The following is a 143,101-nucleotide window of genomic DNA, read 5'->3' as shown; positions in this document are numbered from 1 at the left end:
TCTGACAGGGAGCCAAGGGTAGTCATCACGGTGTCAGGGCAGCCCATTTCCTTCCTTCTGGACATCGAGGCCACTTACCTGGTGCTGAGGCAATTTTAAGGACCCACCTCTCCTTCTCGTCTCCCTATTGTTGGGGTAGGGCACAGCCTTACCTACCTCATCAGACCCACCACTCAATTGCATTTTCAGGGGTACCCCTCTCACCCATTCATTTTTGGTTGTAACAGCTTGCCCTGTACCCTTAATGGGAAGAGATTTTTTAGCCAAAGTGGAAACTTCTATCTCTTTTGCTCCCCACATTTGCCCAATCCCAGACTGGCCAGCAGCTCCTCTTCTCCTCATCCTCCTAGGCACCCGCCCTACTGGTTCCAACATGCCATTTCCTCTGCCAGCCTCCCAGGTGGACCCCCAAGTCTGGGACACTCAAAACCCTTCTGTTGCTAGGCACCATTCCCCTACTGCCATCTAGTTACAGGACTCTACCTGGAACATTACCCAAGCCCAGTAGGGGACTTAACCTATTACCTCTGACCTTCTAAGGAAAAAGCTGCGTTGCCCTACATCTTCTCCTTTTAACACCCCTATTCTTTTTTTGTTCTCTTTCTTTCCTTCCTTCCTTCCTTCCTTCCTTCCTTCCTTCCTTCCTTCCTTCCTTCCTTCCTTCCTTCCTTCCTTCTTTCTTTTTTTTTTGGTTTTTCGAGACAGGGTTTCTCTGTGTAGCTTTGTGCCTTTCCTGGAACTCGCTTTGGAGACTAGGCTGGCCTCGAACTCACAGAGATCCACCTGCCTCTGCCTCCCAAGTGCTGGGATTAAAGGCGTGCGCCACCACCGCCCGGCCAACACCCCTATTCTTGCAGTTAAGAAATCTATCGGAACCTACTGCCTGGTTCAAGACCTCCAGCTCATTGATTCTACAGTGGCCCCCCTCCATCCTCTGGTCCCTACCCTCACACACTCCTCTCCACTGTCCCCTCAGAACCCCCCACTTCTCAGTTCCGGATCTCAAGGATGCCTTCTTCTCCATCCCTCTCAGCACTCAGTCTCACCTGGACCGACCCCGACACCCACCTCTCCACCCAGCTCACCTGGACTGTCCTACCCCAGGGACCCAGGCACAGCCCACATCTTTTTGGCCAGGCCCTAGCTTCTGACCCTCTTTCTCTATCTCTCCCCAAATCTAAACTCATACAGTATGTGGATGGCATTCTACTTTGTAGCCCATCCTTACAAATTAGCCCAACTAACACTTCTGCTCTCTTACACTTCTTGTCCAGCCAGGGCTAAGGAGTCTCACCTTCCAAGGTCCAACTGTCCACCCTTCAGGTCACCTACTTGGGTCTAACCATTACCCCATAAAGCCATTACTTTGGATAGAAAGCACCTAACCCAGTCTCTGACAGTCCCCTCTACTAAAGAAGAGATTTTATCACTTCTAGGAATGGCTGGCTTCTTACATCCCTGGCTCCCCCCTTTTCTCTCCTCACTCGCCCCTTACACAAGGCAGCCCTGGCCCTCCACATGAACCCTCCTCCATCCCATTACTAAGCCCTTTCAGAAGCCCCAACAGCCTTCCTCCAGGCCCCACCCTTCATCTCCCAGACCTAACTGGTCCCTTCTCCCTCTATATAACAGAGAAAGAGGGATGTGTCCTTGGGGTCCTAGACCACCAGCTGGACCCCCTTGCACCTGTAGCACACCTGTCAAAGAAACCAGAACTCACCACTCAGGCTGGGCACCTTGCATACCAGCTTCAGCAGCTGCTGAGCTCCTCATTCACAGAGCAAAGAAACCAACCTCTGCGTCACCCACCGCTCTCTCCTCCTCTCATAACCTGTCCCATCTCTTAACTTACAAAGGCTTACAAACTCTACCTCCTCCCTGAGTTCCTTCTCTCCAAGCGGCACTAGTGGAAGGGCCACACTTACTTTCAATCTTGCCCACCTCAGTATCTCAAGCCTTCCTCTTCAACCCCATGCTGACCACCCCCATCCCATTCTTGCAGTGGAGCCCTAGAAGATCTACTGCCCCATCTTCACCCATCCAGGCGGGCACACTGCCTCGGGCCACCTATCCCTGGTACACAGACGGCAGCTCCTTTTTACATGAGGGGACCCGTAAAGCAGACTACGCCACAGTGTCAGATCCTGAGGTGGCTGACGCACAGACATTCCCCGCCCACACCACTAACCATCAGGCTGAACTCCTGGCTCTCACCTGTGCCTTCCAATGAGCACAAGGACAGTCCGTAATGTTTACATAGACTCCAAATATGCTTTTGATAGCCTCCTGTCCCATGCTGCCATCTGAATAGAGTGTGGAGTATTTACAACAAAAAGAGGATCCATAACTAACTCAGGTCAAATTATGGCTATGCTAAAAGCCTCCCACCTCCCCAAAGCTATAGGAATTATTCATTTGCAGTCTCATCAGACCGACAGCTCCATCATCTCTCAGGGAAATAACTGAGCTGACAAGGCAGTTAGAGCAGCAGCCCTCCAGGGCCCACACTCACCTCACCCACCCAGCGAGTCCATACACTACAACCCACATCCTCACAGTCACCCCGACACTGTCCTATCCACACCAGCTCTTTCATCCTAATAGCCAGGCCCTGTCTCAATGTTTCAAGGCTTACTTCTAGCCTACCTGAGGGCTTATAGTTTATAAAAACTATTACTGCCTCTTGTAAACTTTGTCAAAGGTCAGACCCTAATATCAAAATGTCATCACATCCCTTTTGCTACCCACAAGGCTAGTGGCTTTCTCCTGGGGACTGACTGGCAACTTGATTTTACTCACATGCCTACACTGTAGAGTCATACACATTAAGTGAGATCCTGGTTCTAGTAGATACGTTCTCAGGCTGGGCTAAAGCTTTTCCAATTACTAACAAACGGGCTCAGACAGTCCTGACTTTCTTCTCCAGATAATCCCCCAGTTTGGGATTCCTACCTCTCTCCAGGCAGACAATGGTCCTGAACTCACCTCCCAGATCTCACAAACATCTACAGCTTTTAGCATCCCCTGGCACTTCCATAGTCTATATCACCCTCAGTTCTCAGGAAAGAACAAACTAACCTCTCCTTAAAAAATATTGCTGTTACAATGTCATAGGAACTTCACCTTGACTGGGTAAAACTCTTTTTAGGCTCCGGTCCCTCCCCAAGTGACCTCTTTAATCACACCATTTTAACTCACGTTTGGGAGGGCCAGTTCTAAACCCAGGCCTCCCATCCAAAGCCTCACCTCTTCCTGATCGCCTACTGACCTCCCTACTCCATCATCTGTTCCCTCCTATGGAACTTGACTGACTACTCCCTACCCCAGTCATATGCTAACCCCTGTCCACTCCCAGTTAACATCGGAGATCAGGTCCTTCTCTCTCCTCCAGACCAATGCCCCTCACCCCCTTTCCCTAAATGGCAGGGCCCCTTCAAAGTAATTCTTGTAATGTCCACAGCTGCTAAGCTTGAGAGCCTCCCTCAATGGATTCGCCTATCTCACCTCAAACCCTTTACTCCCCCACCTCAGGATAATCTTTCCTCATACACCACAACCCAAACAGGGCCTTGTTCTCTTAAGTTCCAGAGGAAATCAATATCAACTACCCTGTCTCTAATTCCAGAAGAATGAGGCTTCCATTCCGTTCCACAACCATACTCAACTCTACTGGATCAAGAAACCCATATGCTTTCCTTCCTGACCCTCCCCCTGCCTTCTCCTGTCTTTACTAATCACACTGTGCTTCATCAATTTCCAATACCATATTCAAAGTCTCTAATTTAACTAACTAGCTGTTGTTACAGGACTACCAACTATTATCCACAGAGCTAGAGGCATAAAGACTGTCAAATGTAGCTAGGTGGTAAGAAACAACAACACCCCAGAGATATTCATACCGCATACTTAAAGGGAGACTCACAGAACATATTTTAATACAGCTCCTTATTTTTGACTACTCTCAGCAATCAACCACCTGTGTCTCCCGAGGGTTCAGGTGATGATGGTAAAGGAACAGGTGCCTTAAGGTTTGTTTAGACGGAGACAGGAAAGCTTAACTGGTAATGAGAGAATAAAGCCCACTCCAGATTCCTAGCTCTCTCGCTATGTGATTGTCCATAATCGTTAGAATTCTGATAAGAACTAATCTAGCTTGAGCACAGTATCAAACACTACACTCTACCACTACATCATCATAGCCACAAGCTCAGGACTTTAAATTCCCTTGGGATGCTTTTCAATGTGTCTAAAACTTATCTTTTTTAAACTTAAGAATTCTTGTAAGCTCCAGGGAGTTATTCTGGATTCCCCCGCCCCAAACAGGCCAGACTCACCCCAGATAAGTACTATCTCACCTTTCCTTGGTCTGGGGACACCCCCCCCCCAAATGACCAGGATCTAAGGAAAATTCTTCTTAAACTTAATTTTATCTTCTGCCCTGCCAAGCATCTTGCCAGCTCCACAAAGTCTGGACAGCAAAGTGAAAGAGGCAACACCCTAGCTTTCTCAAGTCCCCCAAAGATGACCAACACCCACCAGGTCAGCAGGAAGCAGATTTGAGAACCTGGCACCCTCACTGCTGTCCACTGCCTCCCTAACTTCTCCCTTCTTATAATAAACAAAAGGGTGGAATGTCAACATTTCCAGCATCTCTAGCCTCGTACAGGGCCCCACTGCCATGCACGCACTGTCAGTATTCAGGCCAACCCAGGGACTTAGGCTGTGTGCCGCCATGTAATCTACGCACGTGTGTATCTGCGCAACCTTTGTACACGCGCTAAAGCCCCTTTAGAAAGCAGGCTCCACTGATTCACACTCCCTCTCCCGTCATGCCTCTTTCAAGCCAGTCTACACACCCCTTCCCCTTCTTCACTCCATACCAAATCATCTCAATGTGGCTTCTGTTGTGCTTTGTGGTCTGCTCTTGTCGCCAGTAAATACAACATCCTTGCCATCCCAAATCATTTATCTTGTTTGCTCTCTCTGTTTTCTGGTCTCCCTGTCCATTTGCCTCTCTCTCTCTCTCTCTCTCTCTCTCTCTCTCTCTCATGGCTCCACTCAGAAACAGCCTTATCGCCCTCCCCCCAAACTTCTTATATGAAATCTGTTGCATGGTATGATCTTTGCAGCATACCTTGGCCCAGACCCACCAAGTTACTCTGATGCTGAATCCTACATTGGTTCCACACTAAATACTTGGGAGGCAGAGGCAGGTGGACCTCTGAGTTCAAGGTCAGCCTGCTCTACAGAGTGAGCTTCAGGACAGCCAGGGCTATACAGAGACCCTGTCTTGAAAAAAAAAAAGCAACAAAAAATACCCATGTATTATTTTTGCACACATTTGTCTATGCAAGTGTGGAAATCAAAGAACTATCTGAAGCAGTAGGTTCTCTCCTTCCACGATGTGGGGACCCAGGGCCTGAATTCATGATTGCTTGGTGGCAAGCGCCTTTACCCACTGAGCCATCTTGCCTGCCCTACTCTGTGTTTTAAGTCACCCTCCTGGGGACTCAAGAGCTACTGTTTTTCCTGACTAGCCCTTGTTCCAGTTGGGTTTTAGATAAATGTTTTTGCAATAATCTTTGCAAGCCTGTCCTGACTTCCTGCAATGAAGGACTATAATGCAGAAGTGTAAGGAGTCAAACAAGCCTTTCCTCGACAGTTTGCTTTTGGTCGTGGTGTTTCATCAGAGCACTAGAGATCCTAACTAGGATACTGACTTTCTTCAGCTCCCTGGAATACATAGTAGGTGACAAATAACCGCTGTACTTTCCACCAATCAGGACTAAGCAAAGAGCACTTAGCAAGTTACTAGGTATGACAAGGCTTTATGATAGAGAAGACAATTATCATCTCAAAGTAAATTACAATTTCTAAAGAGTTATTTGTTCCAAGGAAAACAGTCACTTATAACAGCAAAAACGATGAGCACGAGGCAGGAGAGAGTCTCTTGGAGAGGGTGTCAGTATTAGAAGCCACCAGCCCCATCGTGAACCCCACACCAGCCTTCAACACACTTGATTCCTCAACACTGAGGGGCTTGTGCTAGTCAGGCCATACAGGACATGGGATGGCTTTGGAAGGGGCTCAGCAGGCTAACACTGATAAAGAACAGTGATACAGCATGGACACACTATTGTAAGCAGTCAGTCTTGTAACTGCAGAGCAGCCAGTTACTCAGAGGTGAAATAGTTTCAGCTGGTAGTTGCTGTGGGATGTTCTGTATGTTAAATGTGTTGCTCTGATTGGTTAATAAATAAAACACTGATTGGCCAGTAGCCAGGCAGGAAGTAGAGGCAGGACAAGGAGAGAGGAGAATTCTGGGAAGTGGAAGGCTGAGTCAGAGAGATGCTGCCAGCCGCCACCATGAGAAAATGTTAAGATACCGGTAAGCCATGAGCCACGTGGCAACTTATAGATTAATAGAAATGGGTTAATTTAAGATATAAGAACAGTTAGCAAGAAGCCTGCCACAGCCATACAGTTTATAAGTAATGTAAGTCTCTATGTGTTTACTTGGTTGGGTCTGAGCGACTGCAGGACTGGCAGGTGAGAGATTTGTCCTGACTGTGGGCCAGGCAGGACTGGAGAAAACTCCAGCTACAGGTAGTCTAATATAGGAAAATCGGAAGCATGGGTACAGACAGTTTTATGGACTACACAAGTATCAAATGAAGTTACTGCTGTTACGAGAACAGGAGGCGGACCCATTCATCATCAGAAAACTGGGAAGGAAAGCAAACACCACCCACCAAAACAACAGCCACAGAATGTATAAAACTCTACCTAACACAATTTAAAAACTGTCCACCTCACCAAGGGACCAGGACGAGAAGACCCCTTACACCAGAACTAAGATTTAAGCCTACAGGGGACTTCCTGGATATGTACTGTCTTGTAAGAATGGAGGTTTGAAGTAAAAACAACAGAGGTAAATTCTTCCTGCTTATCATTTCAACAACTGTTTCAGTAAACAATTCGAGTCAGGGGAAACACACAGCCAAGCAAACCAAGCCTTACTTCACACAGCCGTTCTTCTCATCACAGTCCTTCTTTTCAGTCAACCGCAGAGGCTTCTCATTTGGCTTCTGGCTAAACCCACTGGAAACCAAAACACATGAAGAGATTTATTCATAAGTTCAAACAGGCAACTGCCACTGCTGATGGTCCCCATTAGAACCGAGATGCTAGGACCCTGATGCTGAGGAACCACAGGCCTTACTTGTATGACACAAGAACTGTTGGAGGGCAGGGTCCTGTCCTTGTCCTTGTGGCTACTCAGAGTTGAAAGGCTTCATTTAAATCTGGCATGGCCATCATTTTAAGTTATGTTACCATGTTTAAGGCAGTTCATCCCGAATTGGCAAAGGACTTCCCTGTCTGTATTCCTTACAGTCTGCCTATTCCATTCTTGGAGGATTATTTGACAAGAACCCAGTTGGAGACAGCACAGTTTCCATTAGTTGCTTCAAAACAAGGCTGAGACTGGGCTGGAAACTTTATCAAATTTGTTCAAACCACAAATAACCACTTCCTGGAGAAATTTTAAGCAGCAGTGGTTAGGAAGCACTTAATCTACCTAGATGCGTGTCTGTGAGAACAGAGGCTAAGCACTGACTATGGACCCTTGCCTGGTACTGGCCACAGCCTCTGCTGCTGAGACTGGTTTAGTTCTACAACAGAAACTGGTCAGGCCCAAAGCAATCACGCGGTAAGAAACACCCTGGCAACTAACACAGTTCTGGAGACTGCTTCATCTTCCCCTCCTCTGTCAAGCTGAGGGTAGCCTAGATGCTCAACTGCATAGCAAAATGTAGCTATCAAGACTGCCTTGCCATGCAGAGAGACAGGAGGCAGGGCCCTGTGGCCCAAGCCTGAGGAGTTCTCACTGTTTTCTTCTTGTCTCTGTTCTCTTCTGGTACTGCCCCAAGGCCACCTCCAACCCTGCAGCTATCAGCAATATGTCCTACATCACAAAAGAAAACCCATCAGTGAACTGGCAGAGTCCTAGGCTGAGCACAGGAAGACCAATCCCAGAGCCACTCACCAAAGTCCTGCAAAGAGCTGACACCACAGCCACCCACAGAAAGTGGGACAGCTTTCCTCTAACTTCACCAATACTATCCCATGCATCGTAAAGAGGACAGGGCTACAGTTGGAAACTTGGGAGATGACAAGGAGCCATCTTTGGGCTTCTCCAAATTTGTAACCTACCCAGCTATGCTGCTGTGGCCTGCATTTACTCGACCTTCACATCATGGCCACTCTGTTCACTGAAGGTGCCTTATAGATACAGCTGGGTCCAACTAGGCAACAAAGGGATTCTAGACCCACTACCAGCTTTCAGTCCACTGTGTTGCCAGCTAATCAGTTGTAAAAAGAATTTTTCCTTCCTTCAAAGTAGTGTATTTTGAGCCAAAATTTCCAAGACCACCTTTTTTGTTGTTGTTGTTGTTGTTGTTGGTGGTGGTGGTGGTGGTGTGTGTGTGGAGGAGATATGTCTATCATCAACCTTTTACATACTTACTGTACATGTGACCTTCTGCATTTGTGGACTCCACATTTGTGCAATCAACCAATCAGACTGGAAATTTTGGCAAAAACAAACTGCCTGTATTAAACATGTAGATTTCATTCTTTAACATTATTCCCTAACAATACAGTACAGCAACTACTTATATAGTATTTGCATTGCATTAGGTAGGTATTAGAAGTCATCTAGAGATGACTTAAAATATACATGAGAATGTTGTAGAGTGTATATAACTATGATGCCACTTTTATATTTGGATTTGGGCACACACAGCTTGATAGTCTCAGTAGTCCTGGAACTAAGTCCCCCTCCCCCAACGCTAACATGAAGAGATGACTATGTAAAGCTGTATTATACTGTCCTATGGATCTAGTCGGCTAAACTGATTTTTCAAATAATACCTTGCTGCTGGAATATCTGGATCAGCATATATGGTTATGCCTCTTTTTGTTGGCCAGTATACTGAAGACTCAATACACTGTAAGAAAGGGGAGAAGGAGGGAGGAAGGGAGAGAGGGAGGAAGGAAGAAAGGAGAAAACACACACTTTTAAGATTTATATTTTTGGAATCAAAATATAATGGAAATTATTTTCATCAACAATCATTCCAGACAGTTTTCATACATGCATGCATATGCATATATGCATACACACACACACACACAGAGTCAAAGAATGCTATCACTATAATCATTAGATTAAAATGTCAAACAGCAGGCAATTGGTATTCACATGAGTGTTTAAAATGCCCTATAATTACTTTCATTTGTCTTTGTCAAAAGAACTCTAAGGCACATTAGAAGTGAAATTAATTATGTGAATGCCCCCCCCCATCCAGACAGTCACACATCTGTGTTTAGTGAGCACAACAACCTTTTACAGAGCACTTCCAACTCCCCAGAAACAGAAGCTCAACAAGCAGGAGGTAGCTACCTTGCCCCATCAAAGCAAACATACAAAGTACATCCTTCATGGGTTTCTAAATATGAAACACACTTTCTGTTCATAATGGAGTATTAATGTCACATGAACTTTATATTCAGTGAACATTTAAACATACAACCTTGTTTATGTGTTTTAAAGGGAGGCACTGCTGCTTCTTCTCAAACATAATTTTACGTGAGTCTCTCAAGGAATCCTTACATTTTACAGCTTTATCTGCAAAATGAAGATAATAAAAAGCTACCTTGAAAACTATTTATATAAAATTGGACAAAAATAATAAAAACAAACATTGATACAAAATCTCAACACATGAATTATTATCTAGCAGATTTAATATTAAACTTATAGGGATAAAAATTAAAAATCTTGCTTTGGGACTGACAGGACAGCTCATCAGGTAAAGGCCCTTGCTTCCAAGCCTGACAACCTGAGTTTGATCCCAGGTCCTTCATGCAGGAAGGCGAAAACCGACTATTGTAAGTTGTTCCTGACCTCCACAGGCACCCATGGCATATATATGCACACATTCACATGCACGCATACACGCTAAATAAATGCAATTCAAAAATTTTTGCTTCAATCCTTTTTTCTAAAATGTGGTAGAAATTCATATACCAATTTACTAAGAATAAAGCAATTTTCCTAACTTGGCAAGCTGTACTTTTCAAAGGAGGCCACAATTATGTATCCAACATACATGCTCTTTCTACAATGTACAGGACACCAACCTCCACAAAAAGAAAAGACAGAATGAAAAGAAAAAGAAGGAAAGAAAGCCAAGTTCCTAAACTGAGCTCAAATTCCCCAGCAGCCAGCTATCAGGGAACTGCCAAAGAAAAAGCAGCTGCCGCCCCCAGACTCCTGCAGACTGCAGAAGCAACCAGCCAGCTGGCTGCAGACAACAGACCCTGTAGTTCCAAACACAGCTGTCAAACTTCCCATTCTGCCCCAAACAAAACCCCTGCCCCTTTCCTATCCTTAGCTACAGCTTGAAACCTAGAACCTGCATGATCACTGCGCCAGATCTGAGATGCCACCTCTCAGGTTAATTAAAGCTGCTCTAGCTGTTGAAATTACCTAAACTCTTATCCTTTATTTCTTTCTACAAACTTAATTCTTATGCAATGTAACTGGCAATCACTAAGATCTATATTCCTGTCCCACACACTGGCATAGGAAATTCCAAAGAGGAAAAGCAAACAGAAGAAAAAAAATGTTCAAACAGAAATACCCAAGAACTATTTGTATCAGTCTGAGTGAGTTGCTTAAACAACAGAAACGTATTTTCTTATAGTTCTGGAGGCTGCAGATCCATGATCAAAGCGCTGGCCACTTTGGTTCCTGGGGTGCTGTCTTCCTGGTATGCAAGTGCTGGGGACCAAGTCAGTGCTGGTTTTCTTTTGTCCTAAGGGCTTGGTGTCTATCAGGGTCAGGCCTCCCGCTTCTGGCATCACAGAGTTAGGTCTCCTCAGGAAGACCTAACCACACTGAGAGGGGACTGCAGCACACAGACTCTGAGGACAAAGAATTCTGCCCACAGCACAGTTTTTGAAAAGAGCAACAAAATCGCTAAGGCTCTAACTCGGGGTGGGGGAGGGGGATTAAGAGGGAAGCAGGGAAAGGAAGAGAAAGGAAAGAAGGAGGGGCCTACTGATCCGGGACACCTAGAGGCTAATAAAGCATATAAGGAAGAAATGACACCAACCCACACCTCTTTCAGAAGACAGAAGCAAAGGAGACACTTGCTAGCTCATTCTCCAAGACTCTCACTATCCTGAAGGCCCAAACCAGAGAACAGCATTTCAAGAGAATGAAGGCCCATTGTGTCTTACAAACACAGAGGCAAAATCCTTTAAAAGCAATGACAAACCAAATCAAACACTATATAAAAGATGCCACTAAAGAATGGAAACAAGCCATACACTAGAAGAAAATAACTACAAAAGATCCATCTGAAGAAAGACTATTACCCAAAGTAGATAAAGAACTCTTAAAGCCTGCCAATCAAGAGAACAAAGAAGCCGGGCGGTGGTGGCGCACGCCTTTAATCCCAGCACTTGGGAGGCAGAGCCAGGTGGATCTCTGTGAGTTCGAGGCCAGCCTGGTCTCCAAAGCGAGTTCCAGGAAAGGCGCAAAGCTACACAGAGAAACCCTGTCTCAAAAAACCAAAAAGAGAGAGAGAGAGAGAGAGAGAGAGAGAGAGAGAGAGAGAGAGAGAGAGAGAGAGAGAGAGAGAAAACAAAGAACCCACTTCTGAAACAGGCAAAAATGGGCTGAGGTTTAATAAAGCTCAGTGGCAAAGCGTGTGTGAGGCCCTGGACTCACTCTCCAGTGCACTCAGAGTATAATTTTGTGCTGGCTATGAAAGAAACCAAACTGGCAAGAATTACCCAGTAATGCAGCAGGTGGCCCTAGGTCACTGACAACATCCTTACACCATGTGTGCTGGAGAGACTGTGCCAGAGAATCTAAGCCTTGTGAGTCTGAAAGAACATACAATATTTCAAAACTAACACATGAAATAAAAAAGAGTCCTGGCCGGGCAGTGGTGGCGCACGGCTTTAATCCCAGCACTCAGGAGGCAGAGGCAGGAGGATGGATCTCTGGTAGTTCGAGGCCAGCCTGGTCTACAGAGCGAGATCTAGGACAGGCTCCAAAGCTACACAGAGAAACCCTGCCTCAAAAAACAAAACAAGAAGGGCTGGAGAGATGGCTCAGAAGTTAAGAGCACTGACTGCTCTTCCAGAAGTCCTGAGTTCAATTCCCAGCACCCACATGGTGGCTCACAACTATCTGTAATGAAATCTGGCGCCCTCTCCTGTATACATAATAAATAAATAAATCTTTAAAAACAAAACAAAAAACAAACAAACAAACAAAAGAGTCCTTATTATTTACTTCTGCTCTTGCTTATGCAGAAAAATTATAGAAGACTTAGTAAGGAATAGCAGTGTGAGGGACTAAAATTGAATGCAGAGAAGAACACTTAAAATTGTATCCATGGTCCACACTAAGCATCATTTGTAGTAAAAAGCTCTCTAAAGTGTCTGAAAACTATTCAAAACCTTTGTTCAACTTTGTTGAAATCTTGAAACCACGTATTATTTGGACTTTTGAAAAATGTAGCTCAATATTAATATAAAGTCAGAATTTCCTGGTCTCATAAATACAAACAGTAGCATCTCCAGGACCACAATACCCATCAGAGGCTCCTAAGAAGTAAACTAGTTATTAAACGGAGTCTGAGCTTCTGTCTCCGAGTAGGAAGGAGCTTAGACACAACTTGGTATGCTGAGGATGAAGCAACATGAAATACTACTCACTTTCTGGTCCAGGACAGTCTTTTCCTTGCAAAAGCATGGGCCACAGAGTAAGTGACGGGCTGAGCTTACTGGAGCAGGGCACCGAATTGAGACTGGGCCTGGGTTTCTCAAAAGTATTAAGGTTTTTATTCCCCACGGGCGACACATAATAAGCAAAGTTCTTTGCCACCAGATCATCATTTACACAAACCTATAAAAATGTAAACATTTTATGAATTACCATTTGGATGGGTATAGTCAATGTTCACAAAGTCAATCAATATTTCAAACTCAGCCCCAAATTCCTGAAAAATGTTTTATGGAGAATAATTTGACAGAAATTCCTGCTATGTTAGCACGCCTTAATGATTTTCATGAGAAAATAGCTATTAGCTGTAGGAAATCAAGATGTACCTTGGAGGAAGAGGAAGCTAACTCCATCTGGCCAGGCACCGATTTTGTGGGAGGCCACTAAGCATAAAAGGGGAAACTGAAAAACTAGATCCTATCAAAACTTAATGCTTTGCCGGGCAGTGGTAGCGCACGCCTTTAATCCCAGCACTCTCAAAAACAAACAGAACAGGCTGCAAAGCGGTAGGGTAAAACAACCAACACTGACTTCCAATCTCCACACATATTCATGAACAAGCAAGACGGGCACACACACTAAATAAATTACAGAACTAAGAATGCTGTCCAAATAAAATGATCAGGTCAATTTTTTGTTGTTGTTGTTGTTTTTTTCCAAGACAGGGTTTCTCTGTGTAGCCCTGGCTGTCCTGGAACTTGCTCTGTAGACCAGGCTGACCTCAAACTCACAGAATCCTCCTGTTTCTGCCTCCCGAGTGCTGGGATTAAAGGTGTGCATCATACCACCCAGCTTTAGGTCAATGTTTTTAATACCAACAAAAGAGGTTAGGAATGCGGCTGAAAGGGAGATAGAGTACCAGCCCCAGCACGGCCCCAGGTGTCTGTCTCTCACTAGTACACATGCACAGACATACACAGACATGGAAGGAATGACTGAAGGAATAGTCCTACCAGCTTCTATTCTAAGCTAGACCTTCAATGGTTAAAGTAACTCCCACTGTGTGAATTAAAGTTTAAAATAAGGATAAACATTTCCAAAATACAAATCTCACCAGGTATGGTGGCCCATGCCTGCAATCTCTACCACTTGAGAGCAGAGGCAAAATTAAGAACATCAAGTCATCCACTGCTTGGGTGACCAAGGACCTGAGACTAGATAGCCCAAGGACCTAAGGTAAAACCAAATACTAGTGTTCTTTTAAAAACTGCAACAAAATGACTCCTAATGATATTCTTCTACACTCATGTATCAGTGCCTTGCTCAGCCATCAGCTAAGAAGCTTCCTCCTGAAGCAGACCGGAACAAGTACACTGCCCCACAGCCAGACATTATGCAGAAGAGTAAGAGGACAGACCTTGGAACACTCAGCCCTAAATGGGATGACTATCAAATCCCTCCCCTGAAAGCTCAGGGGACCCCGAGGAAGAGGAGGCAGAAAGAGGGTAAAGAGCCAGAGGGGATGGAGGACACCAAGAAAATAAGGCCCTCTAAGTCACCATGACCAATGTACATATGAACTCAAGAGACTAAGGCAGCATGCACACAGCCTGCATGGGTCTGCACCAGGTCCCTTGCATATACATTATGGCTTCCAGCTTAAGGATTTTATGGGATTCCTGAGTGTGGGAACAAGCGAGCCTCTGCTTCCCGTGCCTTCTCCTGGGCTCTTTTCCTTCTCTTGGTTTGTCCTGTCCAACTCTGATGTGGCAGTTTTTGTTTTATCTTTATTCTATTTTATTAAAAAAAATTTAGCCGGGCGGTGGTGGCACACGCCTTTAATCCCAGCACTCGGGAGGCAGAGGCAGGCAGATCTCTGTGAGTTCGAGGCCAGCCTGGGCTACCAAGTGAGTTCCAGGAAAGGCACAAAGCTACACAGAGAAACCCTGTCTCGGAAAAAAAAAAAAAAACAAACAAACAAAAAAAATTAAGGTCATCCTTAGCAAAACTGAAAGTTCAAGGCTAGCCTGGGCTATACAAAACTATCTCAAAAAAAACTAAAACCAGAAAACAACCCTCTCCTCCCCAAATTTTTCACTTACTTTTTCATTTTTTATTGTTGCATAAAGGTAAACCTCAAAGGTGTCTTCTTCCACAGCACAAAGTTTGGCCTCCACTTGGGTAGTTGCTGAATGGCAATAAATGGACAGACAAGTGAGCTGACACTAAGGTGTGCTTGTTTTGTTTTGTCTTAAAACAAGCGTAGTTTCACTAGATAACTGGTAACAGTTAGGCCTTTCACATCCACTCATACTTCAGAACAGTCCTAAAGTGTGGCACAGCACAGGAATACTGACGACATGAGTTAGGAGATACTACAACATAAACAGTGTCGGAACACGGTCAAAAGAATGACAAGGTCAACAACACCTCGGGGAACCGAGAGAGGCTTCAGGAAAAAAGGCAGAGAGGGAGGGGCCTTTTTCCTAAGATGCATTTTGTTCCCTGGATTGTTCTTAGATGTGATTTCATGCCTCCTGTGACAAACATTTACATTCAATTTATAAGACATGTTTATTCTTGTTGGATGTCAGAACACAGCTATAGAACCATGCTTTTCTGAACTCAGCCTTCCTTGGACTACTGCTTTCTTTGTTACATTCATGTATAAAGTACACTGAAACTGAAGAAAGGTGTTTACAGCAGTAGACTGTAGTCCACCCTATTCTTTAAGGTCTTCAAATCCCAGGTCTCGCAGACAGACCTGCATAGGTTGGCAAAAATCGACAAAGACATTTTACATACTTTCAGTTAGCAATAACTGTTACACAACAAATGTATACTTATTATCCCTTGCTCCTAAAAGAAGTCAGGCTTTTCACCAAATGCTGGATCAAGAAACTCCACACACATTCACTTGGTACACCCTCGGCATTTAAAAGCAATCTGAGAGAGAGACAGGGGCTGTTATTGTGAGAGGGGTCCTCTACACAACCAGCCAGCTTTTTTTTATTTCAGCTGACAATTACTGACATCCAAATCCACCTGCAAAATTATAGGAACATAGTCCATGTGACAGCTGGCATGGAAGGGACTCTGAGTAACTTAAGGAGTGCCAAACAGTCATGCATGTGGATCTTGGACATCTGGCAACAAAAGTGTAAGCCACCATATGTATCAAATTCTGCAAACATGCCCTGGCCTTACCTCTTAGAATATTCTGAAAGTACTGGATAGCTGCACTGTCCCATTTTGTGGCAGGTCTGGAACAGCAAACAGATCCACGTCATGAAGTGAAAACCGCAGGCTAACACAGCACTGCCATTTGGTTAGCTGGATGACGGGTATTTCCACACTAACTATCAAGCATCCAACGCAGACCAGGAGCCTATGCCCGCTCTGCTTCGGGGCACAGACTCCAGCTCTATCTGACCATGCCATCTGCACAGCTCAGACGGGTACAGAGGCCCTGCTGAGATGACACGCCTCCCATTCCAATGTATGGCACCTTCTGTCACACCACTGTCCCCAGTTACCTGCAACAAATCCGTTTTCCCCAAGCAGAGTCCAAGCTCCTTGGACAGAGCCCAAGTATGCGCCATCTATCATTGGCTGCCGCAGAGAACGGCACTACACACTGCTCAGCCAGCCTCAGAGGCCAGCCTGGGAAGGCCAGCTACTCTCTCTGGGTGGCCCTCACTCCAGGGTTTAGTACACTGGAGTTTAGTTTACTGTTTTGTTTTTGTTTTTTTGAGACAAGGTTTCTATGTGTAGCTTGAAAGACTGGCCTGGCCTGGAACTCGCTCTGTAGACCAGGCTGGCCTCAAACTCACAGAGATCTGCCTGCCTCTGCCTCTGCCTCTGCCTCCCAAGTACTGGGATTAAAGGCGTGCGCCACCACAGTCCAGCTTATTTTGCTCTTTTTAGAGATCCTTTACAGTTTCCTGAAAGTAATATGTTTATTCTCTCAGTAAAAAGAAATATATAGTTCTGAATACCAACTATGTCCAGGCATTAGCCATGTACATCACCTTAATTTAATCTTTAAAGCAGTTATTGGAGGGCAGCGGTGGCAGCTTTAATGACTAAAACCATTGCAAACATGAGATTTCTTGTAGTAAGTGTGTAAGCTGATGACATGACTGCTCCTTGGTGTGGTTAAGGGGAAGGTTTTTATTGTAGCTAGGAGGGAGAGAACAGCCAGAGGCATCTGAAGAGTCCAGAGAGAGAGAGAGAGAGAATAGTAGACTGACATGACCAGCAGACTGACATGACTATCTGCAGAGAGGAGAGAACAGAAAACAGGAAGCAATGAGAAGCAGGAGCAGAGCCTGGAGAAGGGTGGGGGCGGGGGCGGTGGCAGAGCCAAAGCAGCCAAGGTTTAGGAGAGTGAGGAGCAGGCGTGGTGGGTGTGGGTGGGAGAGAACGCCGGAAGGAGTTTGGGGAGGAGAGGAGGAGGGCTAGGAGAGAGACCTCTGAAATGTGTAACAGAAACCCGTGGTACTGAGCGAGCCTGGAGGCTATCAAGAGCTCTGATATGCTCATAGGCACCGTAAGTCCTGGCTGCCAGAAGAAGGGAAGTGATTCCTTCTAGTAGAGGGGAACCACTTTCACAAGATCCTAAGGAATGCCGGATTTCATCTAACCACCAGAAATCCTCCTATAGTCCAGGTTGGGCCCACTTTTGGATATCTAGACTGCCTTTTGGAGTCTGGGGAACTGGAGTTTCCTCTGGACCTGAGAGCAACAAGCTTTATTTTTGTTCTTTCTAAGCACTACATGGTCCTGCTCTTGCAGTGCTTACATCTCTTCCTCTGACATCCTTTGTGATGTGTAGTCAAGATGTGCGCTAAGCAAGCTGGCCGAGATTAGAAAAAAAAAAAAACAAAGAAACAAACCAAAACCAAAGAAACAAAAGAGAATGATTCCAAAGTCATACTACACATGAAAAACATCTACTAATTTTTTTAAAACTGTTTTGTTGTTGTTGTTTGAGACAGGGTTTCTTTGTGTAGCTTTGGAGCCTGTTCTGGAACTTGCTTCGCCTGCCTCTAAAGGCGTGCACCACCACTGCCTGGCTCCTAGTAATTTTTTTAAAGAAAATATACACCAAGTTCCTACTGAGCAACAAACTCAAAAGAAAATTCAATATAGTATGAATGGGTGGGTATCTGCCTGCCGGTCCCCCACCCCTACCCCCTCTCTCTGGATGTGTGTGAGAGAATAAGCACAAAAGAACACAGGAAGAGATATCCAATAACACCATTAACACTTAGCATTATGTGGAAAAAGACATCACTTTTAAAAGAATATTTTCAGTTGTTTTTATATTTGTGTATGGTATGTGTGTGTAGTGTGTGCACACGCTTGTGGTGTTGGAAATCAGGTGTCTGTCTCTGCAGCCTGCCCTCATGGCTCAACGTGCACGGGCACCCTCTCTCCCTCCCTCTCCCTCTCTCTCTCGTTCTGCCTCCCAGCCATTCTGTCTGTTTCTCTCTCATGTTCCCACTCTGAGACAGTCTTTTGCTCCTCTCCTGCCCAATAAATCTCTTGCATGAGATCTATTGTGTAGTGTGGTCTCTTAGTGGCATACCTTGGTCTCCTTCACTTGATCCTAACATAAGATATGCGTGGAGGGCTGGAGAGATGGTTCAGAGGTTAAAAGCACTGGCTGCTCTTCCAGAGGTCCGGAGTTCAATTCCCAGCAACCACATGGTGGCTCACAACCATCTATAATGAGATATGGTGCCCTCTTCTGGTAAGCAGGCATATATGCAGACAGAAACACTGTATACATAATAAATAAACAAATCTAAAAAAAGGATATGTGTGGAAGGTCAGGTTAATGTCAGGTATCTTTCCTTGATCACTCACCATTTTTTTAGGGATTATTTCAAAACACAACAAACCAAACCAAACACTAGACTAGCCAGGTGGTGGTGCTGCACTGGGAACCCACATGGTACTCCAGCCAGGGAAGCATGTAGGCTAAGTGTAGATCTTCACCTCTTTCCCTACTCCTGCAAATCCAATGCCTTGGTCTCATGCCCAGCTCTGCAGCAGAATACATGCTGCAGCCTCCCTGACCCTGCCTTCATCTCTGTCTATCACACAGACCTTCCCATTCTAATCGACCTCCACCTACTCATGGCTCTACCCTAGCAGGTGCTCCCCGGGAGCCCACGCTGACCAGGGACTTAAGTGGTCTAATGCAGATCTCCACCTCTCCCTCTAGTCCTCCAAGTCCAATTTCCCTATTCTCATCCTCAGCTCTGTAGCAGACCTTCTGCTGTGGCCTCTCCCTCTGCCCCATTTCCAGGGGACTAAGATCCTGGGGGAGCATCCTGCTTTCCTCTCTCCTGTGGACCCCCTCAGCCTAACACCCAGTTCATCCCCATTCCTAAGCAACAGTTCCCAAGACCCAGAAACACATTTTACTTGGCAGAAGAATTTCCTACAAGGCAACATACAGTCACCACACTCTCCTAAGGCAACATACAGTCACCACGCTCTCCTAAGAACCAGAGAGGAAACAGAAGCCAAGGAACAAAACACTCACCCAACAAAGACAAGACCGGATATCTAAATTGCATCAACATCTAAATTACAATCTTCGCAATCCCAGATGCCTAGATGCCAGTGTAAAAACACAATCACTAAAAGTAAGGTCAGTGTCTCCACTAGAGCTCAGCCCAGAAACCCTACCATAGCAGGCCCTGAATATTCCAACACAGATGAATTACAAGACAAAGACTTTAAAGCAGTCTGGATGAAGATGACAGAGGTCCTTAAAGAAACCTACAAAAACACAGAGTGAAAGGAAATGAATAAAAACAGTTCCAGACCTGAAAGTAGAAACTGAGGGAAATCTGGAAATGAAAAGTTTAGGAACTTGAAGAGGAAGCTCAGAGGTAGGCATCATAGACCTAATACAAGAGATGGAAGAGAGAATCTCAGGCACTGAAGATAAGAAGAAATGGATAGATCAGTCAAAGAAAATGTCTAAAACAACACAAAACAAACAAACAACTTCTGGCACAGAACATCCAGAAAATCTGGTGCTGTGGGACGGTCTGTATGTCAAATTGCTCTGATTGGTCAATAAATAAAACACTGGTTGGCCAGTGGCCAGGCAGGAAGTAGGTGGGACAAGGAGAGAGGAGAATTCTGGGAAGTGGAAGGCTGATGCGGAGAGACACTGCAGCCGCCGCCATGACCAGCAGCATGTGAAGATGCCGGTAAGCCACCAGCCACGTGGCAAGGTATAGATTTATGGAAATGGATTAATTTAAGCTATAAGAACAGTTAGCAAGAAGCCTGCCACAGCCATACAGTTTGTATGCAATATAAGTCTCTGTGTTTACTTGGTTGGGTCTGAGCGGCTGTGGGTCTGGCGGGTGACAAAGATTTGTCCTGACTGTGGGCAAAGCAGGACAACTCAAGCTACAATCTGGTACCCTATGAAAAGACCTATTCTAAGAATAATAGAAAGAGCCAGGCAGTGGTGATGTATATCTTTAGTCTCAGCACTCAGGAGGCAGAGGCAGGAGGATCTCTGTGAGTTCAAGGCCAACCTGGTCTACAGAGTAAGTTCCAGGACAGCCAGGACTACACAGAGAAACCCTGTCTCAAAAACAAAACAAAAAACATAAAGAAAGAAAGAAAAGAAGAGGAATAGAGGAAGGAGAAGAAACCAAGGTCAAAGGCCCACAAAATTTTTTCAACAAAATCATTGAAGAAAATTTCCCTAACTTAAAGGAGATGCCTATCAAGCATACAGAGCACCAAGTAGACTGGACCAGAAAATAAAGTCCCCTCAGTACATAATAATCAAAATACTAAACATATATAACAAAGAAAGACTATTAAAGCTGCAAGGGAAAAAGACCAAGTAACATATAAAGGCAAAACTATTTGAATTATACCTGCTTCTCAATGGAGACTCTAAAAGCAAGACAGGCCTGGACAGATGTGCTCCAGACTCTAAAAGACCACAAGTGCCAGGCAAGGCTACTATACCCAGCAAAATTCTCAATCACAATAGATGGAGAAAATAAGACATTCCAAGAGGACATCGCAATTCTTAACATCTATGCATCAAACACAAGGGCACCCAAACTCGTAAAAGAAACACTACTACAGCTAAACTCATATAATGATCCTCACACAGTGATAGTGGGTGACTTCAATACTTCACTCTCACCAATAGACAAGGTCATCCAGACAAAAACTAAACAGAAATGCTGAAGCTAACCGAAGTTATAAACCAAATGGACCTAACAGATATTTACAGAACATTTCACCCAAACACAAAAGAATATACCTTCTCAGCACTTCATGGTTTCTCCAAAACTGACCACATACATGGACACAAAGTAAGTCTCAACAGATACAAGAAAACTGAAATAACACCCCACATTCTATTTGACCACCACAAATTAAATGTGGATATCAACAACAGAAAGCTTGCTGTTATTCACAGAAAATGAATAACTTACTACTGAATGAAAAATGAGTCAAGAAAGAAATTAAATATGTCCTAGAATTGAATAAAATTGAATACACAACATATCCAAGCTTATAGGACACAATGAAGGCTGTTCTAAGAGGCAAGTTAATAGCACTAAATACCTACATAAAAGAATTGGAAAGATCCCATACTAGTAACTTAACAGCACACCTGAGAGCTCTAGAACAAAAAGAAGAAATACACATAAAAGGAGTAGATGGCAATAAATAATCAAATGCAGGGCTGAAGTCAATAAAATAGAAACAAACAAAAGTATACAAAGAATGAATATAACAATTAATTCTTTGAGAAAATCAGTAAGATTGACAAAACCTTACCCAAATTAACGGAAAGGCAGAGAGAAAATTCCCAAATTTACAAAATTAGAAAAGAACAGGGGGACATAGCAACAGACACCAAGGAAATCCAGAGTCACAAGGACGTACTTTAAAAGCCTGTACTCCATCAATTTGGAAAATCTAAAGGAAATGAATAATTTTCCCGATACATACCACTTACCAAAGTTAAACCAAGATCAGATAAGCAATTTAAACAGATCCATAATCTCTAGTGAAATAGAAGCAGCCATCAAATGTTCCTCAACCAAAAAAATCCCAGGGCCAGATGGTTTTAGTGCAAGTTCTACCAGACTTTCAAAGAAGAGTTAACGCCAATACTTCTCAAATTATTCCACAAAACAGAAACAGAGGGAACATAGTCAAAGTCATTTTATGAGGCCACAGTCACCCTGATACCCAAACCACATAAAGATCCAGCAAAGAAAAAGAATTACAGACCAATTTCCCTTATTAACATAGATGCAAAAATTCTTAATAAAATACTTGCGAACTGAATCCATCAAAAAGATCATCCATCATGATCAAGTAGGCTTCATCCCAGAGATGCAGAGATGGTTCAGCATATGAAAATCTGTCAATATAATCCAACATATAAACAAACTGGAAGAAAAAAAACACATGATCATCTCATTAAATGCAGAAAAAGGCCTTTGACAAAAAATCCAGTATTCCTTCATGATAAAAGTCCTGGAGAGATTAGAAATACAAGGGACATACCTCAACATAATAAAGGCAGTTAGTTATAGCATGCCTATAGCCAACATCAACTTAAATGGAGAGAAACTCAAAGCAATTCCATTACAATCAGGCACAAGACAAGTTTGTCCACTCTCTCCATACCTATGTAATATAGTACTTGAAATCTTAGCTAGAGCAATAAGACAACTGAAGGAGATCAAGAAGATACAAGCTGGAAAGGAAGAAGCCCAAGTGTCCCTATTTACAAATGACATGATAATATATGTAAGTGGCCCAAAATCCCACTGGGAACTCCAACAGCTGATAATCACTCTCAGCAATATATTGAATACAAAATATTTTTTACCCACTACACATCGGATAGAGGGCTAATATCAAAATATATAAAGAACTCAAAAAACTAGACACCATCCTATTGCTGTGAAGAGACACCATGACCACAACTCTTGTAGAAGAAAGTGTTTAATTGGGTGGCTTAGTTTCAGAGGTTTAGTCCATTATCACCATGGCAGGAAGCATGGCAGCATACTTGGTGCTGGAGAAGCAGCTGAGCGTTCTACAACCTGATCTGCAGGCAGAAGCAACAAAGAGACTACAAAGCCAAGGGACACACTTCTTCCTCCTAATCCTTTCACCCTAGTGACTAAGTATTCAAATCTATGAGGCATTAGAGGCCATTCTCATTTAAACCACCATAGCTAGGTATCAAGAAACAACTGAATTAAAACATGGGGTACACAGCTAAACAGAATTCTCAAAAGAGGAAATTCAAATTGCTGAGAAACACTTAAAGAAATGTTCACCATCTTTAGCCCATCAGGGAAATGCAAATCAAAACTGCTTTGAGATTTCATCTTATACCCATCAGAATGGCTAAGATCAATAAAAGAAATGACAGTTCATGCCAGCAAGGATGTGGAGCAAGGGGAACACTCACCCATTGCTGGTAGTAGTGCAAATTTGTACATCCACTATGGAAATCAGTGTGCTGGTTCCTCAGGATCTACCTCAGGAATGATCTGCCCCAAGATCCAGCTATGATCTGGTCTCAAAGACTACTTGAATAAGGACTTGAGATAAACCCTGAACTTTGGCATTATACACAGACTAGATAATAATGAAGGATATAGTTACCTTTCCTAGAATTTGACAATTAACCTAAATTTCTCTTTCAAAATAAAGATAACTTCGCCCATACCCAACAGGAAGCAATTTTAAGAATACGATGCCCACATTCCCAAAGAGGTGGTGTGGGGTAGGTGGTTTTTTTGGACTTTTTAATGGGTTTTGGGTCTGGGATAATTTTCATTATTTAGGGGGGTTGGTTACAAGTTGTTGTCAAGGGTTAGGAAAAAGGCTAAGCAAAGGAGATTAGATTTAAGGTTCTTGTTTAAAAAAAGAAAGAAAGAAAGAAAAAGAAAAAAACAATTACTAGTTTTAAATACTTTTCATTATTACCAACTATTAGGATATAAAGAAATGAAAGTAAGTAGTTAGATATTACAATAGAAATTGCAGTCATATTAGATATGTTTTAAAAATTGAGCAGATATATTTTAGACAGGTCATCTTCAAACCCTTCAGAGATCTACCGAATATGGCATTTAAAATGTTTTAATAACTTAGAAATTTTTCTTTTTTGAGACATGTCGGCTCCTGACAGTACCAATCTACTTCAGAGAAAATATGGGCATTGAAGAAACTGCATATGGAGTTAACTTTCATTGTGGCAAAAGTTAGCCACTGGACAACAAAGTATCCTCGAATCAACAGGAAAAAATGGACAGACAGAACACGAAACAAAGGACTACTGATTCCTGCCAAAACATGTGTGGTTATGGCTTTATCAAAAGGCATCTTCTGAGGCCAGGTCAATATGGCACCATCCCTGAAGTGGCCTTCACAATCCGGAAAAGGTACAGTGTCCTTTTCTTCGAAGACAGCTGAACAGGCAGTGGGCCGATGACTTCTGTTGTGCAATGGAACAGCAACTGAAAGCTCACGCCTCTCAATAGTAGACTGGCATTTAATAGAGGGATGTGGAGAAGAAGGGGATGCTGAGATGAAGCCATATATACACAGCCAAGAAGAATGGACAGCTGAATTCAAAAACCGTCAACAATTTCCAGAATTTAAAATCCTGAATCATGACATGACACTAGTGGAATTCAGGTGTTTCTGGTACAAGGACTGCTCTCACCCAATGTGAGGTTGAACTGTTGACCTTGTGTACAACCTACTTCACAAATGAGTCTGTCAGATACCATAAGCCTATAGGCTGAAGATGATGCCCCAACACTGCGGAGAAACCTCAGGTGACTGTCCAGGCAGCTGGCTGTTTCTGTCAACTCACAAAATTTTTTGGAAGTTGCTTGCGTGCACTTCCTGCTTTTATTTTTGTTAGCTAATATTATTTCCTTCTTGGGTCTCTGAGGGAGTTGAAGATTAGTTAGTTATAGTTGAAAACTAATTAGGATAGAAAGTGAATTAAGATACATTTTGGACTTACTAAAACAGGATAGATAAGGGAATTATTTTCTCTGATTTGTCAAATACAAATGGACTAGACATCGTTTAGGTATTTGTTACTTGTATATATTGTATATAGTTATTGTACTTTTGTGTATAGTTTTTCTTTTGTTAGTTATAATCTTTTGTCTTTTTTCTTTTTATTAAAATAGAAAAGGGGAAATATGGTGATATTTTATTTGTACTGAAATGTGATTTTAATTTTATGTTAATAAATAAAGTTGCCCTGGGGTCAGAGCTATTAGAGCCATAGCAAGAGCTAGGTAGATTTCTGTGTGTTCAGGGATACAGCCAGTATTGGAGACATACGCCTTTAAGACCTGAAGGGCGGTACTTACAGGCAGTGATAAGGCATTCATGTGGTTGGGTTTACAACCAATGAGAAGGCAGAACAGAAAGACTATTTAAAGACAGACAAACAGGAAGAAGCTCTCTCTCGGGGAAGCTAGGAGCACTGCAGGAGGTAAGATTTTATCTCTGAGCTCTGACCTCTTGGCTTTCTCTTTTACATTGGCTCAGTGTTTCTTATTTTAATAAGACGATTGGTTACATCTACACTTGGGCATATACACAAAAGATGCTTCATCCTACCACACAAACACTGGCTCAACCATGTTCATTGCTGCTCTATTCATAATAACCAGAAACTGGAAACAACCCAGATGTCCCTCAACAGACAAATGAATTAAGAAACAGATAATGAACCACATTAAAAAAAATGTGGTATAATAACACAATGGAGTATTTTTACTTAGCAATTAAAAAAAAACGGCATCATGAAATATGCAGGTAAATGGATGAAGCTAGAAAAAAATCATCCTGAGTGAAGTAACCCTGACCCAGAAAGACAAATATGGTGTGTATTTATTTGTATGAGGGCATTAGCTATTAAGTCAATGACAACCAAGCTACAGTCTGTAGAATCATAGAGTTAGGTATAAAGTTTGGAACAGATAGATCTCTTTAGGAAAGGGATATAGAGTTATGGATGGATGTGGGGGCTGGAATGGAAGGATCAAGTGGTGAGAAACAGCTAGAATTAAGGGCCCTTTAATAGTAGTATGGAAACATAATAAAGCAAAAACCTAAAATATATACATATAATAAAGGTGATCTAAATGAAATCATCAAGTAATAGGGGAGACAAGGTCCCAACTAGCCATCTCTTGTCACCAAATGAAGCTTCTAGTACTAGGATTGGGTTACATTTGAGTTGTTGGTCAAAGGGGTCCCATGGGAATCCTCAAACAACTCAGGCTGTTGGCAAGACTATAGGTTGCTCTCCACAACCTGACAGAAAGGCTGCATTGCTGAAGATCATATCTATACAACTTATTGAACATGGAGAAGTGGAGCTGGTGCCTACATGCTGGTGCCTTCACCTCAACATTCCAGTGTCTTTGGGATAGGAAAGTACTCTGTGCACTACCAAAGAGAAATGAAAACACAAACCCTTGGATCTACAATGGTGTCCTGCCTTCAAGTTATGCTAGGGTAACAGTGGCACAAAGCTTGTGGGAATAACCACAATATCTGATTTGACTTAAAGCCCACTCCATGAAATGGATCCCATACCTGACAGTGCTTGGGTGACCAAGAACCAGAGCCTAGATAGCTGAGGGACCTAGGATAAAACCAAAAACTGCTAGCTTTGTTATTGTTTAAAGATATCAACAGGATGACATCTGCTCTACTCATAGATGTAGGATATTATTTAAGGTGTGTTACTGCAGGAATATATCTATTATATGAACTCAGCTGATTATGGCAAAGCCACTACCTGAAGGGATCAAGGAATTACTTCAGAGGAAGCCAAATGCCAAGGAGCTTTTGGTGTTATTTGGCTTGTTATATATCAGCTGTATTCTGTTATGAAAATCACGTGTGCCTTCATAGTTTTCCCAATTGATTTTTCCCTAAGAAGTGCTAACAGTGTGGACTGATCACTCTCTGGACATAAACATTCAAGGTATTTGCAGAACAGCCTCAGGAAAGGCTTCCTTCCCTCAGGCCCATCTGTTTCTCCCCTTTCAGCACTGGAATCAGATATGTCCCTTAGCCACTTTCAAGGACTAACAGAAATAACAAGTCCAGACCACTACATAGAAGTCTCCTGATTTAAGGTAAATTCCACAAGGAGACACCACCTAGGTCAGGTGGACCTTAAGTAATAGCTTTACACAATTTAGCTCGGACCCTCCTTTCTTACAGCCTTACTAACTTTATAGACCCCTAACTTCTTACCTAACCACTTCTCAGAATGTAGACTGAGCACATAGACCCCCTTTTTCATATACTAAGCGGTCATTAGCACTCAGTTGACCTCCTTTTTTACCACTCCCATTTTGGATTGTAAAAGAAAGCCTGGTGGTCACTGCCTGAGGAAAATTCTTACCTGCCTTTATGACCCCATAGAATTCAAGCCTGGTGACCTTGCTCAACCAGGGGCTTGCTATGGCTTGGGTTTATAACTGGATTTCTAGGAGACTTCGGAGGAGGAACACAGAGGACAGAGAGAATAAGGAGCTGGAGAAGAGAAAGGAGAATGGAAGAACTAGATGGATAAGAACTGGAGAGAAACAAACTGAGATGGGGAAAAACTAGATTAAAGGGCTAGACGAGAGTACTGAAGAGAATACTAAAGGAACAAGATGGAAGATGAGGAAGAGCCAGATGGGGAAGAACAAGATGAGGAAGAACAAGATGAGAGAGAAGAGATGGGAGAGAAGCTGATATGGGAAAGAACTAGATAGATGAGAACCTAGAAGGGGCAGAACTAAGATGAAGGAATTTAGATAGAACCTAGAGGGGCCAGCAGATACATGTAGAGAGAAATCAGGCAAGAAAGGAGCTAAAAATGAGAGCAGAGTAGAAGCTTGTAGAGAGACAACTGACAAAAAATAATAAGATGTATGGACTAAGGAGTTTCATGTACATAGATTCATTTCTTTTCATCAAAGATTAATTATCTGCTGGTTGTAGATTCTTCCCAGAGACTATTGAGGGGCTGGACCCCTAGTCCTCAATATGTTACTTTTGTTTATGTTGCATTTGTTTAACTCTGTGAAGCTGTGTTACTGTACCTGTCTAAAACACTTGATGGTCTAGTAAAGAGCTGAATGGTCAATAGCAAGGCAGGAGAAAGGATAGGCGGGGTTGGCAGATAGAGAGGATACATAGAGGGAGAAATCTGGGAGGAAAAAAGATCAAAGAAGTAGCCAGAGAAGGAGGAGTACATCAGGGGCCAGCCACCCAGCTACACAGCAAGCCACGGAGTAAAAGTAAGATTTACATAAGTAAAAAAGCCTAGAGGCAAAAGGTAGACAGAAAATATAAGTTAAGAAAAGCTGGTTAGAAACTAAGCCAAGCTAAGCCTGGGCATTCATAAGTAAGATTCATCTCTGTGATTTATTTGGGAGCTGGGTGGCAGCCCCCCAAAAGAGCAAAAAGAAAACAACAACAGTGGGCTGTCGAAGATGAACCAGGTCCAGCAGGTAAGGAAACTTGCAAGAAACAAGCCAAGCTAAGGCCGGGCATTTATAAGTAATAATAATCCTCCATTTATGATTTACTTGGGAGCTGGGCGGTGGGTCCCCCCAAAAAGAAAAACAAACAACAACACATAGATCAGTGCCTTGGCTGGCCACCAGAGAAGCTTCTTTCTGCAGCAGATGGAACAAATAGTAACCCACAGCCATAGAAGCAGAAAGTGGCAGACCTTGGAACACTCAGCCCTAAATGGGATGACTATCAAATCCCTCCCCTGAAAGCTCAGGGGACCCCGAGGAAGAGGAGGCAGAAAGAGGGTAAAGAGCCAGAGGGGATGGAGGACACCAAGAAAATAAGGCCCTCTAAGTCACCATGACCAATGTACATATGAACTCAAGAGACGAAGGCAGCATGCAGACAGCCTGCGTGGGTCTGCACCAGGTCCCTTGCATATACATTATGGCTTCCAGCTTAAGGATTTTTTGGGATTCCTGAGTGTGGGAACAAGCAAGCCTCTGCTTCCCGTGCCTTCTCCTGGGCTCTTTTCCTTCTCTTGGTTTGTCCTGTCCAACTCTGATGTGGCAGTTTTTGTTTTATCTTATTCTATTTTATTTTGTTATATATTTATTATTAGCTCTCAAAGTCCTGTTTTCTAATGAGAAATAGAGAGTGGACTGGGACAGGAGGAGATGAGGGAAAGAACTGAGAAACCGTAATCAGGATGTATTATGTGAGAAAAAAAACATTTTCAGTAAAAGGGGGGAAATATCATTCAGGGAGGCTTGGTCATTTTCAAAGCAGTTTGGATTATGTTAGGTAAACACTTGGGAAAAAATTTGGTAATGAAGTCTCATTATAAATTTCTCACAAGAAAAAAAGATGAAAATGGAAAATACTCACTTTCACTACTGCAGTTATCAGAACTTAGGTTTTGTATTGTTTCTGCTTGTTTTTGAGACCAAATCTCACAGCACCACCAAGGCAACAAGCAGTCCGTCCTCTCACATCAGCCTCGGGTATGTGAATTACAGGCAGACACCACCACACCCAGCTTATTATACTTTTTTCGTTATCACAACCATCAGATTTCCCTGTTTTTAATTTTAGAAAAAATTCATAAAAGTAACCGGGGTGGTGGTGGCACACTCTAATCTCAGCACTTGGGAGGCAGAGGCAGGTGGATCTCTGTGAGTTTGAGGCCAGCCTGGGCTACAGAATGAGTTCCAGGACAGGCTGCAAAGCTACACAGAGAAACCCTGTCTCGAAAAACAAAAAAAATTTAAAAAAAAATTCATAGAAGTAAAGCAACTTCACCTTGCTGGCAAATGAACCTAAGTAGTATACAAATCTACTCAAAATAAAAAGAAACAGGAAAGTAACTGGAGAGCCCCCACATACAAAACCTGTACATTAGAACAGCTATTTTACTCATTTTGTTGGAAGAAAGAAAGAAAGAGAGAGAGAGAGAGAGAGAGAGAGAGAGAGAGAGAGAGAGAGAGAGAGAGAGAGAGAAAGGGAGGAAGGGAGGGAGGGAGAATGAAAGAAAGAGAGAAAGAGAGGGGGGGGAAGGAAGGAAGGGAGGGAGGGAGGGAGGGAGGGAGGAAGGAAGAAAGACAGACATTGTCCTTACATTCAAAAGGACACTTCACAGCCTTTTCATCTCATTTCCCACGCTGCTTACTAGGAAGGAGAATTTAAAAACCGCAGTGTTTTGTGTGACAGGTCATTGTCTTTTATTTCTAAGATAACAAGGACACCAGATCCTATCCCCTTATTCAGTAAGGCTGTCGTCTTATGTCAGATCATCTCAGGAAAGATTTAATCTAGAGGGAACACTGACTTCACAATGGCATACCATGGCATTGGAGGTCTGTTCGCCCAACCCTGCATGCAAGTGGAATCAACTTTTAATTAACTACACTTTACTTTCTGATTGTGCTCTTTATAACAAATGATGGAAACACATACAAAATAAAAAGGGTGCGAATATTTAAAGCTTTCCAAAAAAAAAAAAGCTGTACTTACACAATTTCAGCAGTGTCTTCACAGAAGTCAATGTGCAATGTCACGGGTTTTGTACAGTAAAGTCTGAATTTTTTTGCTCTATAAGGAAGCTGCATAAAGGATTCTACTGCAACTCGGATGCTTAAAGGTAAAATACAAATAATTCTATTATAAGTAAAAATTACACATAATAAATTCATTTAAAGCCCACTTATATAATTAATATCTCTATACAGAAAACAATTATTCCTTTTCCTGATATAGCTACAATGCTTAGAGACATCTGGCTATAAGCTGTTCCCAATGGAGCAAAAGACAACTTAAGTTTTATGTATAAAGGACTACATATTATACATAATCTATGTGATTAAAATTTCATGGCACAGCAAAAACTACATCTAATGAGGCTACAAATGGTGAGAAATGCTTGACTACCAATTGAACCTGTGAAGAAGTCTATTTGAAATTTTATTTTTATTCTTTTAGATAAGGTCTCACCTAGTTCCGACAGGCCTGCTTCCATATCCAAGTGCTAGGATTACAGGCATGTGTCAGAATCACCATGCTGCTATTTAAGATTTTGAAACACCAAAATCAGGCAGGTGGGGTACCACCAAGCCTGCTGCCTGAGTCTGACCTCTGAAGACAGCCACATGGGGCTCAGAAGGGAAGGAAGAGGACTGACCCCTGCAAACTGTCCCCTAACCTCCGTATGTGTACTGTGGCTTAAATATCAACCCCAACACACACAACGTGTCAGAATCACACAAAAGTTCCTGTAAACAGGAACATGTTGTCACAGAGCTGGAGGACTAAGATTTGATAAATTACACTATTTTTCTTCAGGCAAACTACAGGTCACTTTAACCTATCACATTTAAATATCAACTGGCTCTCTTCCTGGGTCCCCACCATTCCCTCCATGGGCAACTACACAGGCTTGTTATCTAGGAAAGGGTAGAAAAATGGTGGCTGTACTGAACTTCTTCCTGGACTCTTTCATCACGTAATTCTTTTGTCCTTTAAAAAAAAAATAGAGATTGTAAAGCTGTGGACACAAGCTGCTTCTTCCTGTACTCTCTATAAACCCTAATGTCCCATTTGCCACATGTCTGAAGTAACTGCAGTCTACTTTGTACAGTGCCTTATCCACGGGAAGAAGGGTCCTCATATATACTTAACTGACCACTTTTATTCTGGGAAGGAAACTGGAAAGGTTGGCACAAATACAAAAACTGGCCTATTAGTTCCAGTAAACCATGACATTCAGCCCCAGAATTGGAGCAGCCTGCCCAATGGACATTTGGTTCCTGTGGCCTGCCATATAACCAAGAACGTATGCTTGCATACTTTGTCCTGGGTACCCTAACGGTGGTCTCTCTGCATCCTTCTCCTCTAAGAGACAAAAAGTTTCTACCTCTTGGCAGTATCATTCTTGAACCAAATCTCCCTGTAAGACCTCCGGTGTCCATGAACAAGCTAAGGGAACAGCAGTTGACAGAGGCACCAAGAGATGCAGAGAGGAAGGTTTGCCTTATGCTTTCAGAACAGAAGCCACCTCTGAGCCCCATTCTGACCACTTGTGCTCCCGAGCCTCCTTCCTTTAAAAATTGACGTTGGTTTTGTTGGAGAGATAACTTAGCAGTTAAGAACATAAGCTGCTATGGCAGAGGTCCTGAATTTGGTCCTATCCACCCACATCAGGTGGCTCATAACTGCCTTAACTCCAGTGCCAAGGATCCAATGGTCTTCTGCCACTTCTGCCACACACACAGACACACACACAGTACACATGTACACATGATTAAAACACATAATTTTTTAAGAACAAGAATTAAATGTGCTTCCTTTATTGACATTTTCCTTTAAAACTGGCATTTGTCTCCTTAAGGCATATAAGGCAAAATGAACACATATGTACTTTTTAGATTTTACTGGAATATACTTGGCAAAATCCACAAGGAAACACTCTGCCAGATAATGGTCTGCGGAAGAGATGATGGACTTAATCACAGCCCGGCACCAGCACTTCAGCTCCTGACAGTATACCACACACACCTGCAAATGAAAACAAATCTCCAGTCACACACGAGACGTCAGAAGTCCCTCAGCTCATCACAGGCAAGAGCTACAGGGATCACTGCCCGAGGACAGAAGTTCAGGGAATGTTTTCTTACTATAGCAGTTCCCTTTCATCGCTCACAGTTAGCTATAATCTGAAAAGATAAAAGAAAGTTCCAGAAGCAAACAATTCATAACTTTACTTATCGTCTGCTCCAAGTCGCATAAGGAATTCTTACACCATCTTGCTTCATTGAGCCTAGGAACACGACTTGCTCACTTGCCTAGCACATACTATTTAAACAGTACCGGTCTCTTAATCACTCACAAGTCATCCTGTCTTGGACATCAGGCCAGCTGTCACAGGACTGCAGTACTTGGTTCAAATAACCTTCATTTCACCTAAAAATAGCCCTAGAGCAAATTTTTATTATAGTATACTGTCATGGTGATGTTACTTTATTATTGTTGCAGTGTCTTTGTAAATTACGTTCTGCAGTAACTCAGATCTCTAACAGTCTTAGCAGGGTAGCTCCTTAACCAGGTTGTCTCTACAACATGCAAGTTAAAATGCACTGTTCTCTTTAGTCAGAGAACAAAATGAACAATGGACGTCAGAAACTTCCACCCCTGGTTCCTTTTCCCCACGGCCTCACACACTTGAATATCTATTTTTTGTCTGGCATAAACAGTTTCTGGTTTTACGACCGTATGAACTTTTTCTTCTGGGGTTTGTTTGGGCAATATACATTGTGTGGGAGCCCATAACTGACTCAGTTTCCCAGTTTGAATCTGAAGTCTATTCATAGTCAATAGAATTTAAGCTTGCTTGCTCCAGGGCTGTGAGAAAGTCCTGATTAGCCCACAGGAAGGAACACACTATCTAACTAGACACAGGCTGCTGATGCCAGCTGGAGGTACATTGAGATAGAAAATGAAACTGCCTGCTCCTTGACGCAAGGCAGGATAGATAGCGGTTGAATGCCTGTGCTGTGCATTGTTCTACCTCTGTCCTTCAAAATGTGTATAAACTGGCTGTGAAATAAACTCGGGGCCGTGAGGCACTGACCGGCAGACCTCTCGACTCTCTTCTGTCCTCTTCATTGTCTCTTCAATCCGCACGCCTCTGCCCAGCTACCCAGCTGACTGCTGGCAGGCCTGATAACACTGCCTGCCACACACTAAGTCTTCAAAAACTGAATGCCTGCAGCTGCTCTTAAAGGAACCACCATGATGATCCTTACTGGACCACAAGGCCCCACCAGGCCGCAGGCAGTCCCACTTGACTGGCAATCTACACCCAGGCCAACCATGTGCTGACCACAGGCTTTTATAAGGCCACCCTGCAAACTGAAGTTGGAAAATACAGTGCAGCCATTCCACAAGAACTTTACAGCTGGAGAGAATTCTGGCAAAGAATGAGGGCAACTTCTATTGAATGCCAAAATCAAAGACACCTGTGGGGTATATTGCACAGTTAACATCCTCACTCAGCATATTTTGAAATTCTTATTCTACAGCAGTCTATCAAGTATAACACTGATTACACATAATGAACAGGATGTAGCTCGTTAGTGAATCTATATGCAGAAACGCGGCTTCAATCCCTACTATTCAAAACACACACCTTTCTGGTAGTGACAACCTCCCTATAAAAACATGCCTTCTCGGGGTTGGGGATTTAGCTCAAGGCCCTGGGTTTGATCCTCAGCTCCAAAAACAAAAACAAACAAACAAACAAACAAAATGCCTTCTCCTTCATGCCTCTTCAAGAGACAAAGAGGGAACACAAGAAGCAGTGCCTGGCAGGGCTCCCATTCCTATCTCATGGATATGAAATGCCCAGGATGCTGTAAAGTTACCATGGTCTTGAGCCATGCAAACTGCACTCTTGCATGCTGCCTGATACCCTATCTTTTGTCAGCCACGTGCAGAAAAGCAGCTTACGAAAGATGCTCCTTCTGGGGAAGCAGCACCAAGCCCCTGGATTAAGGGCATCTGACACAGTAGCTTTTGAAAAAGAAAGTCACAAAGATGAAAATGGTACTTTCAAGTGCAAAGGGGCTGTGGTACAGTTCAGAGGCCTGCATGAAGCTCTGGGTTCCATCACTAGTACAAAAGAAAAATTAAGTAAATAAACAGAGAAGACTCTGAATACTGGATAACTGGGCATCAATCACTAAGATGAAAAATTGTAAGAATAAGAATCATTCTTAAGAGGGCTGGAGAGATGGCTCAGTGGTTAAGAGCACTGGCTGCTCTTCCAGAGGTCCTGAGTTCAATTCCCAGCATCCACATAGTGGCTCACAACCATCTGTAATGAGATCCGGTGCTCTCTTCTGGCATAAAGTTGTATGTGCAGATACAGCACTCATACATAAATTTAAAAAAAAATCATTCTTAAGTGTTTACACTACAAATTATTTATTTTCTGTTTTGGTTGTTGTTGTTGAGACTGGGTATCTCTACAGAGCCCTGGCTCTCTTGCCTGGACCTCACAGAGATCCACCTGCCTCTGCCTCCCCCAAGTGCCACCACACCCAGCCAACTATCTCATACTTTATTAGTTAACAAAGGAGGGAAACACACCCAGCCAACTATCTCATACTTTATTAGTTAACAAAGGAGGGAAACACACCCAGCCAACTATCTCATAATTTATTAGTTAACAAAGGAGGGAAACACACCCAGCTAACGATCTCATAATTTATTAGTTAACAAAGGAGGGAAAATTCTACTTTTGGATTTATGAATCCTAACTCGGAATGCAGAGGGACTGAGAAAAATCTTCTGTCAAAAACACAAATCAAAGAGCTGATCTAGGCAATGGTAGCCACTACTGAATGGAGAGACCATTAAGTAGACCACTGATGGTAATGTCAAGGGTGAGACCAGGCTGTCGCAATCTCAATCCACAGGCAACCTCCCAACATAGCCTTATCTCCCAAATTAATACAACAGAAAGTTCATGGCATAACTATTACTGAGGGAAAGAGAGATCAAATCTATTTAAACATTTCACTATGCTATCAGTCTACACGAAATAGAGGACAAAGGGGAGGGTTTAAGAGTAAACAGGCATCTGAAATACACAGACATCTGCACATGCACACACACCTTACAAGACCAGCTGACTACTTTCATTTTTCAAGCTAACATTTAGTGTTATAACATCATGTTATAGTGATAATGGGGGGGGGGGACACAAATATTTTCTAGTTTTTTTCTCAAAACAAGCTTATAAATCTCTTCCTATCACACTCTTGTAAAAGCCCACTCTCCTGAAAAAGGCCTGACAAGAGACTGTGGACGATGGAGTTTATGTTGTAAAAACACAGAGGGGCCACGACATGGAACAAATAGAATAAAATAACACAAGTTGCCCAAAGCCTGAATAACAACAATAACCAAAAAAATAAAAAATAAATAAGAAATAAAAAAAAATAAAAAAAGAAAGAAAAAAGAAAAAGAAAAGAAAAAAAAAGAGGCACCAGCACTAACTAGAATCCCACGTCCTGTTTGCTGAAGACTCTTCATGTATACATTGGGTCTAGAATATTCTGGCTCCCAGCCCCAGGAAGACAGACCATGTGCTTTTACAGTCAGGCAGGGAGATAGCTCTGCCAGTGAAGGTTCCTGCTGCAGGGCCAATGGAGTTTGACCCTGGAGCCCCCACGGTTGGAGAACCTTGCCCAACCATCCTCTTCCAAGACTAGGTTCTAGCTTGGGCAAAGTAAACTAGCACCAGGCGATGACAGGAGCTGCTGACTGTCCCAAGGCTTTCACCATCTAGGGGGAGGGAGAACGCTTTGCATTTTGAGTGCTGTTTTAAACACCGACATCGAAGCACATTTAGGCCTAATGACAACATAAGAAGGCACATACCTGCCCTTCTTCCAGCATTAATGGCTTTATTTCTATGTCTTGACACATGCTGTTATAGAAGTCATTCATGGCACTGTTTAGTTTTTGATAGTCGACTTCTTGTTCTAAAAAATGACTACATCCTTTTATAATTACCCAGAAGCAACCTGGATCTTCAATCTGTAAATATTTAAGAAGACAGAACAATGTATGATTTAGAAGTAGTCATGTGATATAAAACCTTATGTCACAGTAACTATTTCTAACGTTAAGGGATCTAACAAATCCTTGACAAGCACTTTTGTCTTAAATGGTCAGATTGAAGAAGATATGGTGGTACATCTATGTGAGTTTGATGCCAGCCTGGTCTACACAACGGGTTCCAAAACAGCCAGAGCTATATAATGACACCCTGTCTTGAAAAACAAACAAACAAAAAAAAATATAAAAACAAAAACAGGCAACAAAAACAAAAAAGGTCAGACTGAAGATAAAATCCCCAAACACATAAACAAGCATAGGCAAGCAATTCTTAATTATGTGCACAATTCAAAACCAAACAGGATACTAAGCATGGCAGCACATGTGTAAAATAGTAGTACTCAGGAGGCTGAGGCAGGGGGATAACAAGTTCAAAACCAGTCTAGAATATGGGTCTAACTCCTGTTTCAAATTCTACCCCCACGCCCCCACCCCGGAAAGGCAAACAGATGCCCTTGATCTCCAATATTTCAAAATATACATGATATACATAAGCAAGCCATGGACAGTATTTATAACCATTTTTTTAAGAAAGAAAAAAAATCTGCTGGGAGTGGTGGCGCATGCCTTTAATTCCAGCACTCAGGAGGCAGAGGCAGAGGCAGGTGGATCTCTGTGAGTTTTAGGCCAACCCAGTCTACAGAGCGAGTTCCAGGACAGCCAGGGCTATATGTAAGATAGATTCTGTCTTAAAACAAAACAAACAAAAAACAAAAACAAAATAAAATAACGTAAGTGTGGGAAGCCAAGGAAGCTCTGAGTGAGTCTGTAAGGAGCAGATCAAGTCCTAAGTATGTGTATTGTTGACATGGGCACAGGCACGTCATGGACACCAATGCCTCAGACTCGTGGGAGTCAGCAAGCAAAGCCTTCCTCTGGTTGGAGTGTGGATGGTGACAGTGTGTATAAAAACAAACAACTACAGCTTCCTCCTCCTGGTGACTGCAACTCCAGAAGGCTCTGATACCAAGACTCCTTTTGGACCAGCTAAGCCCTCATGCTCCTGCTGTACATCATGAGCTCACTGAGGTTCTGGTTGAGCATAGTTGTTGCTGCTCCATCAGAGTGCACACAGCCCACCCTATCCCAGTCTTTCAGTGTGTGTGTCTATGTATCTATCCCTTCTTCACTCACCTCAGTCAGGTTAAGTCAAAGTCACACAGGACGCAGTGCATGTTGACAGTCTATTATTCATTCAAAGAGAGATGGGGGCTGGAGATGGAGCTCAGTCGGTAACGCACTTGCCCAGTATGTCTGACATTTTCCTCTCACCTCCAGCATGTCATAAAATGGGAGGAGTTGGCACACACCTGGAATCCCAGCACTTAGGAGGCAGAGGGAGGAGGATGGGAGTTCAACAACATCCACAGTTACACAGGGGGTAACTATGTTACATAGAGGGTTACATAGAGGGAGGATGGGGGCAGGGCGAGGAATGAAAGAAAGCCAACGAGGGGCTGGGATACGGTTCAGTGGTAGATTGCACTTAACTAGCATGGGCAACGCCCTGGACTACACTCTCAGCACCACCCTCCCCAGCCCCCCAAAAAAAGCTGGGATAGGATAACAGATAAATCAAACAAATATAAATTATTACCTGGGGAAAGGGAAGAGTAGAGTAGAAGGTTAAAGTCAGAGCTATCTGAATTTATCTTGTTATACATTATTATTTAAAAACAATCAGAGCAGTGAGATGGCTCGGCCATAAAGGTGCCAGCCTGCCGCCAAGACCCGAGTGGTTTGATCCCTGGAACCCAAAAAGTAGGAGACAACTTCCACAAGTTGTTAAGTTGTCCTTTGACCTCTACATGCCTGCTGCCGAGCACACACGCACAGAATAAATTAAATGGAATAACAAGACCTACAAGAGATGAAGAGAAAGCAGCAGCTAAAACCACTTGCTCCCCTTCCAAAGGACCTGAGTTCATTCCCAGACCTCAAGCCTGGGAGCTCAAAACCACCTGTAACTCCAGTTCCAGATGATCTAATGCCGTCTCATCACACACGGTATAACCCAGATACATACAGTCAGTGTTCTGTTGCTGTGAAGACACTATGAGTATGCAACTCTTAAAAATGACAGCATTTAATTGTTTCTGGCTTACAGTTCAGGGGTTTAGTCCATTATCAGCATGGTACCACACAGGCAGACATGGTGCTGGAGAAGGAGCTGAGAGTTCTACATCCAGATTCACAAGCAGGAAGAGAGAGCCAGTGGGCCTGGCTTAGGCTTTTGAAAACCTCAAAGCCCACCTCTTGAGACACTTCCTCCAACAAGGAAGTTTCAGATCTTTTCAAATAATGCCCAGTGACCAAGCAATCAAATCTATGAGCCTATGGAGCCTATCCTTATCCAATCACACATAGAAAAAAAAATTAAAAACTGCACAAAGTATCATTTTTAGAGATAAGCTAGAAAGTGGAAAAAGTTAAATTTGAATTAAAAACACCAATTAAAACCACCATTGATTTTGCAAATGCACATTCTACCTCTGCCTGTTGAGAGGAGGGACTAGAGCAACAAGACACCACAACTCCGCATCCTACACACCAGAGAGCAGGGGTACAAGTTTGATGCAGTATTTTCTACTCTTCTGAAGGTGTGATTTTATTATTCATTTACTTATTTCAGTTGTTTGAGACAGGGTTTCTCTGTGTAGTTTTGGAGCCTGTCCTGGATCTTGCTCTGTAGCACAGGCTGGCCTGGAACTCACAGAGATCTGCCTGGCGCTGCCTCCCAAGTGCTGGGATTAAAGGTGTGCACCACTGCCGCCCAGCTATTATTATTATTATTTTTTTTTTTTGGTTTTTCAAGGCAGGGTTTCTCTGTGTAGCTTTGCGCCTTTCCTAGGACTCACTTGGTAGCCCAGGCTGGCCTCGAACTCACAGAGATTCGCCTGCCTCTGCCTCCCACCGTTAAAGGCTAGGCTCACAACCAAAAATATTATTATTATTTTTAAAGACAAGATTTCACTATGTACCTTGACTTGCCTGGAACTGGCAATGTTTGAGGCTGGCCTCAAACTCACAAAGATCTACCTGCCTCTATCTACCTCCTGAGTGCTGGGATTAAAGGTGTGTACCACCATGATTGGATGTGTGAAGAATTTTATAATAATCGGAGGGTGGGGGAAGACATCAGTCATTCTGATTTTGTAGTCTGAAGTCAAATAATTAATAGCAAAAAGTCACCTTCATGCTTAATACAACAAGGAAGGGACAAATCAAGGTCCAGTAAGACCAGTTAATAGGCATATAAAGAATGTAACCATGATACACGGGCAAGAAAAGTCAGTAGGCAGTGACCCCAGGGCTGGGTACCCCCAGCTCAGTGGGAGGCACTTGCCTAATACCTCAAGGTCCAGAGCTCTATCCTAGAAAGGGAGAGAGGGAGGACACCCAAGTTGCCTAGATGCTTAACTGGCAAGGACTTGAAAGTAGCTCTTACAGTACGCTCAAGAACTTAAGGACCCGATGGCTACAGTGTCTAAAGAAGCTTAATTATGAAATGGGACTTTGCTGTGTTTTCGGTTTTGTGACAGAGCCTCACATAGCCCAAGCTAGCCTCCATCTTTTGAGTGCTAGGCTTACAAGAATGTGCCACGGCACCCAGCAGTATTTACAAATAGGATCTCTATTTCAAGGACAGGAAGTAAAACACAGGAAATAAAAATCTAATAGTGGTTTAGTGAACATTGGCTGGAGTGTGCTAGATAATACTGTAAGACAAGACTGTCAGGAAGACTGAAAATAAATTTGACAGTTTTTATGAACATAACTGTCTACATAGAAAATCCTAAGAATCCTATAAAAATATATTACAACTACTACTGAAACTGATGAAAGAAACTGAGACACAAGAATACAGGAAGAGCCAGAGCACACGTCTTTAGTCCCAGCACTCTCAGGAGGGAGACAGATCTCATTAAGTTCAAGGCCAGCCTGGTCTACATAGTGAGTCCTTGGCAAGTCGGGCTACTGAGTGAGATTATCTTTAAAAACAAAATAGCCGGGCAGTGGTGGCGCACGCCTTTAATCCCAGCACTCGGGAGGCAGAGGCAGACGGATTTCTGTGAGTTCGAGGCCAGCCTGGGCTACCAAGTGAGTTCCAGGAAAGGCGCAAAACTACACAGAGAAACCCTGTCTCGAAAAATCAAAATAATAATAATAATAATAATAATCAGGGCTGGAGAGCTGGCTGAGTGGTTAAGAGCACTGGCTGTTCTTCCAGAGGACCCAGGTTCAATTCCCAGCACCAACATGGCAGCTCACAACTGTCTATAACTCCAGTTCTAGGGGATCAGACACTCTCACACAGACATGTGTGCAGGCAAAACACCAATTGCATATAAAATAAAAGTAAGTAATTAAAAAAATCCTGGAAATACATTTACACTTGTGGATTGGAAGAATTAACATTGACATAAATGAAGATGCTAACACTGACTACAGGTTCAATTCTTATTATCAAATCCTAATGTCTTTTTTCTAAACAAAATTTTAAGGGACCCTAAGTAGCCAGCAAACCTCTAAAGAACAGCAAAGCTAAAGTGTTGGGGATGTAGATCAGTTGGTAGAATGCTTACCTAGCGATACATGAAGTCCTAGTTTCAATCCCCAGCATCACATAAAAAAACTGACCATGGTAGTGCATGCCTGTAATCCCAGCACTCCTGATGGAGGAGAGGACCAGGGTACTGAAGGAGGTAGAAGCCAGTCTCAGCTGGAGACATTGTATCAAAACCAAACTAGCTAGAAGGATCCATACCTGACTTCAAAACTTACTACAAAGCTACAATAATGCAAACAGTGTGGTGCTATTATATAATCATAGACATACAGACCAGAAGAATAAAAAGCCCAGGATGAAATCCTTTACAATGTGGTCCAATAATAGTTGGCAAAGGTCAGAAATCATTTTATGGGGAAATGATAGTCTTTCCAAAAGTATTATTGGGAAACTGAGTATTTCATGCTAAGGAAAGAACTTATTAACACCATATAGAAAAATTATTTCAAGGGTCTGGCAAGATGGCTCAGCAGGGATAGCCACTTGCTGGGGAAGCCTGGCAACCTCAGTTCAATCTCTGAAACCTATGTGAACATAGAAGAAGATAATTAGCTCTACAACTTTCTCATATATGCTATAGTTTGTGCCTCCTCATGATGAACATGAATGTACCCACACACAAAAAATGTACAAAAGAAAGAAAACTAAATCAAAATGTACCAAAGTCCTAACTGTGAGATGTATGACTATTAAGTCTGAGGTGCAAACAATACAAAAGCTTCACATTATTTTTGGCATTGGCTGCTTGGATATGACACATCAACAAAAGGGAAAATAAACTACTGAACTGATCAAAAGTGTACTGTATGCCTCCAGAAAGACTATCAATAAACAGTCAACCCACATGTCTTGGTCTCCTTTCTGTTGAGGTGATAAACAATGCAAGCGAAGAAAGGGCTTGTTCTGTGGCTGGCACTGCAGGGAAGTGAAGGCAGGCAGAACTCAAGAGGGAGCTAGGTCATCACATCCAGTCAAGAGCAGAGTGAGAACACACACCTGCATCCTTGCTTGCTTATGCTCAGCTAACTTTCCTAATTATACAATCCAGGATGCCAGGCCAGGGAATGCCAAGGCCCGCAGTGGGCTGGATCTTCCCACATCAATTAACAACCAAAACAATCACACACACACATCCACAGGCCAACCTGACCTAGGTAATTCCTAATTGAGACACTCTTCCCAGATGACTCTAGGTTATATCAAATGTAAGTAACCAGTGCACCATACAAGGGGAGAAAATTTTTGCAAATGCTTTTCAGGTAAGAGACTGATATTCAGAATGTAAAGAGAGCTTCTAAGACTCAACAACCACACCATAAACCTGAACCACTCAAAAAAAAAAAAAAAAAAAAAAAGGACCGACGACCTGAAATGGCATTTTCCCAATGAACAGGTGGCGGCCAATCATCCTGTGAAAAGATGCCTGGTGGGCTGTAGATGGCTCTGGTTAGGAGCCACTGGTTGCTTGCTCTTGCAGAGGACCTGAATTCAGTTCTCATCCATTCCTATCACCCATATCGGGCAACTCACAACTGCTTGGAACTACAGCTCTGAGGGTACCTGCACTCAAGTGCACATATACAGACACAGACACAGAATAAAAAATACATTTTTAATGATGGCTGGGTGTCGGAGTGCATGACTTTGATGCCAGCACTGGAGGGCCAAACACAGGTGGATCTCTGTAAGTTCAAGGCCATCTTGGTCTACATAAGGAGTACCAAGCAAATCAGGGTTACAAAATTGAGACCCTAAAATAAATAAATTAATTAAAATAAGCAGGGGCCGGGTGGTGGTGGTGCACGCCTTTAATCCCAGCACTTGGGAGGCAGAGCCAGGTGGATCTCTGTGAGTTCGAGGCCAGCCTGATCTACAGAGTGAGATCCAGGACAGGCACCAAACTACATAGAGAAACCCTGTCTTGAAAAGAAAAGAAGAGGGGAGGGGGGGAGGGGAGGGGGGAGGGGGGAGGGGAGGGGGGAGGGGAGGGGGGAGGGGGGGAGGGGAGAAGAAGAAAAGAAAAGAAAAGAAAGAAAGAAAGAAAAGGAAAGGAAAGAAAAGAAAAGAAGAAGAAGAGCCTGTAAGCCGATCCAGTAAAAGGTACTTGCCAGCAGGCTTGACTTCAGGTCAACCTTCAGGTCAGGTGTCCTTTGACCTCTGCATCTGCACTTGCACTCTCACAGGTAACACAAATATGTTAGATTAAATGACTGTACCAAGGTCACAAGGGCAAATTTTACATAATAAATTTAATTGTAACAGATCAGTTCATCAATGAATATTTAATTTTTGGGAGGTGGTTCTGTGAACTAAGTTCTCAGGATGTAGCCGAGGCTGGCCCGGAACTCACTGTGATTTTCCCTTCATGCTCCACTGAGAACCCAGTTCCTAATACTGGATAGTTGACGGCTATTCGCCTTCGCCATCGCCTCTGCAGCCTACGTTACCAGGGTGTGCAACTGTGTCCCTCCGAAGCGAGCCTCGGCAGCTGGGCTTCGGGGACCCCAAGATGGCAGCCGCACGTGGGGCGGCGCCTCGAGGGAGGTGGCCGGTGCGCCTCACCTTTAGCACCAGGACCTCCAGCATCCCGCCGACGCCTCCTTGTCCTTCTCCTTTACACCACACAGCTCTCTGGGGCCACAGCTCGCGTCCCTCACCACCACGCTGAGGACCTCGCACGCGCCGCGCACGCACCGTCAACGGCCCGCGCTGTTCACCCTGCGCCTGCGCACAGGCCTCGCGAGGGCTAGAGAGCACCTGCGCGCCAACGGCCTGGATAACGGCCTGGCTGCGTACAGCGCCACCCTGAGGCGTGGCGGTGAACTACAAGGTTAGAAAGGACACAGTCCCTCTCCTCCAGTGCACAAGGTCTTACTTACCCCCCCCTCCGAGGATGGCGTGGCTGCATGCAAGCCAAGGCTTTACCAGTATTGCCTGCCAGGAAACCCTGCTCTCCACTACCTTTGGACCAGCTTCCATCCTCCATCATAGTGCTTCTGTTGGATCTCTCCCATATCAATACCTGACTTTGGCTTGCAGTCATGGTACCGTTTTCTAATCAGCCACTCAGGTCTTGCAGCTTCCTGGCATCATTTCCACCTGACCACATTCCAGACAAGGCCTCACCTCCTGAGGTTCTGCCCACACCTGTATTTCATTGTGGTGTTAGCACGGGGTTTCTTTAAACTCCCCATTTTCTCATCTCCCGTATTGGGGGATAGCGTTTCTGAGTTAGATGTGATCGATCACACTGAAACAAAGGCCACTCAGAAGCACAGGGAAGGTTAGCTGTCAGTGCTCCTCGGGCACCTCCAAAAAACAAAACGAAGTGGGAAAATAGTCCATTAAAATTAAAGGAACCACGACTCTGAAAAGGTGATAGACCTAAATGGTTTTACAAAAGAATTCTTTAATGGTTGAATTCTGAAAAAAACAAAATTGCTTCAGTTTGTATTCAATTGTATTCATCTTCTGGTAAAGTACTCAAGATGGCAAAGAGACTCGACTTCAAGAAAGTGTGGAAATTGGAGGAGAGGGGGCCATGTGTTTGGGAAACAATATGCACATAGCATCCAGTTTTCAGAGCAAGCTTGAGGAACTGGAGGTGATGGTGTACGTCATCTTTAATCCCAGCACTCAGGAGGCAGAGGCAGGCAGATCTCTGTGAGTTCGAGGCCAGCCTGGTCTACAAAGCGATTTCCAGAACAGCCAGGGTTACACAGAAAACCCTGACTTGAAAAAAACAAACAAACAAAAAAAGTAAGCTTGGTGCTGGGGAGATAGTTCAATGGATAAAGGGCTTGTTGCCACATACGTATGAGGACCCGAGTTCAATCCCTAGATTCCATTTTAAAAACCCAAATGTGGTGGTACAATCCCAGTACCACAGAGGAAGAAACAGGCAGATCCCTGAGGCTTGATGACCAGCAAGTCTGGACAGTGGAGAAACGAAAAAGAAAAAAGTGGAACTAGGTAGATGGTTCAGTGAGCGAGAGAACTTACTGTGCACACATGAGGACCTGAATTCAAATCCCGTCACTCATGTAAAAAGCCGGGCATGGCTCTGGATGCCTGTAATCCCAGAACTGAGGGAAAGACACCATAGTTCCCAGGAGCCTGCTGGCCTGGCAGCCAACCTACTCAGAATGGCGACTTTCAGATTCAGTGAGAGACACTGTTGATGATACGTACTATAATAGAGAGGGTATGGTGGCTTCCTTGTGTTCACTTGTGTGTGCACACATGTACAAAACCAAGGTGGATCACTGTTGACACACGAGGTTTTCCTCTGTCATCCATAGGTACAGGCACACAGGGACAAATACACACATGAAATAGGCCTGAAGCCATGGTAGTTTATGACTATAATCCCAGCAGCAGAAGAATGAGGCAGGATTTCAAGTTTGAGGTCAGCCTGGACTACAATAAGAACTTGTCACACACACACACACACACACACACACACACACACACACACACACACACACGGTTTGCTGTGGTTGATTTCACATGGACCCACAAATATGTATTTAAAGGCTCTGGAAAGTGTGAGCAAATCAAACGGCTTCTCTCGGTTACAGTGCAGGACACTTACTTTCTACTTTGACTGGGCCCCATGCTATGGGATTGTGTTTTTCATTTTTTTTTCCACATGGCTTAAGCAAACTAGAATTACGTGTACATGACCCTGAACGGTCAAGACAACTGCAAGTTGTCCAGAGGCCGAGGCAGGAAGAGAACAGATACAAGGCTAACCTGCATTACGTGGGCAGTTCTAGACCAGTTAGGGCAAGTTGGTGAAACCCTGTCTCACAACAAGAACAGCAACAATAATAACAATTTCTCTTTGTATTTTTGAGACAGGGTCTCACTACATAGCTCTGGTTGGCCTGGAACTCACAGAGACTCATCTGCCTCTGCCTCCCTCCAAAGTGTGAGGATTAAAGGTGTGTGCCACCACACCTGGGATAATAATACAAAATTAAAAAGTATCGTAAAGGGAGCTGACCCTGGGGGTCCAGTCACTAGTTCCCCTATACTTGTTTCCCCTGTCTGCATCATACCATCCACAGGTATATTTCTGTTCTGTGTAGCATCAACATTTATGAAACTATCAACTCTTTCCTCTCATATTCTTCCCTATCCCTTACATAGACACTTATGAAAATGCAATCTAGAATCTTCATGAGTTTTACTTGAAAAAAAATCTGAGTTTTTTTTAAACAGGCTAATATTTGAGTTCTTTTAAATATTTGTGATGTTTTCTAGCCATAAATAATTATTCAGACTTATTGTTTATATTTCATTAATTCCTATACTTGTCATCAGAGTTTCTACTACACACTTCTTTTTCAAGAGTTTATATGGGTTTGATAGATGGTTCAGTGATTAAGAATGCTTACCACTCTTTTAGAGGACCTGAGTTAGGATCCCAATACCCACATCAGATTGCTCACAAACACCTGTAACTGTAATGCTAAGGTACCCTCCTGGGTACCCGCACATGCACAGTACACATAAACACATACACATAAAAATATAAATGTCTTATTAAGAGAATTTTTATTTGATTAATACTTCAGTTATCTATGGAATTTCTATCCATGACTTCTTTTCAGAGATAGGGAATCTTCAGAGTCCATATACAAATGATTATTTCTATAGCTTTTACATGAAACTGATAGAAAATTATTAAGTATATGCACTCCCCGCCCCCCCCCCCCCCCCCCCCCGGCATCAGTATTTTACATATCTCATCCAGCTATCCCATTACTGATTTGGGACATTTGTAACTTATTTATTTTTGTTTCTTAAAATCAGGTTATTCTATTTATGCATTACTTATTATTAGGGCAAGGTCTCACTCTCTATCCCAGTCTGGCTTTGTGTGGACCAAGCTAGCCTTAAGCTGGCGTCAAACTCAGCATCCTTCCTAAGTGAGCCTTTCAGGTTCTGAAATTATAGGTATAATTGTATAATCACCATATAATCACCCGGCTCATTTTGTGTGTTTGTGTGTGTGTATGTGTGTGTGTATGTGTGTGTGTGAGTGAGTGTGTGTGTGAGTGTGTGTCTATGTGCGCGCACACGCGTGTATGTGTAGGTGCATGTAGCAGCCGGGGGTTGACATTGGGCTGTCTTCCTCTGCTCGCTTTCCACCTTTTCCCCATATCTTTTGTTGTTTGACCATTTTATCCACATATGATCTAGTTTTCTTTCCATTGCTGTAATAAACACCATGACCAAAAGCAACTCGGGGAGGGAAGGGCTTATTTGGCTCCCAGGTTACAGTCCATCACTGAAGGGAATCAAGGCAGGAATGTAACTCAGGAACGGAAGCAGAGACCATGGAGGAACACACCTTAGTGGCTTGCTGCCCCTGGCTGCTCCAGGGAGCATTGCCGACAGTCGGCTGAGTCCTCATCCACCAACAAGCAAGAGAGGCCCACCAACATGCCCACAGGCCAATATGATGGAGGCAATTCCTTAGCTAAGGTTCCCTTCTCCCAGGCATGTCAAGTTGACAATCAAGATTTGCCACCATGACATATACAGTGAATTTTAGTCATCTGAGCCCCATCCCCTCCCCTCCCCTCCTCCTCCCACTGGAACCCTCTCCCCAACAGGCCCCCTCCCACTTGCCTGTCTTTTTGTCTGTGAACCCCTGAGTTAATTACTTGCAGGGGTGGGGGTGGGGCTATTACTGGAGCATGTTGCACCACTGAAGAAGAGGATGCCACATCACCCAGCAACCACTGACGCCAATATTCCCTCAGGGAGGCCCCTCCCCATCCATGATGAGATGCTGACAACCCCAATCTTGTGAAGATAACCACAGCTGCAATGAGTTCATGAACGTGATGGCATCATTTTGCTGCACATCTCCCCATCCGTTGGCTCTTGCGTTCTTTCTGCCCCCTCTTCCTCAATGCTCGAGCCTTGGAGAGGCAATATAAATGTCCCATTTAGGGCCAAGCTCTCTGTTGTCTCTTTTTCTCTGCACGTTGGCCAGTTGTAGGTCTCTGCAATAAGAGGTTTCTCTGATGAAGGCTGGAGACTGTGCTAATCTCAAATGTGGAGGTCGAGCTGGGGTAACCCACTTTACTTTAGGACGGGGGCTCTCATTGAACCTAGTAGTCACTGCCTTAGCTGGTATTGAACCGGTCCCCATGATCTGCCTGTGTCCACCTCCCAGAACTGAGGTTTACAGGAGACCAACATGTCCAACTTTTGCAGGGGCACTAGGGATAAGAACTCAGGACCCGAGGTTGTACAGTAAGCCCTGAGCCATCTTCCCAATCCCTACCTGAGTTTATCAACCCATGGATCTGTGGTACCAGGCTGGGCCTGGTGGTAAAAGCACTGTAATCCCAGCTCTTAAGGAGACGGGGGCAGGAAGATCACCATTGTGAGGTCTGCCCGGGCTACAGAGTGAGTTCAAGTCCAGCCCAAACAATTTTATGAGCCCTGTCCTGGAATGAAAACCTTCTGGGAAGCTGATTCAATGCTACAAGCATGATGACTTGAGTTTGGATCCCCAGCACGTGCAAAGAGCTGGATATGGTGGCCAGTGCCTATAATCCCAGTGCTGGGGAGATGGAGACAGGCAGATCTCGGGAGCCTGCGGGTCAGCTTGTCTGGGTGAGCCATACTGGTTCCATGAGAAACTGTCTCAAAAGGTAAAGTAGAGAATGATGAGAAAGATACCTAACATCAACCCCTGGCTCTATACATCAGCAGACATGTACACACACACACACACACACACAGCAACAGACATGTGTATACACACACATACCAGCAGACATGTGTACACACATACACATCAACAGACACATGTATGTAAGGATTATGTCCTTATGTCACCAGCCTGCAACAAAAGTGGGTGTGCCCTCTCTGTGCTCCCTCTTTCCTTATTCTCTCCCCGCCACCCCCACCCCCGTATTCCCTGTCCTCCACGCAGTCTCTCTCTTTCTCTCTCCCTCTCTCTCGTAATAAAGCTCTAGAAGGGTAACCATGGCTCGTGATTCTTCTGCCACCGCAGCATCCGGCGCTCTCTTCTGTCGGCATGCAGCGGCCAGCCATGAGTGCCGCCGCTTCACCAACAATGTACCCACACACAAACTTTTTGTTGTTGTTGAGCCTGATGGTGCATTCCTTTAGTGAGTTCAAGGCCAGCTTGGTCTACATAGTAAGTTCAGGACCAGCCAGGGCTACAAAAGGAGACATTTTCTCAAAAAATTGTATAAAGAAAAAGTAAAAAGGGGCTGGTGATATAGCTCAGTGGTAGGGCACCTCCCTAGAATCCACCAGGGCGAAGCTAAGAGAGATCAATGAGACCCAGCTTGGTGTGGCACTAACAAGAGCTACTGGGGTCCAGCCCCTACAGCCCTTTCCCAGGGTCCATGGAAGAATCAGCTGAGGATCTAAACTCAGGGACATCGAAAGAATCTAAGCACACTGAGCTCTTAGTCCATTCACTTTACTCTTCTAAGTCAAATCTCTCCACACAGCTTCTTTTCTGTTCCCACACTTAGCTCCTCTCTGTCCCTTCTCCCACCTTCTCTCATTGTTCTTAGTTCTCCCCGGTCTCTGAAGTTTCCAGTTCAGATACACATACAATCAGCGATTCTCTGGCCAAAGCAAGGTCTCAAGTCTTGAATTCTTTCCGGGTTATAAAAGCAGATAAGAGTTTACCTCAGGCAGTGACTGTCAGGCTTTCTCTTACAACCCTTTTCTCAGGGCTACTATCCGAGTTCTCTTCCTAGCTAGGGTGGAAACTCGCTGCGTGCATCTGTTTCTCAAGTTCCTCGCTGACAGAATGATGCCATTCCCGAGGTCCCTCCCAGCAGTAACGCTCTGCGAGAATGAACTGTTACACCTAGCCCGTTATGCGCCATAAGGAAGGAAACACTTATGGGTTCCAAAGATCTTAATAATTCACCATCTAAGCAGGTCCCTGATCCATCAGGGCTGCAGGACAAGGACTTGGGAGCCTCGTTTCTCCTGACAGCCCTGAGTAGGGGCAGAAGTGGGGTTTATAAGCATAAAATCTACAAACATTTGTTGCCAAATCAGTTATAATTTTCACCGATCAGGATTTAAAGATTAGGGGCTTCCTTGAATTTTCCATCATTGTCAATCAATATACAATGCAAGACTTTCAGTCCAGCCAATCAATCCTTCTGTGGTTAGGAATAGCCATGAGGCTTCTAGAGAACTAAAGATGAATAATGGCTATTGCTATGCTTTAGGGAGGAGGTTGGTCAGCCATTGGAAGGTTCTCAGCCCTGCCCTAGGGCTTGGGAACCTGAACTTTATTTCACCTTACAGGTAAAATGGAGTCTGAAGTCCAAAGGGCAGTACTCAGGCCAAGGTGCTTCTGCCTGCTCCCTTCATGAACACTATGCTCAAGGCCAACAATCATTAGGAATTTTTGTAGATTGAGAAGCCACAGAGAATATTATTATCTATGGATCTCAAATTTACATATTGGAACCATTTACTTAAAAAAATAGATTCTGGGCCAGGGAAATGGTTCAGCAGTGCTTCCATGGGACCTGAATTCAGTTCCCAGCACCCACATGCAGTGGCTCACAACCTCCAAAAACTCCAGCAGGGAATCCAACACCCTCTTCTGGGTCTGTGGGGACCCCACTCACATGCACATATACCAATAGGGACGCGTATGCACAAACAGTTAAAATGGCCAGACTGCCCTACAGAGTGAGTTCCTGGACAGCCAGGGCTGCACAGTAAAACCTTGTCTTGAAAAAAACAAATAAATAAAAAAATAAAGTTACAGCTCTGCACACGCTAGGCAAGTACCTGCCTCAGCCTTTTAAATTTTTTTTGACAGCTTGTAGGAACTTAATTTTCCTTCCACCTTTTTCCCTTTGCTCAGGCGTCTGCAGAGGAGCTCAGGACCACTCAGTGGTGGCTCCAAACCACTCGGTGGCCTGCGCTGTGGGAGCTGCTGACCAGTCCTCAGTGGCAGGCTGGGCACTCCAGCCTTCAGTAGGGAACTGCTGGATGGGTACAGAGGGCACCTGCACACCCTCGGACCAGTCTGCCACCTCTGGCTGAGCAGCAGTGAACTCAGGAGCTGGTGCAGTCCATTCGCCCTGGAATTCCTCCTTGGTCACAGCCTTCTCAGCAGCGGCCTGTTCCTCCTTCTCAATCTCCTCTGGGTCTCTGTAGAAGTAAAGATCAGGCATAACTTCCCATGGGTGCTCACGGGAGATAGTGCCACGCATGCGGAGTACTTCCCGGGCCAGCATCCACCACATCAGACCCACTGAGTGAGCTCCCTTATTGTTGCATGGGATGGCAATGTCCACATAGCACAGAGGAGAGTCTGTTACACAGGGCAATGGTGGGCAGGTTAACATAAGACGCCTCTGTGAGGGGCTGGTGGGCAGCTCTGGGATCAGTCACCACTAGAAGGCGTGGCTCCCTGAAGGCTGCTTGGATCTGGTTAGTGAAGGTCCCAGGGGTGAAGCGGTCAGCAATCGGAGTGGCTCCAGTGGCGGTAGCAAACTTCAGCACAGCTCGCTGCCCGGTGTTCCTGGAGGAGATGACGCTGACATCAGCAGGGTTCTCAATGGCAATAACAGCACTGGGCTGCAAGCAGCAGCTTCTCCCGGGTCCTCTTCAGGTTTATGATGTAGATTCCATCACTTTTCCTTTTGTAGATGTACTGCTCCATCTGAAAGTCAAGGTTGGTGCCACCTAAGTGGGTTCCTGCAGCAAGGAATTTGAGGACATCCTCCTCCTTCATCTGCAGGACGTCAAGGGCTCCGGACATTGTGTAAGTTTCCCTTTAAGTTACGACGGGAATCAAGAACAACGCCGTGCGGACCCGTCCCCGAGTAGCGTGGAAAGGCTTCTTTTAAATTTTTGAGGCAGGGTCACAAGGTTGTCAAAGTTGGTCTTGAACTCACTTTGTAACCTAGGCAGACCCTGAACTTTTGATTCTCCTGTCACAGCCTTCTGAGTAGCTAGGATCAGGGATCTGTACCACCAAGCCTGATGAGATTTTACTCCAGGTCTGGTAACTTAATTCCTGTACACTGCAGGCCATCTTCCTGTACCTATGCTGTCTCTCCACTAGGTGGCACTATAATCATCTCCTCAGTTGCGACAACTGAAAACATTTCCAGACAGCTTGAACAAGCTAAGACGTGAAACAAGCTAAGAACCGCTGCTCTCTCTTACTCCTCTAATGGGGGTTAAGTAACACACAGCTTCCAAGGGCTGGAGAGATGGTTTAGCCATCAAGAGTATTAAAGAGGACTTGGGTTTGGCTGCCTGCATCAGTAACTCCAGTTCCAGGGGATCCACTACTCTCTTCTGGCCTCCATGTGGTGCACATAAGCTCATGCATGCATGCAGACAGACAGACAGACAGACACACACACACACACACACACACACATATGCACGCACGCACGCACGCACGCACGCACGCAGGCACGCACCCTTAGGAATATGCATGGCTTTACTTATTATTGACTTTATTGTGTTAGCAGGTAAATCAAGACATTTCGTGAAAAGTGAAATCCACTTCAAAACATAACACAAAGATCTACAAACAGAATTAGTGTCCCGCCAGGTGTGGTGGTGCACACCTTTGATCGGAACGCTCAGAAGGCAAAAGTCGGCATATCTGTTGTCAGCTTGAAGCCATCGGTCTACAGTGGGTTCCAGGACTGCCAGAGCTGTGTAGAGACCCTGTCTTAAACAAAGCAAACAAAACAGATTGTGCCTTAACTATCATTTCTCACCATTAGTCAATAGATTATTTGTCTTTAACGAAGTCAAAAAGAAATCACCCACATCAAACACATTAAACCCCTGTGAATTTAACATTCTCTTTCTAACCTTTTTACATTCATTAACTATTTCCTATGTGCACAAAGGGTGATGAGTTTTCTGGTGTGTGTCTGTGTACACATGTGAGGGCACACATGCGATGGCACATGTGTGGAGTTGGAGGACAACTCTGAAAAGCAGGCCCTCTCTTCACACCTTTACATGGGATCTGGGGATCAAAATCAGGTCACCGGGCACGTGCGCTCGGTGCCTTTACCTGCTGAGCCGTCTCATCAGCCTGCTCTTGCTGGTTCCTAAGTCTTCAAAATGTGGGAAGCGTGCGATCAGCAAGCTGGCTTGGCAAGCAGAGTATGCCAAACGAAGCTGGTGACCTGAGCTCCACAGACCAGACCAACATGCAGCAGGAAAGAACAGACTCCTGTAACTTGTTCTCTCCCCTCCACACTGCTCAGGGCATACACTCGTGGGTGTGTGTGTGTGTGTGTATGTGTGTGTGTGTGTGTATGTGTGTGTGCATATGCAAGAGCATGTAAAAAAGTGTAATAAAAAATAAAATGTAGATGTCAAAATGAATGCTCTTTGGTTTTAAACCAAATATTGTGTTTTCCCGCCTTTGTTTTGAAACAGGGTTTCTCTGTGTAACAGCCCTGGCTGCCCTGGAACTCATTCTGTAGACCAGGCTGGCCTTGAACACAGAGATCCACCTGCCTCTGCTTCTCGAGTGCTGGGATTAAAGGTGTGGGCCATGTATGTTAATTATCAAGTTAGATACCTGGCAAGGACATGGCATCACTCTTGAAGGATGCCCCAATCGCTGTTTATTTGCTATGATCAAATGCCTCGCAGAGACCACACAGAGTTGGGGTTTAGTTCAGCCAATTTCACGGTGCTGAAGATAATGTGGTATTCACAGAGGCGGAAACCTGATGCAGCCTGCTCAGATCTCCTCCGATCAGAAAACAGAATTCTGCTGGAACAGAGGTGGGACTCAATCCCTCAAGACCCACCCACGCCAGCAACCCACTTTTTCTAGTTAGAGCCTGCCCCTCAGTTTTCACAACCTGCCAAAACAGTGCTACCAGCTCGGGACCACGTGGAGGAAATGCCACATTCAAACTTAACACCATCTAATCAGGTACCCCGAATTAATTCCTGATGAAAGCCTAAGAGATCCGGGGCTCCATCTCCACCGCAGTCAGGAAACCTGCTAACCCGTGGGGCAGTTGGAGGACGGCAGGACACCCCTTTTTAAATGTTCAAGCTAATAAAACACAGAAGAGACAACCATTGTGAAGCCGTTTATCCAGTAACCAGGTCCTTAACACTTCATACATTGTACCCTCGGGGCTTGTTGTGCAGTCTGAAGACAGGCAGCAAACGCACACAACACAGGGAACAGGGCAGACACAACTTTACAGGCACAGTCCTTGTATTTCAGACACGATCAGTCGATCCCCACAAGTGGAGCACCTCACAAGTGGGCAGGCAGGCTCTTATTCACTACGTAGTTCTTAGGGTACACGAGCTTATCCTTGGACAGCAGAGACACATAGAGTTCATAGTGGTAGAGACTGTGGATCACCATTCGGTTAACCACTTTGCCTTCCTTCACGAGTTCTTCAGTCTTTTTGTCAGTAGACATTGGTTTTTCTAAGAAATCTGAGTCTTTCACATACAGCTCATCTCCTGAAAAATAGTAAAAATTTGTTTCTGCAAAGCATTGTTTTATAAATCACCCCAACATAAATCAGTATTTTTTGTTATGTATTTCTTGTTGAAGCTTAGTTGGTGTTTTTCTTGTTGCTACTTTTAATTTATTTTTAAATGTATTATTAATCCACGGTATGCATATGCATGTATGTGTACTGCCTGGCATGGGTACTAGGAACCAAGCCCAGATCCTCTGAGAGAGGAGCAGTACAGCCTCCGACCACTCAGACTCTTTCTCATCCTGTTTCAAGTTTTGATTACATTTGAGAGAGGAGGGGAAAGGGAGAGGTGTGTGTGTGTGTGTGTGTGTGTGTGTGTGTGTGTGTGTGTGTGTGTACAGGCAGAGGTCAGGGACCAGCCTGCTAGAGTTAGGTCTCTCCCTCCACCAAGTGTGTGTGCGTGACTACAGAGGCGATTACTCATGGAGGCCAGAGGACAACCTCAGGGGTTGTTCCTCCAGAACTTTCCACCTTTGTTCCAGATGGGGTTTCTTAAGGCCTGGGATGTCACCAATTAGGCCAGGCTGGCCTATGAACTTCCAAGGCTCCGCCTGGCTCTGCCTCCCCCTGCGCCATCACAATGCCGGGATTGCAGGTGCCTGGCATCACCATGCCTGGCTCTTTGGCCCGGTTCAGGGGACCCAAACTTAGGCCCTCACACCTGCAAGGCCAACATTCTACTGACTTAGCCAGCTCTCTAGCCCTCTTGGTTGGATTTTAATATCCCTACTTATGTCTACCCCAAGACAAGCATTTTCTTTGGGCACATCATAATGGATGACTACAGTGCTTCTGTTGTGAACTATAATTATTTTATCATCTATTTCAGCAGCACTGAGAATTAAAACTGAGGACTTGATGCAAGCTAGGCAAGTGCTCCACCAAGTCACATCCCAGCCAAACAGTGTAAGTCTTGGATTACCTCATGCTCTCTTTAGCCTATTAAATATTAACATTAATGTTGGCCTTAATAACAACACTTTTGATGTTTTGATATGGGCTGGTCTGACAATCTTAAGGTGAATACTAACCAGAGCACTGGTACTTCCCCAACTCACCTGGGAGAAGATTGATGGAGCCATCAGCAGTTAAAAGTACTATCGGCAGCCATTTCTCGGTTATTTCTAAAGGGTGATCTGAAGAAAATCTGTACAGAGCGGAGAGAGAGTCGAAAGTTTCAAGTCTTCTCATTTCATAGAACTGCGGTGGTGCCAGCCAGATTTCTTTGGACAGGAAACGCTCAGTTGCCTCTGATGGAGACAACCACTGTAGGGGACAAAGGAAGCAGCTTTGTGAGGTTTATTCCACCGCCAGCCAGGTCCGAGGTTGCTAGGTGGGTATATAAGACCTGCCTGATGTGAAAACTAACTGATCCAGGGGGCCTTGCTAGATCTCTCAGACACCATGAGAACATTCAGAGGTCTGGACATTGCCATGTCCCTACTGCCTGCTTAATCAGGAGGTTGACCAGGAAAATTGCCTGAGTCTAGGAGATGAAATCCCGCCTGGGCAACACAGTGAGGTCTTGTCTCAGAAAGAAAGATCTGGTGGCTGGAGAGATGGCTCGGTGGTTAAAAGCAGTTGTGGCTTTTCCAGAGGACCGGAGGTGGGTTCCCAGAACCACATTGGGTAGCTTCATGACCACCCATAACTCAAATTCTAGGCGATTCAACGCCCTCTTCTGGCCTCCATGGTCATCTGCATGCATGTTAAAGTACAAAAAGAATTAATAACAATCAAATCATAGCTGTTAAGTAATAATATTTATCAAAAATATTAATACTTATTAAATGCTAGTTAAAATGCTAATAATTAGTAAAAGTAATTTTAAAAAAATCCTTTCGGCCATGAGAGCTAAACTCCCACACCACATAACAACTTGATAAAATCTATTTCCAAACACCAAAAACTGCCTGACTGTAAGTAAGTAAATAAATAAGAATGAAGTGAGACCTACCACTTGTCTAGGGCTTCTGCCTAAAGTCATTCCCAGACTACAGAACAGCAGGGGAACCTAAGCGGCATCTAGTTCTTATACAGATCAGAATTTGGGAGGGAGGCTCACGTTGGGTAGTATTGGGTGAGCCGTGTGCCTGAGAAGGTCTACACAGAACTGAACCCCGAAACTCTACTACATACTTACTTGTACACAAAAAGGTAAAACCATATGACAGAGACAATGACTACTTCTAAGGAAAGAGCAAGACCTGGGAGGTTCCTGACTAAATTCTTCATGCTCACCTGGAGCCAAGACTTTTTCCATCCTCTCCATCAGTGTATTCCCAACACTGGGAAAGCCTTAATTAAATGTAACCAGCACTTGGGCACTCAAGTGACCAGAGAAGGTCACATAATGGAACTGTAGCTAAATTAGCTCCTGAATATACTGTAGACCCACCCCCAAACCATTTAAACGATACCTTAAAAGGACAGAGTCCATCTCTAATAACTTAACTGCCTGCCGGGAAAAGTGCAACACTATTTAAAAGAATAGAAGAAAACCCAGCAGTCAGCAACTTACAAACAAACAATGCTAACATGTAATTCAGGACATGTCAAATGCAGGGAAATGTGGTCTGTAACAACAACAAACCACACACACACACACACACACACACACACACACACACACACACCCATGAACGTTCACACACAAACATAAAATAATATCTTTTATTTCTTTTTTTTTTTTTTTTTTTTTTTTTTTTTTTTTTTGGTTTTTTCGAGACAGGGTTTCTCTGTGTAGCTTTGCGCCTTTCCTGGAGCTCACTTGGTAGCCCAGGCTGGCCTCGAACTCACAAAGATCCGCCTGCCTCTGCCTCCCAAGTGCTGGGATTAAAGGCGTGCGCCACCACGCCCGGCTTTTTATTTCTTTATTTAATTTAAAAAGACTGAAAGTTCTCAAGGACAATTGCACTACAGTTTAAGAGAGCAAAGGGCAGATGAGCTATAAATCTCAGCAGGTGCCAGCAGAAAGGAGCTGGGGTGGATAAAGAGAGATAGCATGCTTTGAGTGGCCACTAGGTAGAAGGGGGTTGAGGAGTAGCTTGAGAGAAAAAGAATGAGAAAGCCCAGTGTCTGAGCAAGCACACCCAAGCTCTGGAATGTCTTTTGTAGGAGGAATTTTCTGTCCCTCCAGCCAGCTCCCAAATAACCACATGGAGACTTATTAACTATGGAAGCTTGGCTGACAGCTTAGGCTCGTTTCCGACTAGCTCTTAGAACTCAAATTGACCCATCTCTATTAATTAACTTTGCCTCATGGTTTTATGACCTTTACTCCATAGGGCCCATGTTACTTTCCTGCTTCCTCCACATCTGGCTGGTGACTCCACCCTTCTTCTTCCCAGCATTCTCTGTGCCTGGAAATTCTGTCTAGCTATTGACCATTCAGCTTTTTAATAAACCAGTCCTAGTGACAGATCTTCACAGTGTAAAAAAAGATTATTCCACAACAGTATTTCAAAGGAAAAAAGAGATGAAAAAGAAATTTCTGAGTAATTCCAGAGATGTAGGCATGCTCTGTAGTGCTACACCACGGGAACACTGTAAGCATTTGTACCCAGGGGCTCCCGGAGGGATTCTAGGTTGTGACAAGGTGACAATTGAAGCTATCACACTGCCTGACTCTTTTCTATCTCCTGTTCTAAGCAGTCTGGTTAGTTCAAAGATGTAAACAAAAAGATCAACATAATAAGAAATAAAATTCATTTCAGATTTATGTGTGTGTTTTGCCAGCAAGTATGTCTGTGCACCACATACGTGCATACCCTCAGAGGCCAGAAGAGGGCGTCAAATGCTCTAGAACCGGAGTGCGCAGGTGTGATGCTTCCAGAAATACTACCTAAGGCTGATATTTCAAAGGAAAAGTGTAAACTTAAAAAACAGCAATTGCCCTGGGTGTAGTGGAGCATGCCTTTAATCTCTGCACTCAAGAGGCAGAGGCAGGCAGATCTCTGAGTTCGAGGCCAGCCTGGTCTACTGAGTCAGTTCCAGAATACCCAGGAACTGTTTCAAAGAGAAACCCTGGCTCAAAACAAAACAAAATAAAGCCAACACACACACACACACACACACACACACACACACACACACACACACACACACACCAAAAACCAACAATTGAGTTTATACAAATGAAATATAGAAGAAAAAAGGTTGAAACAAGTAAATGCGCATCCACGTCCTACAGTAGAGCAAGCAATCCACTGCAGTTACAAAAAAAAAAAAAAAAAAAAAAAAAAAAAAAAAAAAAGCAGACGAAGGGGAGCGAAGGAGATGGCTCAGCTGAGATCTGTAGAGGAACCATCTTGCAGAGGGCCTGAGTTCCGTTCCCATCACCACTCAAGGTGGCTCCAACTCCAGATCAGTGGGCACCTGCGCTCAAATGCATATACTCCTACTTGGACATACGATTTAAAATAAGTCATTTTATTTCTTTTTTAAAAAAAGAAATAAAAGTTTAAAACATTTGAATAAATGAAGAAGTTGCCAAAGCCTAACTGTGCCTGGTGCTAGTGAGGGAGGGGAAGGAGGGAGGGAGGGGGGATGAGAAGAGGAGAAAAGCGTTAGAAACGGGAGGATGGGAGAGGAAAGACGGGAAAAGGAGAGAGAGGGAGAAGGAGGAAGGTGGGAACAAGGGAGGGAGGGAGAGGGGAGAGGAAAGTTGATAGGACTGAAATCCTGTAATATGCTCCAGAAATCGAATGATAACGATTAGGGGATGAAGTGAATGAATCGTTGTTTAGTTTTCAGAACAGGCAACGGGAGCTCTGCCGTGTCCCCATGGGGTGAGAGCCTCCGGCAATGTCACGCCTTTGGTCGGCGGTAATGCTCAGCGCATCCCGCGGGGTACGCGGGCCCTACCTTGTAGCCCACCACCTCGGTGAGGTCGGGATCCACCGGCGGGGTCTCGCGCAGGCAGCACAGGAGGAAGGTGGTGTCGAAGCGGCGGGTGCCACGCCCGTACGGCGTGAGCCAGCCGCCCCAGTTGCTCAGAGCCCAGATGTCGGGCGTGCAGTCCAGGTGCTCGCACAGCTGCAGGAAGCAGCGCGGGTCACTGCGCACGCGCGAGCGCCAGTCGGCCAGGCCCGGCGGAGGCGACAGCGCCAGGCCGGGCCCCGGGGAAGCCGGCGCCGAGTCCCGCGGCCTCAGCAGCAGCACCCCAGCCTCCTCGAAGGCCTCGCGGACAGCGCAGATGCGCAGCGCTACATCATCGGGCAGCGCCCCGGCGTGCGCGTTGTCGTGGACGAGCCCCGGGAAAGAGGGGTGCTGAGGCGGCGCCGGGCCCAGGCCGAAGCGCGACGGTGTGTGCCGGGGCGCGAACAGTCGCAGCCAATCGGCCGAGCTGTCGGCGGCGTCCAGCACTCCGCCCGGGAAGACGTGCGCGCCTGGCATGAAGCGCTGGTTTGGGGCGCGCTCGAGAAGCAGCAGCCGGAAGTCGTCGGCAGACTGAGGGGCGCCGGGACTCGGACGGTTCCAGCCCGCGGCTAGCACCACGGTGGCTGCCCGCCGCCAGGTGCTCCGGCCGGATCGCAACGGGACGCTCATGGCCGGTGGCCTTCAGATCCCCTTATGGCGTGGCCGGATCGTGGAGTGCTGTCCCGAAGCCCGAAGAACTTGTGGGCTTGGGAAAGAACGGCCTCCAGGCCCCTAGGCGTCTGGCTGTGGGAGGAGCGTGATCCCCGCGCCAGAGCACCACCCTAGAGTGCTCTGCGGTTCAGTTAGGTCATTCTCACCCGACCAGTGCTGCCGCAGTCACCTTCCAGCGTCGGGGACACAAGTGTGGAGCTGAGAGCAGGAGTGCTGAAGGGTGTGGAACAGAAACCACAATCTGGTTGTGTACCTTTCCCACTAAACTCAAGTGATTAGGACTTCGTCCCCAACGCTGTTGCCTGTTGGGCACGGGAATAGGAGGTTCTAGGAAATCTGAGATTTGCAAATTCACTGGAACCATACTAATAAGAAACGAGTGGGTGGACCAGATGCCAAGTGAGGAATTTGCTGTTGTGTACTTTTGGATGTCTTTGGCGAGACCTTGCCCTTAGAAAAGTTTGTCTCCAGTTGTGAGTGCTTGTATTGCCGGGCGCCCGAGGAACTGGGAAAAGCATCTTATGTGATTAGTTGCCTTTTCGTGGGAGATGTTTAATCTAGCAATGCTTTCCCTCCCCTCCAACTTCTAATTGGCTCAAAGACTTGCACTTCTAAGAACAGCATGACTATTTTTTGGAAACAGCGTGTTTCTGTCTCTCATTTTACAGCTCTTTCTCAGTCAACAACTCTTGCAAATGCCATTCTAATTGATCGCAGACTTATTATTGGGGGGGGGGCTGCTAGAGAGAGGGCTCAGCAGTAGGTGCACATGCTGCTCTTGGAGGACCGAGTTCAGCTCCCAGCAGTGCAACTCCAGTTCCAAAGGATCTTACCACCTTTTCTCACTTCTGTGGGCACTGCAACCACATAATGCAGGAACAGACAGGCAAATAAGTAACTCTTTAAAAAGATTTTACTCCTGCTGAGCATCTTGGGACTAGCCTAAAATGGGTACACAGTCCAACTTGGTCTTGAACTCTCCCAAGTGCTAGGATTACAAATGTGACCTATTAGCCTGGCAGTGGTGGTTCACGCCTTTAATCCCAGCAATCGGGAGACAGAGGTAGGTGGATCTCTGTGAATTCCAGGCCAGCTTGCTCCATAGAGAGAATTCTAGGACAGCCAAGGCTACACAAAGAAAAAATGTGACCCATCATGCCGGTCTACAATGGTGTTGTTGTTGATGTTGATGTTGATGTTGATGGTGGTTTTTGTTTGCTTTTTTGTTTTGTTTTTCGAGACAGGGTTTTTCTGTGTAACATCCTGGCTGTCCTGGAACTCGCTTTGTAGACCAGGCTGGCCCCGAACTCACTGAAATCTTCTTGCTTCTGCCTCTCAAGTGCTCAGATTAAAGGCTTGCACCACCACTGCCTGGCTTCTTTGTTTGTTTTTTTATCTTTTTGGTTTTAGGGTTTGGGTTTGAGAAAAGGTATCATTATATAGTCTTGGCTTTCATGTAACTCTGTAGACCAGGCTGGCCTTGAACTCACAGAGATTTGCCTGCCTCTGCCTCCCAAGGCCTGGAATTAAAGGTGTGTGCCACCATCATTATTTTAAAGTTGACTTTGTTGTTGTTGTTACCATCGTGTCTAAAGATGCAGTTGCTTGTATACTGACTGTACCTCCAGGAACAGGAAATGGGGGGTCAGGTTGAGCACAGCTAGAGGAGGAAGGGAGAAAACCTGCCCTCACCTGCCACCTGCCCTCCGCTTGGAGTCAACAGACTACCCACGTCTAAACTGATGCTCTTGGCACTGAAGCAGGAGTTTGGATCTGAGATTCATTGCTAAATCTGTCGTAGAATCCAGATGGCACGGGCACTTCGTATTCTTTTACATTTATTACTTTTTATATTAGCAAGCACCACTGTTTCTGTTTAAACAGTTCCATTTGTAACACAAAACCAGTTCCATAAGTAATTCCATTTTTACATAAATAGTTCCGCAAAACAATTCATAAATCACCAGTTAATAAAGCATATATGCATACACAAAACTGCATCTTGATTCTAAGTAGAAATACATTTCTTCATTTAAACAGTTCCATTTTTAACCCAATTCCAGAAAACCGTTCCTAGGTCATTACTCAAAACTGTCCCATTGCAATGAAATCTCTATTGTTTATTTCATTTAAGTCTTAAAATTCAAATGATAAATTCTGGTACTAGCCTTCCAAATATGAGAAATCCATAACCAAAATCTTTTTGTAATTTTATCTCATTTTTAAGTTCAAAAAGTTCAAACAAGAAAAATTCTGGTATCAGGCTTTCACTTCCAAATATGGAGACGTTTTTTCAACCAAAACTTTTTGCAGTTAATAATTTTTGTTCAAACAAGCGTCTCGAACTTTTATTCTCAAGCCAGAGACCTTTTTAGGTACAGTAGTATTCTAAACCGCACCGTTTTTTATGTTAGCTCAGGTTTTTCTGTGTTGCGTCGATTTTCCACGGATCTCAGCTGCGAATGCCTTCTTGTGCTGGTTCTGGCGTCCGCCATTCTTAGCTTCTTAGCGGCTTCTGGAGCTTTTGAAACCATTCAGACTGCCTACTTTGCAGTCTTCTGGGACACTAACCTTCTGTGTCTCGGGTTCTTTCACCATATGCATTAAGAATAGATTCACACTTAACATTTATACTTTTTTACAAACTCACATAACGTGCTTAAGCATAAACTCACTCAACATTTACACATTTTTACAAACTCACATATAACATATTAACATCTACTTATTTATACTTTAAGGAAACTATAGAACTACTTTAGCAAATATATTTCTTATTAATTCTTATATACTTATATTCATTCCATCTTATTTCTTATTTAAACTTACATTTACAACTAGCATCTTACAAGCTTATTACTACATGTCTTAAGACTACCTTAGATACTTCTTACAAGCTTATATTCTTTTTTTTGGGGGGGGGGGTTTCGAGACAGGGTTTCTCTGTGTAGCGTTGCGCCTTTTCCTGGAACTCACTTGGTAGCCCAGGCTGGCCTCGAACTCACAGAGATCCGCCTGGCTCTGCCTCCCGAGTGCTGGGATTAAAGGCATGTGCCACCACTGCCCCGCCACAAGCTTATATTCTTAAAGGAACTCTATAGATCTATTTTACAAACTTATATAGGCTACCATTAGCATATATCTAACTTAGCAAACACCTAAAGATTTCTTAACACAGATCTAACAAGACAGAATTTTTACAAACTCACATATCTTATTTTCATCTTTCTACTTCTTACTCTTAATTATTATCACCATCTCTATTAGAAAGATTCTCTTAACTAGACAGGAAGTACGTACATCATTTCTAAAGTTTAGAGTTTATAGTCAGCTTTGTTATAAAGCACTGGGATTTAGTGAGTGTTGTCATTATAGAGTTGTGATACTTGTTGCTAGGGGATTGTAACATTCTCCAGACGAAGCCACACCCCAAAGTTGCCGAATTCTCTCAGCCTTTCTGGAACTGGCAGAGATGCACTGTCAGCGGTAGACGGTCTTTAACTAGAGGCTGTCCCTTCACCCAAATTCATAATAGTCCCCTAAGTGCTTCAATTCAGACAAACGTTTCTATTATAGCAGTATTTTTGGTTTGTTCTACTGAAAAACTTCACTTCACGCTGAGGGTGAAATTACCGTATTTAGCTGCTGTAAAGCTCTTTGCCAAATACTGCACAGCTATTAGGTGATATAAAGTATTTTTCTAAAGGAGCTAGTAAAGCCAAAAGCGGCACAGCTCTGAACTCTTGTTTCCTCACTGTTTGCATTAACCAGTGACAAAACCTCAGAAACACTAATTGAGCCACTTTCATTCCGCTTCCTTTATAGGAACGTCATTGGAGCTGACTTTTCTTAGTTCCACGCTCCTTACCAGATGCTCCGGTAACCACCGAGCTTCATTCTCCTCTTGTGAAAAAACACAAACATGTCCTCGACCCCATATTAACACAGGATCGGGACCCTTCCATATCTTAAAAATGGGATAAAATTACAAAAACTGAATCTTTCCATTTCACTTGAGTTTCAGGATTTAGTATTTTCACTTCATTAGCTTTAACTCCTGATGTTTTTAGCAGCGGTGATATTTAGCATTGATTTCTTATAGGGAACTTTCAGGTAAAGCAACTCTTTTGTAAGACAGCTAGATTTTCTGAAGTTTGTTTCCCATCTATAAAGCAGTCATTTCTTTTTTGAATGCCTGTTTCCTTGTCTCCTTATTAGATTTCAAAGGAATTACTCATTGCAGGCAGTTTGTTCAAAAGGCAAAGAACTTTTTTAATTTCAACATAAGTTTCTTCATATCTAAGACAATGTTCAGTGTATAAACTGCTTTCCCTTGTTTTAAGGATTTTAAAGTGGCTTGTTTGCTCTTATAGGTAGCTTTTTGTCATCCATCTACTGTAAAAACTTTGCACAGCTATTAGGGTAAATAAGGCATTTTACCAACTTAGCCCCAAACCGGGAAGCACCTAGTTCCATATCCTTGCAATCTTTCATTGGAACTAATACTTAAACTATTAGACAACTTTTCTCCTTATTCTTTTAAAGGCTGTATTTTAAGTTTACCATGCTGACAAAAGTGTTTCAGGGCAATGTCGCCATCTTTAGCAGAAAAACTACCTTTCCCAGAATGTATTTCCCTTATATCAGTCCATAATATTATCAGTCCCATATCAGTCCCTTATATCATTTTCCTTATATCATTCATTCCCCATAGTTCTTTTCGGGTCTGAGAGTTGCTGTCTTAAGAGGTTTGTTGTTTTCCCTTAGAGCTAATCACAGGTGGTCCCCATACTAATATCTTCAGGTGATTCTACTCTGGTCTTTCTGAGAGAGAAGGTTAGAGGCTTTAGTTTTTAAGTTTCTTAAGAGAGAAAAATGGAGCTGGGCGGTGGTGGCACACGCATTTAATCCCAGCACTCGGGAGGCAGAGCCAGGTGGATCTCTGTGAGTTCAAGGCCAGCCTGGGCTACCAAGTGAGTTCCAGGAAAGGCGCAAAGCTACACAGAGAAACCCTGTCTCGAAAAGAGAGAGAGAGAGAGAGAGAGAGAGAGAGAGAGAGAGGGAGGGAGGGAGGGAGGGAGGGAGGGAGGGAGGGAGGGAGGGAGGGAGGGAGGGAGGGAGGGAGAGAGAGAGAGAGAGAGAGAGAAAGAAATGGGCTGGAGAGATGGCTCAGAGGTTAAGAGCACCACTTGCTCTTCCAAAGGTCTTGAGTTCAATTCCCAGCAACCACATGGTGGCTCACAACCAGGGATACTTCCCCCAAATTTTCTAAGAAAAGCTTTATAGTTTAAGAGAAAGATTTTTCCCCCCCAGGAGAAAGACCAACTTTTCCCAAAACTTCAACTTTAAACTTTGACTTCTTACACCCCCATTTTTGCCTCAGGGAGAAAACACTTTCTCCTGCCGCTTGGACTTAGCATTTCAGCTGTCCCCAGGTCAAAAGCTTCCATAGGAAACTTTTTTCTTCCCCATAAGCTCAAAGAAGAGCTTTTTTTTACTACCCGTAAAGCCCAAAGAAAGATTTTTTCCCCCAGTGTGCGTTTATAGCTCCCAAAGTGAGAAAATTGAGTTTTTCTGTCTAGTTGCCTTACTTTTTCCTACACAATCTTACACTTCTAAGTTTTTCCTAAACTATATTACTACCCTATACCTTATACTTATTTTTCACAGATAGAAATTGAGAAAGGGATAGAAGATAGAAAATTTTGACAGAAGAGAATTTCACTGCAGCATCGGACATCCTTCCAGTCTGCTTTCATTTTCTCTCAAGGATAAAACCCCTGCCTCCCAAAAATATATATAAAAAATATATATTTTCCATAACACCGGCATGCCTTTCCACTGGCAGGGCTGACAGCACTTTCACCAAAAACTCTTTAATAAAACTATTATTTTCCTTTATCTTTAGTCCCTATTACTTTGTCTTTAGTCCCTGTTCATTTGTCTTTAGTCTCCCCCTTTTTTGTTCCCCTTTTTTCCTTTAGTCCCTTTTCTTTTCTTTTTTCTTTAGTCCCTGTTCAGGAACCATTCTTTGGGGCATTTACCCACCACCCCCACAGTTCCCCAGAGTTTTCTTGAGTGCAATCAGCAGGAAATATTAGATAGAAGGATTTATTGCGGAGAATATCGCTAAGATAAACAGATAGAAAATAAAGGATAGCCTCGAGTGGGCCTGGAACCTATTCCAATGGGCCCCGACTGTCTCTGGCCCAGGGTTTTTATAGAGATGCCAAGGGGTGGAGCAAAAGACCTCCTCCCCCAGCACAGCCAAGTGCAGACCATCTCAGACACCTGCACTCAGGCCCGTAGTCCTGATCATCCTCTATTCGGACCTGCTGGGTAAAGCCACGAGGAACCCAAGAACGGGCTCCCACAACAGTGTCTTGCCATGTAGGTCAAGATGGCCTCAAGCACCTGATCATCCCATATCAGCCTTTGAAGTCATGGAATTGCAGGTGTACACCAGCACCATCAAGCTGGAGTGTGGTGTGTGTGTGTGTGTCTGTGTGTGTGTGTGTGTGTGTGTGTGTGTGTGTGTGTGTGTGTGAATTGCATGTAAGTGCATGTGCCTTCAGAGGCCAGAAGAGGTATCTGATCCCCATGGACCTGAAGTCACAGGCAATTGTGAACTGCCCAAAGTGGGTTCTGGGGACTAAACTCAGGTCTTCTGTAAGAGCACCAAATACACTTGACCACTGAGCCATGTCTCCAGCCCAGAAACTGGATCTGAACCAATACAGAACCATCTCAGCCATCTCACTGCCATGTCTATTCTACCCAGAAGGTTTTGTAATGATGCAATACCACTTCTGCGAAACCAGAGATCAAATCAATATCCTGGACTGTAGCCAAGAATCGGAACAGAAGCAAAGAATGGTCCCTGAACATCAAGAGAGATGCAAATACAGATCTAATCTGCTGAGTTCAGAGGAAAAATTAACTATTCCAAAACTTGGTGGCTTAAAACAGTAAACAAGTGTGCCATGCATGGTGGTACATGCTTTAATCCCAGCACTTGAGAGACAGAATTGGGCAAGTCTCTGTGAGTTTAAGGCCAGCCTGGTCTACAAAGTGAGTTCCAGGACAGCCAAGGCAGTTACAGAGAAGCCCTGTCTTGAAAAAAAAATGAAAGAATAACAATAAAAAACAATAAGCACTGTTATACCTTCTGCGGATAAGGAATGTGAGAACGGTTGGTTGAGGGGCTCAGACTGTGTCCTGGATGAGAACAGTGAGCATTGCCATCCAGGGCCTGCCTGGGCCTGGTGGGCCCCATGCTTTGTGATTCACATGACTGCTGAGGCCTCAGCTCCTTACCACATTCATCTTTCCATTTGGCTGGTTGGCTCTGATGCCTTTAACAGCCTCAGAAGCCACACTCATCATTCCTCTGTACTCTGTCACACTGGTCAGTTCCAGTGACTGGCAGGAAAGATGGATACCCCCGGTCATCTTGGAAGCTGGCTGCCACGGTGGATCACAAACAATGAGGCTGTCTAGCTTTTTACTCTCAACAATGGGGATTAAACCGAGAGCTTCCCAAATGCTAGGCAAGAATCCTTCCACCGAGTTAGAACTTCAGTCAAAACCATCTAAAAGCATAAGAAAATGGTAAAGACTTCTGTAACACTTGGCTCAACATATAAGTACAATAATGTAGAACGGTAAAGACTTCTGTAACACTTGGCTCAACATGTAAGTACAATAATGTAGATGTTCAATCAACTTGGGTTTGTATATATGTAACTGTAACAAAAACCAAAAACAACCCTAGCAGTAAAATCCACACAACAAAGTAGCAAATCTGTTTGTCAAGAAGTATTTGAGTTCATGAAAAGTAGAGGAAAAACCTGTGTCTCATGGTTTACCTAGGATCAGAAGCCTGGCAAGTGTTGTTTGAATTTGTCTCCACACCTACCTGCATGTTCCCAGAGTCCTGCCCTGCTCTGCAGCGTGGTGGCTCCCTGCCAGCAGTTCAAAGCCCAACATTACATACAGGCAGGGACTCTATGGTCATTACTGCTAATTGTGTGCCAGGAGGTAACCAGGGTGCACGTGGCTTTGTTTACAACAGTTGCTCACTTCACAACTAAAATTACTTGATCCTTCATTCTGACCCAATGATCCTCCCCAACTACCTTCACAATAAAAAACACAAAAAGTTCCTATTTGTCAGAACATATGTAAAACTCTGAAAGAATGGGGGGGGGGATTCAATCCGGTCAAATTGCTGTTTCCCTAGGTCCATGTGAGCCCTCTTTCAGTCCCGAATTGAACAAGCTCACACACATTTCTGTTATTCATTGTAGGGGTTTGTGTAAATGCCATGCCCACCAGAGTAGCAAATGCATGAGGCAAGAGGGAAATTCAGTTCAGCATGGCTCAGTAGCTGGTGTTGGTTTACACTTGTAGAGTCTGACACTGAGCAGTTTATTTTAGGCATATTTAAGTACAATACAATTTGGAAAAAAGTTTCCTGGTGTAACAAAACCCCTGTGCACAAGAAGGCATAATTACATCAGAACTCTTCTAAAAGTGCTGCCACTTAGGTTACTAACCATCTCGAGCTCTGGTTGGGGGAGCCTCTGGCCAAACAGATAGTGCAGAGGTCATCTAGACTGTTAGCTACCTCCTGTCCTGGTTGGGGAGCCTACAGATAGCGCAGGGATTACCAGAGCTATTAGCCACCTCCATTCCTAGTCTTCTGCGTGGAAAACAGGTTACATCTTTTCCCTTGAAAAGACAACCCTGCCTGGTTAACATTCCTGTTTTCCCTAGTACTATCTGGGAGGGCAAGGTCCTTTTGCCCTGACAATTCATTATCCAGATTTTCAGTTAAGAGCTTAGAGGAACGACGTTGAGGCTTTATTTCAGTGGTAGAGGATTCGCCTGCTTTCACCCTTGTAGAACAACAACCTGGATGCAAGGGAGGTGGTACAGAGCTAAGAGGTGCTCCCTGCCAAACCTGCGAGCCTGAGTGTGATCCCAGAACCCACAAGGTAGAACACTGACATCTGCAATTTGTCCTCTGACCTTCACATGTGCACAGTGGCAGAAAATACAAATGAGAAATAGTACACAAAAAACTAACCTGGGTTAAAGAGGGCATTAGGTCCCCGGGAATTGAACCCAGTTCCTTTGCATGAGCAGTCAGTCCTCTGAATCACCCAGCTGTCCAGCCCACAAAAACTACTGCTTTAGCTGAAATTGCCCAGTGGGAGATCTTATTCTGTTTTGTAAAATGGAAACTGCCCTAAACCATGAATTACAAATAAAACCAATTAGATGTGTCTTAGTCATCGTTCTATTGCTGTGAAGAGACACCATGACTGCAGCAACTCTAACAAAGGAAAACATTTAATTGGGGACTCGCTTACACTTTCAGAAGGTCAGTCCGCTATGATGATGGCAGGAAGCGTGGTTGCATGCATGGCTCTGGAGCATTAACTGAGAGCTCCATCCTCATCTGCAGGCAGAGTGTGAGAGACTGGGTCTGGCATGGGCTTTTGAAACTTCAAATCCTACCCCTAGAGGCATACTTCCTCTAACAAGACCACACCCCCTAGTCCTTCTCAAATAGTGCCACTCTGATGACTAAACATTCAAATATATGAGCCTATAGGGGCTATTCTTATTCAAACCACCACAATCTGTCACCTAATCTGTTAATAATTCTGTCTCTGTATAATGACTTCCTGGAAATGGCAAAAACTGTATAGACAGATCAGTGTTTGCCAGTGTCTGAGGAAGGAGGAACAAAAGCCTGTAAATTCAGTTTCAGGGGATCCAATGCCCTCTTTGGACTCCTTGGAGCTCCAAGCACACATGTGATACACATATGTATATGCAGGAAAACATATAAAGCTAAAATTTAAATAGCACTTCTTTGAAATTTCCAGAAATACATTTTCAAAGGGGTGGGGAGGGTTGGTTAGAATGGACTAGGTAGTCCCAACAATGGCTGTCTGCCTGTCTGCACTCTGGAGAGGCTAAGAACCTAGTAGCCACTTGGTCCTCAAAGATGGATAGCTCAGCAGTCCTGCTCTGGAGCTGAAGGCCTGAAAGATTCCTGGAAATTCACTGGCCTTTGATCCACAATGGAAGTCTGAAGAAGCCAGGGTCTGAGTGTAGGGAAAAGGGGGCTGGCTAAAGAAATCCACCCTGACCCTGGAGCCCAGAACTAGGGAAAGATGACTCAGATCAGGGCAGAAAGAAACACAGTTTGGCTCAGTCAGATCAGAGCCATCTCTGTCCCTGGCCAACTGACTTATGAAACCAACCAATCACAGAGCAGGATAGTAGAACCCTGGGCCCCAAGTCAACCCCTGGTTGACTCCACCCCCAAGACATCATGTGTAAACCTCCCTGCTTGGTCAGTTAGAAAAAAGGCTGTTCTCTCCACTCTGGTAGAGGCAGCTACTCTCCTGGACTTCTCCTTCCCAAATAAATCTCTTTCTCAAAAGAGTTTTGGGTATGAAGATCTTCATTCACTAGTGTAGAGAAGATCCTTGCTGAGACATCCCTCAGTGGACAAAACAAGGGAGAACTGTAAGAGTAGAGCAAGGAGGAGCTGAACAGATGTTTGCTGAGAGTACCTCAGCGGACAGATCAAGAGAAAGCTGAAAAGTAACACATTTCTCTGGAAGCTGGAGGAGATTGCTACATTTCTGCAGGGGTTTCCCCTGTTGCAGAGTGAAGCAAAAGAAGCAACATCTTAGGCCAGAGAAGCAGAGCTCTGCTAGGAAGCCCCCTTAAGTGGGGGCTGAGCAAAGCTCAGCTGTAGCGGCTCTCCAGGAGAGGAGCAGGATTGCTATATCCTGCGGGGAGACCATTTCCCATCACACCATGTATTCCTTGACTTTCCCAGACAGTCAAGATACCCTTCCCTGCTGAAGCAGTTCCAAGCCTGACTCTCCCGAGAAGTCAGAAAAATTTCCCTTCCAGGGCTGGGCTGCTTCTTTGCAGTTCCAGCTGTCACAGCTGTGCTAAACAGCTCCAGGCGTCTGGGACACCTTCAGGACAGAGCTGTTGTTCTGAGCAGCTTGAGGTGTCCGGGATAGCTCGCCCTCCAGGGCTGAACTGTCTCCTTGCAGTTCAGCCATCAGAGCTCCTAAGCAGCTCAAGGTGTTGCCTGACTCGCAGGTAGCCAGGACACCTTTCCCAGAGTTGCAAAACTCACGTTTTGGTGCCAAAATCCGGGACCAAACCCAGAGTTGTTGCAACAAATTTACTTACACTGAGAGGTCAGCAGAAAACTTGAGGGTCACAGCAGAAGCAATAGATGTATTTGTGTTAATCCCACCAATCTAGAATAAGACCACCACTACAGTTCAAAGCCAAATTTGAAGCAAGCTTTAATTAAAAACTGTCCAAGTGGATGGGCTCTGACCATGTCCAGACCTAGGTTCCTAGGAAATGGCCAAGAAACAAGTATGGCCAGGGTTTAAGAAGGAAAACCCATAATTCATTACATTTCCCATCAGGTCCAATCAGGGCCAAGCATGCATCCTGACATACCTTCATCCTGTGAACCTCCTGCCCACATGTGGTCAAGCACATTCTGTGCAGATAGGTCAAACAGACTTATTTAGGGGAGTGAAAATATATGGCTTGTTATGTCCCATAAACAATAGCCTCCAGCATGTCAGGAACTGTCTGTCCTTGGGCAAGGGACTTGCAGATCAGAGGCATTTTTGTTTCATGGATCTCTTAGGCATAGTAATTAAAACTTAAAATATAACTTTGGCTCTCACACTTGCTCTCTTTATATGGGGCCACCTGTTGGAAGGTGACACACTGAGAGGAAACCTCTCTTCTCACTTAATCTTGATGGACACTACCAGGGGTGTGTTTCCTAGGTGATTCTAAATTCAGTCACACTGACAATCAATGTGGACCTTCTCCCTCATACCTAGGAGAAGACCGATCCCTTTGTCCAGTATAGGGACTGTCATTATGCTCTTAATGTTCTTGTATATTAGACTGTCACAGTATTATACTATAGTGGGTAGCTGTTCCAGCTTTGACCTGGAAGTACTACCCCTAGTGAGGCTTGTGGTTACTGCCAGGCCTACCTATGACCAGCCCCTGGGGTGGGGCCCAGACTGGAGCCCTTAAGATCTGAGATCCAGATGTGCCTACTCTCTTGGTTCCTCATGATCCTGGATGCTGGATGGTAGTCTGAGCAAGTTCTCCAGAGAACCTTGCTGGACTGCACCTCACCTCTCCTGGATCCTGTAACCAACCCCTTTACTGGCTGTAAGTTACCCCAAAATAAACCTCCTTTTTAACTACTTGGAGTTGCCTTGTTAATCCCCACAATATTATACTGCTTGCATTTAAATAATCCTTACTAGATATAAAACCAGGAACTTAAAACAACAGACTCTAAAGAGATAAAAGTGCCCAAGGAACTCCAGGAGAGAAAGGCTGAAGTCCTGGCACCAAAGGAAGAGGTGCTGGCCTCCAGGAAGGGGTGCACACAGCTCTGAGAGCTTGTAGCAAAGAGAAATCATTATGTATTTCTTGTTCTTGTTTTTGTTTTCATCCTCTCTGTAGGACTGAAACTGCCACAGGAAAGCAGAGAGAATCTAAGAACTTTTCTCAGTTCTGCTTAAACTAAATCTTTTTTTTTTTTTTTTTTTTTTTACTGGTTTCTGATTCCCAATTTCTTTTGAAAGACAGGGAAACAAAGATTATGAGTTGATGGCCGTAAGTGCCTAATGATGGCTGTAAACATACCTCACTACATCTCATGTAGACAGTATATTGTGAACTAACCTTCTGAGGAAAAAAAAAAGCCCTATTTATGTTAAATATTCTCTAAGGCTGACTGTGAGGCAGGATGGAAAGATGGGGGGATGTGACGAGTTGGGAAAAGAAGCTTGGGAGAGAAAGTGGTTCCTGTGTTGCAGGCCCTGACCTGCTCTTGCTTCTGAGAAAGGAAGGGAAACTTCAGGCCGCCTGATAATGCCAAACTTACTGCCTGCACAGACCATATTTACAGACATTTCAAAGATGACAGTTTTAAGAGGGGTATTTGCATAGCTCAAACCAAGAGGAGTTCCATGTTGCTAAGGTACTCCCCAAGTCTAGCCAAAATCCCGGCAACTCCAGATTCAATGAGAACCTACATCAGGAGGATCAGACAGAAAGCATGGAAGAAGACACTTGGCATCCTCTTCTGTTGCTGACTCACAGAGATTCTTCTGCCTCTGCCTCCCCAGTGCTGGGTCAAAAGCTGTGTACCACCATGCCTGACTGCTTTTCTAGAGGACCTGGATTGATTCACATTGTGGTTCACAAACCCTATAAGCCAGTTCCCGGGGATCTGATGCCCTCTTCTGTCTCCAATGGGCACTGCAAGCAGGTGGTCCACATGCATACATATGAAAAATGAAATAAAATTTTTAAAAGATTTATTTATTTATTTATTTATTTATTTATTTATTTATTTATTTATTTATTTACTATGTATACAGTGTTCTGTATGTATGTATGCTTACAGGCCAGAAGAGGGCACCAGATCTCATTCTGGATGGTTGTGAGCCACCATGTGGTTGCTGGGAATTGAACTCAGGACCTCTGGAAGAGCAGATGGTGCTCTTAACCTCTGAGCCATCTCTCCAGTTCCCAGAAATAAAATTTTTAAAGGAAAGAAGATGTACAGTATATTAAAGTGACATGACAGGGCCTTGAAGAGAAAGAGAAGGTTTTGCTTCATAAATTTTTATTTTATAATCATTGGTGTTTTGCCTGCATGCATGTCTGTGTGAGGGTGTTGGATTTCCTGGAGCAGGAGTTACAGACAGTTGTGAGCTGCCATGTAGGTGCTGGGAACTGAACCCAGGTCCTCTGGAAGAACAGCCAGTGCTCTAACCGCTGAGCCATCTCTCCAGCTCCAACAGACAGCGTCTTGACTGTCTCAGGGAGGGAGCTGCAGTGGGTGAAGCCTGATTTCTTCAGGCCATGGGAGCAGGTTTCTTAGAGTGGCAACTGTCTTAAATGGGCACACAGTAACCCAACCCTGGCCAAGGACAGGAGTCAGAACTGCTTGTTTTCAAAGTCCCTGGCCTAAAAATGCCTTGCCAGTTTCTATCTCTGTGTTTATGTCTTCCTTTTAGAGAGTTCGTGAATAATGAAAGTGTCTTATTTACAACAAAGTTCGTTGAAAACACCTGACTTTATATAATGAGGTGACTTGGGGCTAGAGCCCCGGAAAGGGGCCCCAGTGATGGAGAATTAGAGAGTCACTACTTTCAACCCTAGGGACATGGGAGGAATAGGAGGAAGCCTGGAGATTAAACACCATACAACTCTGAAACAAAACCACACATGGTGACACAAGCCTCTTATCCCAGCAGCTGGAGGCTGAGGCAGGAGGAGCCTGAGTTCAAGGCTAGCCTTGTTGGAAAAGGATAACCTCCGTGCTGCACAAAGAAAACACACAAGCAAAGCAAATAACTCAGCAAGGCGATTTCTTTTTGCGAAAAGGGTGCCTTGCTAAAACGTAAACCAGACTAGCAAGCACACGTGGCTGAAATAGCCTCTGTCTTTTATGCCTGACATGGCGTTGTCTCATCCCATTGTCAGAAGCCCAACTCCACAGCCTGACAGGATAGGCTAGCAGCTGCAAAGAGGCAGGGGAGGCCCAGGGAATATAAGCCTTGTAGAGCTAGGGCAAGGGGGTAAGGGGGTGATAAATGTTTCTTGCAGTCTGCACTAAATAGTGAGTTCAAGGCCAACCTAGACTACATGGCAAGACACTGTCTCATGAAAACAAATAGAAACCAATAAATAAGCAAATAAACAAACAAAACCTGTGTAAGCATCTGTAACAAGACATTTGATGAGGTTCTGGATTACTAAACCCATAGAAGTGCAGGGTGGGCACTTAAAGAGGGAATGGACGCCCCATGTTCACGTCTTGCTCCATGCATCTCTGCACCTGGCTGGTGTTCTGTGTTGTTTATAGCAACTTTTTAAACAAACTAGTTAATGTAAATGAGGTGTTCTGTCTAGTTCCCATAGCAAATTATTAAGCCTGTTAACACAAAATAGACACAGTGTAATCAGAGCTTTGGGGCAAAGTTCTGTCCCCTGCAGGACCAAGGACTAGTGAGGCTGTCCTTCCCAGCGCCCCAGCTGAGGAGAGAGATGCTGGGGAGCTCAGAGAATGGAGGCGGTCTGCACAATGAGGCAGTCCCAGTCAAGACCAGGCCTCCTGGATCTTCGCCTCTGTCTGGTTCTGTCAGGAAGTTCTAAGAGGGTATCGTTACTGCTGTCAATTGAGAGGGACACTCGGTTCCCACGAGATGGTCACTCCTGCTCCAGGGTCTTTAACCTCCCCACTGCATGCAGACAATCACCCTCATTTTGGGGGTGGTCCATCCTGTGAGGGTCCCCATGACTCGGAGGTGGCTTCAGTCCCTTGTCTTAAGATGTTTATCGATCAGTCTTATTGATTAATCCCATCGATCAGTTCTGCTGTTCCAAGGTCACCGTAGGAAAGAGTGACTCAAGAGGAAGGGCAGGAGAGGCCAGCGCAGACCCAGAGAAGGACAAGATGGCATCAGTTAGGCCAGCGACAGATATCTATTCCAGATAGCCACTTAACAGTGGTCTCGAGAGAAATAAAACCAACAGAGGTTATAAAATTTAAGAGAAGATTTATCTTGGTGTGTGTGTCCGTGTGTCCGTGTCCGTGTCCGTGTCCGTGTCTGTCTGTGTGTGTGTGTGTGTGTGTGTGTGTGTTGTGTATTGTATATTTCTGTGTGTTATGTATGTGGTGTATGCATGTTTGTATAGGCTGTATGTGTTATATGTGTATATGTATGTGTATATATATACATATATATGTATATATATGTATGTGTGCTGTGCATGTGTTGTGTATTGTATATTTCCCTGTGTGTGTGTTATTTATGTGGTGTGTGTATATATGTGTGGGCTGCGTGTGTTGTGTGTGTGTATGTATATGTAGGTTATGTGTGGTGTGTGTATGTGTGTGGTGTGTGTTTATATGTATGTGTATGCTGTGTGTATGTGCAATGCATGTGTCGTGTGTGTGTGCATGTATATGTAGGCTATGTGTGGTGTGTGTATGTGTGTGGTGTGTGTTTATATGTATGTGTATGCTGTGTGTATGTGCAATGCAAATGTCGTGTGTGTGCCTCTGTATATGTGTGTGTGTGCATGAGCACACATGTATGAGTGTACAGGATCCTTCACTGAACTGGAGCTTGAGCTCTTTTTTTCTGGTTATGACAGCAGCCAGACAGTCCCAACAATGCTCCTGTCTCATGTGTGTCAGCCCTGCTGCCCTCCGCACACCAGCCCTCCCAAGTGTTGGGATTGAAGGCACTTGCATTTACATGGGTGTCCCAGGTCAGAACTCAGGTCCTCACTCACGGGTGTGCAACAAGTGCTCTTATCCAGAGCTGTCTCTGATGCCCAAGGCTGGCTCGCACTGTGCTGCTGTCCAGCTTGAGGACTGACTCAGATCACAGACAGACCCCCAGCCTCTCTCACACAGCCTCAACGTACACACAGAAGTATGCTTACTATGTTCTAGGTGTTTCTCATTCCCTTCAAGTGAGCAGCCAGTACTAGTCACTAATTTACAAGAACTGATACTGTAGCTGTGTGACATCCAGCATGTTCAATCCCTGGCACCACCTCCCCACACATAAATACACAAGATTGGAACTCAGGACACCTATGCTATGGTGGAAAGCAGGCTCATCAGAGAGGGCTTGGTCAAATGTGAAACATTGTATTTATTTATTTGTTTGTTTGTTTGGGACAGGGTTACTCTGTGTAGCCCTGGCTGTCCTGGAATTGGATCTGTAGACCAGGCTGGCCTCAAACTCAGAGTTTCTCCTGCCTCTGCCTCCTGAGTGCTAGGATTAAAGGTGTGCACCACCTCTGCCCTGTTCACTTTATTTTACTTTATTTTTTTAATGTAAGCCTAGGCTGGCTTCAAACTCTCAGTCCTCCTGCCTCCTCCCCAAGCCAGAGTCACAGGTGCAAGTTGTCATAGCTCCTGGAGAGGCTGCACTTCTCCCTGAATCTCCCAAAAGGCTGGCTGGTTTGAACTTCAGTGATGGTGCAAGTCCAGAGTCTAACTACAATTTATCTTGGCTACCTTTAGTCTCTGGAGTAACCACTCCTTGCCCACTTCTATGTCTGGCTTAATACTAACAGATGAAACTTTTTGACTATATTAACTTGGCAAAACCTTTGTTTCTGCCAACCAAGAAAGCTAAGAATGCTATGGGATGGTATCTGGGGCCCATGGCAGAGATGGTCCCATTCTGCTTCAACCCGGAGTCTAAGTCATGGTTCTGTTGCTGTGAAGAGACACCATGACCAGGGAAACTCTTAGGAAAGAAAGCATTGAATTGGGGGCTTGCTCTGAAACTCACAGTTTCAGAGGTGAGTCCATTGTCATCATGGTGGGGAGTGTGGTGGCAGGCAGGTGTGGTACTGGAGAAGGAGCTGAGAGCTACATGCTGATTTGCAAGCAGAGAGAGACAGAGACAGAGCAGAGGGAGAGACAGATAGAGAGAGATAAGCCTGGTCCTACCATGGGCTTTTGAAACCTCAACCCACCCCCCAGTGACACACTTCCTCCAACAAGTCCACCTCCCAGTCCTTCTCAAATAGTGCCACTTCCTGATGAGTAGGCATTCAAGTATTGGAGCCTATCAGGGCCATTCTTATTCAAACCACCACACCTGCTGTCTTGGTTAGGATTTCTATTGTTGTGATGGAACACCATGACCAAAAAGCAAGTTGGGGAGGAAAGAGTTTATTTGCTTTACACTGAACAGCACTGTTCGTCTTTGAAGGAAGTCAGGACAGGACCTCAAACAGGGAAGGCACCTGGAGGCAGAGGCTGATGCAGATGCAGGAGGCGAGCTGCTTACTGCCTTACTCCCCATGGCTTGCTCAGCCTGCTTTCTTATAGAACCCTGGACCACCAGCCCAGGGATGGCACCACCCACAATGGGCTGGGCCCTCCCACATCAATCGCTAATTTAAAAAACATACTACAGGCTTACCTTTAGCTGGATTTTATGGAGGCATTTTCTCAGCTGAGGTCCCCTCCTTTCAAATAACTCTAGTTTGTGTGTCAAGTTGACCTAAGTCCAGCCAGCATAGCTGCCTATGTCATAATGCCACCAATGTCTTAGAAATGCATCTTTTGTGGGGGTGGAGGGTTCAAGACAGGGTTTTTCTGAGTAGCCCTGGCTGTCCTGAAATTCACAGAGATCTGCCTGCCTCTGTCTCCTGAGCCCTGGGATTAAAGGCATAGGCCACCACCATGCCTGGCCAGAAAAGTATCTTGATTTATGACTTTCTCTGCTCTGTTACTATTAAAAACCTCATGCCACTGCTACCAGGTGGGAACATGGAATTTGGGGTGATCTAAATCTGTGTTCCTGAGCCATTGTCACTCATACGTGGCTCCAGAGTCAGCTGTCTCCCCACTTCGAGGTGAGAGCTGTGTTTTAGCATCAGTACACTCAACAAGAGAAAGCTTTTAAAGATGAGGAAGTCCGTGTCAGGCATCTTGAAGCAAACAGCGTTGATCACAGGCCTTTTGCAGAAGCAGTCATTAACTCATTGGTGGAGACGGTCCGAGTTAGCCATAGCCGGCTTTGTGCAGCTGGCCCGTGGGGGTACCACAGTTCTGCACACTGTCTTGTACAGTTCCCATCACAGAGATAGACGCATGGGGGTTCACCGGCTTTCAGGCTCCGTTTTGTAATGTTTGACATGTTAATACTGACAGCTTTCACAAACAGAATAAGAAGCAGCCTGTGAGAACCCCAGTTTATTCCCAGTTTATATTCAGTCGGAAGCCAGGTCACACTTCTGATCAGTGTCTGATGGAGGTGGGGTCTCGTCACTCTTAGCCTGACACTCGTTCCAAGCAAAAACTGTCAGAAGTAAATTTTAGGAAACCCAGTTAGTTTCTGCTAGACAATTTCTTTCACGTGTGTGTGTGTGTGTGTTATGGAATGTCGTTTTGTATGCTGTGAATGTGTGTTGCTCTGAGTGGTCGATAAGTAAAATGCTGATTGGCCAGTAGCTAGGCAGGAAGTATAGGCAGGATAAGCAGACAAGGAGAATTCTGGGAAGAGGAAAGCTGAGTAGGGAGTTGCCAGCCAGACACAGAGGCAGAACTGAGAAGAGGTACCAAGCCACTTGACTAAACATAAATACGAATTATGGGTTAAATTAAGTATAAGAGCTAGTCAGTAATAAGCCTGAGCTAATGGCCAAGCAGTTATAATTAATATAAGCCTCTGTGTGCTTACTTGAGGGACACGAGTGGGAGAGATTTGTCCCAAAGGCTGGCCAGCTGGGACACAGGAAAACTTCCAAATATATATATATATATATATATATATATATATATATATATATATATGTCTCACATAATTCTTTACTAATTCTTTGGGAATTTCACACCATGCACCCCAATCCCAGTCACCTCCCAGTCACTCCAAATCTGCTGCTCACCCCTTCAGCCACCCCGCAAGAGAAACCCCCCAAATTAATTAAAAACAAACAAAAAAATCCACCTTGCTCCTTCATCTTTCCCATCTCTCCAACACCTCTTCATTCTTCCTAGTAGCATTGGGAGCTGCGGTGTGTCACACGGGACACCCTTTTGTCCAGTCAGCCCCACCCTAAAATGTTGATTGCAATAAGTTATTGGTCTGGTTCAAGGCCTCTGGTCTCTGGTACACCATCATCCCTGGACCCTCACTGAAACTCCTCTCGAATGTCTCGCTGTTGCCTTGAGTCTTGAGGATCCTACAGCTACTGTTTCACAAGACCAGTCCCTTTCATGTACTCCAGTGTGGTGATATTTTATTTGTGCTCTAATAAATAAAACTTGCCTGGAGATCAGAGGAAAAAGCCAGCCATTATATTAAACAGAAGTAAGGCAATGGTAGCACATGCTTTTAATCCTATCACTTGGCAGGCAGGGATCTGTCTGGATCTATGTGAGTTCAAGGCCACACTGGGTGACACATGCCTTTAATCCCAGCACCAACAATAGAGGTCTGGAGGTCTGTATAGACAGACAGGAAGTGAAAGAGCTGGGTGGGAAGAGGAAGTGATGTAGCTGGGCTGAGAGAGCCAATGAGAGAACAGAACAAGAAGGCATATAGGTGTGGGAAGACAGGAGTAGGTCTCTTTGGAAGCTGCAGAGTTGGTGAGGTAAGGTTGGCTGGTGGCTTTCCCTATTTCCCTGATCTCTCAGGTTTTCATCCCTATATCTGGCTCTATGTTTTTTATTTAATAAAACCGTTTAGAAATTTGTACACTCTAGCAGATCATAGATGGGGTAGATGCTAGGTGGGCCAACCCGAGGCCCAGAATGTGGGTCTGGGTGACAGCTGAGCTGGTCAGTCCAGGCCACTGGGACCTCCCCACTCAGGTGAGGGCCAGAGCCAGTTCTCCTAGGCCCATGCGATGGGGGCCAGCCCTCCCACAGCCCTGGTGAGGGGTGAGGCCATCTCTCCCAAGTACAGGGGCCAGCTCTCCCATGAGGGATAGAACCAGCTCTCTTGCTGCAGTGTCCAGCAAGGGGCAGGACCAGCTATGCCAGGGCCAGTGAAGGGTGGGGCTGGCCCAGCATGGCCTTGTATTTCAACACACATGGTTGCTATGGCACCCTATGATAACATGGGCCAAGGACATCAATACAGACCCCAGATGCAGCAGGACCATGGACTCAGACATGGCCATAGGCAGCAGCTCAGGCCTGGATGTCACCATGACCACATTGGGCAGCAAAGGTCACCCAGATCAGTATGGCCTCAGTGGCAGCATGGCCCTTGGACACCAACATGATTTCAGGTGGCTGATCAGACCCTGGGCATCTACACAGTCCTTGGTGGTAACAGGAGCCACCAACATCAACTCAGACCATGGCTGCTGCAGGGCTACAGACCCAGACACTGTAGTTCTGTGTGGTAGCACAGGCCACTCAGATTGCATGACCCTCTAATGCCAGCATGGCCACAGGTGACAGCCAGACCCCAGGTATTTGCATGGCCTTTGGTGATAACAGGAGCCACAGACATCAATACAGACTCTGGCTATGGTAGGACCACAGACCCAGACATGGCCCTACACCACAGCCCAGGCCTGGACATCACCAAGGCCCCCGGTTGCAGCACAGACCAGTCAGATCAACATGGCCCTGGTGGCAGCATGACTCTTAGATACCAACATGGACTCAGGTGGCTGACCAGACCCGGGACATCTGCATGGCCTTCAGTGGTTACTGAAGCCATGGACATCAAGACAGTCCTTGGCTGTTGTAGGGCCATGAAGTCCCCAGTTGATGACTGTTTTGGTAGGATTAGGAGGTATGGCCTTGGCGGAGGATGTGTGGTCTTTTTGGAGGAAGTGTATCTCTGAGGGTGGGCTCTGGGGTTTCAAAAGCCCGTACTGGGGCCAGTACCTCTCTCTGCCCGCTGTCTGTGGATCAGGATGTAAAGCTCTCAGCTACTGCCCCAGTGTCCTGCCTGTCTGCTCCCCACCATGATGATGATGGACTAACCCTCCCAAGCTATAAGCAAGCCCCCAATTAAATGCTTTCTTTTATAAAAATTGCCATGGTAGTGGGGTCTCTTCACAGCCATAGAACAGTGACTAAGAAAGAGGCTTTGTTTAAAAAACAAAACAAAGTGTGCACTACCATACGCAGCTAGACATCCTGATTGTTAAAACTTACATTTTAATAACATAATAACATTTTCCAGATGATTATAGCATTTAAAATTTTATTGTAAAAACAATATAACATTAAATAAAAATATTGAAAAACATCATTTATAATCTCACCACCTTAACAAATATTTTCGTCTCTGTGTATTTCTTTATAGACTTCTTCCACACACCTAATACATATATATCCATACAGGCAACACTCAACTATACTTTCCGGCACCAGAATGTTCGAAAGACCCTTTACAATCATTTGACAACAGGAACTATCACTTCTCGTATTTACACAGGTCCTATAAACGTAAGGTCTTAAACTTCTGAAACACTAACAAACTAGGGAACTGGGGTGTCCTCTGTCTTGCAGTCCTGAAGGGAAAACATCCAGAACCCTCCACGGAATGAGATGGAAAATAAGTAAATGACAGGAATATTTTCCCAGACATGTGTATTGTCCGCCCATCACAGGACCTGTTGTCTGCTCTCAGGAACCAGAAGAAAGTGCATCTGAAGAGTGGCCTTGATCTGTGTTGCCCACAGCTGTGCTTTCTGTGTTAGAGGCTGAGCACAAACAGATGCAGAAGCAAACACCCGGCAGACAGCCACAGTCTAAGCCTCTCTGAACATCTCTTTATGCATCCGAGGCTGTGGAGAGTAAGTCTGTTGATCGGGCTGTGCGCTTCCGTTCCAATGTGTCTGAAGAAAATTAAGGATATGCTTTCAGGTTGTAAGTTGATAGTGGAGTCATGAAGGTGCCTTTTCCTGAGAGGTTATTAATGCGGCATATTATCTTTACTTTTTTACTTATTCACAAACATTGTGGTTAGAACCGTTGATAGGACATGTAGATGTGAAACCCTTGATTCCATGATAGATCCACCATCACACATAGAAACAGCCGTGCTGCACGGTTTCCTAAGGTTAGGGAGCTAACATAGTCCCCAAACTATATGACACATGACAGGGGCTTGTCTTTACAGTTTCCCAGAATCTCTTGAGGTGGCCTGATTGCTTCACAAAACAGACTGAAAATAAGATTTTGTTACTTGTGTGTGTGTGTGTGTGTGTGTGTGTGTGTGTGTGCCCGTGTGAGTTGGATGTGTAGTGTCTTTGGAGGCCAGCAGAGAGTGACAGATACTCTGAAACTAGAGGTACAGGCAGGCACGAGCTGCCTCTTGTTGGTGCTAGGAACTGAATCCTGGTCCTCCGCAAGAGCAATAAGTACTCTTTACCAGTAAGCTGTCTCTCCAGCCCCTAAAAATAAATAAATAGACTCAGACTTAAGAGTCTGAATTCAAATTCCTTATCTATTCAAATACTAAACACAGCTAACATAACACGCTAACTCTGCTTTCCTCTGCAGTGCTGGGAGCTGAATCCAGAGCCTTGAAGTACTAGTCAAGTCCACTACTGCTGACCTACACCCCAAATCCATGCTTGCTTTTTAAGGTCTATACTCTAACTCTGTGTCCACTGAAATCACTCTAAGCTTAATTAATGTTGATTTTTTAAACTAAATACTTGTTCTTTTTCACGCATATTATTTATTTATTTATTTTGTGTGTGTGGAGAGGTCAGAGAACAACTCTCGGTTGTTTGTTCTCTCCTTCCACGCGGGTTCCAGGGTGGCACTCACGTTGTCGGGTTTAGCAGTGAGCTCCCTTACCCCTGAGTCACCTCATTAGCCTGACTCCTAATCTTTTTAAACATTTAAAGTCTTTTATTATTTTTAATTATGTGTATGGATGTGTATCTGTGTGCACATGAGTGCAGGTGTCCACAGAGGCCAGAAGTGTCAGATCCACCTGGAGCTGGAGTTACGGACAGTTGTGAGCCACCTGATGTGGGTGCTGAGAATCGAACCTGTGACCTCTGGAAGAAGAGTATGTGCCCTTAACCTCTGAGCCATCTCTCCAGTCCCTAAACTATTTTTAGACAATAACCACCACACTACAAGATTACATTCAACAAGGATATACCTAAAGTCATCAGGAAAAACAAAAACAAAAAAACAAAACCAACTAACCAAATAAGCCTTTCTCGATTTAATGCGATCTGCTAAACAAGGGCTCACTGAGTTAACTGGTCAAGCCCCCTGTGCCAGTAGAAGATTCGAGGCACAGAGATAGCAAATGACTTGAGGTACTTGGCGAGAGGCAGAGTTTCCTGGCCAGGGCAGATGGTGGGCCCTGGAGGGAGAGGCACACCCCGAGGGATGCAGAGGTGAACTCCTGCAACATTTTGGTCATCAGCTCCTCATACACAGGAGCTCACAGCCTTACAAAGCATCCATCACAGAACACTCTAAAGGAGGAAGGGAGCAGCTTAAAAATGGACCAATGTGCAAAATGGGGCAGGGGGGATGCAGCATTACCAGGGACCTCATGCAAATTAGACATCTCTTCAGTCAAAACTGCTTTCCAGTTACTCAGTATCACACATCCTTTACACAGCATCCTGCAAACTGTAGGGAAATCACAAAGCTTGGGCTTTAACTCCACCCTAAATATTTTCCCTCATGGCATTTAAAAACATAATCTTTTACATTACATAAAATCATCTAACTGGTTGTGGTGGCCCACACTGGTAGCATATTCTGAAGAGGCTAAGGCAGGAGGATCACTACTTCGAGGCCAATCTGGGCTACACATTTAAAGCAAGGCATAGTAGCACATGCCTTTAATCCCTGTACTCAGGAGGCAGAAGCAGGAGGATCTCTCTGAGTTCAAGGGCAGCCTGGTCTTCATATGAGTTCCAGGACCGCTAGGACTACATAATGAGATCCTGTCTTAGAAAAAAAGTTATCTAGGTATTTACTTCCTTCAATATGATTATTGTAATCATTAGTAGCTTACTGGTGGTTTGGAACCCATTCCCTTGATAGGCTGATAGTCCCTTGACATCCCAAGCTTTTGTCTTTTAATATCAATTAATATATTTTTGAGGGCCACAAGGATTGAATCTGAAGGCTAAGCAAGGGCTCTGCCATTAGGCCACAAGCCCAGTCTTCTTCACTTTTTATTTTGAGTCTAAGTTGCCCAGGTTAGCCTTGAACTCACACCGAAGCCCATGCTAATCTTGAACTAGTGATCTTCCTGCTTCATTCTTAAATAGCAGGCCTACACAAAACCCAGCTTAGCCGATGCATTTTAAATTTTTTCCTATCAATTATATCAAGTATAAGAGCATACCAAATGTCTATAGAAAATAAATGACTTCAACAGCAAAGTAAGAATCAGCAAAGCTTGTCAGTTATGCACAGAAACAAAAGTAGACATATTAGTTAGAAAATAGCCAGTTGGTGACTTTGCCTATGTCCTGTAGCAGTTCCCCTAGACAGCATCAGAATACCAAAGAATTCACCTCATATTTAACATTTTCAAACTCGGTGAGTTTCTTGAGTTCACAGAGGTATTAGAAGAATGTTTACCTTAATTCAGCCTTTTCTTTTTGCAACATTTTATCACAAGTTGCAGTGATCTGAGAGCCCTCACAAACAGGTGGGCATCTGATGACTCAGCTAATTAAACATGCAAACAATGACCAAGTGGATGGAAAGAGTGACAATAGGAAATCTGTCCACTCAGCTTTTAAAGCAACGATTCTCAACCTGTGGGTTGCGACCCCACAGGGGGTCACAATCAGATAGCCTCCACATCAGATTCTTACATTACAATTCATAACAGTAGCAAAATTACAGTTACAAAGTAGCAATGAAATAATTTTAAGGTTGGGGGTCACCACAAGTCAAGGAACTGTATTAAAGTGTTGCAGTGTTAGGAAGGCTCAGAACCACGGGCTTAATGGATTATTCAGTGCCATAGGACTTACGTTTTCAATACACTCTACAGAACAATTTTGAGAAATTTACTAATATTTGTGTGTGTGCATGCATATGCACCCCCCATGTATGTGCAGTGCCCATGGAGGCCAGAAGAGGACGTCAGATTCCCAGGAGCAGGAGTGACAAATGGCTGTGACCTGAACAGCAGTCCTTTATAAAAGTAGCAAGTGCTCTTAACTGCTGAGCTATCTCTCCGGCCTCTAATTTTTAAAAAATATAAACCAAAACTCCCTGATAAGAGTTGAGAGTTACAGTCTTGGAAATGGCAGGGTGCCTTCACCAACTGTTTCTTATAGAGATTTCCTAACGCCATGTCACCAAATGCTTCCAGACTTCTCTTGCCAGACAGATGAGTCTCTGGAGAAGGTGACAGAGACTCAGTTGTATTGTGTGTGGCAGGCAGAGTTGAAAACTTTCTACATTGTCTCTAAAGGCATCCTGGACAAGCAGTGATGTGGTACCTAATCAGAGTTACCTAGCCCGGAGGGAGCAGGAACTCTTACTAGTAATCACTGTAAAACATTCAATTGGCTTTAAGACCTGTGGGGCCGGGTGACGGTGGTCCATGCTTTTAATCCCAGCACTCAGGAGGCAGAGCCAGGCAGATCTCTGTGAGTTCAAAGCCAGCCTGGTCTACAGAGCGAGATCCAGTACAGGCACTAAAACTACACAGAGAAACCCTGTCTCAACAAACAAACAAAGAAACAAAAAACCCCTGTGGGTCTTTTAAAAGCACAGTCAAATCACTTGCAAACAGATTCCATATTTCACAAACAGTTCACATGGCCTGGGATAGGGGGCTCAGCACCTAGACCCAGGTGCCCAGACCACAATTGCCCCTATTCACTTGTGTCCATTAACCTTCTAAATTGACCTTGTGAAGAACTATTTCCCTACACCTGGTCCTCTTTCTCACTTAAAAATCATCATCATCATCATCATCATCATCATCATCTGGTGTTTATGGGGGTTTTGCCTGCACGTATGTCTGTGCACCACCAGCATGCAGCAGTGCTGAGGATCAAACCTAGGTTCTCTGGAGGAGCAGCCAGTGCTCTTAACCCCGGAGCCATCTCTCTAGCTCTTTCTCACTGTCACAGGGTAAAAAAATCCTGGTTCCAGCCAAGCAAATCTTTGATCTCATTCCAAATTATCTTTGAAAGTTAAATGCATCTGCTTTCTCTGTCCCACTTCTCCAGGAATGTGACAGAGCCTGGCCAGAAAGGTAACATGTGCTTGGGGCCAAGAGTGTGTCTCAGGTCTCCTTCTTTATAGGTGGAAAGTGAGGCTGCTTCTGCCTTTTATGTAGATGATTCTGGTAGTTTGAGCCATGATCTCAAAAGTCAATCTCTATACAAAAATATAGATTCCTTTTAAAAGATTTAGTTTTAGTTGTGTGTGTGTGTTATTATGTATATGTGAGGGCAAGTGCCTAAGGAGGCCAGAAGAGGGTGTCAGACCTCTCCTGGAGCTGGAGTTACAGGCAGTTGTGAGCTGCTGGGGTGGGTGCTGGGAACAGAACTTGCATGCTCTGCAAGAGGAATAAATACATGCTTTTTTTTTTTTTTTAACGTGTTTTTTGAGACAAGGTCTCTTTATGTGGTCCTGGCTGTCATGGAAATTGCTCTGTAGACTAGGCTGGCCTTGAACTAGGATTAAAGGCATGCACCACTATGCTCAGCTACAATATAAACTTCTGTTAAGCCATCTCTCTGGTCCCAAGAATACAGATTTTAAAAAATAGATGCAGATCATATTTAGTAGCCGCAGGTACATGTAAAAGATCTCTAAGATTGACTCATTTGGCATATATGAGCTTGTGGCCCAGTTTCATTTATACCATAAACAAACAAAACCCAGCTTTGGTACTAATATGTTAATGTCATTCTTTCAGATGTGTGTGTTTAAAGCTCTTAAATTCCAACTCAAAACTTTCATTTTGAACTCAGTCTCAGCTGCTGGGCTCCCAGCCTCTGTGTGCCAGTGATGCCAGTATTGCCCTTTCCTGCAGCGTGGGGTCAGACAGTTGGGCAGCTCTCAAGAAAGCTCGCGCTCCTATTGGCTGGCAAGTAAAGTCCCGGGATAGATAGGATTAAGGGTTTCAAAGAGGATTCCCCCAGCCCTCCCTCAAAGGAGGGTCAAACACTGTGGTCTAATTCTGGGATAAAATAAGCCTCTGGCGAGGAGAACGTGCCTGTTTACATAGCAGTGCGGCCCCTCCCGAAGCGGCATTTACTGTTCACGCCCCCCCCCCCATGCAGGGATGGGTAGGAAGGTCTTTTCTTGAGGCAAGTGTGCAGTGGGTCCAGCTCTGTCTACCACATCGAGTTGAAACAACCTCCTTGAGTTTCCTAAATGGGGTCACAACACCAAACCTCTGGGAGCTGCCGCTCCTGGTGACTAAGGGACAATGTCTGCCAAGAAGTGCAGTAGTGTCCCTGGAGAAAGCACTTTGCATGAACCTCCATCAGCACACTCTCCCAAAGCTTAGGCCCCAAAGGGTTAAGGTAATACACCCACTCACATCTTACTGCAATTCCTTTCTTGACTGGGGAACAAGACGGCCCCCTCACTATGCTTGATGCGACTCTACACCTTCCCCAAACTGCCCTCATACAAAGTGGGAGCTACCGACCAGGGTGAGGGTGCCAAACCTGGAGCACACGTGTTAACCCATCAAACTCAAAGGGATCTGGGGTCACTCTGGACCGATTTCTATTAATAGGAGATAAAGCTCCTGCAGACATTAGAGGTAATGCCCTGACCGCCCCGCGCGGTTAACTCCTCTTGAGCCAGCAAGTTAAAAAACAAAACATGTCTTGCCCAGGCAGAAGTGTGCCTTGAAAGGATCGTGTTCATACGCACACACCCGGGTTCACTACCTCTCCTTAACAGGCCAGCCCCCACACCCATACCCTGGAAGGAGAAGGGGCAGTAGGTGGTCGTTGGGTATCAGTCAGCTCAGCTTTGCCACACATAAGGCGAGTGCCACAGCCACCAGCAGCACGGCACTGAAAACAGTGGCGGCTAGGGCCTTGCTGGGGTCGCAGGGTCCCGCGCGCTCGTCTACCGAAACGCCACCGACCGAGGACGCACCAGCGCTGGCACCGGACAGGAGTTCGGCGCCCGCTGCCTGCCGCGCCTGCACAGTCCAGCGGGGTACGTTGACTTTCATTTCCATGTCGTCGATCATCTCGCCCACTTGGAGGACTTCGCGTTCCAACTCAGGCAGATCAGCGACGTCGAAGTCGCCTTCGGCCTCGTGTCGCAAACTGCGAGTGCTCAGGGCGCGCGCAGCCACAGCAGAGGAGCCGCCGGCCACCCCTGTGCGCACGAGTGGCCGGCGCGGCGCGTGCAGCGGGAAGGCAGCTCCCAGCGCCAGTGAGCGCTGCATGTCAGCCTCGAGCAAGTCCAGGCAGCCCGAAAAGGCCACCCAGAGCCGCTCGAACTCCGCGCGCTCCTCGGTCGCCAAGCCTCGGTCGCGCAATGCGATGGTCAACCGGGCGCCGGTGGCTACGGCCAGCTCGCGCGCCTTCTGGCGGGTCTTCTGCAGCTCCTCGCGTAGGTCCTGCGTGTCCGCGGAGCCTCCCACAGTCAGCACCAAGTGATGGTAGCATGCCGTGGTCTTATTGAGCGCGTCCAGCAGCGCCTTGCACTCCTCCCTGGCCATAGCGCTGCCCTTCGGAGGCGGTGCCCCACTCGCACCCTTCAGCGTCGCAGGTCGCCTCCAGCCCCGATGCCAGTCCTGGGCTGGGCGAACCGAACGCTCCTCATTGCCTTTCCGCCGCTCTAAACGGAGCTCTCTGGGGGACCCTCGACGTGCGCCTCCGACGTCCCGGCGTGCAGAGGGAGTCGGGTTAGCTGCCTCCCATCCTCTCCTCCATTTTCCCGGACGCGCTCCAGGTCACTCGCAGTGTCTCTGCACGACTTTCTCCTTCACGGTGGTTCCCTGAGAAACCCAGGATGCAAACCCCATCCTTGGTGGATCCCACGTCTCCAGGCTGAGCTGCGAGCCTCAGCTCGGGCCAAGGGCAGCAGGATCCAGTTTCCTAAGACACGCCTCCTGCGGCGGGTCTGGGCCAGGAGCTTCCTCCCCCTTGACCAGTGGTAGGCGGGGCCCAGCTTGGGGAGGTCAAATGTGGCTTTCCCTCCTTTCCCTACCATGCATTCCATTATAGTTCTGGAACCTTAGCGCTTTGCAAATCCAACTTTTTCCTGTTTGGCAGACGAGGAAAACTGAGGCTCGGTAGAAAGAAGCTTATGCGGAGCCCATGATAGTGAGGAGACGGGACTGAGGGTCACCGACTCCTGTAGGCAACAGAGTAGTGTGGCTCGGAGGACTGAGCATCTCTGATCTGCAACACAGGGCGATCGGCGGGGCAGAACGGTTACCTAGGTGGGGCTCTTCTCCATCGCCGTCCAGCCCCAGTTCGGGAACCCAGTTTGGACCCCACCCCTAGTGTCAGATCTTCCCCCAGGTCCCGCCCTCTCACATTTTGGGCACGCGCACTCCCTGACTCTGGGCGGGGCTACTCTGAGTAGGAAGCGCGGAGTCGCCTGAGCCCCACCCCCCAACTGAACTGGACTTAATGATTGCTCTATTTACATGTCAGTCTCAGTGAAGTTGACCTCTTATTGGACAAAGTGGGATGAGGCTCCACCCAACGGCGGAGTAAAGGGGTGGGCTGAAGATTGGAGCTGCCGCACCCGGGTGTTGGGCACTGAGATCCCAGCCCAGAGCCTGGGAGGTGCTGTCGTAGCTCAGAGGTGAAACTATGTAGCCTCTTAAGTAAGTGTCCTCGAAGGGTGTCCTCCAGTGCCTCCCTACTCTGGGGGGCGCGGAGGTCGGGCGGGGAGCGGAAGGGGGAGGGGCTCCCTGTGCTGAGCTGGAGCCCGGGGCAGGGCTCATGGGCCCCCGAGGCCCTGGCCCTTTGCGGACTGAGCTTCTAGCCCCTCTGGTTCCTCTACTGTCCGCAACGGGGCGCGCCTTGCCTACGGTGCCCACCCAGTCTAGAGGAAAGGCGAGGCGGCGCGGAGAATGCGTCCTCTGTTCTCGGGGCTCCACGGCAGGCCCGGGTCCGGGGATCTGGGACTTGGGACAGTGGAAGGGGCCGTCGCTCGCAGGTCGTGTAAGCTGGGAGGTTTTCCGGTGGCCAACCTGGATACTTGAGGAGGAGGCTGTGTGTGCAGGTTCCAGTCTAGGCCGTCCGATTGTGGTCCCCGCGAGGGATGAAGGAGGAGAGGGTATGCCTGCCTGCTTTACACGTGGCCACGTCCTCTCGCCCAGTAGGTAGAGAGCACTTCTGGAAAACTCTTAGGTAGTCTCTTCAGTTTCTTGGTTGAAAACGGACTGTCCAGATGCGCGCGCGCCAGGCGGTGCCCCTCCAGCCTCGCCTCCAGCTCCAGGGGATGTGGACACTCAACGGCGGGTGGCAGTGGTAGCAAGTGACACACCGTTATCGAGGAATATGAGGGCTGATGAGGCTGGACAGACAGTGTTCAGTGGCTGGGAATTGTTTCGTTCTGTGGAAAGAGGCTCCTGTTTTCATTAAACCTTGTAGACTTCCCACTGACCCTGAAGCGCAGGAGCGCATATTAGCGTTTTGAGAGCACCCCAGTGCAGGCCGTGGTGGTGTGGCAGCCAAGAGGGTCTAGAGCTCTGAGCCCCAGTACTTACTGTCACTTAGGGGTCGTTCCTTTAGCCAGTTCATCCGGCCGTTTGCATCCAGATCTTGGATGTTGTGGGACTTGGCCATTCTCCGGGGAGGATGGTGGCAGCCACACAGGGGCCACCTATAGGTCTTGATAGGGGAGTAGGTTTCAGGAATGAGTGGAAGGAGGGAGAACCCATCCCTTTGGAAAGCTGGAGGGGGATGGGGAATGATGAGGCTGCAAAAGTAGACAAAAGCCAAACACCAAGTAGAGACCATGGGGGGAGGGGGGGCAGTGGTGGGGAGGGAGACAGAAGAATACTGCATACACTCGAGGTTGGAGAGGTCACTTGGGTGCGATTCACCAGGACAGGTGTGTGTGATATCCGGGAGGCAGAGGCAGAGGATGGTCTTGAAGTTGGGTGATTGTGTGCTCCCGGGTTAGACCTTGGGTGAACTCCCCAGCCTTGTCTCACCTGAAGGAATCCTGGAGGCAGCTTTACTAGGAGAGCAGCAGTGGTGTGTGCAGAGAGCCTGGGTTCCAGGTCGTGTGACTGGACCTCCGTGTGCCAGTCCGACAGTGCTGCGCTCATACCAGGCTGCAGCAGGCTTTTCGTTATTGATTTGTCTGTGTGCTCGTCAATGATTTTGTGCCGTTAGGACACTCCCTGACGATTAGCTGGTGACATTCGGCTGGTGTCCAGTAACTTCTTCCAAACAATTATAGATGACAGACATAGAGAGGAATCAGTTCAGGGGGATGGTCATGAGGTTGGCCATCTTTGGGAGATACCGAGAAACGCCCATCTGCTGGAGATCCTGGCAAGTAGATGGGTGCATGGCGGTTGCAGGGTGATAGGGTGGCATTGTGAGCAGTGATTGTAGCCCTCCTGACTTAACTGCCCCTGACCTTTCCTCCCCACACGGCACATTCCAGTGTCACAGTGTTTGACAAGCTTTGAGCATCTTGTTTATTTTGGGCTCTTTCCCTTTTTACCTGCATGGCTGCTGCCTGGGATTAACCCTTCACCCACCTGGGCAAGACAGCTGTCTTCTTGCTTCTTCTTAACAGCCTCACGGTGAGCCAAATGCAGGCCTTTAACAAAGGATTTTTAAGAAAAAATATAGCTGAGATCTGTAAATTTTACAGGCCCAGAAGGACACGGGTGACTAGAAAGCACAGACTACACCCCCCATGCTTCCACTGATATTAAAAATAGATGACTAGAAAGTTTCCCCCTACACACACACACACACACACACTTTGAATCATATATTCCTGGAGAGCATTGCTCATCACTTGGCGAGTGTGCCTGGTTAGGGTCCTCACAGGGCAGAGAGAGCTACAATGGTAACACTTGGCCGGAAGTGCATCTCTGGGGCCACAGACTCCCTGTGCTGGTTTCTGGGAGCAGGGCTGCATCCTGTCACCTGATGGGTCCTGACCACCCTGACTTATCTGGGTTGGCAGGACAGTTGAAGACCACAAAACCACATTGAACTGTGCACACTGCCCCCTGAAATGTTCAGGCTGATTTGGGGCGCCATATGGCTGTCTTGTTGACAGGGTAGCTGGCCTCAGGTGGCTCATGTTCAGGGGTATTTGGCATTTCTGACTAACGCTACTGACTTTTCTGTAAATTATCATATCATTAGAGGTCTGGCAGGGATGGTCAAGATTCCTGTGGTGCTCGGATTCTTAGGACTTTTATGGAATGTTTAGTCTAGTTTTCTGTGCTCACATAGAGCCCCTCACCTCCTGAATCCTTAGCACTGCTCCGGTATGTTCGAGGCACAGCTTCATCTCGGATCCTCTCCATTCCCTGCTGCTGTTCCTTTTCCTCTCTGGCCTTATCTCCTGTCTGGGGAATGACAGTTTTGGTGCTTTGCCAGTGTGGCGATGTCCTTCCCCAGCTTGATCTCGACATAACGCACATCCTGTTTCTCAAGTGGTTTTTATCCAAAGCATCTTCTGCTGTTACACTCCACCCTGTGGACCAACTATCAGAAACCAGGAAGAAATGCTGTTCCCCGTGACTCCGTCCCTTCAAACTGCTGGGGCGATCATGAAAGGATGATCTAGGCTCCCGCAATAATGGAATTCAAAGAATCAAACACCTGAACTGTTGCCGCGATCTCCCTGGGGCCCAAGGAGGGATCATTTGCACCCGTTTTTATTCTAGCCTCTTCTTAAAAGTCTTCTTTGCAGGGAGCTCCTCAGATCAGGCCCCAGTGGGGCCAGTAGTCAAGTTAGCTCTCACTGGGCCAAGAGATTTGGTGTGGGGCCTGTGTGGCTGTCTGTCAGGCCAACTTGTCCATCTGGGGAGATGGCGTTTGGTCTTGTCCATTTGTGGCTGATGAAATAACCCTTTCCAGGTGTTATTCTTTCCGTCACTAAAAATGTTATTTTAAACATTGTGTGTGTGTGTGTGTGTGTGTGTGTGTGTGTAGAAATTAGGGGACAGGAGCTGGAGAGGTGGCTCAGTGGTTAAGAGCATTGGCTGATCTTGCAGAGGACCCAGGTTCAATTCTTGCACCCACAACTGTCTGTAACTCCAGTTCCAGGGAGATATGACACCCTTTACTGGCCCCCACATGTACCAGCATGCACATGGTTCACAGACATACATGTAGGCAAAACACCCATGCACATAAAAGAAAATAAAAATAATAATTTAAAAAAGAAGTCAGAAGTCAACTCTCGGAGGTCAGTTCTCTCCTTCCATGTAGGTTCTGGGGATTGAACTCAGGTCATCAGGGTTGGCAGCAAACACCTTTATCCACTGAACCGTCTATCTCACTGGCCACATTAATTTTAACTTTAAAATAATGATTATATGTTGAAAGTATATGTTGGCCAGGCGGTGGTGGCACACACCTTTAATCCCAGCACTCGGGAGGCAGAGCTAGGCGGATCTCTGAGTTCAAGGCCAGCCTGGGCTACAGAATGAGTTCCAGGAAAGGCGCCAAAGCTACACAGAGAAACCCTGTCTCGGAAAAACAAACAAACAAACCAAAAAAGAAAGTATATGTTGGATAGATTACAATATATAGAATGTTAAAATCAGTTTTAGCTGTTCTTTTTTTAAGCGTGACTTCTAGACATTTATATTATGCACATATTGGGCATGGTGGTGCTTACCTGTAGACCCAGATACTGAGTTGAGTTACAAAGATCAATATTTGAGATCTTATAGGTACAATAAAAACAATACAAGTACAGCCAGCGCAAGGTAGTATAGTCAGTAAACATTGTTGCCGCCACGCCCGAGGACCTGAATTCCATCCCCAGGGCCTGCCCGTATGTTTGAAGCAGAGAAGCAAGTCCTGTGAGTTGCCCTCTGACCTCCACATGCATGCACATCGTAGCACACGTCGTGCCCCCCATGTGAAAAACCAAAAAGAAAATGTAATCGTTCAAAACAAATACAATAAGAATTTCCGTCTAACCGTGTGATCTGTGTCTGTGGTTCTTCTATTTTTTACCTACCTCTTTTTGAACGGGTCTAGACCATTGGAACACGAGTAGAGAATGGAAATAGGACAGCCGCACACGAGGACTTGCAGTGTGGCAGACAGCTTTCCCAACTGCTATGAGAGATGGGGATTATGCCAGAAGAGACGTTGGGACAATTGGCTTACCATATGGAAAATGAAATCAGCTGCCGATTTATAGCATCTACAGAAATAAAATCCAGATGGGTTGGAGATGGAAATGTGAGAAAGTTTAGGGTTTTTATAGGTTACAGGGAGCTGTATTTGTGGAATTGGAGGGGACCTGGCCTCAGGTGGCCTTTGATGTATAGAAGTCACAGTGTAACAGCTTCTAGCTGCCCTTGTTCTATTGTTCTCTGGATGTTTTCGTCTGCCTCACCTGTCTTTAATGCTGTGACTGTGTTTTGTTCCCGTTTGGCTGTGTTCACTAGATCACATGGACACCACCTTCTCCCCCCACGCCCCATGTTTTTTTCTTACTTGGGCTATATGTAAGGCTCCTGGAAATCATAGCTAGTTAACTTAGGCCACAGGGCTGGCTCAGCATGAAAAAGTGTAGAGAAAGCTGGGTATTGCATTGCAGACCTACTCCAATCCCAGAGCTAGGGAGACTGAGGCAAGAGAATCCTGATTTTGAGATCAGGTTGGGCTATATATGTAGGGGGATTCTGCTTCAAAAGCAAAAACAACAAGCCGGGCAGTGGTGGCCCACGCCTTTAATCCCAGCACTTTAATCCCCAGCAGAGGCAGGCGGATCTCTGTGAGTTCGAGGCCAGCCTCAGAGAGAGATCCAGGACAGGCACCAAAACTACACAGAGAAACTGTCTCGAAAAACCAAAATAAACAAAAACAAAACCACAAACACCAAATGTTTGGGCATTTAACGCATTGGTAAGCACAAGACCTGAGGTTCAGTCCTTAGAGCTGCGTGCATGTGCGCATGGGTAGGTGGGTAACCACAACCAAAAAAAAAAAAAAAAACCCCACAAAATCCACAATCAACTATGCTGGTTGTGATGGCCAAAAGCCTTTAATCCCAACACTTGGGAGACAGAAGCAGGTGGATCTCTGAGTTCAAGGTCAGCTTGGTCTACAGTTCATGACTGGTACATCCTGAGGCCCTGTCTCTTCACAGCTTTTTCCTCCCTTGTTCCAGGAAGCTCACTTGGACCCCCCTGAAGTCCATATGGCTCTATATGACGAAGATCTCCTGAAGAACCCTTTCTACCTGGCCCTTCAGAAGTGGCGGCCTGACTTGTACAGCAAGGTGGCCCAGATCCACGGCATTGTAAGTCTACCCATCCTGAGGGTTGCCCTCAGGTGTGTGAGCAATGTCGGAAGTGTGGCAGAAATGAGACATTCAGAGGAAGTAAGTTACAGAGGTGCTGAGTTTAACTGAGGCACCCCTTCCAGCTGTGTGCACGACAGTGAGGGACCCCTTCCAGCTGCTTCCTGGATGAAGCAGCCGCCTGGGACCGAAGCCTGGTGTCTTAGTTTGGGCTTCTATTGCTGTGATGAAACACCGTGACCAAAAAGCAAGCTGGAGAGGAGAGGGTTTATTTGGCTTGCACTACTGTATTGCTATTCATCACTGAAGGAAGTCAGGACAGGAACTCACACAGGGCAGGAACCTGGAGGCAGGAGCTGATGCAGAGGCCATGGAGGGGAGCTGCTTACTAGCTTGCTCCCCATGGCTTGCTCAGCCTGATTCCTTCTAGAACCCGGGGCCACCAGCCCAGGGGTGGTACCACCCACAATGTCCTGGGCCCTCCCTCATCAATCACTAATTAAGAAAATGCCTGATAGCAGGATGTTATGGAGGCATTTTCTCAACTGAGGCTCTCCCTTTGAGATAACTCCAGCTTGTGTGAAGTTGACATGAACCAGTCAGCACGCCAGTGCTCGGCAGTTCTCACCTGCTCAGCTGGGTGCTCGCTCCCGTGGAACTCGGGAATATGGACATGTGAATTCATACACAGCGGCATGGTTAGTTTCACATGTCAACCTGGAGTGCTTGATGCTCATTGGCTAAGGGCACTTCCTGCTTCTGCAGAGAACCCAGGTTCAGTTCTCAGCACCAGCTTAACAATGAATTAAAAAGTATTCATCGGGTCCCAACCTAGAATCACCTGGGAAGAAAGTCTCAGTGGAGGAATTATCTAGATCAGGTCGGCCTGTGACCGTAATCGTTAATCGATGCAGGACGGCACAGCCTGTGTGGGCCACACTGTGTCCCAAACCTTGGATGGTAGGAGTGAAGAAAGCTGGCTGATGTGGGCGGCAGCGAGCAGGCAGTGTGGGGGGCGGCAGCGAGCAGGCAGTGTGGGGGGCGGCAGCGAGCAGGCAGTGTGGGGGGCGGCAGCGAGCAGGCAGTGTGGGTGGGCGGCAATGTGGGGGAGTGGCAGCGAGCAGGCAATGTGGGGGAGCGGCAGCGAGCAGGCAGTGGGGGGGGGAGCGGCAGCGAGCAGGCAGTGTGGGGGGGCGGCAGCGAGCAGGCAGTGTGGGCGTGTCGTTTCTCTCCCCCTTGACTGTGCACGTAAACACTGGAGGTCCTGTACACAATATTTTGGGGAACACAGTACCACCACATTTCCTCTCTTTTTGTCTAAAATTAAAAAAGCTTATAACTAATACAAGAAAAACTATCCAATAAGCATATACAATATATACAGCCAAAAATTACATTAATGACGTCTAGTCCATTAACATTTGACAGATTCAGATAAAAACTCCATTATATATATTAACAATGTCCAGTCCAGTAACATCTGATAAACTCAGACCAAAAAATTTTCATTACTTATCTTATTTAAAACAAGTAGTTCCTTTTTAAAAGTAGATTCCATAATCTCCCTTTTTATCTTATCATATCCATATTATCTCTCTTTTCTTTTCATAATAGATTCAGTAGTCTACCTTTTGTCATTTTTATATCTTCCCCTTTTTCTTCAGTGTAGATTCAATGATCTACCTATTTATCCTATTATTTCTTTATTTTTTTTTTTCTCAGAGTAGATTCAATGATCTATCTCATATCTTATTCTCTTTTTCTTTTTGCTTTCTAGGGGTGAAGATATCTTTAGGGAATCTTGAAAAGAAAAAAATTAGGTTAATTGTCAAGTCCTGTATCATTTGTCCAGTCTCTGCATATTGAGAAAGTTCAGGGCTTGTTTCAAGTCCTTGTTCAAGTAGTCTGTCAGGCTGGATCACCTCAGCTAGCCATCTCAAAATTGTCCTAAGCAGTTTGTAGTCCAAAGCAGATCTTTCCGTGGTGTTAATCAGCTTAATGGGACGGACAGTCACTGGAAATGTCAGTCCAGAGAACCCTTTCTTCTCCTGGGCCACTTTTGGTCAGGATTTTTTTTTTTTTTTTTTTTTTTTAATCACAGCAACGGAAATGAAACTAGCATGTAGCTTGGAAAGATGTTTCCCAAAGGGAAAGAACTTCTATGACGTAGGGCACAACAGGAGTGGGAGAAGCATGCAGACGAGATGGTGGCACTGGGTGGGGGGCTCTGCTGCCTGGAGGGGCACCCCGTGTCCTGATGCTGCAGATCTTCCTAGTCCTTGGGCAGGAGGGGGTAGTTAATTTTCTTGACACTGTGACAGAATCCCTAATGGGAACCCGCTGATGGAGGACGAGATGACTTTGTTCGGCTAGTATCTTGACTGTTGGCTCTGGGCCTGTGGTGGGGTGGAACCTTGTGGTGGTGGGAGTGTGTGATGCAGAAGGTTCTCCACCTCAGGGTGGAGAAGGAAGCAGCAAGGGAGGGACCAGGGACCAGCTCAGCCCACAAGGCATATTACCAGTGACTTGCTCCGACCAGATAGGTCCCATCTCCTAAGCCTCTGAATCTTCTCAAAAGAGCCACCAGCGGGGGACCAGGCCTCTAACAGAGGAGCCTGCCTTAGGGATGTTTCATGTTTGCACATCAGTGCTTGTCTTGGTTTGCACATCAGCTGTCCTCTGGCATATCAGGAAACTCAAGCAAGGCAAAACACCCCACAAGCCGGAACCACTGAGGCAGGAGCTTGCAAGCACAAGTCCCATGGCACTGACCACTCCTAACGCTATTCTCCATGCTCTAACTCTAGCTGCTCTCTCTCTCTCTCTCTCTCTCTCTTCTCTCTCTCTCTTCTCTCTCCTCTATCTCTCACACTCTCTCTAACTAACTCTCGGCCTTGAACTCACAGAGTTCCGCCTGCCTCTGCCCCACCACCACCCAGACAACCCACACCCCCCCCCCCCCCCCCCCCCCCCCCCCCCCCCCCCCCCCCCCCCCCCCCCACACCAAAACCCACCCCCCAACACAACCCGATGCCCCCTCCAGGTTCCCTCTTTCCAGATAACTCTAGCTTGTATCAAGTTTCAAAAAAACAACCAGGACAGCGGGCTTCTTCTTTTCCTGTTTTTTTTTTTTTTTTTTTTTTTTCCAGTGCCCAAAAGGAAAATCAGCACTTTGTACATGTTAGGCAGGGGCTCTACCACTGAACCATGCCCCCAGCCCCTCACTGGGGGATTCTAGGCAAGAACTCTACCCCTGAGCTATGTCCCTATCCCAGTATCTTGTGTGTATGAGGACACGTGTGTATGAGGACACGTGTATATGAGGACACGTGTATGTGCATGTGGGGGTCACAGGCCAGCTGCAGGTTCACCCCTCAGACACTATATACCTTTTTTTGTTTTTGATCAGAGCCTCTCATTGGGTTATGAGGATCTATGCAGCTAGGCTTGCTGGCCCACTGTCCCCAGGCCCTGTGCCTCCTCGGTGCTGGGTGTGTGTGTTTGCTCCACCAGACCTGTTTTGTTGGCTTTCCACGTGAATTGTAGGGTTAAGTTCAAGCCCTGCACTCACTCACTGAGCCATCGATCCTCTGAGGCTCCCGGTTTGCCTTTCAAAGCCTCGTTTGAAGTTGAGATTGTTGGGCACGTTGGCGCTGTCTCTGACTCCACTTGGGAAGTCCCTGCTGGCTTTCTGTGTCCTGTTTCCTTCTCACCTCACACCGTGTCCCCACCACGGTCTCCTGTGGGGTCTGCTCAGGTCAGTCTCCAGTCATTGGTGGCTTTTCTGGAAAAACAGAACTAGTGTGTGCTTATTTATGCCTTGAAGCTCATTCTGGGTTTCGTGATTAGTATCTTTCTTTGTGTGTATTAACCAGAGATGTTTTTTTAAAATTTGGATTTTGGATGCCATAGAATTCATTATTTAAAAAAAAAAAAAAGATTTGGGGTGGAGCATGCCGAGGAGGCCGGTAATTCAAACATGTGTTAGGCTGAGGCTACATAGTGAGTTTGAGGCCACCGCACACTACGTAGTGAGGCTCTGCCTGTAAAACCCCAGTGGATAAATAAATAAGCAAGTAAGGGGCCAGAGAGAAGGCTCCGTGGCTAAGAGCATGTGAGGACCCAGATTCAATACGTGGATCCCAGATGTGCACCACCACGTCCAGCGCCGTGTTTTGAAATAGTGCTCTACTCCATGAGAGCTGCCTTGGCCTTGTCGGGGGAGGCAGCTTCCCTGTGGAATGAGCCACTCTGCCAGCGCACTCGGTGCAGCTGGGTGCATCACCCTGGCCTCTGTTGGTCATGCGTTGGGCAAGTGGGTCACAACTGTCCACCGTGCAGTGTGCTCTACGTGTTTCTTAGTTGAGCGAAACAGTAGAACATTGCAGTTGCTTCGAGAAGGTTTCTCATCCTTTCTCGTCCCGTCACTTCTGAGAGAGCAACATGGCATCAGCAGTTTTGTGCTTTATTTCTGTCCTGGGAGCTTGCCAAAGGGCCCAAGAATTAATCAGCCTGCATCATGGGTTGATCCGAACCCTATATGGGTGTGGCGTTAACTCTTCTTGTTGTGAAAACATTCCAGACAGAAGGGACCTAAGGAGGAAGGGTTTATTTGTGGTCACAGTTTCGGAGGGTCACAGTCCACCGTGCTGGAGAAGGCATGGTGGCATTCATAACGACTGGAGCATTTGGCAGAGACATCTCCACGTCATGGAGGAACAGGAAGCAGAGTGCAGGACTGGAACCAGGGAGAAAACGTTGTAACCTTCAAAGGCCCACCCTTGGTGACTTACTTCCAATCACCAGGCTCCACCTCCTAAAGGCTCCACAGACTCCTAGATAGCGGTGAAAGCCACAGAAAAAGTATTTAAGACATGAGCTGTGGGAGACAGTTCAGATTCATACCATAACCATTCGACTTAAAAAAAAAAAAAGGTATCAATTAAAAATTGTGCAGGACTGCAGAGGTGGCTCAGTGGTTAAGAGCACTGGCTGATTCTGGTTTGATTCCCAGCACTTATGTGGTGGCTCACAGCTGTCTGTAACTCTGGTTCTGGTGATCCAGTGCCTTATTCTGGCCTCTGTGGGCAGTGTATGCATGCAGCGCACAGGCATACACATAGGCAGAACACCCGAACATACAAAGTTAAAATGATGGAATATAAATATACGTCTGTAGTATCAGCCACCTCTTCTCCCTACAGCCAAACTGGAGTGATACCCGCTCTGCGGGTCGGCGGCCGCACGGGCGCGGCAGCTGAGTGGGGAGCCAGCCACTGCTCAAGCTGGCTTCCTTCCAGGACGCCCCTTCCCTGCAGGATTCTTCTTCCTGCCGTCTGGTGCACCGTGGAAATGCCTTCTCCTACACGCCCTCATCTTTCAGTCACAGGGACCTGTGACACCCACACTGCCTATTATCCGGGCTAATAATGCACCTGGGCTTCCGGAGAGTGGCTTGGGCAGGTCTGTCTCTTGGGACTCTTGTCCATGGGCTGCTGTTTCCTGACGTTGGAGGAGAGATATATAATTAAGATCTTCCCCCAAGGTGAGACAGCACCAACACCCCCCCTCAATGACTCACATTCATCTGGTTCATATGGTTACTTACATAGCAGTGGGTCACTACAGACAGCTACATTTTCTTTTTTCAAGTTTATTTATTTTTATTTCATGTGCATTTGTGTTTTTCCTGCATGTATGCCTATGTGAAGGTGTCAGATCCCCTGAAACTGAAGTTACAGGCAGTTATGAGCTGCCATGTGGGTGCTGGGAATTGAACACAGGTCGTCTGGAAGAGCAGCCGGTGCTCCTAACCGCTGAGCCATCTCTCCAGCCCCCATAGCTACATTTCCTTAAGTTGACAACCCACCACTTTTACTAAGCATAGTAGAGTTGATGTGGACTTCGGTTCAGGTGCCACCCCTCATCGAAGCAACACAGGTAACTATAGGCTCAGACAGCGCGAAGTACAGGCCACAGCAGGCCTGGGAAAAGCCAGGTGACAGTTATCGGAGCACTGCTGGTCTCGGCAAACCCTGCCCGGCTGTGCGAAGGATGCCGGTTTCACCGCAGCTGGTGCACAGTGGACTCACTCTCACTAGGAGGTGGAGGACTGGCCCGTGACAGCTGCCTAGAGAAAGTTGTGCAGGTTTCCTGTGATCCGGAGGATGGGTCCATTTGCCTGTCAGAAAAAATCACCAGAAGACAGGCAGGTACCAGAGGTGGGAGGGTCTGGAGTTCCAGGCTGGCCTGGGCTGCACAGCAAGACCTCATCTCAAACAAACAAGGGTTTGGGCTATCCATAGCCTGGGGGGCAGTGGCACTGGGCAGCAGGGGGTCCTCTCCCTTGGAGTGGGAAGGGGTTGGCCTCCTTTCTATGTCTGTCAGGAAACCGGGGAAGGGGAGGTGTCTGCCACTCTACCTGGCATGCTTGGTGATGCAATGCAGTGCAGTGGGTGCTGGGCATGGGAAGGTGTGCCAGCAAACAGGATGTAATTGTAATTCGGGTGGAGCTTCTCCGAACACACAGGAGTTCCCGGACCCGTGGAGGCCAGAAGAAGGCTTGGAGCAGGACTGTTGATGGATCCCAGCACCCATATCCACTGGCTCACAAGCGCCTATAACTACAGGTTCAAGGAATTGGAACTCCGGCCTCTGCAGGCACCCAACCACACATTCTATCTTTTTAAAAAAACAAATACATAATTTTTTTTTGAGACAGTATCCTAGGCTGGCCTCAAATTCACTGAGGGGTGACTTTGCAATGATGAGCCTCTTGCCTGGACTTCTTTGAGTGCTGGGACTACTCACAAGGGAGATCAGCAAAAGCTACAGAATAGAATTTAAACACACAAGAAAGGAAGTTTTATTTTTCCTGAATAGAAACTGTGAAGAAGTGAACATCAGAAATTAAACGTGGGCCCGAGTGATGGCCCATTGGTTAAGAGAACCTGCTGCTCTCGCGGTGGACCTGGCTTCAGTTCCCATCCCGCATGATGGTTTGTAGCTCCAGTTCCAGGGGATCCAGCGCCCTCTTCTGGCTTCTGTGGGCACAGCGTGCATGTAGTACATAGATACACATTCAGGCAAAACACTCGTACTCATAAATTTAAAAATCTTTTTTAAATTTAAATTTTTTTTTTTCATTTGGGAGGCAGGGGCAGAAGGATCTCTGTGAGTTTGAAGCCAGATTGGTCTACAAAGTGAATTCCAGTACAGCTAGGACTCTGTTACACAGAGAAATCCTGTCTCAAAAAAAGAAAAGTTTTTAAAAAGAAAAGGAAAAGCTAGGAAGTATTTATGGAAATTTGTAGCAACTGGGCATTTGTTCATACTAATGCATTATGGTTATACTTTTTATTTTAATTTTATTTTTCAACAATTATGTGTGTATGTGCATGTCTGTGTGTGGGTTTGTGCATGTGTGTGCAAGTGCCCTAGAGGCCAGAAGAGGGCGTTGGATCCCTGGGAGCTGGAGTGACAGGTGGCTGTGAGATGGCTGACATGGGTGCTGGGACCTGAACCCAGGTCTTCTGCAAGAGCATAATTATGTGCTCTTAAACACTGAGCCGTTTCTCCAGCCCCCGGTTCTGTTTCTTAAGAGAAGCTTTATGTTCAGAAATATATATGGATGAGTCACTTCTCTGCCATATGTAATTTTCTGGGATTTTTCTTCAAAATAACCCAGCGTTTGGGGATAAATAGAAATAACACATGACTGGCCAGTAAATTCCTAATTTTTGCGCTGGATAAAGGACATCTGGGGCTCACTACATTGTTTTCTAGTCTGCTTTTACATATTAGAAATTAAATAAATTGAGCTGGGAGTGGTGGCGCATGCCTTTAATCCTGGCACTGGGAGGCAGAGGCAGGCAGATCTCTGTGAGTTCAAGGCCAGCCTGGGCTTCAGAGTAAGTTCCTGGACAGCCAGGGCTACATAATAGAGAGACTCTGTCTCAAAAAAAAATTTTAAAAAAAGAAGGAAGGAGAGGAAAAAGAAAGAAAGAAAAATTAAACAAGTTAGGGCTAGTGAGATGGTTCAGAGAGCAAGAGCGTTTGCTGTCAATCAAAACAAGCTGCCTCCAGCCTTAACCGGGCCGCTTTCCAAGTGGTGCTGGCATCCCTCCGCAGGTCCCCAGCATGACAGGTGGGCCTCTTTGGCGACATTGCAGAAGTCACACCGCTCTCTGTCTAGCGCTGCTCCTCCTTTGTTTTCCAGGTCTTGGTGCCCTGTAGAGGAAGCCTGCCCAGCAGCGTTCAGTCCTCTTACCAGTTCGAGTCCTACGTTTTGGTGCCCACCGAGGGACACTTTCAGACCTTAGATGGAAAGGTACTCATTTCTCGGGTGGCTCAGGGTTGATGAGGGGTGGGACAGACTAGAGGCAAAATAGCCCCGTTTCTCAGCCTTTCACATCGTTAGCATCAGATGTTGATTCCTATATGTACATAGCAGCTTTTGAAGGGGGTTATGGGACCCCTGCCTTTGTTAGGGGGCCTTTGAGACAGGAGGCCATGGTAATAGTGAATAGGACCTAGACTCTGCCATGGAACGTGGCCTGGGGCTGGAGTTCTTCCCTCCCTCCTTCCCTCCCTCCCTCCCTCTCTCAGCCAAAGGGAGTCATCTACCTGTATGTTGGGGGTCCCGGGTATACCCCTTCTCAGGTCTGTATCTCATTGGGCTATTTCTTTTGTTGTGGCTGTTTTGTTTTTTGTTTGTTTGTTTTCAAGACAGGATCTCAGTTTGTAGCCCTGGCTGGCTTGGAAATCACTCTGTATATCAGGTGGTGCTGCGGGCCGCAGGAATATCATAAGAACTCAGCTGGTTATGGCAAAGTCACTACCTGGAGGAATCAGGGAATTCCTCCAGAGGAAGCCAAATCCCAAGGAGCTTTTGGTGTTACTTGGCTTGTTATATATCAGCTGTATTCTGTTATGAAAATCATGTGTGCCTTCATAGTTTTCCCAATTGACTTTTCCCTAAGAAGGGCTAACAGTGTGGACTGATCACTGTCTGGGCATACACATTCCAAGTATTTGGAGAACAGCCTCAGGAAAGGCTTTCTCTGGAATCAGATTATCTCCCTTAGCCACTTTCAAGGACTAGCAGTAATAACAGTCCACGTGCTAGTCTCCTGATTTAAGGTAAATTCCACAAGGAGACACCACCTAGGTCAGGTGGACGTTAAGTAATAGCTTTACACAATTCAGCTTGGATCCTCCTTTCTTACAGCCTTACCAACTTTATAGACCACTAACTCCTTATCTAACCACATCTAGGAATATTTCAATAACCTTCTGTGCTGACAGCTATGCTCAGCCAGAACTTCAGTTCAAGCCTCCCTGTATTATCACTAGCAGCATCCGGCCAGGTCCATCCCCAGATGGAGGAAAGTACCTTATCAGAGATACCTCTGTACTCTCTAAGAACAGACTTAAGCATCCAGGCTACCTGCTTGAGAAGGCCTGGCGGATGTGCCAATTAAGCCTTACTTCCTCCTTTCCCAAACCTTACCTCCAGTTCCAGATCTCCCTCTCTCTTTAACTATCACCAGAGGCATCTAGCTGTACACAGGTTGCCTAGCGACTGAGCACACTTTCCCCCACCCTGCAGAAAAACGGCAGATAGCTTGGACAAATTCGAGTCACAGGAAAAAAGACAGTTTTATTTTCTCCCATTGACCTAGCAACTTATAGATTCTTAACACTTTCTACCAATCAAAGATTATAGTTGAGCACATAAGAGCCCTCTTCTTAGATATTACCTGAATTCAGCCTTTAGTTAATTCATTTCCCCATTGGTCACTATTGCCTCTCAATGTGATTCTTATCACCCCTCGTTTGACCCTGGAAGACTGGCTTTATAGACCAGGACTTCCAGGGCACAAGAGAGAGAGAAGAGAAAAGAGAATGGAAGAACTAGATGGGTAAGAACTTGAGAGAAACAAATTGAGATGGGGAAGAACTAGATTGAAGGCCTAAAAGAGAGGACTAGAGGAATGAGATGGAAGTTGAGGAAGAGCCAGATGGGGAAGAACAAGATGAGGAAGAGCCAGATGAGAGAGAAGGAGACAGGAGAGGAGCTGATAGGGGAAAGAACTAGATAGATGAGAACCTAGAAGGGACAGAACTAGATGAAGGAATTAAGAAAGAACCTAGAGGGGACAGTAGATAAATATAGAGAAATCAGGCAAGAAAGGAGCTAGGCATGAGAGCAGAATAGAAGCTGTGTAGAGAGAGAACTGACTCAGAACAATAAAGTATATGAACTAAGGAGTTTCGTGTACATAGATTCATTTCTTCTCATTAAAGATTAATTATCAGCTGGTTGTAGATTCTTCCCGGACCCTGGGAGGGGACTGTCGAGGGGCTGGACCCCCATAGTCCTCGATAAGGTGGGCCTTGAACTCACAGACATCAGCCTGCCTATGCCTCCCAAGTGCTGGGATTAAAGGTATATGCTACCAAGCCTAACCCATATATATTTTTCAGACAGGGTTTTGCTGTATTTTCTGGACTGGCTTGGAACTCATGATCCTCCTGCCTCTGCCTCCTAAGTATTGAGATTATAGGCATGAGCCCCCATGTCCAGCTATGTGTATGATTTTTTGTTTGTTTGCTTTTTAATGGAAGCAGGTAGAGTCTAAGAGGTAGACTTTTCATTTGCACTCAACTGGCCCCATTCCCCCTAATGAATGCATGTTTCGGAAGTTCAAGCCGCCATAACTACTCTTCTCACTGGAGTTGATCTGCAGTTTGATCTCAGGGCCTGAGCATCTGGGGCTTTTGGGTACTGTGGCAGATCTGGGAGGGTGACAATTATCTGTAAACCTGCTCAGGCAGTTGGCTTCCCTGTGGCTCATGACGCCTGACACATAACTGTCACAAATTTTCTCACCCATCTGTTTCTTGCTTCCTAGCCAGGTGTCCAACTGATCCACACTGGGGTGGAGGCACAGGCCCTACCCAAGGACCTTTTGGGAGGAGGCTCCAAGGGGTCTCTGTGCCCGCCACCCCCGGCTGGTCCAGTCATGTTTTCTTGATTCTAGGATGTCCTCATTGAAGGAAACAGGATTAAGCTAGGAGCTGGTTTTGCTTGTCTTCTCTCTGTGCCCATCCTCTTTGAAGAGACTTTCTACAATGAAAAAGAAGAGAGCTTCAGCATCCTCTGCATCGCGCATCCTTTGGAGAAGAGAGAGACTTCAGGTACCGAGGGAGGAACGCCCTCCCCACCCCCCCTCCCCAGGAAAAGTCTGTGTGCGCTCCTCCTGCCCCCTCACGAAGCTGTTAAAAGCTTGAATGTCACACACACAAAATATCAAAGAGCCCACTAGAGACCTGCATAACTTTATAAAAATTCCCTCTGGGATGTGAGCTAAGGCTTCCCTTGCTGAGGTGATGTGGAATGAGGCTGCCGTATCAGGTATGATAGGTGGTGCCGTTCACAGAGGCCTCACCACTTCTGTGATCAGCCTGGGGCGAGGCTTGTCCCTGGAGCTGTGCAGAGCCGGAGCCCTGGCTTTGCGTCGGGGCCTCAGCCTCGGGTTTAACTTTGTGGTGTTATTAAGCCGGCTGCACGGTTGTCTCGCTGAGAGCTCACTGGGTTTAGTGGATTGTTTAGTTGCCCCGGGAAACGGCACAGTCCCTGTGCCAAATGCACCCTGAAGCTTGAATTGCCAGGAATTGGCTTCTCCTTAGCCCCATGGGTCACACCTAGAGTCACAGATTAATGTGATTTTGTCCCCTGAAAAGTCCTAGTATAGCTTTCTGGGCTCCAGGATCTCCTTCAACTGAGCTGTTTTCTTGGGCAGTATTTTGAAATGTGGACATTCCCTTACCTTCTTCCCTGGTCCCTGGCCATCCTTTCTTGGAACCTGGGGCTCTAGACCCTTCTGGAACAAGGGAAAGGATGTGACCCCCACTCCCCATCAGTCAGGAAACAGTGAAAACTTTAGCTAGCTTGACCCTCCGTCTCTCTTTCAGAAGAACCTTCGGCACCCTCAGATCATTTCCCCCTGAAAACCATTGAAGATGTGAGAGAATTTTTGGGAAGACACTCAGAGAGATTTGACAAGAACATCGCCTCTTTCCAGCGGGCATTCCGAGAGTGTGAACGAAAGAGTCTCCGTCACCACATAGTTAGTAGCTGGTCTTGTTCCGTCCGCCTGGCGGCTCTCGCTCCGGAGCTATTGATTGTTCCGTGTGCTCCAGAATTCGACTGGGTACCATTCCATGGCTGGGAGTTATGTTAAAAATGTGGTGGCACAGGCCTTTAATCCCAGCACTCAGGAGGCAGAGGCAGGGGGATCTCTGTGAGTTCAAAGCCAGCCTGGTCTACAGAGTGAGTTCCAGGACAGCCAGGGCTACACAGAGAAACCCTGTCTCAAAAAACAAAAAAACCCACCACCAACAAAATGTTTTTACTATGCAAGTAGCATAAAGTCCTTTAGGAAGTGAAACATCTTAGAGAAGTCTAAAAATGAGTATCATAAAGAAACGAAACCCCCACTTCCGGTTGCCAGCTAATGTTAACACCAAGGGGAACTTTTCCCCCAGACACACCTTAAAAAAAAGTTAAGAGGCAGGAGAAGGCTTCAGTGGGTAGAAATGCTCACCATGCAAGACAGACAGCTGGGGTTCAGATCCCCAGACCCCACATCAAAGCTGGACACAGTGGCACGTGTCTGTAATCACAATATGCGTAGGAGAGGGGTGGGAGGGGGAGGCTGGAGAATCCTCCCAAATCGTGTAAGCCTGCTAGCCCGAAGTCCACAGCACAGTGGCAAACAGCAAGAGAGGCCCCGCCTCTAGCAAGGCAGAGGTGAGACCTGACACCCGAGGCCGTCCTCTGACCCCTGTCCTCTGACCTTTGCACTCCTGGGTGCTGTGGCATGCACACACAAATATGTAAACACGTAAATACGTTAAAACGTTGAGGGCTGACAAGATGTCTCAGCTGCTAAAGGCGCGTGCCACCAAGCCGGCAGTGTGTGGACCCCTGGACCCACATGGTGGAAGGAGAGAGCAGAGTCCTGAAAGCTGTCCTCTGACACCGTCCCCCGTCACATGCCATGTCACATTCTAAATCAAAACTGTAATCTTAAAGAGCTGAACATCAGTTTCAAAAGATGATTTGGCAAAGCTCACGTGTGGCCTAGAACCTGTCATCCTTGGACGTGTTACCCACTCGGGCTTTTGTGGTAAGAAGGGTCTCCTCTCTCTGTTCTGTGTTGCCCAGGACTCCGTAAATGCTCTCTACACCAAATGCCTCCAGCATCTTCTCAGAGACTCTCACCTGGTAAGCAGATAGCTACGCAAAACAACAGCAGTCTGCACAGGTGCAGATCCAAACTCTCAACCAGGGTTTCTCTTGAATTCTAGAAGGTTCTTGCAAAGCAGGAGGCCCAGATGAACCTGATGAAGCAGGCAGTAGAGGTAAGCAGAGAGTGGAAGGCAGTGGCTGGGAGACTCTCTGTCACCTGGTACACATCCCAAGCCTGCGTCTGTTGGTTCCACAGATATACGTCCACCATGATATTTACGACCTGATCTTTAAGTACGTGGGGACCATGGAGGCGAGCGAGGTAAGTTTGCAATCTTTGTTCTCCAGGATGAGAGCCTTATCCTGAGAAATTGGAAATCTTTGGGGCTGGAGCGATGGCTCGGCAGTTAAGAGCGCACGCTGCTTTTGCCAAGATCGTGAGTTTGGTTCCTAGCCCCCGTGGAGGGGGGCTCACAACCCCTACAACTCCAGGTGTGGGAGATCTAACACCTTCTTCTGGCCTCTGTGGATACCTGTGTCTCATGCACAGACACAGGACACACACATACAGTTTAAAACAAATTGTAATGCCTTTAATTCCAGCACTCAGGAGGCAGAAGCAGGCAGATTTTTGAGAGTTCAAGGCCAGCCTGGTCTACATGTCGAGTTCCAGGAAAGCCAGGGCTATGTAGAGAGATCCTGACTCAAAACAAACAACAAAAATCTTAATTTGAAGCTTTGCTCAAATCTGTAGGATGCTGCCTTTAACAAAATCACAAGAAGCCTTCAAGATATTCAGCAGAAAGACATTGGTGTGAAACCTGAGTTCAGGTAAGAATTCCCATGGCTTCAGAAGTTTAGGGTGCTTGGCAGCTGGGGATCCATCTTCTCCCCTCAACGACTTTGGCAGGGCTTCTCAGCGGCAGAGGTGGCCGCTGACTCGCTCTTACAATTGAGGAGCTGTGCACTCGCTCCCAACTGATGACAGACGGCTGATGACAGATGACCCATGACTGTCTTATAACCATCCTCTCCTGTGTTTGTGCGCCAGTGTGCCACCTGGGTGGGAGCTAAAGTCCCCAGATGGACATGTGACTCATTCAGCTGGGTCCCACGTGGAGGCCTCTGCCCTCACCTGCTAGTCTGAGAGAACCTAGCCACGGGGGCTCTCACTACCCAGTTAAGTTTCATTAGGGTAAATATATCTGAAGTATTGATGTGTAAGCCTCTTCTCACTCTTGAGGTATTTCCATCTTCGGGTTTTATTAAAGTTTTAAAAATTATTATTTTTGTTGCCATTTAAAATTTTTTTCCTTCACTTTAATTTAATTTGTATGTGCACACACCTGTGCAGTGCCCTTGAAGGCCAGGAGAGGGCATTGGAGTTCCTGGGATTAGGGTTACAGCCAGCAGTGAGCCACTGTGTGGGTGCTGGGAATCAAATCTGGGTCCTCTGCAAGAGCAGCCAGTGCTCTCAACCTCTGAGCCATCTCTCCAGCCCTGTTTTAAAATTGTATTGGGATGGAGAGATGGCTCATGGGTTAAGAGCACTGACTGCTCTTCCAGAGGTCCTGAGTTCAATTCCCAGCAACCACATGGTGGCTCACAACCATTTGTAATGAGATCTGGTGTCATCCCTGGTCTGCAGGCATACATACAGGCAGAATATTGTATACATAATAAATAAATAAAATCTTTAAAATTGTATCATTTGAATTATGTGTAGATATGTCTTTCTGTGTAGGGCTGTGTATATGAGTGCAGGTGCCCTCAGAGGCCCGAGCAGTTGGACCTGCCTGGAGCTGGAGTCACAGGCAGCTGTTAGCCCACTGTGGGTGCTGGGATCAAACTCAACTGCAAGAACATCTCCAGCCTAGACTTTTTGAGATAGCAGCTCCTTGTATAATCCACACCAGCACTGAAATTGTAACCCTCCTGCTTCAGCCTCCCGAGTGCTACGGTCACAGGCCAGCACCTCTAGACCAGGCTTCTGGAGTTTTGCTTTTCCAAATTTCTAGTGAAGCCCTGGCATCTGCAAACCTGAATGGAATGCCACCCACCTGGGTCACAGTACTTCTCGGTCTGTTTCCGTTGGTCATTCCTCAAGGTTGTAAGAAATGTCTAAGCAGGTATATGACCAAGGCAAGAACAGTTGGGTCCTCTGCTGGAGCCTGAAGTTTCCATTTTCCACATCACAGCTTCAACATCCCGCGGGCAAAGAGAGAGCTGGGCCAGCTGAACAAGTGCACATCCCCACAGCAGAAGCTGCTGTGCCTGCAGAGGGTGGTGCAGCTCATGACACAGTCTCCCAGCCAAAGAGGTTGGTGCTGGGAAGGGCCGGGCGGCCGGGGCGAGGCAGCAGATGCTCACAGGCAGATGTGCAGACGTGAAGGTCCATAGGAGGAGCCCCGCCAAGGCAGTTGCATGGAGAGTGTGCCCTGGGGAGCAGGCTAGATAGGATTAGCTTAGCAAATCCCGAGAGAAGCCGCTGCTTCAGTTCCGCCAGGATGAGTGTGGGCTTGGGGGTTCACCTGTCTGTTAGGCTACCTCACCTCGTGTTGAACTAAAATAAAAACAAAAAATTCCAGGGTAAATGTAAAGGAGGGGTTGGGGGTTGTCGCTCAGCGGTTGAGCTCTTGCCGAGTGTTCATGAGCCCTGCACCCGAGTTCCAGCACAGCACTGCTAAAGAGAAAATTAAGACAAAGGAAGCGAAGAAGAATTTAGGCTATAGTTGAAGAACGATTCCCAAAGAATCCTGAGTAGGATGATCAAGCAGTGGCAGCAGCAGGGAGGTGCGTGGGCGTGGGCGGCCCACGTCTGTGGTTCTCGGAGAGGACACTGGGTGGCAGAGGTGACCAGGACACCCGTGGTCTGTTCTTTTTGTGCTGGTTGGCTTTTACTTAGTTAGTTAGTTAGGTTTTGTTGTTGATGTTTTGAGACAGGGTCATATGATGTAGCACAGGCTGGCTTCAGCTCACCCATTGGCGGGATGATAAGTGTGTGCCAGCTCACCCAGCTTTTTCTTTTTAATTAATTAATGTAATTAAAACATTAGTTAATGTTTTTTGGGTTGTTTTTGGTTTTGTTTTTGAGACAGGGTTTCTCTGTATAGCCCTGGCCTTCCTGTACCTCACTCTGTAGACCAGGCTGGCCTCAAATTCACAGAGATCCTTCTGCCTCTGCCTCCCGAGTGCTGGAATTAAACGTGTGAGCCACCACCACTGCCCCAGCTTTCTTTTTATTTTTTAAGACAGGCTCTCACTATGTAGTCCTGGTTGGCCTCACCATTTAGCTCAGACTGGCCTTGAACTCAGGATCCTCTTGCCTGAGACTGCCGGAAACTGGGATGAGAGGCGTGTGCCGCTGCATCAGACATCTGTCAAGGAGACGGCAGTGTTGTGCCTGGCCTGTGATTTTACTGGAGTGTGGCCTTGCGTCTTGGTTGGTGGAGGAGAGGTTATACATCCCTTCTTCCGTTTGTATCTCATGGTGGCTGCGGACCTTCTTTCCCTGCAGTGAATTTGGAGACCATGTGTGCCGATGATCTTCTCTCTGTCCTGTTGTATCTGCTTGTGAAAACAGAGATCCCTAACTGGTAACATTTTGTTGTTATTAAAATATTGTTTCCTTCTGTAGGCTCCTTCCAGGCAGGGTCTCTTCTGTAGCCCAGGCTGACCTCCAACTCTTGATTTTCCTGCCTCAGCCCCTGAGTTCTGGGCTTACAGGAGTTACCTACTCTGCCTAGTGTAAAATACTTTAAAATCTGGTTGTGCTGTGTTCTATATTTTTGGGGTGACTATAAGCAAAGATGCCTTTGGAGCAAGTATTGTCTCTCCCCTCCATCCATCAGGGGTGGCTCCCTTCAATGGATAGATGGGGAAACTGAGGCCCAGAGAGCTTCTGTTTCACCTTGTGAAGTATGTTACTGGTCCATTGCTGAGGAAGCAGATACTAGCTCTTTCTCTCACAGGAAACCATAATTCACTTTCTAACCATTTGCTTCTAGCCAGACTGTGGTGGTGCATCCCTTTAATCCCAGCACTCAGGAGGCAGAGGCAGGTGGATCTCTGAGAGTTTGAGACCAGCCTGGTCTGTATAGCAAATTCCAGGACAGCCAGTGCTACATAGTGAAAACTTCTCTGCAAAACCCCAACCCAAAACCCCAATAATCAGCTGTCTTAGTCACTGTTCTGTTGCTGTGAAGAGACATGATGGCCGAGGCAACATAAAAGGAAGCATTTAACTGGGGGCTGACTTACAGTTTCAGAGGGTCAGTCCATGATCATCATGGCAGAGAACATAGTGACAAGCAGGCAGGCAAGATGCTGGAGCAATAGCTGAGCTCACATGATCTGTAAGCTTCAGGCAGAGAGAGACAGAGACAGAGACAGAGACAGAGAGACAGAGAGCAAGCATGTCTGAGCAAGCTTGGCCTGGCTTGGGTTTTCGAAACCTCAAAGCTCACCCCCAGTGACACACCTCCAAAGAGGCCCACCTAATCCAACAAGGCCACGCCTCCTAATCCTCCCCAAACAGTTCCATTAACCATAGGCCAGTCATTCAAATGTGTGAGCCTGTGGGGACCATTCTTGTTCAAACTACCACATCAACTTTCTAGTAGCTAGCCTTTTCCAGGAAAGTAACAAGGAGTTTTTCTTGTCCTAATTGTACACATATCTGCAGTGGGATCGAGGGAATAGCAGACATTATACTCCCACCCTAGTGAATAGACTTGATGGAGATCTTTAACATCCATCCAAGTCAATAGCATTTTTGTTTGTTTTTTAAGTATTAACTATGCAATGATAACCTGCTTTTTCTTCTTTTGGTCAGGATGGCAAATTTGAGTTACATCAAAAACTTCAGATTTAGCAGCTCCGCCAAAGATGAGCTGGGCTACTGCCTGACCTCGGTTGAGGCTGCGATCGAATACATCCGGCAAGGAAGTCTCTCTACGAAGCCGCCTGTAAGTTCTCCCTGCTGACCTGCCCTCTCTCTGTGGCCACTGGGGGCACCTTTGACTGAGCGTTACAGAGAGCTGGGGTTGAAGGGCTGGATGGGGTTCTTTCTGGTCTTCCAAGACTGGATTCTCAGCTGTCTTAACAGTTATGAAGCTCGAGAACCACTCAGGAAACTGGTCGTTAAGCCTCTAATTGATTGTGAGAGCTGCTGTGTGAACAGTGGGATTTACACTGTTCATATCCCGCTTCATTAACCCTGTCATCTAAAGAAGCAGTGTGGGAAAGGAAGCCAGATATGGCGAGTCTGGATATCATGGGGGTGATAGGCAAGAAATGATAATTGATGTGTGCAATTTGAGGACTCAGTGGCCTTACTATTGCTCCTTGGTTGGTCGGTGAGCTTTGGTGTGTGTGTGTGTGTGTGTGTGTGTGTGTGTGTGTGTGTGTGTGTGTGTGTGTGTGTGTGTGTGTGAGAGAGAGAGAGAGAGAGAGAGAGAGAGAGAGAGAAAGAGAAAGAGAGAGAGATGTTGTTCCTATGTAAATTTTGAGTCTTAAGCCAAGGTTTCACCACTTGTTGGCCTGTTTTACTACATGGAGACAGATAAATGGTAAAACTTAGTAGGGAAATCTTCACACTGAAGTCAGTAAAATGAAGAGTTGAGCAGGCATGGTGGTGCATGGCTGTAATCCCAGTACTTAGGAAGCTGAGGCAGGAGGATTGCTGTGAGTTTGCAGCTGGCTTGGTCACATAGTGAGTTCCATGTCAGCATGGGCTAAACTGTGAGACGCTGAATCAGAAGGCATAGGAAAAAGAAAAATAAGGTACATATAAAGAAAATAAGCAAAGAGGACAGTGAGTTTGAGCTCAGCCTGAGCTACATACAGTAAGATCCTGTATTAAAAAAAAAAAAAACACTATGCCCTGGGTATTGAGCAAGTCAGGCCCATCAGATGAGATGCATCTTTACCTTGCTTGGCCTGCTGACCCAGGTGGTGCTGTGGTGTCCTTGTCTTTTGTGGCACCACATGGGACTCTGTCTGTAAGGACAGACTGCAGCCTTGTTTTTAGGTCATGGAGTTTGAGTAGGAATGTATGCAGCCAACAGGAACATGGTGATACCATTTCCCTGGCAAGAGAGCCTATGCGTATCTCTCCATGTGGCAGGTGGGGCTTCTGCATATCAGTCAGTTGGACTGGTTTCACTATCAGCTCCATGTAACAACGTGGTTTCACAGAAATTTCCTCTCCAGAGTGTCATGAAACTTGAGCTGGCCACAGGCATCCTTAGGCTGTTCATAAATGGAGACTTCAGCTTTCCAGAAACAAATACAGAAACAAATACATCAGGATCAAGGCAGAGAACCTTGAAATAAATGGACCCCTTGCCTACTGTTTTTCAAAATTTTTATTTATGTGTGTGTGTGTGTGTGTGTGTGTCTATGTATGCTAAGTGTGTGCAGGTTCATGAAAAGGCAGAAAAGGGTGCTGGGTCCCCGGAACCGGAGTTACAGGGCATTGGGGGCCCCTTCATGTGGTGCTGGGAATTGAACTCAGGACCTCTGGAAGAGCAGCCAGTGCTCCTAACCACCGAGCCATCTCTCCAGCTCTAGATATCTAATTTTTAAAATTTTATTTCCCTGCCTCCTTTTTCCATGATCCTGGTGTGCTTTGCTTTCTTGTTGGCCTTTTTGGTTTTGGAAAGGTGGTACTGGGGGTGGGACTTGGTCCTTAGGCATGCTAGGCTCTGAGCCATATCCTGAACCCTTGGTTTTGGAGGGCAGATCTCTTGGCTTAGGCTGGAGGACCTTGAGCTGAAATGTCAGTATACACCACCATGCCCAGCTCCAAGCTCCTGGTCATGGTATCCACTCATTTCCCGTGAGCCTCTGGGTTGTGTGGCTTCTCCGAGCACTTGTTCTTCCCTGTAGATTTAGTCCCGGGAGCTCCGCCTTTCAGCACTGTTCTTCAGTAGGCACCCTAGATTTGAGAAGAGAGCCCTGTTTGACCTGTTGGACAGTGCCTTTGATGTTTCTCTGGCCCTAAGCTACTCAGCTGTCAGTCAGCGTACAAAGCAGATTGCTGGGGCTTTATATAGCATGAGGCAGCTGGGGACAGAGATGGCTCCTCCTGAGGTCCTGGCAGGATTTGTGTGTCACATTAGTTAGTCCTCACTGGAGGTGGGCAGGCATGAGGGATGATGCTTGAGAGAAGACCCTGGAAATGACCCTTCCCCTGAGGCACTGTTGGCTTCATCCATATCCTAGTCAGAACTTAGAGACATCTAAAGGAAGAACTTTGTTCCACCATGTTGCCAGGGGACTGTGAGTTTCCAGCATCACCTATCCGGGAACAAACTTCCTTCACCTCTCACCAAATTAACCAGGTGGTTAATTTGTCATTGTACCATTTGGTTCCAGGGGCCCAAGCAAGCATGGAAGCATTGTGGTAGGAGTGATTTTGTGAAATAGGCACAAGACTGAGAGTGTGGCTCTCACCACACTCTCTAGGTAGAGCCCCTGCCTAGAATCCCCCAGTGAGGGGCTGGGGTGTGACTCAGTGGTAGAGGCCCTGCCTAGAATCCCCCAGTGAGGGGCTGGGGTGTGGCTCAGTGGTAGAGCCCCTGCCTAGAATCCCCAGTGAGGGGCTGGGGTGTGGCTCAGTGGTAGAACACCTGCCTAGAATCCCCCAGTGAGGGGCTGGGGTGTGGCTCAGTGGTAAAGCCCCTGCCTAGAATCCCCCAGTGAGGGGCTGGGGTGTGGCTCAGTGGTGGAGCCCCTGCCTAGAATCCCCCAGTGAGGGTCTTGGGGTGTGGCTCAGTGGTAGAGCCCCTGCCTAGAATCCCCCAATGATGGGTGAGACTCAGTGTTAATCTCTTTGCTTCAAATTCTGCAGTGAGAGGTTGGGGTCACTTCTCAGTAACAAGGCTTTAGCTAACACAACGAGGCCCTGGCACTGCAGAACAAAGCCAGCCCACAGTGAAACAGAACATGGTATTGAAAGTCTTACCTCAAACATTACCTGCGTGCACACAGTTTCAGCCGTTGTAGCAGTCGGGTAGTAACAGTAATGATAAAGTATAAATTCTAGATTTTTAGATTTTATTTTTATTTATATGTGTGCGTGTAGATATTTATGTGTGTGTCCATATGCATGTAAGGCCAGAAGAGGGCGTCAGATTCCCTGCAGCTGGATTTACAGGTAGTTGTGGGCTAGTTGATATGGGTGCTGAGAACTGAGCTCGGGTCTTGTGGAAGAGCAGCACGCATTCTTAGCCACTGAGCCATCTCCTCAGCCCCAAATTTCTAGGTATTTTCTGTCCAGGTAAGCATTACCTTTGATAGGAAGATCTGAGTGTATTAATTAATATAGGTGGATCCTTGAAATGCAATAAGTGATTGGAAGTGAGAGATCTGTCAAGCATGCCCCTATGTCTCCCTAGATTTCCTCCCAGTGAATTAGGCTGACATTTTCCTGAGCACATTCACAAAACAAGATTCCCCTTGCTGCTTAGCACCCGGGAGTAGAAGCTAGTGTGTCAGGTGGTACTGTCCACAGCTCTGTTTAAAGTGGCAGAGCCGGGCCATTCGGGCGTTAGGAGGGAAGCCGAGAGGGGAGGAGGTAGGGCAGGCCAGGCTTCAGTCTGGAGAATGATGGCATGTATACGACACATTCCACTCCCGTACATGACTTTGTTCACCCTGTGGCCTTGCTGCCCCGGACCACAGTCTTCAGAGCTCAGTTCCCAGGGTTCCCACTCTGTGCTGAGGAGGATCTGTGCTTCACCTCCGAGAGCAGATCTGGGCTGGGGAGAGCCTCTGAAGGCCATTCCTGGGTGCTTCACCTCCGAGAGCAGATGTGGGCTGGGGAGAGCCCCTGGAGGCCATTCCTGGGTTCAGTGGCAGGGCTTGTGCCTGGGCTCTCTATGGGGAGGGTCTGTGACAGAGTCTGTGATGTGTGATGACCACAGGACGCTGAGGGATTTGGTGACAGACTATTTCTCAAGCAGAGGATGAACTTACTGTCCCAGATGACGTCAACACCCATTGACTGCCTGTTTAAGGTAAGACACCAGGATATCTTTGAAGGTAAAGATATGAGAACACTGTCCCATCTTTCAGTGTCTGTAAAAGTCCAGGGGAGGTTCATCTCTGTTCTGTCTGGGAGGGTGGCAGGAAATTCTGCCTGTCATTCCTGGCGTGTGCTGTATGGTTACCATGCACAGTGCACTGTGGCTGTCAGGCCTCAGAACTTTTGTCCATCATTCAAGGCCAGCTCAGTGAAACTTCTCCCTGGTACCTGATAGAGCTGATACCTCTCCTGGACCTAAGGAGCCAGCATTCTTGTGGTAGGCCTCAGCGGAGAGTGCAGCATCTAATGCCCTGGGGCTTTGGTCCAGAGCACAGGAAGCTCCCTGTTCAGATGCTCACTGACTCCTTGGAGGCTCAGGAGGCAGTTTCTAGCCATCACTTTGGGCTGCAAGAGAGTGGACCTTCTCTGGGAGTCTGCTGATGTTCTTAGGCTTCTGGGAGAGCCCATAGAGGGGGTACATCTGTGAGTCACTGAGGCCAAGCCCCGTGGGTGTGTGTGCCCGTGGGTCCTTCTGCTAATTGCAACTGTTTTCTTTCCCTGAAGCCTAGGCTCCACTTGATTACTATGGGGATAGCACTGAGGCTCTGTCTGTCTGTCCCCCTCTCTCCTGCTTCCTTCACGGATGCTGGGAATTGAACTAAGACCTTGCACATGCTAAGCAAGTGCTCTGCAGCTGAGCCGCAGTCCAGCCCCTTACTGGTGGGTTCTAGACAGGTATTCCAGAGCTGAGCCACGCTCTCCATCCTTGGTGCTTTGAGACAGGGTCTACCTATGCAACCCATGCTGAAGTTAAACTCATGATTCTCCTGCCTCTGCTTCCTGAGCACTCAGATTAAAGGCATGTGTCACCCCCACACAGCTGAGGCTTTTGCTAATGAAGTGTCAAAATTCACACTGGGGTTCTGGATGAACTGTGGGCCTCTTCTTAGTACTCTGGAAATTTTGTTAGGTTGTTAAAAAAAATGTGACTCTGCATTTATAGAAACAGTAATTGAATGTGAAAGCTGTCCGCCCAGGCCGGCTTCATTTCAGTCGCCAGCACAGTGTCTCTATCTGCCCAGACAGGCTTGAAGCCAGTCCTAGAGAACAAGCCATTACAGAATAATCTCAGCTAAGCCTTTAATCCTATCTGGGGAGGCAGAGGCAGGCAGATCTCTGTGAGTTTAAGGCCAGCAGAGCGAGTTCCAGGACAGCCAGGGCTACACAGAGAAACCCCATCTTGAAAACCAATCCAACCAAAAAAAAAAAAAAAAAAAAAAAGCAAAAAACAACAACAACAACAAAAACCCAAAACCAGAGTTCAAGAATAGCCTGAGCTACAGAATGAGACCTATTTTAATAACAAAATAAGCCAGGCTCGGTGATCCAGGCTTGTCATCCCAGCTACTCTGGAGGCTTACAAATTCTAGGCCAGCGTGATATACAGAGTGAGTTCAAGGCCAGCAGAAGCCTTGAGATCCTGTCTCATCAGCAGAAGGGCCAGGATGCAGCTTCATGATGGAGTGCTTGCCTCGTGCGTGTGACATCCTGGGTCCAGTCACAAGTACTGCTAAATCAAACCAAAACCACACCTAAAGAACCACTCCTTGGAAAGCAAATGATCCCTTAACATTGATAGTATTCGGGATGCCCCCTGTAGCACATTGCGTCTGGTAACCAAAAAGAAGTGGAAAGACTTCTAAGCCAAGATGACCAGGACAAAGATACCATGCAAAAGATGTGCCACCCGCTTTGTTCCTGCGAGGACTGTGAGAAGCTCGTCTCTGGGTAAGAGGGGCCATGGGGGCACAGAAAGCCAGGGTGGCACCTGCCTCTTCTACATCCTCAGCGCAGATGCTGCCCGAGCCTCACAAGGGGATTTAAGAGGGAGGGGGCGGGGGCCAGTTTCTTCTGGTACTATGTTTGGTTTCCCATTATGCTTGGTGGGCAGTTTTGTAGTGTTGAGGCCTACGGGGTCAGTGGGGAAGGACACTAGAGCTGCCTGCCTCAGATCCTCACCCCGCGGGAGAGTGAGAGGCACTTCTGCCTGATCCTTTCCCCGTGTGGACGGCTCTCATCTCGGATGGCGTCCGGTTTGACACCGTCTTGTGCGGCCTGGCAGGGAGGGGCTTTGCCGTGCCTCCCTCCGCTGTGTTTTTCCACATCTTCTTTCTGTTTCAGGAGGTTGAATGACCCATCAGTTGTCACTCCTTTCTCCAGAGATGACAGGGGTCAGACCCCCCTCCATGTGGCTGCCCTCTGTGGTATGTGACGCTGGGCTGGCTCCTGCGAAGTACTGAGGCAAAAGGATGGTTGATACTCCAGGGGGCAGTGGAGGTCCAGCCGATGGGGTACTGGCAGGGGCTGTGTTGTGGGCGCATCCCACAGGGCGGGAAAGACCCACAAGTGTCTTCCTGAACTTGTTAGCCACTGTGCCACCTCACAGGCTGGGAGAGCATTTTATGGGGCTCCCTAGGCTTGAAGACTCTCCTGGCCAGTGAGGACAGGCTGAAATACCTGCTAAGACAATCTCAGAATTGTGGTTTGGAGTTCACCTATCTCTGTCTTGAAAGACAATATTGAGCTAGGTGTGATGGTGCAGACCTGTAATCTCAGCCAATCAGGAAGCTGAGGCAGGAGGATTATGAATTCAAGGCCAGTTTGAGCTATGTGGTGAGACTCCATCACAAAACTAGGGGACTAGTTACAAATGTCACCAGGCACCATGTGATTCTTGGGAATCGAACCGGGGTCCTCTGGAAGAGCAACCAGTGCTCTTAACCACAGGGCCATCTCTCCAGCCCCTGGTCCATTGCCATTTGCTGTTGAAGTCGACTTGGGTGTGATCCCTTCATAGGGATTTCCCAGTGACTGGAGTCTTTGGTGCTCTGCCTCCTGTACGTCTGTGAATGTGTCTCCTGATGGGTTTCCTGCCGGGGCCATCGAGAGTAAGCTAGTGTTGTAGTCGGAAGTTGCTCTGCTTCCTCCACTGCTGAGAGGCCCTTCTGTCTGCAGGTCAGGCGTCCCTCATTGACTTCCTGGTCTCCAAAGGAGCCATAGTGAATGCCACCGACTATCACGGCTCCACTCCCCTCCATCTGGCATGTCAGAAAGGCTTCCAGAGTGTGACGGTGAGCAGAGGGTTGTGTGCAGCATTGCTCAGCCAGTTGATTCTGCTCTGTATACTGACGTCACGGCCGTACCATGTACCGTTCCAGTGCTGGCTCGACTGTTGCCAGGCACAAGGAACGTGGGGGCCGAGCCACCTCCCTGGAGATGGGTCGAGATGGGAAACTTCCCGATCATCTCAGGGAGGGAAGGGTGGGGTTCTAGACATTTTTCTTTAAACATTGTTTTGACAGGAAGCAATGGCATATCGTAATGTGTATGTGTATCACATATGCATGCAGGCGTGTGAGCCACAGTGCATACGTGGAGGTCAAAGGAAAACGTGCTGGGATCTGTTCTCTCCCTCCACCATGTGGGTCCCAGGGATTGCACTCAGATTGGCAGGCTTGGTGGCAAGGGCCTTTATCTGCTTAGCCATCTTGCCAGCCTGCAATGGCACAATTTTAACAGAGGTACAGGTTGAGGATCCAACCTTAATGCTGGGGTGTTGGATTTTGGATCCTTTTGGATTTTGGAATATTGGGCACATAGCCTAAAGGTAATTTTGTATAATGTTCTAAGTATTATAATGTGCCTCTGCTTTGGCGTGTATCAATGCCTCTGTCATATGAGACCTGGTATGGGATTTCCTACTTGGGTTATGCCAAAAGCTCAACACTTTTCAGGTTTGGGGAGTTGGGGATGAATCTCTGTGAGGAAGCATCTGCCGATCATGGGTGGGACCTCAGGTTTCTCCCCTAGCACTGAAAAAAAGAAAGAAAATACTATTTTGGACTTAGGGCCAAGAGTGCACAGCCTGTGTAATGTTTAAGATCTGACCATGGCCCCGGCCCTGGAAGGACGCACTTGTGGGTGCTGTGGTGCCCCGTGTTCCCTGTGGGGCTCAGCTGCTGTCTTCTCTCCTCTGCCAGCTGCTGCTGCTGCACTACAAGGCCAGCACCGAGGTGCAGGACAACAACGGGAACACTCCACTGCATCTGGCCTGCACCTACGGCCATGAGGACGTAAGTGTCACCCGCCGCACCCAGCCACTGCTTTACATATTCCTCACTTGGGAAGAACTGCAGACTTGAAACTAGCCCACTGTTGTGTTTTGTGTTGATAACTGCTGAAACGCTGGTGTGTAATTTTTTATTTTATTTACCCTTCGGTATCATGCATGTGCATGGTGCGTGCTGTTGCCATGGCACACCTCAGAGGGTGGCAATCGTGTGGAGTCTGTTTTCTCCTCCCACCTTAGTGTACTTTGGTTTCTGTTGCTGTGATGAACACCACGACCAAAATCAACTTGGGAAGGGAGGTGTTGATTTCACCTTCTAGGTCACAGTCCATCACGGAGGAAAGTCAGGCAGGACAGGAACTCAAGGCAGGAACCCAAAGGCAGAAACTGAAGCAGAGGCCGTGGAGGGGTGCTGCTCAGTGGCTTGTTCCCCATGGCTTGCTCAGCCTGCTTTCTTATACACCCCAGGACCACCTGCCCAGGCGTGGCACGGTGCACCGTGGGCTGGGCTCACCACATCGTCACTAATCAAGAATGCTGCACAGACTTGCCTACAGGCCGTGTGAGGGAGGCATTTTCACAGCTGAGGTCCTCTTCCCTGAAGACTCTAGTTTGTCAAACTGACACCCATCTGCAGGGGTTCTGGGTTCTTGTGTAGCAAGTGTGCTACCTCTGGAGCCGTCTGCTGGCCCTGTATTTAAAACAATGAAATGTTGAGTGTATTCTAGATGCCACATATAGAAAAATTTAAAACCCAATTGTCCATGATCTTACCCTGAAGTTAAATCATTTTTACTCATCCACACTACCATCTGGCTCTTAACTCTGTATGTATACAAACTTTACAATTTATCCTACATCTAGGAACTCTGTGATTTCCATTCCTGTTACGTTACTATGTTCATGTTTGTCATTTCCCATTTCCAGAGTTGTACAAAGAGGTACACCCTTTTTTCTGGTCTTATGGTGTAGCCCAGGATAGCATTGAACTCCTAGACCACCTATGTGGTCTAGTCAATGAGTAGTGGGGTCAAAGGTATGGGTTCACCACAGATGTCCTTGTAGAAAATCTGAATTGTATCTAATGTTATATAATTTGTATCTGTTTATATGACTGCTCTTTGTAGTAAGAAAAGTCATTTCAAGTGGCAGCTGGAATCACCCATCTGCATATAACCTTCTTGGTAAATACTTACTTGCCCGCCCCTACTTTGAGATTCATTTTGGATGGTTCTGCCGTCCACTATACAATTTCATTTTCTTAAAGGTTTTTCCAATATACCTAATTAATTTGCAGTAGTCCAGCTTTGTTTTGCAAGTTTGAAAACTTCTTTTATTATTTTTTAGATTATTTTGAGACAGGCCATCCCTGTCTGTCATCCAGGCTTCCCTCAAAGTCCTTCAGCTTTCCAAACTGAGATTATAAGCAGGGCTACTCACTTCTTATTCATTGGCAATTGGTGATTTTTTTTTTTTTCCCCCGCCTCATGTTTTGCTTTTTATTGGGAATTACCCCAAGGCCTCCTTGCATGCTAAACAAGGAAACAAAGCTTATAATACTGAGTCACACCCCAGCCCCTCACTGGGGGATTCTAGGCAGGGGCTCTACCACTGAGTCACACCCCAGCCCCTCACTGAGGGATTCTAGGCAGATGCTCTACCACTGAGCCACACCCCAGCCCCTCACTGGGGGATTCTAGGCAGGGGCTCTACTGTTCTGTCATACCCCAGCCCTTCACTGGGGGATTCTAGGCAGAGGCTCTACCACTGAGCCACACCCCTTATCTACTTATTGGAGGATTCTAGGCAGGTGTTATACCACTGAGCCACACCACCAGCCCCTCACTGTGGGATTTTAGACAAATACTCTACTACTGACCCAGTTGGGGTCTTTTGAAAAAAAAAATGAGGTGTCTTGGTCAGGGAATGTGGAACCCTTGAATTGTGTCTGCTGGTTTTGTATTTTGTCTTGGTGAGTGGAGCCTTGGTCAAACCAGGACGTGGCCCACGGCTAAGGGCCGCACTGACACTACCCTAGGCTTTCCTTCGTGTTAGAAACTGATGATTTTGCCGTGCCTTTGCAGTGTGTGAAGGCTCTGGTCTACTATGATGTCCAGGCCTGCAGACTGGACATTGGAAATGAGAAAGGAGACACGGCCCTGCACATTGCCGCACGCTGGGGTTACCAGGGCATCATAGAGACGCTGCTGCAGAATGGAGCCCCCACGGAGACCCAGAACAGAATGAAGGAAACACCGCTCAAGTGTGCACTCAACTCCAAGGTAGTTCTTTCCATCTCTGAGCAGCCACGCAGCTGTAAAAAAGTAAATCTGCTTGCAGACTGGCCTTCCGAAGAAAATGTACGCTAGCACCAAGGACAAAACTCAGCCTCCATCCTTTTGATATCTTTGGGGCCTCGTTGTTCGTGGGTTTTCCTTACTGATAGAGTTTCCGGTTTTGTTAGCAGTTTCTCTCAGTATTGTCATGAGGAGCTGCTTCCAGCAGAGTCTGCTCCGGCCTCTGAGCGCTGGGCCTGTGCCAGCCATGGACTGTGTGAGAACGGGGCAGTAGACTCGGCTGTGAAGAGCCGTGAAGGCAAATGGAGGCCAAGAGCCTACAGAGACAGGCGCTGTTTGCTCACTCTTCTCTCTGCTTCTCCAGACTTCATTTCAACTTGGCCCAAAATTGAATGACTGAATTAGATAAATTAGAGACTGTGTCTCAGTTCAGGCTAGCCTTAAACTCACAGAAATTCTCCTGCCTCAGTCTCCTGAGTGCTGGGATTATGGCACCTCTAGACTTGGTCTCTTGAGGAACAGGAGGAAGCCCTGGATTTTCCATCTGTCCAAGGGTATGGAGGGTCTGCAGGACAAAAGACATGCTTTCTTTCTTTTCAAAAAAAAAAAGGATTTATTTTATTTTTAATTTTTATTTATTTTTAAATGGAAGATACTTTTTTCTTTCTTTCTTTCTTTCTTTTGGTTTTTTGAGACAGGGTTTCTCTTTGTAAAAGTCCTGGCTGTCTTGGAAATTACTTGGAATTTTGTAGACCAGGCTGGCCTCGAACTCACAGAGATCTGCCTGCCCCTGCCTCCCAAGTGCTGGGATTAAAGGCATACACCACCACCATCTAGTAGAAGATACTTCTTTTAAAAATTAATTTTTAAATTTATGTGTATCTGTGTGTATTGTATTCTTGGGGGCGGGGCAGATAAATGCATCAAATCCCCTGGGACTAGAGTTACAGGCAGTTGTGAACTCAGGTCCTTTGGAAGAGCAGTAAGGTGTTCCTAAGCACTGAGCCATCTCTCCAGCCCCTGAAGATTCTTGCTGTTGTCAAACTTTCAAGCCAGCTGTAAAGTAAATGGAGTAATTGGAAGAGAGCACCAGACTCAGGCGTCAGTCATAGCAATCATCTTAAGTGGGATTCCTCAACCACTTACAAGTTATCTACATAAGTGTGACCAGTCCGAGAATATTCTAGGTCTCAAAATGTCTGTCCAAAGGACTCTTTTTGATCCCCAAAGGAGAAAAGGTTGCTGGGTACAGTTAGCAGGCAGCTCCTTTGTGAACGAAGCCTAGCCCCATCAGTATGAAATAAGCTGGTAAAAATAAATGCCATTTTTAAAAGTAGTGGGAAAACTCTCTATCATTATTTTTAAATTTTAGCTTTAAAAATAGTTTAAATTTGAGTGTATGTGTGTGTGTGTGTGTGTGTGTGTGTGTGTGTGTGTGTGTGCATGCGAGTGTGCAGAGACTCTAACATGTAGGTCCAAGGTACCAAATGCAAGTGGTCAAGTTTGGTGGCAGGTGCTCTTTACCTGCTGAACAGTCTCTCCAGACCCCAAAGTTAGCCTTTTCATAGATCTAAGAGCTTCTCTATTGGCCTTCCCTGGGGACAGGCAGGCAGAGCGGCCTGGGGATGCTGGTAGCTTGTTACATCCATCTCATTGGATGCCTTTCCTGTCCTCATTGTCCCCTAGATTCTGTCTATCATGGAAGCTCATCGTCTGTCCTTGGAAAGGAGGCCGCGGCCTGCTGAGGTAAGTCTTTAAGTCTGTAGGCCATGCCTGCTGCTGTCACGAGCTTGGCACCTCTCCTCTAGGCCTGACGTGTCTGTGACCCATGTCCATTTCGTCGCCCACGCTGCTCTCCCACAGGTCCCTGCACAGTCCCCTACATGCTCCGTGGATTCCATCAGCCAGGGCTCCTCTACCTCCAGCTTTTCCTCCATCACGGTGAGCTTCAGGCCAGAAGAGGTGAAAAAGGACTACAGGGAGGTGAGCCTCCTCCGTGGGTGAGCCCTGGTGGCACATCAGCCCGTTAAAGCACTGTAGGCTGGCCAGAGCTGCCTGCCAGCCTGCAGCCTGCTTACCAGTTAGCTGGTTTGGTCTACTCCAAGGTCAATGCCTTTGAGATGTGCTCAACTGCATGTCATGTCGGCCTCGCCTTCTCTGGCTCTTCTAGGTCTTTTCTCCACAGCAGCTCTTGGAATGTGTGTGTATGAGAGAAAGAGAGTGATGGAGGGTTCAGAGACACAAACAGAAAGAGACAGAGACACACATGTGGGGCAGGGCAAGAAATAGACAAAGAAACTATATTCTAAGAAAAATGGACTTGTATAAAGCTGTCTGAGAGGTCTAAGTTCAGACTCTCTGAGTGCACCTCTGTGCCCACCCCGTGAGTGTCTCTGTTAGTAGCCTAGCGCCCATCATCCCTTACGGTCTGACATGTATGCGCCTCACATTTTGTAAAAGCCGTTTACAGTCTGTCTTCTTCCTTTTGTTCTTAATGCTTGTTGAGTATCAGGGCAGTCAGTCTATCTCATCCTTCAACAGAGGGGTTGTATCCCTGTTCCACTGCTCCTCTCTTGGGTCACGGACCACCCCAGTGGGGTCATCCCCCACCCCCAAAGCATTCTCCTGGTGGGGGCCTCCAATGAACTCCATGCAGAGTCAATGAAAGGAAAGCCAAGGCGTGCCCAGACAGAGTCCCCAGTCTATCAGAGGCCTGAGGTTGTTCTTGGGAGGGGTGTCTGCTCTCACAGCCCCTGTACCTAGCAAAGCATGAGAGCTGAGTATACAGAGGAGTGGATCAGGGTGCCTGGCTTCTTCAGAAGTGATCCTGACCTGCCTCTGGTGGAGATAACCTATTGTCTTGGCTACTCAGGAGGGTGAGGCAGGAATACCACAACCCAAGGTTTGCTTGGGCCGTAGTGTGAGTTCAAGGCTTAGCCTGAACAACTTAGTGAGACTGTCTTGAAATTCAGAGTGAAAAGAGCACTGGGGATTTATCCCAGGGGCACCAAGGTTCCATCCCCAGTCCCAGCAAACAGAGAAGAAAGCCTTCTTGTGTAACGGCCACCATCGTCTCCCCTCCCGCGGATTAGCAACTCCAGTTTGTATTAAGAGGAGTGGTTCTGTGCAGCTCTTAGGGTGTTCTAGATGAACAGTCTGGGAGACGTTCTAATGGTGCTGAGTGAGCCACTGCACGTGGAGAGAAGGCTAGTTGGCTTTCAGAATGCTGATGTCATTCCTGTTGTTATTTTATTATTAAAACCCTTTTCCTGACTTGCTTTTTCCTTCCATTAAGGTAGAAAAGCTTCTAAGAGCAGTTGCTGATGGCGATCTCGAAATGGTGAGTTTTCGGAGAGTGTCCTTTGTCACTGCGACAGAGCCCCCAGGCTCATTCTGGAGAAGAAGAGGGTTCAGTCCTTCCTGCAGGGAGAGCATGGTGGTGGGAATACGAGGCAGCTACTCTTCACATGGGGTGGACCAGGAAGCAAGGGAACCAGAGACAACCGGGGTGGGTAGAACCCTCAAAGGCCTGCCCCTAGTGCAGGATATCCCACAGCCAGGTCTTCTTAGCGATATGAGTGGCACCCCATCTAGTAAATGAGCATCCAAAACAAGAGCCAGTGAGGGACATCTTAAGATTAAAGTCCCAAGAAAGAGCATCTTCAAAGTTCTTCGTTTGAAGTGGCTCCACTTGTGTGTCTTGCCTCTGTTTGAGGCCTCTTGCTATGTGGCCTCTCTGTAAGCTCCCCCCCCAAAGCTTACATGTACTTTGCATGTACTCTGTAAGCTCTATAGGTCATTGCCAGCTTACTCTGTAAGGTCCCCCTCAAAGCTTACATACACTTTACCTGTACTCTGCATGTACTCTGTCATGGAGATGCTAGCCTTTCCCAGGGAGGAGGTGCATGGGTGGCATGGCCCCTGCCTTACAACTTCTACCAATCCAGTCCCAGAGGAATCTAACCCCTGGCCTCAGCAGGCACGCATACATACACATAAATTAAATAATGAATACATCTTTTTAAAAGGGATGCCTTGTCACTGCTGGCTGAGGGAGGGAGGCCATGTTTGCTCTTTGCGTTGTCATAGCAACAAGACAACTGGAAAGAAAACAGATTTGTTGCCGCTTACAGTTTTGGGGGACCGACCAGTTATTGGGTTCTGTGCATTCGGGCAGAATATCATGGTGGTTGAGACTGCTGTGTGGCAGAGAAATTCTCCACTTTGTGACAGATAAAAAGCCTGGTGACCTGAGCTTGATCTGGAACCCACGTAAGGCGAGAGCTGACTTCACAGTTGTCTTCTGCTCTGACCTGCACACTTGCTCTGTGCCATGTATATGACCCCCCAGTCATGCCTGTGTGCACACACATACATACAGTGGTAAAGGTTTTTAAAAGGCGGAGTGGGAGGGAGCAAAGTGTTAGAGATCATATAATCGCTAAGGGTCCACCCCCAGGGACCCGCCCCTTCCAGCCTGGCCCCACCTCCTAAAGTGCGGTTTCCAGCACTTCCTAAAGCAGTACCGTTAGCTGGGGTGTAGACATCCAACCTGCATGGGGCATTTCCTGTTCAAACCATTGCAGAGGTGGTAAACAGGAATTGTGGGGTCTCGTTCTTACAGCTTCTGGGACAGGCTGCTGTCACAGGGGTCTGCACCTAGCTGGTGTTGGACTGTTTCTCTCCTGAGGCCAGCTTTGGAGAACCCAGCCTTCTTTAGGTACTTAAGAGCCACCGCAGGAGCCTGTGTGGGAAGGAGTGACTAGCCCAGGTTATGACCATCTACTCTGCCTCCCGCTGCGGGCAAGATGGAGTTCAGGCCACTTGTGGACGGGGTGGGTACAGTGACACCTGTGCTGTAGCCTGAGTCACCATCCAGCCTGACCTCCTTGTGCCGTCACAGGCCCCTCTGGAGGCCACCTGCCCATCTGGTTCCCCCGACTTGCCATCAGAGCTGGTTGATTTTGGAGTTAGCACCCCTGTGTAGGATCTGGAAGGGCCATGGGGGACAGGAGGCTTGGCATTGATGGGGTTCCCAGCAAGCTCTGTCCTCCTTGGAGACATACGCCGACACTTGGACACCTGCAGTGAAGCCTAGAAATGCATGTCCGTGACTGCTTTCTTTTCTCAAATGAACTGTAATTGATAGTTTTCTTTTCGAGGGTACATGGTCTTACTGTTTGGTTCAGGCTGGCCTTGAACTTGTGACCCACTTGCCCCAGCCTCCTGAGTGCTGGGATTGCAGGTGTGGGCCATCACACAGGCTCTCTTCTCAAGTTTTAGATCCCAGCAACTAGCCTGTGCTGGAACCCATGCATGCCCAGTGTGGGGGTTCCTAGCTTCCTCCTTGCATGCTGGCATGTGGAAGGACCCTGGTGTGGGGTCAGGGATTCTGGGTGTGCTCTGGAGCACAGCATTGAGCACTCAGCAGGAAGTTTCTGTTGGGTGGCAAGGGAGGATCTGGAACTGACCTGGGTAGGTGGTACAGGAGTGTGTGCTCAGGGCCAGGGTCTGAAAGCCTGCCCTCCAAGCAGCTTCAGCCTGATGGGACAGAGACTGATACGCTGGAAAATGATAGGTTAATCCCTCTGTGCTACCCAGGGAACTTAGAATGGCCTGAACACAGTTGGAGTGCAGATTTATTGTTGTAGAACAAATGATTTTTGTGATTTTTGTCAGTGACTGCAGTAGTCCAAGGAGCTGATTTGGGAAGAGTGTGTGTGTGTGTGTGTGTGTGTGTGTGTGTGTGTGTGTGTGTGTGTGTGTGTGTGTGCGCTTGTGCATGCACGATAAAGGCATCAGAATAATCGAGTTCCTGTTTCTCCCCTCTGGCCACCACCAGGTTCGTTACCTTTTGGAGTGGACGGAGGATGACCTAGATGATGTGGATGAGGCCATCAGCACGGTGGATCTGGAATTCTGTCACCCCTTATGCCAGTGCCCCAAGTGTGCCCCAGCCCAGAAGGTTTGGTTCTGCTGTATCTGTGGGGTGGGGGGCGGGGGTGGGAGGCACGTTCTTCTTTCTGCCTAGGAAGTGCTTTGCTTTAAGTAATTCCTGAGTGACACAGGCATCCCCAAGGGGCTGATTAGTCAGCTGGCGGGGGAGAGCATCATCCCCTCTTTGGTCATTTTCAGCCCACCTGTTATTTCTTTTTGAGACCGAGTTTCTCTGTGTAGCCCTGGCTGGAAGTCACTGGCAGACCTGGCTGGCCTCAGACTCAGAAATCTGCCTGCCTCTGCCTCACAAGTGCTGGAATTAAAAGCATGCACCACCATGTCATGCTGGACTTTGATGTGTATGGGTGTTTTGCCAGCGCGTGTATTGATGCACCACGTGTGTACAGTACTCATGGAGGCCAGAAGAGGGCATCATGTGCTGCAGAACTGGAGTTACAGATGTGTATGAGCTGCCGTGTGGGTGCTGTGAACTCTGGTCCTGTGGAAGAGCAGCCAGTGCTCTTAACCACTGAGCCATCTCTCCAGGCCCCTTACCTCCCACCACCGCCACCCTCCCCCCCTTTTTTAGGTGTGATTTACATATAGTGAGATCCAACCTTTAACGCATACGGTTTAATGTTTGTTCTCAGTGCGATGCTCTACAGAGCAGTTTTGTTTGCCTTTTGATTGATTATTCTCCTCTCAGCATGATTTTAAAAACCATGGGGTAGGAAAGCAATCTCATGATAGAAATCAAAGTGAAGTGGGGAGGTGAGTGATGCACTGACTGTCTCAGGAGGTTTGGCAGACTGTGGGTGATTTGTTTAATCTCAGGCCTCCGGCTTCAAACTCACTTTGTAGTCAAGGATGACCTTGAACTCCTGACCCTCCCCTTTACCCAGGTGGTGGGGTTACAGCTGTGTGCTACTTCCCCTGTTGGCTTCCACGCCTAGTTTTCCTCTACCAAGCATCATCATGAAGAGAGACTGTATTTATGCGTCAGTACCCCGTTCATGAAGCCCACACCCTTCCAGTCCCTGGGGACCCACCATCTGTCTCCCGAGCATTGGGCTCTGACACTGCTGATGCTGATGTGCGTCTCCTTGGTAACTGGCCACGTTACCGAGCACTACCACAGGCAGCTTTTTGTTCCACAGAATGACCATTGCTTCCCGTGGCTGTGCTGCCTTCCAGTTTATGTGTGTGGAGTCAGGGTCGGTGCCCGGGGTGCCTGTGTGGTTGCCCACTTGTCCAGGCTTTTTTATTGAACGGGCTTGGCTTTCTCGTTACGTTTCACGGACTGCCCCTTCCTTCATGTAACTTGTCTCTTCAGAGCTCTTGCCTGGCATGATAAGGCATCCTTGTGGAGGGCTTACGTCATTGAAAAGTACAAAGTCAAGTCTTTTGGTTTCTCACTTCCTTCCAAAGAAGTGGAAGTCACACTCATGGGTCATGTTGAGTCCAGATCCCTTTGTGATCCCAGAATTTGCCTGGGAACTGTGAGCGAGCAGGGAGGTGATTTCCATTGCCACCGCTGGCCTAGCCTCTGAAGTATTAACGTCCGTTTATTTCCACCCTCTGCCTTTACTAGAAACTGGCAAGGATTCCTGCCAATGGGCTTGGTGTGAATGTGACCAACCAGGACGGCTCCTCTCCCCTGCATATGGCTGCCTTGCATGGCCGGACGGACCTCGTCCCCCTCCTGCTGAAGCATGGTGCCTACTCGGGTGCCAGAAACACAAGCCAAGCTGTGCCGCTCCACCTGGCCTGCCGGCAGGGGCACTTTGAGGTATGAGCCCCATCTCCTGGGCAGCAGAGTAGGGCTGACAGTGACTGGGCGGAGCTCAGGGAAGCCCAGAGGACAGCATTTCCTTTCTTCCCACAAGAGGACCTCACACCTGGGGTGGCACCAGTGCCCGCCTAGCCAGTCAGAGCTGCCACTGTAATTCTGACTGAAGCCAGAATGAATCTCCTCTGCCGTGTGCTGGCCACTCCACTCACTACCTTTAGATCTGTGCAAAATAGCTTAGGTTTTATAAAGTATAATCAAGGCCCGGCATAGCAGTCCAAGACAAAAGTTTGCAATTATTAGCTTTTGTTTTGTTTTGAGACAAGGTCTTAGTATGTAACTCAGCCTAGTCTCAAATTTTCAATCCTCCTACCTCAGCCCCGAGTGCCAGGATTACAGGTGTGTGTAAACTGGCTTTGAACCAGTTAGCTTCCTGTTTTCTTCGGGAAGTCATCTGTGTGTCTTTGCCTTGGGATGATCCACCGTGGGGTTTTATAGGCAAGACCCCATTTCCAGTCAGCGTCTCTCGCAGATGTCCAGCAAACTGCTTCCCACAATGCATTGGGAGCAGTGGCTGTAGCTCCCCTTAGGTGGCTATAAAGATGGAAACTCTAGTGCCTGGCACCTTGTGGGCAAGGAGCAGACCCCGGGGGTGTGAATTCCTCCTACATTAATCATCTCCTTTCCCCAGAGGGTCCAGAGGGTCTATTTCACCTGAGAAGAAAGAATGCTTTTCCTAACTTATAATTAGGATTGAAGTTTTTCTTCTCTGCACTAGGTGGTGAAATGTCTCTTAGAAGCCAATGCAAAACCTAACAAGAAGGACCTGGGCGGGAACACGCCCCTCATTCTCGCCTGCTCTGGCGGCCATCACCAAGTCGCCGCGCTGTTGCTGCAGGTAAGAGCCCTCTCCTCCCGCCAAACCAGGCCTTCATTTTCCTTTTCCCTTTTTTCTTTCTGTGGTTTCAAAAACTACACAGGGTTTCTCTGTGTAGCTGTGGCTGACCTGGAACTCAGGGATCCGCCTGCCTCTGCCTCCTGAGTGCTGGGATTAAAGGCATGTGCCACCACTGCCTAGGTAGGCCTTTTTTTTAAAAAAAAACAAAAACAAAAACAAAAAACCAATTTTTGTTTTTATATTTTTTAAAGATTTGTTTATTTTTACTTTATGTATATTTGTGTTTTGCCCTGCATGTATGTCTGTATATCATATGTAGTGCCCACAGAGACCAGAAGGTGGCACAGGATCCCCCGGATCTGGTGTTAACAGGCAGTTGTGAGCTGTCTGATGTGGGTGCTGGTAACTGTATTCAGATCCTGCAAGAGCTGTAAAAGCTGTACACACTCTTAACCACAAAGCCATCTTCCAGGCCCCACACAAGGCTTTTTAAAACCCTGTCTATGACTATAGACTGCCTACCTGTCAATCACCTGTCTCTGGGATGATGGACTATGTGCCTGCCTGTCAATCACTTGTCTCTGGGATGATGGACTATGTGCCTGCCTGTCAATCATCACCTGTCTCTGGGATGATAGACTGTGTGCCTGCCTGTCAGTCATCACCTGTCTCTGGGATGATGGACTGTGTGCCTGACTGTCAATTATCATCTGTCTCTGGGATGATGGACTGTGAGCCTGACTGTCACACACCTGTCTCTGGAATGATGGGCTGTGTACTTGCATTTCTGCTAATGATTCTGTGACAATTTTGAATATATCGGCTGTTTTCTGCTATGAATTTCATGTGTGCTGTTATAGCTTCCCCAATTGATTCTTTTTCCTAAACAGTGTGGATTGATCATTCATTGGGCATAGTTTTTCCATATACAATTAGGTATTTGGATAACAGTCACACAGGCAAGGCTTCCTGCTTCCAGGCCTTTTGATTCTTTCTTTTAGCATTAGAATCAGATGTCTGCCTTCTGTAATTATCTCCTTTAGCAAGCATCCAAGGCCAGGGCCAGCTCTGGACAAAAGCATTTTATCTGAGATATGTATTAACATCCAAGGACAATAGGAGACAGAATAAGCATTCCAGACCACCTGCTAGTCTCCTGAATTAAGGTAAATATCCATATGGAGACACCACCTAGGCCAGGCGGACATTAGGTACATGTCCTAATGCTAAACAAGCTTTGTTTCTTGTGCAAGTGAAGCTCAGAATCCCCAAGTGGCACCTCTAGACTTCCCCTTGAACAACTTACTCAGAACAAAAGGGTTTTTACATACCAGGTGCGTTCCCACAGGTTACCTAGTGACCGAGTACACTTGCCCCGCCTGGCCAGAGATAGGGAGGGCCAGAGGATTGCTGATTCTAGGTGGATTGAGACGGTCACAGGGAGAGGAAGGAGAGGAACGAAGACAAAGATGAGGATAAGATGGAAAGAACTTAGAACTGTGAGAGGACAGGAGAAGGGACAGAGAGGAGCTAAGTGTGAGAACAGAATTGAAGCTGTGTAGACAGGATTGTGTCTTAGAAGACTAAAGTGAACGGACTGAAGGGTTTCGTGTAAGTAGATGCATTTGCTATACCTCAGATAGCATCCCCGCCACCTGTAGCATCTTCTCCGGGACTCTGGGAGAAATCTCCGGGCAGGCACCTGAGGGCATTTCAATACATGTAGATAGACGCGCTGGCCTCTAACTCAAATAGGCTTGCCTCTTCCTCCGAGTGCTAGGATTAAAGGTGTGTATCACTACGCTGTCTTTAGAAAATAGTTCTGTGGAGCGGGGAGATGGCCCAGCAGGCAGAAGTGCTTGTGCAAGCCCAGCTACCTAAATTCTAAATTCCAGCCCTGAAATCCAGGTAAAAAGTAGATGCCCTGAAGCTACTTTTCTTTTCTTTTTCTTTTCTTTTCTTTTTTTTTTTCTTTTTTTGAGACAAGGTTTCTCTGTGTAGGCCTGAATGTCCTGGAACTCACTCTGCAGACCAGGCTGACCTTGAACTCAGAGATCTACCTGCTACAGCCTGGATTAAAAGCGTGCGCCACCATGTCTGGCTTACTGGCTGTTCTTTCAGAGGATCCAAGCTCAGTTCCTAGCACCCACGTAGTGGCTCACAACCATCTGTATTCCAGAGTATTCGGCACCCTTTTCTAACCCCCAAAGCTACCAGACATGTACACAATGCACATACATGCACCCTGGCCAAACATTCATACACATAAAATAAAAATAAATAAACCTTTAAAACAGTGTGGCTGCCCTGTGGTTCATGCTTATAATCCCAGCACTCCTACCTCGAAATGGGAGGTGGGGGAGGAGAACTGGCAAGGTGCTCCCTAATGCAGGAGATCAAGGACAAGAGAGACCCTGTCCCAAAAACAAGGCAGGAGAGGTCAACTCCCAAAGAGTTGTTTTCTTCATACCCGTGCTGTGGCACACATGTACTTCAGTTAATAAATAAATCTTTAGGAAGTAATCTTATAGTGAACCGTCACCTAGATTCTTCACCTCTTGTCCTGTCTCTCTCCTAGCATGGGGCCTCCATCAATGCTTCCAACAACAAAGGCAACACAGCCCTGCACGAGGCTGTGATGGGAAGGCATGTCCTGGTGGTGGAGCTGCTTCTGTTCCACGGAGCATCTGTTGACATCCTGAACAAGAGGCAGTACACGGCCGTGGACTGCGCACAGCAGGTGATGCGGAGCGCCTGCGGACTGAGGAGCCCCGTGCTCCCTGGAGCACACCGTGGATCCCTTGTGTTCAAACCAGATTGTGAGATGGCAACAGCCAGGGTCTCTGGTGCTCTGTGCTGAGCTAAGGGAGCATGCCAGACATCCACTGGCAGGGCTAGCTACCACTGGTTGGACACACTCATGTGCCAGTGCTCATTCTTTCTAGGGTGGTTGTTCCAAAGGTCCAAGAGAAGGTGGAGCACCTATCAGCTGCCACTGTTAGACACCTTGGTCCAGTTCACACAGACGCTGTCCCGTCTGGGAAGTGGCAGGATAGACACCATTCTGGATTTGCCAGCCCTGTAGCATAATGGAGAGTTTTAGTTTGTGGATTTAAATCCCTCAGATTCTGAGAGAATTTAGATCCCCAGATTACTACTCTTTCCAGTCAGTCATGGAGAAAGAATGTTGCTTTCCTCTGTCCCGTCTTCATAGTAAATCTCATCTTTAAACTCCAAATGGACAGCCAGTTGGTTGTTAATTGCCCCAAAAGAGATGTTAAAGTCACTATAAATGCAACCTAATTATAGGCCTATTTAATTTTAAGGGTAGAGGCATGGTTCAGTGGTAGAGCCCCTGCCTAGAATCCCCCAGTGAGGGGCTGGGGGTGTGGCTCAGTGGTAGAGCCCCTGCCTAGAATCCCCCAGTGAGGGGCTGGGGTGTGGCTCAGTGGTGGAGCCCCTGCCTAGAATCCCCCAGTGAGGGGCTGGAGTGTGGCTCAGTGGTAGAGCCCCTGCCTAGAATCCCCCAGTGAGGGGCTGGGGTGTGGCTCAGTGGTGGAGCCCCTGCCTAGAATCCCCCAGTGAGGGGCTGGGAGCCCAAGGTCCTGGGTAACATCCATAGTATCTCAAAGGGAAAAATTTCCAAATACTGTCCCTTATTGTGTTAATCTAGAGATAGAATATACTTTAAGAAGGTGTGTTGGATGAAAGGTGATGGTGAATTTTGGGTGTCCTTGAATATGTTGAAGTATCTGTGAGGGTTGTTACTTAACTTTTCACTTAGTATTTTCTCAAAGGTGGATGGTGCCGAGTATGTTCTACTGTGGCTTAGGCGGTGGCTCCCGAACAGCCTCCTGATAACCACATAGTAACTGCCGTGCTTACCCCGTTGTGTGTAGCAGTTTAAAACGAGCAGGCTGGGGTTCCTAGTGAAGGCCAGAGCTTCTCCTAAATGAAGACTGGAACCTCTTTTTAAAATAGCTTCATTGTTGCCCAGGCTGGAACTCCTGAGCTCATGCTGTCGCCCAGCCTCAGCCTCAAGTGCGGACGATAGGCACGTGACAGGGCCAGCCGTGTTTTCATTGCTGTTTTGTTATTCCCCAGCTACCTTAGGGAGAGGGTCAGTCACACCCAATATGTTGATATTCAGATGGAAGCCCAAGTGACAGTCTGTGGAGAAAACAATAAAACTACTTAGTGACATTTTCCCTTTTCAATTGTAGGACTCAAAAATAATGGAGTTGCTGCAGGTAGTGCCGAGTTGTGTTGCTTCCTTAAACTGTGTCGCCGAGACAGACCACGAGGAGTGTGTGACCGTCCAGATCAGGAAGAAATGTAAGTGCTTCTGGATCCTCAACCTGGGTCCGTTCGGGAATTCGGTGCTTTTCATTGTGTGTGTGTGTGTGTGTGTGTGTGTGTGTGTGTGTGTGAGAGAGAGAGAGAGAGAGAGAGAGAGAGAGAGAGAGAGAGAGAGAGAGAGAGAATGTGTGTGCGTGAAAGAATGTGTGTGTGAGAAAGAGAATATGTGTGTGTGTGTGTGAGAGAGAGAGAATATGTGTGTGCGTGAGAGAATGTGTGTGCATGAGACAGAAAGAGAATGTGTGTGTGTGTGTGTGTGAGAGAGAGAGAGAGAGAGAGAGAGAGAGAGAGAGAGAGAGACAGAGACAGAGACAGAGACAGAGACAGAGACAGAGACAGAGAGAGAATGTGTGTGAGGTCAACCCTGGGTGTCATTCCTCAGGAGCCGCCCAGCTTGTATTTCCAAGGGCTTTCCACTGGGCTGGAGCTTCTGGAGTAGGCAAGACTGGCTGGCCAGCAAGGACAGGACTCTACCTGTCTGCTTCCCCAGTGCTAAGATTACAAGCACGCACCACCACCCCTGGCCGGCATGTGTGTCTGTCTGTGTACCGCATGTGTGCCTGGTGCCCTTGGAGACTAGAAGAGGGCGTCAGATGCCCTGGAACTGGAGTTGCAGTCACTACGTGGTGCTGGGAACCCAACCAGAGCCCTTGGGAAGAGCAGCCAGCGCTCTGCACCACAGAGCCTCTGGTTCTGGGGCAGGAGCGCAGGTCTTCATTCCTCGGTGACAAGCCCTTTACCAACTGAGCATCTCCCCAGCCCTTTGGTGTTTTTCTGTTGTTGGGCATGAACCTGTGGCTTCACACACACCAACAGGTGCTCCACTGCTGAGCCATGCCCCTCGCCCTGTTTTCATTTAATTATTAATTAAAAGTGTAGTTATTGTCCTGACACAGAGGGGTACGGGGACCACAGACACCATGCTAGATCATGATTCATCAGGTGAGGAGCCGTTTTGAACAAAATAATTTATGGTTGGGGATCAGCATGTGAGGAACTGTATTAAAGGGTCACAGGATTAGGAATGTTGAGAACCACTGCTCTAAGGATTTTGCCTTTGCCCACTGTGATGAGGATGTAACCTATGACCTTGTACATGCCAGGCAACTGCCTACCATTCTGGCCTCTTTTAGGTTTTTTTAGTTATGTATATATGTGCATGTCTGTATGTGGGTATGTGCAGGTGCTCATGGAATCCAGACAAGGGCAACAGATCCCCTGGAACCTGAGTTCCAGGTGGCTGTGAGTCACCTGGAACCAAAGTTGTGTCCTTCCCAAGAGCAGTACCCTCTTAACTCTCTTAACCACTGAGCTGTCTCCCCAGCCCTTGGTTTGAATTTGCGGGGCACCAAGGGTGATGATTAGGACAGACAGCATCTACCCCATGGTGTCCGATTGAGCACTTCCTTTGGAAAAGGTTACTTTAAGGGGATTCTGTTTAATGAGCTTTTCAAAACTGAGTCTGAATGCAGTTGCAACCACATAGATAAACGCACTCATGTTTCTAGATAATTCCAGGGTGGCTTTGCCATAACCAGCTGCAGCTGAGGAACATCAGTATAGACTTAGCTTTGTCTTACCAGGGCTTCCTAGTAAGGAATGCCTATGAGCCTGGTTTTCAAAGCAGAGTCAGCACTTAGTTTTCTAAATTTGTTAAGCTAAGAAATCAGAAAACTTTGTTTCATTTTTCGAGACATGGTCTCTGTGTAGCCATTGGCTGTCCTGGAACTTGCTTTGTAGACCAGGCTGGCCTCAAACTCACAGAGATCCGCCTGCCTCTGCCTCCTGAGTGCTGGAACCAAAGGTGTGCACCACCATGCCCAGCATGTGCTATAGTTTTAAAATTCCCTTTTATTTATGAAATTTTTCATGTGTTTTACTGTTTTTTTCACAGGGGATCCCAAAATGTATGACCTGCCAGAAGAACCTTTTAGGAGACAGTTTTGCCTCGTTCACCCTGGGGGGCGGTTCCAGTGAGTATCTAGTTCAAGCTGACTTTTGTGGTTTTTGACCAGGCTTTGCTTCCAGGAGATGCTGGGATATGTGCGGCTTTAACTGCTCATGCGATGCTGCCATCTTGTGGCCAGCAGAAGGCTGTATATCTTTGGTTTGGATTAATACTTGAATTTATTTTGCATTTCAGGGAAAGAACCTCAAGGGAAACTTTGGGAAGGGATAGAAGTGTGCCTGATCTTACTGGAGGTTCTCTGCAGGAGGTGAGTGAGTACACCGTAAGGGCTTATCGTCTGGCTTTTTCAAAACTAACCCACAATGAACACTTCTCCTCAACACCCATCATTTCACTCCCTCCTTCATTGAAAGAATGAGCAACAGTTAAAGACAAGAGTGTGGACTTAGGAGTAAATTTTAAATTAAAGCTCTGGACAAGCAGGTAGCACATGCCTTTAATCCCAGCACTTGGGAGGCAGAGGTGGGTGGATCTCTGTGAGTTCAGCCTGGTTTACATAGCGAGTTGCAGGTCAGCCAGGGCTACATAGCAAGATCTTATCTCCAAAAATTATAACATCACAGCCCTGAGCTGAGACAGTCAGGGAGAAGTGGAAAGTCATGGTGTACTTGGGAAGCTGCAATTCAGTGTGAGCAGAGAGCAGAATCGCCTAGGTTTTACTGCCTTTTTAATATTTGAAATAAGGACAGTGTATGTATAGGTTATAACGTGTTATAACACATGTTCTTTATGTACCCAACTTCCTACTGAATCAGTTGATTAGAAAAAGCCTGATGTATAATCTGTTCTGTCTTTCCAAACTGCTGAAGAGAAAGAAAGGCATGCACCCCACAGGTTTGCTGGGACAAATACACAAATGATCATTTTAGAGACTTTATGTGATAATTCGTGTGACAGCCCCATTGAGACAGTTTCATACTGTAATATAGACTGTTCTCAAACTCATGGTAACCTCCTGGCCTCAGTTCCCCAAGGGCTAGGGTTACTGGTGTGAACTGCCATGCCCACCCGGCTTGCATGACAAAATTTGATTCCCTATTTAATTTTCCATAGCTTTGCTTATACCTCTGCTCCTGGGTGTGTCCTGCCAGGAGCAGGGGTGTAACATCTTGCTGCGTGACAGTGAGATGCCCTTACTGTGCGGTCTCCTTGCTGGAAAAGCAGGAGCAGCAACAGCACATACTGATCAGAGATTAGAAATACACAAAGCACTTTCTGTGTGTCACATGGAGCATGACAAGTACTGTCACCACAGGGACATCAAATTGTCACTGTGCCTGTGGGGTTCTCAGTGCGTTGTCTGACACCCTCAGGCAGAGCTGGTGCTATTTAGTGGTGGTTTAAAACAGTACAGCCATAACCTCAGTTTTATCTTCTCTCCAGCCACAGAAGCAGAGCGTCTCGGGAATTCAGAAGGACCCATCAGACCAGAGCAGATGTCAGGCTTCTGAGGAAGGAAACAAGGGGCCCCCAGAGAGGCCTGTGCCGACGAAGGCTGCTCCTGGACACAGGCGGATGGTCCGCAGGCATACAGTCAATGACACAGCCATACCCCAGGTCCCAGAGGTGACTGGCCACCTGACCACCCAAGAGGCTAGTCTTTCTCAATCTTAGCAGTAAGGGATTGGTAAATCTGCTGTCGAGACACGGGTTTGCAGTAAGATGGTGAGCATGAGTACAGCTTAGAACTAAGTATATTTTCAAATAACCAGCTTGAGAGACTGTCCCTCAGATTTACCACCCTCTCTCCTCTTCAAAGCTAACTAATATACTTGAAAAGGAATAGGAGGGAATGACTGAGCCCCTTCATCTTAGTATTTGGATTTCCTGGTTATGGGCAGAGGCTTCACCATCAGATTCTGACCTCCTTTGGCTGGAAGGTGCTGGGTGTCTGTGGTGTGGATAAGTGGGCAAACCCTATGCTAGGACCCCCATGTCCAGGAGAAGTCAGAGAAGCAATGTCAGTCCTGTGGAACTGGATACCAGGCAGAGAAGCATCCTGTTGGGATGAAGAAATGGAACCTGAAAACACTTGAGCTGGAAAGTGCCTGAATGCCATTTTGATGTCCATCCCAGTGAAAAGGATCTACCATTCTGCCTTGTTCTACACCACACCTATGGGAAAAGTTGGCCGTCACTTTCCCAACAACAGACACTTGGGTCACTGCACGTGTGCACATGTAGCCGTTTCTACGATGGCTACTGGAGAGCAGCTTTGGCACATCTAAAGTCTTTTGATTCCAATTCACAACTTACAGCACTCTAAGCCAGGTCAGAGTTTAAGTTAGAATCCGTTGCCATTGGTTCCTTTTTATAACTTTCTATAGATTCTATTATTTTTTTATGTTCCTGATCCTAAAGTTGCAAACATGGGTTCATCCTGAGTCCATTTTCAAAGGACTTTGTAAAGAGGACATGATTTTGTGCACATTCTTGGAGATACTTGAGGATGTATAGAAGGGAGGGGCTGATTATTTTTCTACAAAGTAATTTATGATTTCTAATTTTCTAATGTGCCTTGGATATGTGCCAAATGATGGGAAAGAAAACAGTAAACTTTATGACTCTTGAGCATGTCACGCAAGTTTTACTTTGCTGTGCAGTTTCTCAGCCACCCTTCTGTAAACCTGTTGTGAAAATTGCGGCTCCCTGGGGGAAATGGAATTGTCTATTCCTTCTTCCTGAGGTCCCAACGACAAACACTGGCGTTCACATTAGGGAACCACTGAGTTTACTGGGCTTCCTTACAGAGCAATGGATGGTAAACCTTAATAGTCGTCACACAGGGAGGTCGGTGTCCAGCATGGATGAGGACTCTTGCCTGTGTAGACAGAGCCCTCTTCCCTAGTCTTTCCCTGCCTCTCTCTATATACACACTAGCCCTCCCTGAGTCCATGTGTAATCACAGGCTGGAGGTGTACATTTAGCTCAGAGTCCCATGACTGTCCCCCCACCCTTCCCATAAAGGAACAGTAACCTTCAACACACCTAGCTGCAATGATCTTTTGCAAGCGGGCCAGCTGATTCAATGAAGATGGTGGTAGTATGGCTCTGAGATAATCCTGTACCACACTGTGCCGTGTAGAAAGCATCCTCATGGGATGGATGCAG

At 46.4% G+C, this 143,101-nt stretch overlaps 5 protein-coding genes across 10 annotated transcripts in view; 1 reads left to right on the top strand and 4 right to left on the bottom strand.

Moving 5' to 3' along the window:
* Tdrd12 (tudor domain containing 12) overlaps positions 1–43,888 on the bottom strand; it is an 88,470-nt gene extending 44,582 nt beyond the window's left edge. For 4 of the 6 annotated variants that reach the window (XR_013053076.1, XM_076577638.1, XM_076577627.1 and 1 more), the window contains exons 1-10: positions 43,716–43,888; positions 36,344–36,502; positions 32,319–32,455; positions 30,419–30,538; positions 16,016–16,071; positions 14,911–14,996; positions 12,802–12,991; positions 9,597–9,691; positions 8,935–9,011; positions 7,021–7,101 (exon numbers count right to left, since the gene is read on the bottom strand). Coding sequence is in view for 5 of the 6 variants with exons in the window: in XM_076577638.1 (XP_076433753.1) it covers positions 7,021–7,101; positions 8,935–9,011; positions 9,597–9,691; positions 12,802–12,991; positions 14,911–14,996; positions 16,016–16,071; positions 30,419–30,538; positions 32,319–32,455; positions 36,344–36,502; positions 43,716–43,739 (1,025 nt within the window). In the remaining variant the exon portion in view is untranslated. Of the gene's footprint in view, positions 1–7,020; positions 7,102–8,934; positions 9,012–9,596; positions 9,692–12,801; positions 12,992–14,910; positions 14,997–16,015; positions 16,072–22,159; positions 22,272–30,418; positions 30,539–32,318; positions 32,456–36,343; positions 36,503–43,503; positions 43,644–43,715 lie in introns of those variants that run through there. The other 2 variants (XM_076577634.1, XM_076577642.1) reach the window with 2 other exon arrangements.
* Positions 43,889–51,030: 7,142 nt separating this feature from the next.
* Rpsa2 (ribosomal protein SA 2) lies at positions 51,031–52,047 on the bottom strand. Its single transcript, XM_042275523.2, is given in 3 exon segments — positions 51,031–51,512; positions 51,514–51,770; positions 51,772–52,047. Coding segments are annotated over 3 exon segments (885 nt in total). The 5' UTR covers positions 51,961–52,047; the 3' UTR covers positions 51,031–51,073.
* A 2,226-nt stretch (positions 52,048–54,273) lies between these two features.
* Positions 54,274–62,275, bottom strand: Nudt19 (nudix hydrolase 19). The gene is made up of 3 exons (XM_006985013.4): positions 59,564–62,275; positions 55,756–55,963; positions 54,274–54,674 (listed from the first exon to the last, which is right to left on the bottom strand). Exons 1-3 carry the CDS (start codon positions 60,245–60,247, stop codon positions 54,460–54,462), a joined length of 1,107 nt encoding a protein of 368 aa, XP_006985075.1. The 5' UTR covers positions 60,248–62,275; the 3' UTR covers positions 54,274–54,459.
* A 19,828-nt stretch (positions 62,276–82,103) lies between these two features.
* On the bottom strand, positions 82,104–90,349 carry Rgs9bp (regulator of G protein signaling 9 binding protein). The gene has a single exon (XM_006985014.4). The coding sequence runs from the start codon at positions 89,557–89,559 to the stop codon at positions 88,846–88,848; it is 714 nt and encodes a 237-aa protein (XP_006985076.1). The 5' UTR covers positions 89,560–90,349; the 3' UTR covers positions 82,104–88,845.
* A 55-nt stretch (positions 90,350–90,404) lies between these two features.
* Ankrd27 (ankyrin repeat domain 27) lies at positions 90,405–142,569 on the top strand. The gene is made up of 29 exons (XM_006985015.4): positions 90,405–90,678; positions 96,192–96,323; positions 104,542–104,652; positions 107,369–107,525; positions 108,303–108,457; positions 109,558–109,617; positions 109,701–109,754; positions 109,838–109,903; positions 110,336–110,412; positions 111,780–111,901; positions 113,099–113,177; positions 114,416–114,548; positions 118,512–118,604; positions 120,273–120,400; positions 120,794–120,876; positions 121,628–121,743; positions 122,653–122,745; positions 124,826–125,023; positions 126,725–126,784; positions 126,902–127,021; positions 128,334–128,378; positions 130,881–131,003; positions 132,567–132,764; positions 133,543–133,662; positions 136,241–136,402; positions 137,886–137,997; positions 139,916–139,994; positions 140,165–140,237; positions 141,374–142,569. Exons 2-29 carry the CDS (start codon positions 96,222–96,224, stop codon positions 141,602–141,604), a joined length of 3,150 nt encoding a protein of 1,049 aa, XP_006985077.1. The 5' UTR covers positions 90,405–90,678; positions 96,192–96,221; the 3' UTR covers positions 141,605–142,569.
* Positions 142,570–143,101: the final 532 nt, after the last annotated feature.

This window comes from Peromyscus maniculatus, chromosome 1, assembly GCF_049852395.1.
Source record: "Peromyscus maniculatus bairdii isolate BWxNUB_F1_BW_parent chromosome 1, HU_Pman_BW_mat_3.1, whole genome shotgun sequence".
In the NCBI taxonomy this organism is placed as follows: domain Eukaryota; kingdom Metazoa; phylum Chordata; class Mammalia; order Rodentia; family Cricetidae; genus Peromyscus; species Peromyscus maniculatus.
This window is presented reverse-complemented; position numbering and strand designations above follow the sequence as displayed.

Coding starts and splice junctions, on each gene's coding strand:
- Nudt19 (XM_006985013.4), bottom strand. CDS start 60,247: ATGAGCGTCCCGTTGCGATCCGGCCGGAGCACCTGGCGGCGGGCAGCC. Junction 55,964..59,563: donor CCGAGGTGGTGGGCTACAAG/GTAGGGCCCGCG, acceptor TGTCCCCTACAG/TGGTTGTCTCCATCAGAGGC. Junction 54,675..55,755: donor CTCCATCAATCTTCTCCCAG/GTGAGTTGGGGA, acceptor ACTATTTTTCAG/GAGATGAGCTGTATGTGAAA.
- Rgs9bp (XM_006985014.4), bottom strand. CDS start 89,559: ATGGCCAGGGAGGAGTGCAAGGCGCTGCTGGACGCGCTCAATAAGACC.
- Ankrd27 (XM_006985015.4), top strand. CDS start 96,222: ATGGCTCTATATGACGAAGATCTCCTGAAGAACCCTTTCTACCTGGCC. Junction 128,379..130,880: donor CTGATGGCGATCTCGAAATG/GTGAGTTTTCGG, acceptor GGCCACCACCAG/GTTCGTTACCTTTTGGAGTG. Junction 133,663..136,240: donor TCGCCGCGCTGTTGCTGCAG/GTAAGAGCCCTC, acceptor TCTCTCTCCTAG/CATGGGGCCTCCATCAATGC.